We start from the raw sequence: 144,179 nt of genomic DNA, 5'->3' as shown, positions 1-144,179 counted from the left end.
CTGGATTCTCAGTCAATATTTCCTGTGGTGACTCTCCCATCACCCATTTCCCCTTTTCTTTGGCACTACTAGGCTTCACCCCTTTTTCCTTCTCTTGCTTCATTGTGCTTCCTGAGTGGAAGGTGGATGGGCCTGCCTGCGACTCTTCACGTTTTTGCCCTGAAGTTGTCACTTCTGTTGCAAACCTCACTATTTTGGACTTGCGGGAAGGAAACTGAGGTGTGACTCCTTCATCTTCAGAACTAGATTGAAGATCTTTGGTGACACTCCTGATCACCTCCTGATACCTTGAAGGCATAGATTGCTCACTTGGAGCTGAGGTAGTTTTAGAGCTATTGATAGGTCTTGATGGCTGTGGGGCCCCTCGGGTCCTTTCTAATCTAGTTACAGGAGAGGACAAGGGCGATGTAGTCTTGTGCCCACTGTCCACCTTGGAGGAAGGAGGTGGGGATGCTCTTCTAGTGACTGAGCTGGTGTTAGTTGGTGGTGAGGCCTCCGATATTGATGTTGAATCATCCTTACTACTGTCACCCTTCATTTGTGACCTAGTCACAGCTCCCAACACTGCACCAATCAAATGGGGTTTGTCACCCTCCCACGCCACTACTACATCAACCATGTTGACTTGCGATGTTGATTCCCTTCTGCCATTGGGACAATCTCTGGTGTAGTGGTCATTTGTGTTGCACTGTGTACAAGAGGGTCCCCCAAATGGTTGTGTACAATCATCTTGGTAGTGGCCATACTCGCCACATCTATAGCACATGATGGGCCTACGAAAGTTGGTACCTCTGCCTCCACGTCCACCTCGGAACCCACCCTGTTGACCGCGAACATAAGGGGGTCCATATCCACCCCCTGACATAGGTGGTTGATACTGTGCATAGTAGGGCGGAGGGTAGAAGTATGGAGCCCCAAATTCACTAGGAGTAGGAGCTTGGAGCAAAGGAGGATTAGGAGGATTAGGAAGTAGTGGAGGTGGAATGATAGGGTGGGTGGGTGGTTCAGGTGCCTTCACAGGGGCTGAAGCTAGGGGTACTGGCCCTGAAGTGGTCGGTGCAGCTTTGTTGATTGTAGCCACCAGTGGCTCCCCAATTGGATACTCCGGCAGAAGCTTCCTCAACCCCTTAAGATACCTACACTCGGAGGCATCATGTCCATGAATTTCACAAAATGTGCAAAAGGAGGTTGGGGTGGGTACCTTACGCTTCGATGGACATTCCCAGTAGCCATGGCCAGAACCCTTGCAGTCCGTGCACCAGAGACCACTTCTTATCTGAGCTTCAAAGGGTGACGGTCCATCCACTTTTGTTCTGTCTTTCAGACCTTCTTTGATTTCTTCTAATTCCTTCTTGAGTTGCTGCCATGCCTATGAGCCCTCTTCTCTCGGAAGTTGGGCGGTCTGAGCGGGTGTTGAGGCGAAACTTAACTGGGACCGTTCCATCTTCACCGCTTCCCTCAGAAATTCTTGTAGTGAGGCATGCTCAGGAAGTTTGTCAACCAACCTTATAGCAATGGTGGAGGGTAAGGCCTTCAAAAACCACCCCTTCATGACGGCGTCATTGGGTGGCACCGACATCTTTGCCGCCAAGACCCTCATCCTTGTGTACATCTCAGAGATGCTCTCTCCAGGCTTCATGGTGTCAGTGGATAACTCTTGGACAATCATGTGTTCGAATTTTTCCAACTTGAAAGTGCGTAAGAATTCCTCCCTTAGGTCTGTCCACGTCTGGAAGTGGTCCGGAGGAAATTGACTATACCATACATCCGCAGCATCCTCCAATGACGAGGGAAAGATGTGAAGGAACGCATGCTCATTCTCCACACCTTTAGCTCTACATGCTGTGAGGAACTTCCTCACATGAGCTTCCGCATCTTCATGGAGGTGGCCTTTGAACTTTTGAGTCTTCACGTGGACCTTGTTGAGTAGCTCGAGAAGTCTCGCTCTGTCTGGAGGACTGAGAACGGCCGTCCCCACCCGAGAGGTTGGAGAGGGGGCCATCCCCACCCGAGAGGTTGGAGAGGATGCAAGAGTTGGAGGGAGTCCCGATGGGGCTGTAATGAGTGTTGGTGCTCCCGAGGAGGAGACCACCCCGACAACCCCTCCTGTGGAGGACCACAATGGAGAAGTCACTACTGATGTAGTCATAGAGGAAGTGTACCCAGATGGTAGGGCGTAAGTGGGGGGTCTCGGTGTTGCAGAGGGAAAGGGTGAGAACATGGAAGATGTGGGGGTGAAAGAGGATGGGAGAGCATTTGGGAAAGAGAGGGACGGAGTTGAAGTCATGGATGAGTAAGCAGAAGGGAAGGAAGAAGGTGATGGAAAAGGCAACACCGGTGTGGATGGAAAGGGAGATGAAACCATCATGGCAGGTAAAGGCATGGCCGGAACAAAAGTACCCCCCAATGGAATAGATATAGAAGAGGGATTAGCTAGGAGCCCAGAGCTATGCGTAACAGATGAGGTAGCAGCTTGTCCACAAGAGGTTGAGGCGGGAGCAGATGGAGTCACCACTCCGGTAGAAGAGGTGGTTGATGAAGACATCGTTGCAGGAGGAGGAGAGGGGCTGCCTTGACCTTGATGAGTCCCTGAGGAGTCCTCGTCCTTAGTACCCTCTTCTTTCACCTGTTCTCCGCTTTGCACTTCTTCTTCTCCGGATTCCGGATCTGACCACCAGGGTTCTTGTTGGTCCAAGTCAATGAGAGTGTCGATGAAGTTACTTGCTTTGGCTACTGCTCCAATGAGCTCACTTTGTGCTCGAGTTGAGGACTTCGCAAACTTTCGTCGCACGTAATGCTTCTTGTACCTAGTTTGGTCTGCCGGAAGTCTTTTCTCCACTCTCCTCAAGTACCTCCTAGTTCTCTCACTAGCTCCTTCAAATGTTTCAGAACTACTCAGCATAAGACCTCTCTCTAGGACCCTAGATCACCACTTCACTCGTGCTACTCAACACCAGCAGTGTCCCACTGTGATCGCCATAAACTGTCTGAGGGGGGGGGTTTCCTAACACTTCCGGAAGTATTACCGGAGGCCTAGGGCCACTGGTGCGAGAAGCGAGTAAGACGTGCCATAAGTGTCACTGATGGTACGTAGGTGAGTGCTTGTCGATGGTGTCAACTATGTGCAAGCGGTAGATGGTGTCAACTATGTGCAAGCGGTACAAGTGCTGAAGTGATGTGAGCAAGAAGAAGACCAAAGCGGAACAACATCATGAAAGCCATCCCTCGACATGAACAGCAAGGAACTTCAACCACATGACACAGGTCCGTTGTACCAGGTGAAGGGAGAGGAGGGGAGGAGAACACAACGAAAAGAGATTTTAGAGTAGCGAGCAGAGATGGGAAGTAGCATAACTCATTAGAAAGCAAGATGACTGATACACTCCCCGAAGATACACACGAGGCGAGCTCTTGACTCTAGCCTCTCACTCCTTCACTCTCGCCTCTCGTCCCTGCCAGAATGTCCCTCCCCTTTCCCCTTTCCCCCTCTTCACCTTCTCCTCCTCTGCTCCACCCCCCGCTACCAATCTCCACACCTTCTTCCTATTGGTTGCCTTCTTGCACCCTTAGCCATCCTTAGCCATTCCACCGTTTGTGGGCCGCTCTGTCCTTGATGGCTTCCGCAACACTCCAGCCTGTCCTGGGTCAGTGAATCCCGTGCTCCATGTGTTCTCCTGCACTCCTGACACTAGTTGGTTGAGAGGGTTGGTGCACCACCTATGCCTCTTAACTGTTGGACTGCTTCCCATGTGCACCAACAGGTGTATCCCGCGTACCATTGCGCCAATACTTCCCTCTGATTGACTTTGACCATGGTGAGTCGAGGTTGAGGTTTGGCACTCTTCAGTCATGTATTGCTTCCGTCATGTCCATGTCAAGTCCATGTCATGTCCAAGTCATGTCCATGTCAAGTCATGTCATGTCCAAGTCATGTCCATGTCAAGTCCAAGATGTGAACACATGTGAACACGCTGCGACTAGGTATGACCAAGGTCTAACAACTTGGCATGTTGCTGAGGTGACCATGACGTGACCCAAGTGTGACTCTTGGTGGGTCGCCATAAACTTTGAGTACAACAGGCTGGTTGGGACTTGGAAGTTGGAACTTGGGCGGAATCAGCATTGAGCAAGGGACAAGCAACTAGCAACTAGCTTACAGAATCACAAATGAGGCATTGAATGGCAAAGCTTTACAATTAAAACTTGAAAGTACCTGGAGTTTAGACTGTGGACAGTCGATGCTTGGAAGTTGGAGTCCATCGGATTCGCGAATCAAGCTTGCTAGTTGAGGTTGTATTATTGTAGAACTTTGTACTATGTAGTGTGAACTGTATAGAATGGAGTCTGGAGTACGAGTATGAGTTTGCTGCTGAAGTTTTAACAATGCAAACTTCAAGAAACGTCACGACCTATCAGAGTCTTGGAGCAATGAAAACATCAAGAAAGTTCTTGTTAACCCTAAGATAAAGATAGGTAACGGGTTGATCTACGGCTACCACTAAATTAGATCTACGGCTATAAATCAATCTTCTATTTACTGTTATATTACTTTAAATACTATCTATATTATATTATATTATATATATATATATATGATTAATTTTTAAAGCTAACGCGTATTTTAAAGAAACCTTTAATTATAGCCTAGATTTTTAAGGTGAAAAAATACATTTTGCCATAAAATTTTGCCCTTACACATAACCTGCTTGGCACAACTTAAGCCGGTTTTGATCCAGTTTTTACCAGTGCAAAATACACTATAAAGGGAGGTTTTTTTCTAGCAATGCTAGACAACTATCATCAAATTGCACCAACTCCACTCATAGGCTCATTCTTGAAAAACTCGAAATGGTGAAAAACTACACAAGTATCATCAAACTTCATTGAAAGGCTCGTTATTTGAAGATTGGTATTGCAATACCTTGAAGCCTTGTCTTCCATCTCTTCCATCTTCACAAGAGTCCTCTTCCTGCAGCCCTTCATCCTTTCTCTTGGCAATGACTCTCCCATTGCATCGTGCTTCTCATCCGCTCAGGCTTCTGAGCTCCTTTCCTTCTCTTCTTGTCTTGCTTTTTCTCGAATGGGACCGGCAGCCGCAGCAGCTACCAAGAATCAATTGCTCCTACGAAGGAATTTTGTTTGTTGTTATCAATGCTTGGGCAGAAAGTCAAATGCCGTGAGTGTGCCTCTCTCTGATCCTTTTCGTGCCCAATTGCGCTTTGCCCGCATGCTGTTTGTTGTTTTTGTCACCATTCAGCTTTTGCCCTTATGGGTCAACAGAAATGCTCAACTTCGCTGCTCAGACAAACAAATAAGGGAACACGGACTGAGAAATCGTTCACGTTCTTCAAAGTACAGGCATACATGGGGACCCCGAGCCAACCTAAAGCGCAATCTTGTGAGAATTCGAGCATGAACCTTGGAGTTTTCGAGGGGATTTCTGTCAGGTATCGAAGAATTGACATGGAGTTTGTTGTTCGTAATGTAAAGGCTAGTGAAATTTCTCATGCGTTTTTCAAAATATCTAATTTTGCAAAGGTATCTCGCTTGAATTACCTTTATATTGTCGTTGGGTGCATGTTTAGTGAGCTGTGTAAGGAGGGGCGGCTGGACGAGGCCCTTCATGCTGTGGACCTGATGGAGCAACGTGGGACTCCTATAACTATGGACATCGTTTTCTCCCTTCTCCAGGGTTGCACTGGAAAAAAAGACCTGACAGCAAGCAGGCGGGTGCATGCTGTGATGATCAACGCTGGATGTGATTTATCTGCATGTCTGGTTGACCACCTTATCCGCCAGTTTGCAGTTTGTGGAAGCTTGCTGGAAGCGAACCAAACATTTTGTAAGGTTTTAAATCCAAGTGTGTACACATGGGATGCAATTATTTCGGCCCATGCTAGGCTTGGAGAAAGTGACAGGGCCTTGGAATTGTATCACATAATGCAGGAGAAAGGGTCTGAGCCAAACAAGGTTATATTATCAGGAACCTTAACTGTATGCGGGAACCTTGGAGCTTTATGGCAGGGAAGGTTGATACATGACAAGATAATCAGAGATAAGGTAGAATCTGATGTAGTTATCGGGAGCACTCTTATCTGCATGTATGCCAAATGCGGGAGCTTACAAGAGGCGCTTAATGTGTTCAACAAACTGCTAAATCGCAATGTTGTGTCATTCGGTGCAATGATTCAAGCATATGTGCAGCATGGGCATGGTCATTCAGCTCTTGAACTTTTTGACAAACTGCAAAAAGAGGGCATACAACCAAATAGAGTTATATATTTGTGCACTTTGAAAGCATGTGGCAGTATAGGGGCTATAGAACAGGGCAGGCTAATACATAATCAATTCAATAGGACTGTGCTTGAAGCAGATACAGTTATTGGGAGCAGCATTGTGGACATGTATGCAAAATGTGGCAGCCTCAAAGAGGCGCACAGTGTGTTCAACAGATTACAGAATCGGGATGTGGTGGCCTGGGGTACAATGATTGCAGGATATGCTCAACATACTTATGCCTTTGAACTTTTTGAGAAAATGCAGCAGGAAGGCATCAAACCAAACCAGCATATTTTTTCATGTATTTTGAAAGCATGCGGCTGCTTAGGGGAAATGTGTCGAGGAAGGATAATACATTATCAGATAATTAAAAGTGGAATTGAATCATCTATGGTCATTTCAAATAGCCTTCTTGACATGTATGCCAACTGTGGGAGCCTTGAGGAGGCATGCAAAATATTTGAAGGCTTGACTTGTAGAGATGTGGTGTCTTGGGGTGCAATGATGGCAGGATATGCCGAGCATGGGCATGGTCTTTCTGCTTTTAAACTTTTCAAAACAATGCAAGACAAGGGGGTAAAGCCTGACAAAGGCATTTTTTTGTCCATGTTGAAGGCATGTGGTACACTGAAAGCCATAGGGCAGGGCAGGCTAATACATGACCAAATATTACGAAGTGGACTCCAAACTATTTCGGATGTCGCTAATTCTCTTGTTGACATGTATGCCAAATGTGGAAGTGTAGATGAAGGGCACAAAGTATTTGATGAATTACTAGACCGAGATGTTGTCTCTTGGGGAGCAATGATTGCAGGATATGCACAGCATGGATATAATCATTCTGTTCTAAGACTTCTCCAGAAAATGCGACAAGAGGGGACAACACCAAGCAAGCTCATCTTTTTGTGCTCTTTGAAAGCGTGTGGCAACATAGGAGAGTTATACCAGGGCAGGCTAATTCATGAGCAGCTAACTAAGAAAGGACTTGAACTAGATTTGATGGTTGCAAACACCCTTGTTGACATGTATGCCAAGTGTGAGAACCTAGATGAGGCATGCATTGTTTTTGACACAATTCCTAATAGAGACGTGGTGTCATGGGGCGCGATGATTGGAGGACAGTCTCAACATGGGAATGATCTTCATGCTCTTCAATTGTTTGAGAAAATGCAACAGGAGGGCATAGTACCTAATGAAGTCATATTTTTGTGTATGTTGAAAGCTTGTGGCAATATAGGAGGCATACAGCAGGGCAGGTTGACACATGAGTTGATCATGAAAAGTGGACTTGAATCAGGTGCCATTATTGGAAGCACCCTTGCCAACATATATGCAAAGTATGGGAGCTTAGAGGAGGCGCTCAAGGTGTTTGACGAGTTGCCACATAGAAATGCCGTGTCGTGGCGTGCTATAATTGCAGGTAATGCTTGGCATGGGCATGTTCTTTCTGCAATTGAACTATTTTTAAAAATGCAGGAGGAGGGCGTAGAGCCCGACAAAGTCATTTTTTTGTCCATCCTGAAGGCTTGTGGTTGTATAGGATCTGTTGGCCAGGGCAGGCTGATACATGACAAAATCATTAGAAATGGACTTAAATTAGAGCCGGTTATTGGGAACACCCTGGTTGACATGTATGCAAAATGTGGGAGCTTGGAGGAGGCACATAAAGTGTTTTTGCAATTGCAGAGTCCAAACATTGTATCATGGGGTGCAATGATTGCAGGGTATGTCTTGGTTGGCAGCTGCGAGCTAGCTGATCAATTTCTCAAGGGCATGCAACTGCAAGGATTGAAGCCCAATGAGGTGATTTTCACAAGTATTCTTGCTGCTTGCAGTCATGCAGGCTTGGTGGAGGAAGGCTGTCAATATTTGAAATTGATGTGGGAAGAACATGGCATCATTCCTACTGTCAAACACTGTAACTGTATGGTTGATATTCTTGCCCGTACAGGATGCTTGAATGAGGCTGATGACTTGCTTCAAACAATGCCATTTTTCACAGATATAATTGGATGGAGGTGTTTGCTCACTTGTTGCAGAACTTATGGCAGTGTGGGCCTTGGAAGACAATGCCTCAGTCGAATCATGGGCTTGAATGCTGATGATGCTTCTGGCTACGTGCTTATGTCAAACATCTATGCAGATGCTTGCATGTGGGGGGATGCTGATAAAGTACAAGAGCTGAGAAAATGTGCAGGCATACAAAAGAAGCTTGGGAGAGCCTGGATTGAGGCTAATGATAAGGTCCATGAATTTATTGTGGCCGGCAAAGGTCACCCACAAAGTATTCAAGTGTATGCTAAGCTAGATACCTTAAGCAGGGTGATAAAAGAAGAAGGGCACATGCCTAAATTGGAGCTAGTCTGGGGGCTACTTTTGGATGAGAACAAGGATGATGTCTTAAGCATACATTCTGAAGAAGTCATCATAGCTTATAGGGATGTTAATGCACTTCAGGATATCCAAGTATTAGCAAATGTTGAATTCTTTAATAGTTTGCATTCTGCCAATGAGGCTGTATTTAACTTTGAATTACAAAAGGTTACAAGTACAGATTTTTGTGACTTACAATGACAGATGCATTCCTGTTTTGATAAAAGCGAGATGAAGTAGAAAGCTACGCGCCCATCTTTTAGGGCTCGTATAGTAATTAGATTTTTGTTGTGAACCTCGATGAGATAAAGTAGAAAGCTAGGCATGCATCTTTTAGGACTGATATGTTAGTTGTGAACCTTGCAAGACATGGCAGGTGTCGCCCATTTTTCTCTTTCCTCTAATCTTTACACATGATTTTATCTATTTAATCTCTGTCTGTGCAACGGATTGCTCAATTTGATGGCATTCCACAAGCAATATAGAGACAATGCTGCGAAGCACGTGGTACGAGACAGATTGTTTCCTTGCATCTCGCTCACATCTTTGATCGCAGAGTTGGAACCTTCCCCTGGAACTCGACGCTGCATGCCTCTTCCTGTTAGGAGAACGTACCTGCGACGCATTTTGCAGCTCGTATTCGAAGGGGAGCAAGAAAGTTATGTTCGTTGATACCTTGGCTTTGGTAGGATATGGCATATTTTTGGGTCTTGGATTGATGCCAGAGCAAGCGGAGGCCGTGACTGCTTCCATAATCAAGGTTCTCTGTCAATGACAGCATGGATAACGTTTCGCACACGTTTGTGTCCAAGCCTGATATCCAAAAGGTAGCTATCTGCACAGTTCATAGTGTTTGCCGAATTGGGCGTTTGATTCCGGTAGATTTGATGAAGGTTGCATTCAGTTTGAAGCGCTTACAGGGGTCAAAAATTCTACTGTATACCAAAACTTATTTGATAGTATCACCGTCCATGTGTTCAGGATAACAGCTGTTCTGTCCATAGTAGTGGAGGGACTATGGGGAAAAAGTTTTTGCTTAAGTTAATATATTTAAGGGCTTCATTTCATTGCCTTTGCTCTTACAAGTCAACCCTTTAGCATGGACGTTTTCATCTACTCAGTGATCACAACATTTTATAGCGTTCAATCATCTACAGGCGTCGAGCATGTTGGCAGGGACATGTTCAAGAGCATACCAGCTGCAGACGCCATTTTTATCATGGTAAGCTATATTCTCATTCTCTAGTCATTTCGATTATCAAGGGGGGCCACTATGTATAAATCCTATATATTGCATGTGTTCAATGTTTATTTATAAAACCCCTTATCTGTGAATTTTTCATTAATAAAATGCTACCCTTTTCCTATTAAATCTGTAAATTTTTAATACCTTTTTTGGCACCCTTCCTCGTGAGAAAATGTGAGAACAAATGAAATTAAATATTCCCTTATGTTGAACTCACATGATATTCACATAGTTGGATCCACAATAGACATTTGAAAGTGAGGAAATTCTGCAAAATGACAGAGGACATAACTGGGACGATGAAGCCTACATCGTGGCACTTAAACAATTGCAACAAGGCTCTAGATCCTTAGAAGGGAGAGAGAATAATCGTGGATGCGGTTTTGGACACGCTGGATCTGAAGCAGGGCCTTTGAACAATCAATTGTCCATCTCTCTCTCTATAACTTGCAGGCAAGCTATGCCAGAGGGGGCTATTTTCCCCCCCTCCTGGCATAGCTCATCTAAAGCTACCTACTAGAAAAACCAAAAAAAAGCTATTTACTGCAATATCTGCTGGAAAAGCTATATTGGAAATGCAAATCTGGGAAAGCAAGTTCTATATCCACTGGAAAAACAAAGCTCTATATCAACAAGAAAAGCTCTATATCTATTGGAAAAGCAAATTCTACATCTACTAGAAAAGCAAATTCTACATCTATTGGAAAAGCAAACTCTCATCTGAAATATCCAGCTGGAAAAGCTCTATCTATTGGTAAGCGAATTCTCATCTGAAATATCATGTTGATTACAATGCTAATTACAAGAGACTGATTATGAAAGCCTGATTATGGTGCTTATTATGATAAGCAGATTATGCTGCTAATTTTGAGAAGTTGATCGTGATGCTGATTATGAGAAGTTGATTATGGTGCTAATTATGATGCTAATTATGGTGTTGATTATGAAGCGAATTATGGGAACCTGATTACAAGAAATTAATGATGATGCTGATTATAAGAAACTGGTTATGATGTTAATTCTGATAAAGGACTGTAAAGATTTGATTATAATTGCTAAATTTCACTAAAAGTCCTTGATTAGTTAAAAATTTGTAGATGTGGTTAATCTCTATTTTTGCAACAGTGGTCTCAGAGCAGGTTGGCTCCTTGCCAAATTTTACCATGGAAGTGTACAATAACCTCATACCTCATGAACTAGAGCCAGTGCTTTTGTGCACGTGTGCTCCCTTGTTGTATTATGGAATGTCAAAGCTGGGGTGTACTTTTTCAAAAACATGCTTTAATTTAGTGAACTCTATGCACAAAACGATAGGCAACAAGAAGTGCAAAAATCGGATGGGCCGAAGGAGAACTAACTTCAACTAAGCTTGGGAACCATGCAAACTTCCCCTAATTAAGAAGTCAATTGGATTTACATGTTTTTACACAGTGAAGTAAGAAATACGTCACTTGATAAACATAAGGCTAGGGTAGTTGCAACAAAAGACTAGTGATCTCATTCATGTAATAAAATCCCTAGTATAAGAAATACGTCAATTGATTTATAAGAAATATAGAGTGAAGTATAAGAAATACATCACTTGATAAACATAAGGCTAGCCTAGTAGTTGCACAACGGAAGACTAGGGATTTCATTTATGTAATGAAATCCCTAATATAAGGAATACGCCAATTGATGTATAAGAAATACAGAGTGAAGTATAAGAGATACGTCACTTCATAAACATAAGGCTAGGGTAATTGCAACGTTTCATTCATGTAATGAAATCTGAAGATTAATGTCACATTACAAAATGCTTTTACACTTCACTTTGCCAATTATGCAAAGGTAATCGTGAAACAAAACTTAGCAAATCGTGGGTTAATCAATTCTTTATCGTCTTGTAAGTAGCCTTGTAAGATTTTCTTGGTATAGTAAGACCTCACATTGGAAGGGAAAAAAGAATATTTTGTTGGAGATAACATTATGAATCTATCCATGAGAATCTATATTATAGAAGATGAACTCAAGAATCTCAAAGAAGCAAGTTAAAATTGTATTCTATACTATAAAAGCTATTTACAAATCATTGTACCAAAAATGTAAGTAGAGGCCATATGGCTAAAAAGACTTGCATTGAGAACAAGCCCACAACGTTATATTATGATTGTTGATCTACTAACACGCTTACATAGAGACTTCTGCAAGAAAGAAGCAAATAAGCTTTAGAGAAGGCACAAGTTTGGGACATTGCATAATACTGAAAATGTATTAGAGATTTATCCAAGCCTCTTGGCAAGCAATTGTTTGAGAACCCAAAGCTGTAAGAATACCTTCAGCAGATATGTTTCTAAGGCTAACCCCTATATCATTATGATGTACAAGTATCAACAGTTTGGGTATGGCACTAATCGAGAATGAATGGTTAGTCTAGCATTGCCACATGGGATTAGGGAAATTATATGCCACTACACATGAAATATAATTGTTACACCCCAAGAGCAAGAGAAGAAGAAAGGATAGAATAGGAATGGATTCTTGCCTTGGCATGGCCAAGTGGTTGTAACACAAGAAATAGAAAGAGTGGTGAGGAGTAGGGTTGGTCCTCCCTTGAAATGGTGCTAGTATGTATAAAAGCTAGAAAGTTGACTTTTGGTCTTCAGTTGTAAATGTACAAGTTTGAGGAATAGAAGGCTTCCTTCTTCTCAAGTGGTGTTGTCTATGTGTCTCATGCTCTTACCTCTCACCCCCTTCCCCCTTCTCTCTCCAAGCATTCCCTTTCCCTCTCCCTCTCCCCTTCCCTTTCTTTGTCTCTCACTCTCTCTCCCTTCCCTCTTGAGGATTCACATTGTTGCAACTCCGAAAGCCATTGACGTGACACTATGGACTGCATGGTCTTGCATTGCTCCCACAAGGGTAGTAGGAGGTGGAGAGTTCCCTCGGCATTCCTCCAAAGATCCCCACGACATGTGAGTCACCGCTGGAGACTACACATTTTTGGCACCGGCTATCGAGGAGATAGAGGTATGCTTTTGCTTGCACATGCTTATTCTGTTATTTCCCATTGCCATGAAGCTTGTTTGTGGAGTTTAGTATAGGAGTAGAGCTAAAAAAGTGAAGGAAAATGAGTGATAAGGAAGAGAGAAAAAACTCAAACTATTTTTTGGAAGTTTTTGAGTGGGTTGTTGTAATTTGTGCATTGGAGGTCTCAAAATCTAGGAGAGAGTTGTTGGAATCATTACTAAACTTTGGAGCATGTCCCATCTCATTGGAAAAATCTGAAAAGTGATGATTGAGTTGAAGTTTCACGGTCTTGGGAATGACAAATAGTCCATCTTGGGAAGGAAACCTTCCATTTTGGTCCAAACTTGCTTGTTTTTTATTTTTTTTAATTCCTTTTGGTCACTTCTTGTTGTTTAGTAGGTAGTTTAGCTAAGAAACTAGTCCTCACACACTCCAAACACTGCACAAAGGCCTAGGAAACCTAGAGAAACCAATAAAATCAATTTGCCAGAGTGTTCCCAGGAAGAAGCATCGAGTTATCCTAATGTAGTGCACATGCCGTGTTAATAACCCGGCATACATCGAGTTAAAATCCATCGAGATAGCATTGACCGTGCCACGATATTGTTGACTCTGTCATGTTAACTTTGACTTTACCAAAATAGCGTTGACTTCGTCGGGTTAGGACTGCTGACATCTGACACATTCTGATTTGGTCTGATAGCTGACACCTAACATAATCTTTGATAGCTGACATAATGAATGACCAACTCTTGTCCAATATAGGGGTCAAAATATAACTCCACGCATGTCGAGATAGTGGATGTTGAGTTAACAACTCTAGCATGTCGAGATAATAACTCCACGCATGCTGAGATAGTGCATGCCGAGATAATTACTCTACGCATGAGGGGTTAGTATCCCATCGAATGCTGGGATACTAAGCCGGCCCACATGTCTGGTTAATAGTCTGACTAAGAGGGAGAGATTGAAAAATTCATAGGCTGAACCTGCTGGCCACCCTAACCTACCTACATGCTATTGAGGTCTTGAAGAAATCGTTAAAGCTGAGCCGGAATCGGCGATAGTGCATCCAACTACTTGAGATAGCGCCAAGGGACCACCTTAGTATCAGCCTCATCAAGAATCTCATTCCATAGCTCTTACTCAGTGCATGGTGGTCTACCACTGGGTGACACTTCAAGTTCAGAAGGCTCAATGAGTTTCAACCTCAAATCCGGGGAGCTATAGTGACCCAAATCTGGGGGCCACTATAGCTCCCAAATCTAGCTCGGTTAGGCCCCAATCCCCCACCCCCTCCACTATAACCGCACGGCTAAGGGAGACGTTCTCCAATATTATGGGAAGGTTTGGCTTTGTTGACCCTGACCTAGTCAATCCCTTCGCCAGGCAGACTCGAATGGCCAAAGAACAACATCACTTTTGACCAATGTATGCATCGAGAAATGCTCAAAGCAGCCCCTTGCTAGCCTCAGTTGAAGAGCCTTGCCCTTCAGGGCCACAAGTTCAGTTCTACAAGGGTTAAATCTCCTTCACGAGAACTTATGAGCTTTGGGTACCCAGGTTCTAGCCACCAAGTCCCTTCGGGCAGGGTATTGATCAAATGAACTTTGGGGAGAGCACCTTGCCTCATTTAATGGTCCCTTGTTGTAATTTGAATGCGACTTGGGGAGGGGCTCCAAATGGTACTCCCTTCCCCATGGCTACACCATATAAGCCAGTACCTAACACAAACATGCCGATGCCAAGGCCCATACCAGTGAGGCTAGTTAACCTGAGCCCACCACGCGTGTTGCTCCAAGTCCTACGAGGCCACGACTAGCAAACGTAGTTCCTATTGGGCCGACAAACTACTATAACCCACTCTAAGGACCACCCAACTATGGAACCGTGCCATCCCCAGCACCTCTACCTATGCCACACACATTACCCACCGATGAGGCAATGAGGATACTAGTGCAAGAACGAGGAGGGGGGCCTCTCCGCAAGTAGTCATGGGGAGAGACACTAATGCTTCCCGAAGCTGTATGATTACCATCTCCAAGCTTATGACTAAGTTTCTAGGAAAAGGAGATCCTGTCTCCCACATGATAAATAACATATCCTTCAAGATGACTAGTAAGTTCCAGTGTACCAATCGGCTCCTGCCAAAGGATAAGCATCCATCGCATGATGCATTTGGACATGAATGGTTTATTGACCAAGTAAAGGAGTGTGTGGTGACCTACAAAGAAGACAATCTTGTTTGCCAACAAGTAATGTCTGAACTTGTTGACCACATACACCATGGCGAGTCCTTCTCGCTCCATTGTGGTATAATTACTTCGGCCTCATTTAGTTGGCAGCTTGCAAAATATATCGAGTAATCCAAGTTGTACTTGCCTGGTTGCACCAAAACACACCCTATTGTAAATTTCAAAGCATCGATATGGACATGAAAGATCAAGTCCTAATTAGGTGCTCACAAGATCAGGGTTGAGGCCAGGACAAGCTTGAGGGTTTAATAGGAGGAATGGCACTCTTTTGTCCAACAGAAGATGACGGATAGTTTGTAAAATGGGTAGGCAATCTCGACATAATTGTATATGAATCTATGATAGTAGCTTGTGTGCCCAGTAAACCTTTGTACACACTTTGCATTGGTGGCTGGGGGTAACTCCAAGATAAGTTTAATTTTATTACAATCTATGGAGATCCTGTTCTTGGACACTACATGTCCTAAGATGACCCCATGTTTAACCCAAAACTAGCACTTCAAGGGATTGAGTAGAGACGGCATCTTTCAAACACTAGTCATAAGTACGTGAGATGGTCATCCCATTTGGAATGAACGCACAAGTTGTCTAGCAAAACCTCTAGGAAGTCCCTCAGGTATTCCTTGAATGTCATAATCATAAGCCTTTGTAATGTAGCAGGGGCGTTAGTGAGCCCAAAAAGCATCACCTTTAAAGCATAAAACCCCCACTCCATGGCAAAGACAGTTTTGTGTTGGTCTGCGGTGCAATGGACATTTGGTTATATCCTAAGAACCCATTTAGGAAGCTATAAGCATCCTTGTTGGCGACCCTCTCCAAGACATGCCACGTAAAGGGCAGTGGATAGTGGTCCTTGTGAGTCATGGCATTCACATTTTTTAGACCTACGCATGCTCTAATTTAACCATTCTTTTTAAGCACTATAACTATTAGGGACACTCAGTTTATATGCTCAATCTCATATATGAATCCTACATCGATCAACTTTTGTATTTCTTCCCAAGTGATCATTGCATACTTTGGATTTATAGGGAATGGTCTCTACTGCACACCGGCCTTATGTCCTCCATCATGGAGATGGTGTGTTGTACAAACTTCGAGCGGCACACCCTTCATGTTGGTATATTTCCAAGTGAAGCAATCCTGGAAATCTTGTAAAAGGGTAACTAGAGCTTCCTCTTGCTCAGGGGAGTGGTCCTCATCTATAAAGACTGGCTTAGGGTCTCTGATGTCTGATGCAAGGTCCACTTCCTTGACCTTAGCCAGACTATCACCCCTTGATGCTTACCTTCTTCGGCAGTCCACTTGGCCTGCTCAAGGAGTATCTTGAGGTCTTGGATAGTATATGACTTAAAGTGATTGGGAACTTGACATAGATCAACCTCCTCTTCCTCGTCTTCCAAGACCCTTGGTGAGGGTTGCTTCTCTGTGGAAGGAGTCTTGCAAATTTTGGCCTTTGGAGCCTTATCCTTCCATGGTAGACCAAGATTTGGTGTGGGCTCTACTATATCTAGAGGTGTTTCCTCTAGTTCTAAGGATCCTAAGGGAGCCTTGAATCTATATAGCCTAGCTCCCCAATTAGTCGAGAACTTGTGGTGTGTGATGACATCATCCACAAGCCTCAACTAATGGAGGTTTGCTCATCTCGATGCTTGCCTAGGTCCTTCTCATCACATGCTCGAAATACATTCAAGGAGGCAATTCTCTGGGTTGTATTCGACTTAGAGGGCAAATAATTTGTCGGTTAGGGGATGGGCCTGCAAACCAGGTGGAAGTGGATACAATGGCGGTATCCTAATCTAACCCATTCTAGATGATAACCTTATCCGATCCTTGTCCGATCTTGATAGCTCATGAACAGCTCTTTCCCTTAGATCAGTTCAAAGCTGCCTTATCTCTGAGGGCCTATTTTTCGAGCTCCCTACACATGGTTGATCACATCCAAGGGTACGGATGAAACCTGGCCCCTTTCAATGCTTAGCAGATTAATATTGGTCTTAGGGTCTGGCGCCTTTGGGGCTCACCTCATGGGGCAATCGTTGAAGAGGTGATCCATCCCATAGCTTGTGCATAACTGGGAGTTTGTGCTAGATGTAGCTAGTGGGGGAAAGAGTTGATTGCCTTTATCGAGGCAATCTCTGAGGAAGTGAGGTCCCTGGCACTGAAATAGGCAATTGACTAGTTGGCTTGATTCTTGTAGGGACACTCACTTAGAGTTTGATTTCACCATCGCTATGGGGAAGGCACACATGCACTTTATGGCAGATCACATGTCCCATATCCCCATAGGAGAGACAGCCATGGGAGTGGCTACTATTCCTTAATGATCTAGTACTAGAATGGGCACAGGGGATCAGAAACTTCCTGGCCAATGGATTTCCTTAGGATAAGATACTCAATAAGGATCGGGGGCCAAGAAACTCATCAAGGACGTAGCTTCTTATCAATTGGTAGCCGGCTAGCTCTATCACATGGGCAAGGATAGCATAATGTGCCGCTGTGTCCGAGAGGATGAATTTGTGGAGATATTGGATGAATCCCATTTGGGCATCATAGGTGGTCACTTCATTGGGAAACTTACATCCCGTAAGGTGCTACAAGCAATATTATGATGGACAACCCTCTAAAGGGGCATAGAGGATGCACAAGCTAGAGCAAGAGAGCGAGCGAGCACACAAGTGCTTCATCACCCTTATCTTTCCTTATCCTCTATTATATATGAATGGTACATAACATGTGTAATAACATGTGTATAATTGTACATGAGATACATGCCAGGCCACTGGCTTTTACCTCAACAACATTGAAGGGACACATAGGATGCACGAGCTAGAGCAAGAGAGAGAATGAGCACACAATGTTTGAGGTTGCTTCATCATCCTTATCTTTCCTTATCCTCTATTATATATGAATGGTACATAACATGTGTATAATTGTACACGGGGTACATGCTAGGACATTGGCCTTTACCCCAACAACCTCCCACTTAGAGTCCAATGCACCTTTAAGGGAGAACGACCAATGTACATGCTACTCGATACCCATCAATAGTCTGCAATGTGCAAACCACTTGGAGGATAAGCTCTTTGTAAGAAGATTTGCAGGTTAGTCATCTATGTGAACCTTAACAAGTTGAATGCGCTTGTCCTCAAGCACTTCCTTGATGAAGTGATACTTCACCTCAATGTGCTTCGTCTTTGCATGAAAAACAGGATTCCATGCCAACTGGATGGCACTCTGACTATCACTATGCAAAACTGGAACCTCTCTTGCAATGCCTAGATCTCCCACTAAGCTATATAGCTTCCTTGCATGCCTCAGTGGTGGCTGCAACATACTCTGCCTTAGTGGTAGACAACATTGTGCATGCCTTAGTGGCTACAACATACTCTACCTCAGTGGCTACAACATACTCTACCTCAGTGGGTAGACAACAATGTGCATTCCTAGACAGGAGAAATCCATGAAACTGCACCTCAAGTGAATGTGAAAACATATTCCGTCGTAGACTTCTTGGAGTTTACATTCCCTGCAAAATCTGCATTTGCATAACTAAGAACAAAAGTATATTTCCTCCTAAATCAAATGCACATATCCCTTGTACCATTCAAGTATCCCAAGATACACTTCACTGCCTCCCAATGCTTCTTGCCAGGGTTTGCCATAAACCTTCTAACCACTCCCAGTGCAAAAGAAATGTCTGGACGTTTAGCTACCATAGTATATATATAAGGTGTCTTTTCCATTTCATCCCTTTGCTCATCTATCTTGGGGTTGTCCTCTTGGCTGAGTTTCACATATGGAGGCAACGAGGTACTTATGGGATTTCCCCTCTCAAGTACCTTAACAATGTACTCCTTTTGAGATAGATAGAGAATTTCTTTGCGTCTTTCCCTAACAATCCTCATGCCAAGAATATAAAAACTTAATAACTTCAGCCCAAAATCCATGTGGAAGACTTGCATTAGAAAGTATGCATCGATTCCTTTCTTGTATGGGTTGATTCATGTTCTTAGCAACGCTATTTTGGGTAGGATTTTCTACATGTAGACCTGCAAAATGTCCACAATCCAAAGCCACAAAGCAAGGCCAACCAATGTTGCAAATCAAAGACAATGATTGATCCTCGAGCATAAACACTAGCCATAGCCATATGCATCAAACAAGTAAAATGCCTCAAAGTGAGACACGATGGTGTGTCCCTTTGCCTTCAATTTTGCATCCACAAGATTTCTAAAATACATCCATTGTTGCATTCAAAACAGTGCCAAGAACACCTCAAAGCATATTGGGCATGCCCTGCAAATGTTGTGCTTTGCATACTGTAAGAAAACAATACAACGTTTGTGTTCAACAGATAATAGGATCTCGTATGCAAGAGAGAAAAACAGATAGTATGGAGAATCAAAATTTTGATTACTATAAAATTGATACAATAGATGGTGCTGCCTCCCAGCCATGTGCTCCAGTGAAAGAAGCTTCGATGGTGAGCTGGAAACAGTAGAAGACGGAGGCTAGATGCTAAAGAATCAAGGTTGTTGTAGCCAGTGATGAAATGGGCTTCACAGGCTTGCTCTTATATAGCCACCACAAGTAGTTGGTTAGAGCCAATTGGGTGACCGACTCAGTCCGCCCAGAATGGTCGACTGGGGGTCACTCCCAAAATAGGCCACCGACCACACGATAGAACCGATGCACAAAATAGAGCAACTAACCGATGGCATTATTCAGCCCAAAGCCATCCGAGATCATCTGAGGCTCCAAACGGGCCTTGCAACCCAAGAGTGGGCTACCTCGGGAAATGCTCCGTCTACCCTCAGTGCGGTTTGTCATGGGATGCCTTCTCGCACTTGCATGTAGCCTAGTTGGCGGTGTGCCAACTCTATCTAAAGCCATCCAGCCATCAGGCCACACATGGCCCCCATCTGGTGTCCAAATCAGGACCTACCGGATAACCAAGTTACTCAAATGCCTTCTCCTCATATGGGGGGCTTACAAGTAGAGTTAGCTGGTTCCTGTGTAGTTACACGAGAGTGGAGCATTGATATCTAGCACCCCCCCTCAATGTCCACCCGCAAGTGAACTTACTTTTTTGGTCCAATGCCAAGTCGATGAAGATGCCTCTCTAGCAAGTCTCTTCCAAGAGCCTTCGTGAAGATGTCCGCAACATTCTCTGTAGTTGGACAGTACACCAAGTCGACCTCTCCATCCATGATGAGCCGCGTACAAAGTGATATTTAATCTCAATGTGTTTTGTGCGAGCACGGAAGACAGGGTTCTTTGCGATCGCCATGCAACTCTGATTGTCACATGATAACTGCATAGGCTTGTTCTGCATTGCACCCATGTCCCTAAAGTCCTCCTCAACCACACTGCCTTGCAAGAAGCAAAGCATGCTGATTTGTGCTCGGCCTCAGTAGAAGAAAGAGCAACTATGGGTTGCTTCTTGCTGACCCATGACACAGCTCCAGATCCAAGTGAGAAACAGTAACCTGTCACTGATCTCCTGCTATCCACGTCTCTTGCCCAATCTGAGTCACAGAATCCGGTCAAGATGTCGCCCTTGGTATAGGTGAGGCCATAATCAAGTGTGCCTTACTGATGTCCGACTGCGTGTTGCACAAGTAAATCAAGCTACCCACAAGACTTCTATACTTCGCTTCGTCCACCAGTGGTGATGAATCCTCATTTGAGAGCTTCACGTCAACCTCCATGGGGGTACCAACTGTCTTGCACTCAGCCATGCCAAATGCCTTCAGTATCTCTCCAGCATACTTCAGCTGTGAAATGAAGATCTGTTTCGACTCTTGTCAAACTTCAATCCCCAAACAGAAATGCATCATCGAGGTCTATCATTTCAAACTCTCTTCCTAGCAAATGCTTTGTCTGTGAGATCTTCTCTTCATGGTTCCCTGTTATGACAAGGTCATCCACATAAAGGACCATGATCATACACCTACCTCCTTCTCTGAAGATATATAAATTTGCATCAGATGGGCTCCTCCTGAACCCGTTTTGCAGAAAGTAGGCATCAATTCATTGGTACCACGCTTGTGGGGCCTGTTTTAGCCCGTAAAGTGCCTTCTTCAGTTTACAGACTTTACCTTCTGAATCGGGGATCTCAAAACCTGGTGGTTGTTCCATGTATACCTCCTCCTCGAGATCTCCATTCAGAAAGGTGGATTTTACATCCATCTGAAACATGGGCCAACTTCCCTGGGCAGCTAAAGCCAAAACACTGCAAATTGTGGTTAGTCGAGCTGTGGGAACAAAAGTATCCTGATAATCAAAATCATGTACCTATGCAAATCCTTTTGCCATGAGCAGAGCCTTGTACTTATCCAACGTGCCGTCGGACTTGTACTTGGTCTTGTACACCCACTTGGTGCCGATTACCTTGCATTTTGGTGGTCGATCCACAAGGTCCCAAGTGTTGTTCTTCATTATGGAGCCATACTCTGACTGCATAGCCTCCATCCACCTATCATCACCCTGTGCCTCTTCAAGACACTTGGGTTCTTCAACACGGATCACCTCTATCATCAAAGCATAGTTGACCAAGTGTTCCTGTGCCCTTCTTTGCTCCTCTAATCTCTTGGACCGACAGTGTTCGAATGGTTCCTCCTCAATGGTTGGACTCAGTTCTCTGCCATCCAAAAGCTACTTTACCCACTTCGGGAATGGCCGTTGCCGTTGTGGTTTTGCAGGCTCTTCTTCCTCTTCTTTATCTTGAATCCTCCCAAGCACCATTGGGGGAGTTTAGTCTGCTGTTGGTGGTTGTACTGGATGGATATCCTGGTCCTGGTTGTTTGTGAAGGAAGCATCCTTCTCCAGTTGATGCGGCTGTTTTGAGAAGACCACATCACAACTTACAATTACCTTCTTGGTAATAGGGTTATAGAGACGGTAACCCTTCGCCTCTTCACTATAGCCCAAGAAAATACACTTCTGGCTCTTCGGTTCCCATTTGGTTCTGTTAGCATCAGGGACATGCACAAAACAGTCACATCCAAAAACTCTAAAATGTGTAGCTGAAGGTTTCTTACCAGAAAAGGCTTGCTGTGGAGTCATCCCGTTCACAGCCTTTGTGTCGCTACGATTTAGAATGTAAACTGCAATGTTACATGCTTCAGCCCAGAAAGTCTTTGGCAAATCTTTCCCTTTCATCATACTCCTGGCCATTTCACAGATGACATGCATCTTGCATTCTGCTACTCCATTTTGCTGTGATGTATGTGGCGGGGGTTTCTGCCTCTTGACCCCGTGACTTTTGCAGTAACTTTCGAATTCATTTGATGTGAACTCTCCATCTCTGTCTGATCTCAACTTCTTCACCTTCCTCCCCGATTCTTTCTCGACCATTACATGCCATTCCTTGAACTTACTAAAAGCCTCATCTTTAGTCTTCAGGAAGTATATCCATATCCTTCTAATGTAGTTGTCGAGCAGTATCATGAAGTAGTAGGAACCACCCAAAGCTTCTATCTCCATCTTTCCGCAGAGGTCCGTGTGAGGAGCCTTTGCCCTGCTAGCCTCTTTAGGAAAGGGTTGCCGATGCTGCTTGCCCATCATGCAAGCTTCACATACATCGGGCAGATCTGCAATTTCTAGTAGATCTGCAATCATTCCACTTTTATGCATCTCCTTTAAAGAACTAAGGTTTAGATGACCAAACCTCTCATGCCACAGCTTAGTGTTCTTCACATCCGCTCGAGCACTGAAAGCTGAGAGTTCATAGATGTTGCACTGTGTACCTTTACCAATGACCTTCCCTTGAAGATCCAAAATCTGTGTGCCATTCTTATCGAAGTGAACTTTGAGGTCCTGATCCATGATCGTAGAAATGGACAACAAGTTCCTCTTGATATCTGGCACATAAAGAACATTGGACAATTGCTTTACAACTCCATTTGACTTGAGAGCAATCGTACCTTTTCCTTTTGCTGGACATTTTGCATCATTGCTGACAGGATGTCATTCCCTATAGGCTATAGAGAGGTATACCAATCCTTCCGACTGGTCATGTGGCGTGATGCACCACTATCAATAATCCACGGTTCATTCACAAGTACATGAACTGCCTCCATGAAAATCTCCTCAATTGCTATAAACATCTCTACTGGTACTGCCTGCGCGCTGTTGCTGGACTCTTTCTTTACTCCGTTCTTCTCATCTGCAATCTTCTTTCAGCACTCATTCTACTTGTGCCGTGCCCTACCTTGTTACAATAGAAGCACTTGATCTTCTTCTTTCTCTTTTTATCATCAGAAGAAGATGGGTTACCAGAGTCCTTACCCTTACCTTTCTTTGATCTAGCGTAGAAAGCCGAATCTTCTCTAGTCCTTGTCTTTTGACACATCTCCTCCTCCAGAAGCATTGCGCTGAAATCCTCAAAGTTGAGGGGCAGATTTTTGTTCTGCGTATTCAGCACCGTAACAAGACCATTGTACTTTGGTGGGAGAATCCATATGCACCTTCGTGCTAGATTCTCGCTGGTGATGGTGATGCCAATCGCAGTCATCTGATCGTGCAGATTCTTCACCCTGGTGATGAACTTCTCTGTCATTTCAGACTCAGACAGTTTCTCATTCTCGAGTTGAGTCTATTCGTGGTCTCGTACTAATTTTTCAAGTCCGTCCATGCCTCTTCCGTTGTGGTGACATGTTGAATTAATGCCATGAGGGAATCACTTGCACTGCAGACAATAGAACACAGTGCATCTGCATTTCTTCTTATCCACGCGAGAATCTCATTCGCAGTTGGTACCATCTGTTGTGCTGCATTGGTCGGTCTCGGACCAGCTTCATGTCTAGCCCAGTAGCAGTGTCCCAAAGCTCGTATGCGCTTAGGATGGTCTTCATCTTGAACTTCCAAAGTGGATAGTTAGAGCCGTCCAACTTTTCACTTTTGCCGAACGGTGGGATTCGCAGTCTTGCGGGCTGGGCCATCTCTCACAATCTGCTCACAAACAGAAACACACTACCAAATCTTCTTACTAGAGTCCAGGCTCTGATACCATGTAAGAAAACAATACAACGTCTGTGCTCAATAGATAATAGGATCTCATACGCAAGAGAGAAAAATAGATAGTATGGAGAATCAAAATTTTGATTACTGTAAAACTGATATAATAGATGGCGTTGCCTCCCAGCCATGCACTCCTGTGAAAGAAGCTTTGATGGTGAGCTGGAAACAATAGAAGACGGAGGCTGGATGCTAAGGAATCAAGGTTGCTGTAGCCAATGATGAAATGGGCTTCACGGGCTTGCTCTTATATAGTCACCACAAGTAGTCGATTAGAGCCAATTGGGTGACCGACCCTATCTGCCCAGAACGGCCGACTGGGGGTTGGTCCCAAAATAGGCCACCGACAACATGACAGAACCGGTGTGCAAAATAGAGCAACTAACCTATGGTCTCCATTCGGCCCAATCCGGGCATTTGAGGTTCCGAATGGGCCCCGCAACCCAAGAGTGGGCTGCCTCGAGAAATGCTCCATCTACCCTCAGCGCGGTCAGTCATGGGATGCCTTCCCGTACTTGCATGTAGCCTAGTTGGCAGTGTGCCAACTCTATCTGAAGCCGTTCGGCCATCAGGCCACACATGGCCCCCATCTAGTGTCTAAACCAGGACCTACCGGATAACCGAGCTACTCAAATGCCTTCTCCTCATATGGGGGGCTTACAAGTAGAGTTAGCTGGTTCCCGCGTAGTTACACGAGAGTGGAGCATTGATATCTAACACATACACCTTCCAAAAGCTTATAGTCTAATATGTAAGTGAAATTAGCACTCCATCAGCTGATTGCTTATTGAATGAGATTCAAAGGAAGCCACCGCTAAGCACTTCAAATGGATTAGGACTACACTTCGAATGGATTAGAAATGCATGTGAAATGAGCAGATTTTGACTTGCTGTCCCAAAACAGATCAACGCTGTAGTGCATGAAATAGAGATCTTTAAACATTATAGAATGCCAACTATAACTACTTGGATGCATAGAGCTTGATGTACTATTCAATTTGAGCACTAGAACACCCAAATCCAATGTCGTAAGTAAAAGTTATGCCCAAAACAATGAAGGGTTGTCAAGCTGTCATTTCTTGCATGACTTCCACAAGACCCTCATAGAATGAATAGAATGGGCTCTACAATGAATTCTATATCTTTCTCGCTGTGAATGTGACTTCAAAATTTTTTGAGATTGTTACTTCAACGATGTGAATGGTCGAGGAATCTATCTAGGCTTCCTCCTTTGCTGTACCTTCACTTCTTAAGCAGGCTGCTCTAAACAGCCTCCTATGGCCTTTGCTACAAGTCACCTTGAATTAAGTCCTACTCAATTTGCCTCAACTTCTGAATCACACAGTTAGCTCCATGCTCTCTTGGTCCCTAACTGACCACGAGTTCTAATACCAGTTGAAGGGGTACATAGGATGCACGAGCTAGAGCGAGAGAGAGAACAAGCACACAATGTGAGTGCTTCATCACCCTTATCTTTCCTTATCCTCTATTAGTGGTACATAACATGTGTATAACTTTACACTGGGTACATGCTAGGCCATTGGCGTTTACCACAACATGCTCTTTGTTGATGCGGCCAAGTTTGTCAAACGTTATGACCCTTGCTAGTGGGCCTCCATTCCCCAATATGAGGACTATATGCCTTTAATAGGAGTCCTTACAGATCATTCCTTCAAAAAGTGGGGCATTGATTTCATGGGACCTATTAGTCCGATAACTAAGGGGGCTTAGGCCCATTACATAATCGTGGATACAGACTACTTCACAAAGTGGGTAGAGGCGAAGGCCACCAAGAAGGTAGATGCATGGACAACCACATAGTTTCTGTATAAGAATGTGATATTGCACTTTGGCCTTCCACTGGAAATAGTAAGCGATCAAGGAACACATTTTATCAATGATACAATTTGCATTTAAATGAGTGAGTTTCTCATCGACCAAGAGAAAATGGCCAAGCCAAGAGCTCGAACAAAATCTTGAGTCAGACCATGACATGCACGATCAAGCCCAATCGTAACAACTGGGAACATAATCTTACCATGGCACTATGGGCTTATCAAACGGCGTATAAGGTCGCCACTAACTACACATCCTTTAGTCTAATGTTTGGGGTAGAGGCAGTCATATAGTGGAATTTATTGTTCCAAGCCTCAGAGTTGCAATTAGAGATTGATTATCAAAGGAGACGATTCCCAAAAGGCTGATTGAGCTAGAAAAGTTGGATGAAACCAAGTTAAGATCGGCCTATGGCATAAAAGTTGAGAAATCATGCCGTAAAAGGTGGGTTTGACCACAATATACGAAGCAAGAATTTAAAGGAGGGTAATATTCTGCTACTATATAGCATGAGAAACATGAAGCACAAATTGAAATATCTAGGAATGGGTCCTTATCGGGTCAAGGAAATAACACCACAAGGGTCATGTAGAATCTCGTGACCTTGCAAAGTCGTGAGATGGATGGATATATCAATGGTAGCAAGCTTGCAAGCTTAATGCTATTCAGGTCTCTAGATGCTGCAGACCATCCATCATGAAAAGGAGCTTAAGAAGGAGGTCGCTCATATGAAGTGACGAGTGATCGAGGAAGCTATGCTCGGTAGGCTAAAGCAAAGAACTCAAAGTTAATAACAATTTCTAAGGCATATGTACTAGAGGATCTCACCATTGCCCCTACCAAGGTACAAGTGGAATTTTTAGTTGTGCAGAGAGACATTAGAGGCCTTCATTGACCATGGGGTGAGCCACAATGGTTCCCTTATATCTTACAAAATGTGCACTCAACTCCTAAAGTTTGAGATAACCTTAGAGCCCATGCCTGTCATGGTATGCATTGTGAATGGAAAGATCCATCCCACAATAGGTCACGTATAATTACCCATATCAATAAATAGCCATGTTGTGGCAAGTAGATGTTATGTTATGCTTGCAAGTGCCATGGACGAATAGGTCATCCTTGGTAGAACTTGGTGCTAGGAGGTTAATTGCTGAATTGGTTGGTGTGAACGCACAACAATACTTACCAAAATGAGGGTTGCACCTTAGTTATCTCTATCGGCTCTCATATCTTAGGTCCATTGTCAACTGGCAATTTTATCCCCATGCTAGCTTTGGGAAGCAAGGTAGCAACCCCCTTGAATACAACCAAGGCTTCCTCGTCCACTTCTGTGGCTATCAAGTCCAAATCTATGTCTACCAGTGTGAGTATCATACTCTTGACCATACCTTCTGTATCAATAGCCCTTCCTCCGTTTTTCCCCCCAAAGAAAGTAAAAGCCCATTTTATCCAAAGTGAAGCCCTTCCTATCGACACTTGGCACCCCACAGAAAATTCCTCTCTAAGTGTGACTTCATGTCCCCCCTTGCTTCCCACCCCCTCTCTCCTGCCATCTGCAAGACCAAGGATATCTCGAATAACATGATGTATGTCAATGGGTAGGAAATAAGAGAATCAACCTCGATGGATCTCTAAATGGCTGCTCCAAGTCCAATGTTACTAAGAGGGTAATTGGTGTATCTGGGTACCTAAGCCCCCCCACTGCACCTCCACATCCACCATTGGGTTACCCATTAGGACTCCACCCTTGCAAGGCCACCCAATGGCAAGAACTCAGTGGTACCACAACAACGTACCTCTAAAAATGAGGTAGCATCACAAGAACCCACTGCTGGAACTTCAAGGAAAGATACAACCAAGGTATGACCATGGGATACCCCCTTGCATCCTTGCTTGATCCTACTACAAGAATCAGCTTTATGAGCAGCTGCAGTAGTTACACAAGAACCTACCTGTTGAAAAAGGGAAGGGTGCACTGGGTTCTAAAGTACCACCTGCCAAGCCTAGCATGTACCTCAGACTTGGACTCATCAAAGAGCTGGTCCATCCACAAGAACTTATTCCCGAAGAGGATATAGACCCACAAGAACCTACCATCGCTTTTGCGCTTCGGTCTTGGAACAAGGTGCCGATTCTATCGCCAGGACTACAAAGGCTCAATGGATTCCTCATGATTATAATGAGCTTCAACACAGTCCTACGATATGCTGAAACATATAAGGACATGTTAATCCTCCTTTAGTTGTTGCAAGGTGGGGTATTCTTCCAACATCCGTTGCATTAGGGTGGATCCCTCTATTGAAGGGAATGACACACATTCTTCATCTACCCTTTCACGTATTTGCAAGGATTTTTAGGCTCGAGTGGTTATATCATATCTTGGATGAATTGTATCAATACTCTTGCTTTCCTTAGGCCTCTACTCACATTCCTCTTGGCACTTGCGTACCAATTTATGCACCTCGGTGAGATATTGTTTCCCCACCCATGGGTTGGGATATTCACTGTGACTCTTAGGTGTTGTGGCTTGGCCATGGGCTAAAGCCCTTATTGTTCCTCCATTTGCCTCATGTAGGTGCTTGTTGCTGGTACTATTTGAGAAAGTATCATCAAAGGAAGATGATGTTGCTAGGGAGGCTATGTCTTCATCTGACCCATCTTGGATGATGACCTTATTGTGTCCCTTCCCAATCTTTGTTGCACCCTTGGTCCTTACTCGTTGGTGCGTACTCGTGCTAATTCAGTTGCCTCTCTAGGATGTGACATGCTAGCTTTATCCCTTTTGGCTTGTTTGTGAAGCTCTTTATTAAGGGCTTTAGCTTGCAACCTCATGATTACATTCTAGGATACTGATGATAGTTGGCCTCTCTTAATGCTTAACAAGTTAAGGCTTGTGGACTTGGTGTTCTCATTAAGCAATCCTTAAAAAGATGGTCCACACCACACCCATTGCACAATGGTGGTGGTGTATTAGATGCTGGTGCAGATGTGATGGGATGACTAAATTGCCTCTTATATGGACACTCATTGTTTGGGTGTGGCCCTTGACACGTATGGCATTGAATAGGTGGTGTCTTGTCCAGGCTGTTCATATATCCTATTCTTTGAGGAATTGGTGCCATCTAGTAGACTGGAATGTATTGGTCATCTTGTATAATGTAGTGAGTTATAATGCTAGACCTATTTGCATTGTCACCATTTTGGGGATAGTTGTTTCCACTAAAGGTAGGTTTGGGGTCTCCCTAATCAAGCAGCTCTTCCACCAATACTTGATTCGTGGGATTAATTCATGGTGGTGGTGGTTGAGGTCCGAGTACTGGCATGGTTAATGGAATATTTTGAGGCCTAAATTTCCCTTGATTGGCTGATGTGGCTTCTTGTATTGCCAATTGTGCGTGATTGGATGGATTGGGGTCGATGGCCTCTTGCCTCGATGACTCTAGCTTCCCTTTTTGCCTCCTTTGCTTCCCTTTCTAAATCCATAGCCTCCCTTTTCCACCCCACAAATTCCCTTTCAAACTCGCGTAGTTCCCTCCTCCTCCCCTACTCACATAGCTCCTACCTTGCTCGTGACCTCACTCATAGCTACACCACCTCATTTGAATCTCAAGCCCTTCTTCTCTCCTATGTCACACCTCTACTTGCAGTATCTTAAGAAGAATGGTGGCACTGCAACCACCTCTCTCCTTGCATCTTATGGTGACTTGGTGGCATTGTGGTGGTTGTCAACTATAGAAACATGATGGGCGGCAGTGAAAAGACCAAAATAAAAATAGACATTTGAGAAAAAGTTAAATGAAAAAGTTTATTTGGGTTTAATTTTACTCCCTTTGGCTACACATGGAATTCAAACCCTAAACCTCATTGTTTTAAAGCACTTGTCTTGGACCACCAACCCCTTAGTAATTTCTTATGATACATGAAGGGGAAAATGTTAAATAAACTCAAATTTATAGTGATTGTCCATTGAATATATCTCCTTGTGCATAAGGACGTTGATGGTAGTGTAAAAAGAGAAATTTTGGATTTTTCCTTCCTTTATCCAATGAATTGTTAGAATTGAAAAAATATCAGGGTTCATAAGGCGATAAGTCGGAAGATGGTTTCCGCTTATTTGACATTTTTTCTTTGAAATTTTATGTCTTTACATGCATATGTCTAATCAATACACTTATAAAACAAAAAACATACAAGGTTTCTATCCTTTCTCTTTGTTCAATCAGAATATGGGAACATGATGTTTTAGAAACTGTGGAAAACTCTTTGAAGATTAATATATCCAACATATATTAGAAGTGATTTTGTAGAAAGGGAGAGAGTGTAAAATTTTTCCCCATACAATGAAATCTAATCAGATTAGGTAAAACACATATTCATATGGCCTAACAAAGTGCAAAAGGATATATGCAACACAAATGCATATTGACATTCTATAGACTATGGCATATGTCTTCATATGGGATACTTGACAAAGTGCCAAAGGATACATGCTACCCTACTCCTATTCTCCTCCAGTACATTTTCTTGAATATTAATATCATCTAGTGGTTGTTCCCTAGTGTGCTAGTTTAATGATTGGTTCACACCCTCATTCAAGCTCCAAACTCTTACATGATTCCTGAAGTTTTGGTTTGATTCTGTTGAGATTTGACATCAATTCTTCCTTGCTGAATTGATATTGAAAGCATTTTAGATAGGATTCCTTCAATTCAGCCCATGTGGTCAAATAATGATGTGGATACTTGTCAAACTACTAATGGCCTTATCTATGAACATAGTAGGAAAGTAGTACAAGTGCTCTTCCTTTGTATTGCACTTGCAATTTTATTGTCGTTTGCAAAAAATCTACTCTACTCCTATGGTAGTTTTGGATCTCCTCTAGCTAAAGATTACTACCATATGGTGGTTATTCCCTAGTTTGTTAGGTTAATGATTAGTTAGCACCCTCATTCAAGCTCCAAACTCATACACTGATTCACCAAGTTCACAAATGAATGCAATAGTAGCAAGAGGCCCAAAGATAAGGATCATATTCCAAAAGTAAATGAAAATCCTCGGTTCCCATTTGCAAAGTTTATTGCAAACGAGTTAACCGATTGGTTTACAATATGCCATTACTGGTTAGTGATGTGATTTGATGGACAGTGGCAAGTTCGTAGAGCCAAGATTGTGTCTTGGAGCTAGATGGGCCCAAGAGGATGGTAAAAGAATGAGAAGACAAAGTGGTATAAAGAGAAAAAAGTTGACCCTCCCTTCAAAAGGTGACATTGGTTGACTTTGGTCTTCATTGTTGGATGCAAAAGTTTGAAATACAAGCTCCCTCTTCTCTTCTAACAGTGTTTTTTGGTGCTCTTGTTTCCTTTGTAGTGCCTTTGTATTTGCCACTCCATCCCCATTCATTCTGGTCTCCTCCTTCCCTTCTTTGTCTCTTCTCCCATCTCCCCTTTCCCTCTCTTTCTCTTGTGGAAACACATTGCAATCAAGAGCTACTTAAGTGACACTTGCGGATGGCTCGTGCTTTGCAATAGCCTCACAAGGAGTAGCTTGGAGTGGAGGCACTCCATTATTATTCCTTCAAGATCCCCATGACACATGCGTCATCGTCAAGTCTACACATCTTTGGCACCACTACCAAGGAGTTCAAGGTATGCCTTTGCATTGCACTTTCCTTCTATCATCATCTACCCATTTCTCATTATTTCAAGCTTATCTTAGAGCTTTGATAGTGGAGTTATAGGAGAGGAATGAGTGAGGAAGTGTGTGTTTGGACAGAAAAAGATGAAAACTGACATTTTCTTACTGGAAAGCATTTTTGATCATGTGAAGCTTGTTTTTTAGTGTTTTGAATCGATAGGAAGGTAGTTTAGAAGATTGGTAAGGTGTGTGTGATAAAAGAATTCAACAAAGACACCCAAAAATGAAGATTGAAGCTCAAATTCGAAGTGGTTTTTGAGTGTTGATAGTCCCACATGTAGAAATTTCTCATTTGTGCACCAAATGTTGTTGTTTTTTGTTTTTTTTTCTTAGTATAGGTAGTTTAGGTAGTGTATAGCACCCACAAACACTCAAAGCTGGAACAAAAACTCAAAAATCACCAGACTATCCCCATAGGTCATCGCCTTAGCTCCTATCCCCATGACTCGTCGCCTTAGCTCTATCCCACCGGTCAGACATGTCTTGACCCATTGGCTTAACCCTATCCCCATGACCTGACACATGTCAGTACCTAACCCGCCAGCCTAATAAATTACTATCAATCAAGTATCCCATCGATAAAACAAGCATTGATCCGACGCCTTAGCTTTAGCCCACGGATCATTGCCATAGCTCTATCCCCTTGGGTTGTTGACTTAGCTCTATCCCCATGGGTCGTTGCCATAGCTCTATCCCCATGGGTTGTTGCCATAGCTCTATCCCCATGGATTGTTGCCATTGCTCTATCCCCACGAATCATTGCCATAGCTCTATCCCTATGGGTGGCTACCTTAGCGCTATCGCACCGAGTCCTTGCTTTAGGTCTATCCCCACGGGTCCTTGCTTTAGCTCTACCCCACAAGTTGTTCCTTTAGCTCTATCCCCATGGGTTGGTGCCATAGCTCTAGGAACATAGAAATTAGAAAAAAGTAGGGATATAAGTGTAATATAGCACCTGAAAGTAGGGACCTCAAGCATTGAAAAATGATGAAATTCGCTTGCAAATTGCATTGAAATAAACCCCATTTTTTAATCAAAAAAAGTTGGGGCATTGCCCCCACACCCTCGCACCCTGCCACAAGGGGCTGCCTCCCCTTGACCCTATGTTGAGGCAGACAATCTAGAATTGGGGCATCAACTATGCAGACTAACACATGCACTTAAGATCAGGAAGAATCCTAGTGGTTGACCCAGAGCACAAAGATAGTGCCTCAAAAAACGTTTTATCTAGCTACGTGCCAAGTTTCACAACTATGCAGCCAAGATCCTCAATACTTAGTGCCCATTCAGTGCATGGACCATCCCAAGTTGAGATGTCCAGCTTGAAGATTCAATGAGCTTTGATGGAGAGATGAGTGAAAATCCCAACCTTAGAGCATCTGTAGCTCCCCAACTCTAGTTTAGTATGCCCTCAATCACCCCCCTTCCACACCATCTCAAATAAGGGACTCATTTGTAAACATGCTAGGAAGGTTTGGGCTCAGTGACCCAATCACAAAAATCATCAACCCAATTGTTGGGCAGACTAGGGCAATAATAGAGCCTCAAAGGACCTCCCAACTACCGATATCACAAGCAATACTCAGGGAATCAAGTCCCATGGTACTAACTAGCAATCAACCCCCACTATACCAATTCTTTGATGACAGACAATCCTATGGGGATGGATTTGGACCCACATTCTCACAAGGGTCCCAAATGCTAAAGCAAAGGGGGCAGAGGAGTAATCTTGAAGGCCACAATGAAGACCCTCCACCTCAAAAGACTCTATGATGCCTCCTTGGAAACAAAACGTGGGATATAGGCCTATGCCTACAGGGAACATACCACTCCCTAGAGGACCTCTAGTCCAACCTGTTAGGCCCAACCCGACCGAAGTAATAATGCAAATGACTAGTGGGCCTAGATCCTACCATCCCAAACTCATGCCATCAAATCCATCGAGCCCTTCATCAGGACCACGAATGTACGGGACACAGCCCACCATTCCACAACCTCCTTCTGTATCATAAATGGTCCTTACGGATGAAGCTATGAGAATCCTAGTGCAAGCGCTAGGAAGGGGGGCCATCGCTCCACCACCAATGTTTCTAGGAAGGGATACCAACCCCTCAAGGAGCAAGCCTATCATAATCTCCAAGATAATCACCAAGTTTGTAGGAGGAGACCCAGTCTCCCATGTTGAGAGATTTGAAAAAATCTGTGAGACCTTTGGTGATATCAGGGATCTAGACAAGGTCAGTGCTTTTAGCTCAAGTCTTGATGGCAAGGTTGGACAATGGTTTAGATCCTTAAGCCCTGAGGAGAAAATAAATTAGGACACATTGCATAAATCTTTCATTGTGGGGTTTGCCCTCGATGGTCCCAAATGGAGCCCAATTAACCAACTTTATGAGGTGAATTAGAAGGACATTGAGTCCTTAAGAGACTATATCGCTAGGATTAAACATCTGAACTCACAATGTGAAACCCACAAGAGGATGAGCGATGTGCATCTTTTGCCACACTTTCTCATAGGGCTATGAGATGCTAAGCTACATGATCATCTATTTGCTATGAATCCCACATCGTTTGAGCTATACAGCAAGACAGCGATACGCTTAGGGGATAACATGAGGAAGAATCCCCAAAAGGATAAATCCTTAGGTTCCTCTAATATGTCCCAAATGATAATGGCTTCAACCTTAGAAGTAGCTAGGGATGAAAGCATGATGCCCAAGGTGCTCAACATGGAAGAGTTGGCCACAGATCTTTTAAACAAGTTGAGCCAACAATGGAAAAGAAGCACCAAAAGATGCTCCTAGAAACCCCCATCGATTTCCACAAAGAGATCACATATGGTGTGGGGTATGCAATGGAAATCATCCCACTAAGGAATGCCCTCATTTTAAAGCCAAGCCAACACTCTACTATGCACATTGTGTTCGTTGGGGAAATCGTGACACATCCTAATGTCATTATCCTAGGGTTATTCCTCAACCCACGTATCAACAAAGGTTCATCTACCATTTCCTACATCACTATGACAAGCAACAAATGAAAGAGGAGGGGGGAGAGTGAGATAAGGGAAAGGGATAATATGGAGACCCAAGGGAGATGGAGAGAGAGTGGAGAGGACATGCAACTATTTGGGAGGGATGAAGAGAGGAATTGAGGGAGGAAGAAATGAGTGGAGAGGGGAAAAGACTATATAAAGGGGATGAAGAGAGAACTTAGGAATGAAAAAATGAGTGGAGAGGAGTGTAAAGGAAAGGAAGAGAGCAGTGGAAGGAGGAAGGAAGGAGTGCAGAGGAGAGGGACCTTGGGAGAAAAAAAGGAGTGGAGAGGACGGGAAGCGAGGAGTGGAGAGGGGATAAGGGGGGTTGAAGAGAGAAACTAAGGGAGAAAGTGAGGTAAGAGTGGGGATGGGACTGTATGAGGGGTATGACAAGAGAAATTGAGAGAGGAAGAGAGGATTGGAGGGGAATGAAGAGAGAAGTTGATCAAGGAGGAAGAGAGGAATGGAGAGGGGATGTGACAATACGAGGGGGATGAAGAGAGACATTGAGTCAAGATGTTACATCCCTTGCTAACCTTGGCTAGATAACAAATCACGTATGTGTTGGGGGACACCTTGATTGGTGAATTCAAGAGGTCAAAATGAGTAATCATAACTAGGTTGATATGTCTAGATGGAAAACTAGAAGGGAATAGGGCTATAGGCTAATTATAACCATGGACTATGGTTGTAAATTGACATAGGGCGCTCATTTTTTTGGAGACTAATTAGTACATGGATAATGATTCCTACTAGGGGCATGGTTATATGTGACAAGCTAGATCGATTCATCCATGATATAAGATATAGAGGTTGACTATGATCTAGGGTCTACTAATATAGAGGACTATTCATATAAGATATAGAAGCCTTGTGTCTTCCCTATGCCTTGTACTCGAGGTGAGAAAATTTCTCAATGGTAAGTGGGTGGTGAGTGAAGAAATTTGTGGTTCAATTCCTAGTACATGATTTGATGAAGACAATATTGGTAGCAAATTCAGCACAGGAACTACCTTAGTGGAAAAATCCTAACTAGAGTCACATATCTAGATAGAGATCTGGGGCATGCATGCTAATTATAGCCATGGACTGTTGCTATATTTGACAGAGTGCTAATTATTTTATGAAAATTGATATACATATTAGGTATCAGTCACTGCAAATTGTTGAAGGGGATATTTATAAAATTATGTATACAATAAGGTATGGGCATCACGAATTCTAATCTTACCTTTTGTTTTCACAAATACTGTAGCCACCTTCGAACAAATGCTCTAGCCACCTTTGAACAAATGATGAATGACATTCACGCCTTATTTGGGCAAGCTTATGGTGGTATTCTTGGATGCTATCCTAGTTTATAGGAAAACATTGAGTGAGCATAAAATATATCTTAGAATTGTTTTTGATATACTAAGAAAGGAGAAGTTGTATGCCAACTAGTCTAAATGTGACTCTTTGGCATGAAATGTTGTATCATGTCCATCTTATATGTGCTAATGGAGTTTGTATAGATGATGCCAAAGTTAGGAAGGTGTTTGAATGTCCTATTCTAGAGACCATTAGTAATAAACTCGGGCTTGTTTTGGGATTTATGATATTCTTCCAAAATCATATTTGTTATTATGCTTAGATAGCTCTCCCTTGATGAAACTTCTTAAAGGGGTAACAAAGAAGAGCAACATGATTTGAGGCCTTGAAACAATAGATTACCACTGCACCTATGGTAGCCATTGTTGATCCTATAAATCATTAATGATTGAAATGGATGCTAGTGATTTTAGAATAGGTGCTACTTTTTTCCAAGAGGGGAGATTCGTTGCCTATGAAAGTAAGAAGTTGATGGTGCTCACACACACAAAAAAGAATTGTATGTGGTAATACGTTCCTTGAATTTATAGAGAGATTATCTATATGGCTCGACTTTGCTATAGGTGATCATGAACTCTTAAAGTATTCTTTTAATAAGCCTAACTTTACAAGTAGAATAGCTAGTTGGGTGAAGCTGATGCAAGAGTTTGTTTTTTAGAGAAGATATTATAAATCAAGTAGTGGATGCTTTAGTCGGGATTGGAGCGAAAAATGTGCTAAGCTTTGTTAAGATAAAAACTAGTTTCTATCATTCTCCAAAAGGTCAATGCAAGATTGATATATATATTGGTCAAATCTAGCAATAAATCTAAGATGAATGTTACCTTTGAGAATGAGGTTAGAAGTATATATGATTGTTACTCTACAAGGGAAAGCAAAAGATGTCATATGAATGTCATGGTAAAATGATCTTGATATACAAACGACCTACAATTTGGACAAGTGAAACTTGTATCATATGAAAATGAAAGTGTACGTCTAGGGCTATGTAGTTAATTGTCAAAAATGTCAATTTAAAAAGGCAAACGCTTTGAGATTGGAGACATGTTGCATGTTTGCATTTCCCTAATTCTAAACGGGGAAAATATATCTATGGAATTTAGCACAGGGCTTCCCTAGACAAACAGATGAAATGATACATTTTGGGTCAAATTTGTGCGATTCATACTAGCTATGACAACATAAGGGAAAAAATTTAGCATAACAATTTATGGAGCAATCTTTAGACTTTATGATTTGCATACTTACATAGTGATTAAGACTCCAAATTTATTTGAAACCTCTGGCAAGTGATTTTTGAGAAATCAAAAACTACTCTTAGCCTGAGCTCGACTGCTCATCCTCAACTTGATGGGAAAATAGAGAGAGTGAATTAGGGTATGGAGGATATTTTTAGAGCATATGTCTCCAAAAAACCATCAATTTGGGAGGGGTACATTTTGATGATGGGATTTACCTATAATAATGCATGAATGTGTTATACTGTTTAGTATGTTTATGCTTATATTTGGAGATATGGATAATAGCTTAGATTGTTGATTGTTGATTGTCTTAGGCATTAAGGTACAAATAGCTAAAGATTTCTTGATAAACATATAAGAAATGTTAGCAAATACTAAAGATTCCATAAAAAGTGCTCAAGATAGAGAAAAAATTTATGTGAACTGGAAATGTACCCCTAGGATTCTCAAAGAAGGCATATGGGTGAATCTTAGAGTTTACAAAAGATTGAGGATTGGGAAGTATCCAAAGATTCTGATAGGTATTGTGCTCCATTTCATATCATTAAAAAAATAAATAAATACAACTTAGAAGTAAGAATTCTCTTTAAGGTCAAGGTTCATTCTGTTTCCATGTAAACACGCTTAAGGAAAAGGTTCTAGATAAAAGATAGAAATAACTCAAAAACAAAATTATTACTAAGTATAATATTAAATGGAACATAGGCCAGAAGTTTCCATGTAAATACAACTTAGAAGTTAGAATTCCCTTCTAACATCAAGGTTCATCCAGTTTCCATGTGAACACACTTAAGGAGAAGGTTCTAACATCAAGGTTCATCCAATTTCCATGTAAATATGCTTAAGGAAAAGGTTCTAGATCAAAGATAGAAACAACTTAGGCATATAGTTATTACTAAGTATTATATTAAATGGAACATAGGCCATATGAACATTCAACTTGGGAGAGGATTGCTAACTTGAATAATGACTTCCCTAACTTTATTTTTTAGGACATAAATATGTGAAGGGGGAAGGATGTACATCCCTAGCTAACCCTACTTGGCTAGGGGGCTTTCTATGTTTTGAGCAAAACCATCGGAGCATCCGAGCAAATTGAATTAGGAACATATATTTTAGCCTCAAAGTTCATGAAATATAGCGATGCATAGGGACCCTAAATTTTTTGACAAACCATGAATGTGAAGGAATATGGGAGTCTTTTGTTTACATTGCCCATATTGAAGAAAGGGGTTTTCCAGCTGCTTTTTTTAACATGAAAGCAGCCCAAAAATCCCTTACATTGAAGAAATGGATCTATGGACTATGTAAAAAAAAAAGCTCGAGAGACCCCTTTCTTTGATAAAAGGGGTTTTCAGGTTGCTCTTTTTCACATGAAAGCAACCCAAAAATTCAATTTCTTCGACGAAAGCGGTCTTTCATCCTCTCTTTTTTTCCATTCCCATAGACCCATTTCTCCAATGAAAGGGATTTTTGGGTTGTTTCATGTCAAAAAGAGCAGCCAACAAACCACTTTCATTGAAGAAAGGGGTCTTTGGGCCTCTTTTTTTTACATGGCCCACGTAAGAAAAAGATGCACCTTTCATTGAAGAAAGGGGTCTTTTGGCCTCATTTTTTCACATGGGCAATCTAAAAAGAAAAGAGGTCTAAAGACCCCTTTCTTCGACAAAAGGTGTTTTTAAGCAACCCTTTTTCACATGAAAGCAATCCAAAAAGTCCTCCTTCAACAAAAAGGGTTTTTGGACTACTCTTTTTCACATGAAATTAGTTTAAACCCCCTTTCTTCAAAGAAAGAAGGTTTTGGGTTGCTCTTTTTAGGAGAAAATAGCCCAAAACTCCTTTGTCAAAGAAAGGGGTCTTTGGGCCTCTTCATTTCCATGGCCCATGGACTGAAAAAAGGCCCAAAGACCCCTTTCTTCGACAAAAGGGGTTTTTGGGTTGCTTGGATTTTTAAAAAGTAGCCCAAAAACCCCTTTTATCAAACAAAGGGGTCTTTGGGCATTAACATGGCCCATGTGAAAAAAAGAGGCCCAAATACCCCTTTCTTGACAAAAGGGGTTTTTGGGCCTCTTTTTTTCACATGGGCCTTGTTGAAGAAATAGGCCCAAAGACCCCTTTCTTTGATGAAAGGGCATTTGGGCTTATTTTCAAATGGCACTTCTAGTAACTATGCATAGTGCATGTTTTAGTTGAGAGGATGCTAAAATTTAGTAAAGAAAATTTAGTAAAGAAGTAGGTTAGTATTGTGAATAAACGGGTCTCATGAACAATATTTATATTTGGAATGTCAGCAAAACATTACATATTTGCAATCTAAATTGGTAAGATGTTCAATGGGCATAAATGGGCACTGAAATATTGCATCTTTGTGGGGTGGTTTTGTGACTAAAGGTGTCTACAATGCTGCAACAAAATTGTCTAGTTAAAAACAATGTACAACATACGCCACGATCAGAAAATTTTGCTTGAACCAAATGCTCAGAGAAAAGACACCACCCATTGGCTATTGACACACATGTACCTCCTCGCTTGCCTCTCAAGCTCTTTTTTTCTCTTACCTCACCCCTCTACTTGCAGTGTTTTAAGATGAATGGTGGTACTACAACCCCCTCCCTTCTTACATCTTTCACACAAATGGTAATGGTGGTCAGCAGTTATGGACACACGATAAGATGTGAAAAAAATTAATTAAAAAAAATGGGGGTTAAGTTCACTCCCTTTGGTTACACATGGAATTTGAACTCTAAAGCTCATGGTTTTAAATCACTTGCCTCTTCAACCACCAACTCCTCATGGTTTTAAATCACTTGCCTTCAACTAGTAACCCCTCAATAATACCCTAAGATACATAAAGGGGAAATGGAATTTGATGGTAATGTAAGTAGATAAATTATTGGATTTTCCTTCCTCTATCCATGGCAATACTAGAATTGAGAAAATATGAAGGTTTCTTAAGGTGATAAACAAAAGTGTCGGAATTGGGTTTCATTCTATTTGGCACTTTTTCTTTGAAATTCTATGTCTTTGCATGCATGTCTAATCGAGACGCTTCCAAAAGGAAAAACCATTAGAATTTCTATTCTTTCCCTTTGTTCAATTAGAATGTGGGAATCATGGCATTTTATGAAGTATGGAAAACTCCTTGAAACTTAATTTCTCCTCCAACATATATTGGAAGTGGATTTCATAGAAAGGGGATGTGTATGAAAGTTTGCTCCTTACAATGAAATCTAATCAAATAGATAGAACACGTACACATATCGACATTCTATAGATTATGGTAATTGTCTTCATATGGGAATGCACTTGATGTTTTTAAATCTTATAGGAATGGAGAAGCTTGGTCAACTTATGGTTAAAAGAAAAATCATGTGTTGGGAGTGTTCGAGTTTTCTATAAGGATGAAATAAAGTAAAGAATCAAGCCTACTAATAAATTGATTAGTGCATTGGTTTAGGATTGTCTCTAGGCATGTTGGGAGTATGTAATAGAGTAGGGATACCCAGGAGAGTGTAAAGGGATATATGCCACCCTACTCCTATAGTAGTTTTGTATCTCCTCTACTTCATTAGCTTGAGGATTTATTACCCTACTTTTTGAATTCGATCCTTATCTGTGGTCCTCTTGTTCCTATTGCATTCATTCATGGACTTCGTGGTGGGCTTTTGAACAAATCGATCCTTGCACATTGCTTGCTGAACTTGGACTTCTACCTTCCCTTTGTGAGTTTGATGGGACTTGCTTCCTTGTTCTTACCAAACTTCGAGTCTCAACTATTTTGGTCTTTGTCCACTGCCTCTCTTTGATCTTGGGTGTCATATTTGGTCTCAAACAACTCAGTTTGCCCAGTTGGTTTGCACTATTTGTTACCAACTTGCTCCATTGACTTCTTCAGTGTAAACATTACATTCCATGATGGTGGTTGACATGTCGATTCATTCATCTAGTGATGTATTTCTTCATTTTGGCTCTACGAGGTAAAGCGCCATTTCCAAACTATCGAATGAAGTGGTCGCTCGATGGAACGTGCATGCTAATTGACGGTTACAAAAAATGGAAAAATGCAAGTAAAGTGGAAAAGAAATATGATTGCTTAAGATGAATGGAATGAGAGAGAATGCTCCTTGTATCAAAAGCAGTATAACTAGATCATTGGTCAAAAACAACATGGCCACCACTAATCACAATACTAAATAGCTCTCTAAGGACCCTTTTTATTGAACTCCCTCTGAGAAGGCAAGGCAGGGTACCACCTGCTAACATTTATGTTCAATGGCACCTATCAGGTAGTCACCTTTGAGGCTAGCACCACAAGTCCTTGAGACGTAACAAGGTAGCTTGCACATATGGATTTAAAACATGCTATTCATCTCAAGGATTGTAAAATGGAGCTAGAGGATAAAGATGCAGCTTGACATTTCTTATATACAAAATTTCAAGGGCTAGAAAAACTGTCTAGATTTCTATGTAGTTTATGGATCAAAATGTTGTTCTCATGCCAAATTTAGTTCAAGTGTCGTATGCGAAATTCATGTGAATATTGATCAAGGACTATAAAAAAATAAAGTGTGTCCCAATATTTTTCATAAAAAGATTGGGATATATTAGATACAAAACCAATAAACAAAGATATAGGATGAGCTCAAATGGTGAAAAGTTTGTTAAACAAAAATGAGAAATTATCAAAAAACTATCTCATGGGACAAAGTTATGGGTTCTCTTATATTACAATTGTTCTTGTAAACTATTGCAAACTAAGGTATGCATTGGCTATTGCAAGTTAACTTATTAGACCATAGAGGGTCCTTTCCATTTCCCCTTTATGGATGATATGCTGCATCATGTTGCAAGCCATGAAATGAGTTCATTCACGGATGAGGTACAATGGATACAACCAAATCTCCATGGGTCAAGAGGGCCATATGAAGACAATATCATTGCACAATAGAAAGCTTATGCAAGCAATTTATGACTTGTGAATTGAATAATCCTCTTGATGATGCATTTGAACTTCCACTTAGATTAATCTCAACATGACAACAAGGGACATTGAAGTTTTTAAAACTTTATCATTGTCAAATGTTCACTCCAAATGAAAAGAACTAAAAATATTGCTAGGAGAGAGGACTTTAGAATGATCTATAGTTGTTGCATTATCCCCTCATTAATTTCTTCATTTTCTATGTTTGATCAACAAGCATTATTTCGTGTCATCCTATATTTTCATTCCAACAAGTTTGTATCAATGTTGTATGTGTTAGATATCAATGCTCCACTCTCGTGTAATTTTGGGAACTAACTAACTCTACTTGTAAGCCCCCCATATGAGGAGAAGGCATTTGAGTAGCTCGGTTATCCGGTAGGTCCTAGTTTGGACACCAGATGGGGGCCATGTGTGGCCTGATGGCTGGACGGAGTTGGCACACTGCCAACTAGGCTACATGCAAGTATGGGAAGGCATCCCATGACTGACCGCACTGAGGGTAGACAGAGCATTTCCCGGGGCAGCCCACTCTTGGGTTGTGGGGACCGTTTGGAGCCCCAGATGGTGGTCCCGGATGGCTCTATTTTGCACACCGATTCTATCGTGTGGTCGGTGGCCTATTTTGGGACCGACCCCTAGTCGGTCGTTTCAGGCGGACTGGGTCGGTCACCCAATTGGGTCTAACCGACTACGACTGGTGGCTATATAAGAGCAAGCCCGTGAAGCCCATTTTATCATTGGCTACAACAACCCTGATTCCTTAGCATCCAACCTCCGTCCTCTATTGTTTCCAGCATGCCATCGAAGCTTCTCTCACAGGAGCGCACGGCTGGGAGGCAGCGCCATCTATTGTATCAGTTCTATAGTAATCAAATTTTTGATTCTCCATACTATCTGTTTTCTCTCTTGCGTACGAGATCCGGTTATCTGTTGAGCATAGACGTTGTATTGTTTTCTTACAGTTTGTAGGCTAAGAGATACACGTCATGGCGCTATCTATTTGACACAAATGGAGTCTTTCCACCTACTTTCACAACTAACTTTTAGAAAAAAGCCAATGAGTTAGAGACAAAAATTAGCATTAAATACATGGAAGTTCTATGTATTGGTAACTATACAATTGCTTTGGCAAAGTACAAATGATGTTCTCTATGTAATGAACCATGATGCATCACATCCTTAATGCAATCTCACAAAGGTATTTTTGGCCCCTTTTTTTGCAAGAAATAGGATTATGGTGGTACAAATTGCTTCATGATGCAATAAAACATCGCAAAAAATGCGATGCTTGTCAAAGAGTTAAAAACTATTGGCCAATGACCAAAATGATAAAGGCCATCCTTGCCTTGGGAAGCATTTTAGAAACTAGGCATGGACTTCATGGGTTCATTCAATTATCGAACGAGCTCATATATTGATCCACAAACTCCCAACTTTAAGCCAGATTTGAAGATCATAATGAGTCTGAATTTGGAGCCCAAGAGCTACGTACTTGGCCCATTCTCAATCCTTCTTAACTCATGCACTTAATATGCTCAAGCTCGTAGGTCACAAGTTATCTCATTAGCAAGCTCTCTTCAGTAATAACTGCACCACCATATCTTTCTCACGCTCTTTAATTCCCACAATTCTTAGTTGTTTATTGCTCACTTTCTATTGTGGTACCATTTCCACGTGTCAAATCCCAACCATTATCTTGTCTTAGCATTGTTTGTCACTCCATTGCATCACACAAGTTTGTGTGTACGCGTGCGTGCGTGTGGGTGTGTGTGGGTGGGGGTGTTTGTGCGTGCACGTGCATGTGCGTGTGCGTGCGTGCATGCGTTCGTGTGCATAAAAAAATAAAGGGATGCCCTCTTGTTTCTCATATGCTTTCTAATTGGAAGCATACTCTATCCCATCTTAAATGAAATAGCAGGGGTACTCTTGCAAGTAACTCCTTGTTTGCTAAGAGCATTCATTGATCGAAGGTGTTCATGCCTCCAAGGGCTTTGCGGAAACCTTGCCACTCTTGTTAAAGAAATTTGTTATGTGGATGGTGTGCTTGATGCGGCTAGTATGGTTCTCCTTTCCTACCACTATTAGACCGTATGCTTTGGGACAATATTATATGGTCTCTATTGTCACAAATGTTGCATGATTAACTGCTCATATCCATCTTGAGATTCTAGACCGCCTTAAAGACTAGGTTCTTCAATCGAATGATCATGTTTGCCATCCACTTTCATTGGCCGATATCACAGTGACATCTGTATATAAAGTCTTATTGCCTCCCCCTTGGTTTTCTCTTCATGCCAATTGCATTTGGTATGTGACACGCTCCTCTTGGTGGTGGCACCAAGATTATGGTATGTTTGGGCTTCCAAAATTCCTCTTTGGCAAAAGTTCTACTTGTGGTGCATTTTACTTGGTGTTCTTCCATTTGGATTGCTTTTGTCTCGTCGTCATTTTGCAATAATGTTTATTCTCGCGGGAGTCTACAAGACTATTCCCATCTCTTTTGGCATTGTTCTAACAAAGGCTTCAAGCTCAGTTCTTGCTTTCACAAGCGATTTTGACGGTTTTCATCTAGCAAGGCATAGATATGATATGCAATTATTTTATGATTGTTTACATGCACGGGATCTAGTTTAGCTTGCCTTCTTATCATATAATGATATCTTCTTATGCTTGTAACTGGCTGTCCCTTTCCATGGGACTATTCTTTGTAATATACTAACAAATGGATTTCACCAAAAAAAAAAAGAGGAAAAAAAGTGAATGAATATACATATATATGCATGCATGTATATACGTATATGTATATGTGTGTGCACGCGCATGCGCATGTGTGCGTGCATGTATACATATATATATGTATATGTATGTGCCAAGACTTCAAAGCACTACGACAAGTAGCTCAGAGAAGACAATCATCAACACACATGCTAAGAGATACAAGAATGCAACAAATGCTTTGTTCCAAACAATGTTGAACTTATAATATTGTAGCATAAGGAAATGCTTAGGGCCCATAACCCAATACATTTGAAAACTTGTAATGGGGCAAACCATGAATAAGCCCATGAAATTTGGGCAACTAGGAAAGGAATGCATGTGCATGTGCATAGGCATGAGAATGGTTGGAACATACATCCAAGCCAATACATACAGCACTGCTAGTTTGACAAGTTGACATGTTGAAAGTGACCCTAAAAGCATTCTCTCTAATCTAGCTACTGATAAAAGCCCTTTGGCTAAACAGGTTTCGTGCTGAGTTTGGGTCTCATGAAAACGCATTCCAATAAACACAAAATGTGACTCTCTTTTAATATATACCAACATGTACAAGATTTTTTTGTGTGTGGAATGTACGAATACAAGGAAGGTTCTTTGAATTATCAAGGAGGCGGTCACCCCATACACAATAGGGTTTTACTGATGTATAAGCATGCATGTGACACTAGTCCCTATGGTACAAGTGAATCCCCTAGGGGGAGGATATGCTAAGGGTCATCACAATTATGTAATCAAGGGATTATGGGATTTTCCACAAAGTTTTGAATGCAACTGGGTGCTTGTTTGTGCACAAAGAGAGAGAGAGAGAGAGAGAGAGAGAGAGAGAGAGAGAGAGAGCACATCTAAAGATCCCCCAAGTGTATCGACTAGGAGGCTATGCAATAGGGCCATAACCTTTATGCAATTGAGACATTATGGGTTTGTTCACAAGTTTGGCTGCAGCTGCAGCTGCGTGCTTGTTCATGCACAGAGGGGGGGGGGGGGGGGGGGGGGGCAGGGCGCGAGAGAGAGAGAGAGAGAGAGAGAGCATACATGTAAAGATCTTTGAATGAAGTGCTAATAAAATTTTCCAAGATTTATATTACCAGTACAATCTTTCATGGAACAAGACTTGATCTCCCAGTATTTTAATGTCTTGTTCCTTGGAAAGCCCTTAACAATACCAAGACTCTGCTGCAAGGGATCCCAACGTGACCATAACTCCTACCTCTTATCCCATAAGGCAATAAATACTTCATTCAATTCTCGCCTTTGACTCACAAACCAAGCCCTGAATTTTGTGAAGTAACCACCAGCGATCGCATCTCTTATTGCTCCAAAAAAGTTCAAGAAATGGTGAGTGTTATGTCTGCAAGAAAGCACTTAAGGGTTACGGAATCTATCTTACCTACATATCATACTTCATGCAAATCCCCCACACAAAAGAACTGTAGATATTGAGTAGCTTCTCACATTACAGTTATTGATACTCTCTCTCTAAATTGTGCATCTTTTACATTCTTAACTAGGAAACTCCAGCATAATCTACCAAAAACTGTCAGATGTTCACCACCTATAACTATTCATGTCCATAATAATATCTTACAGAAGGTGAGAAATACGTATCAGAAAGTAATCCATTCAGGCCTTGGATGGAATGCGAGCCGATTTTCATGTTAAGGATTAAACTAGCTCTACTTAACCATCAGGCCTTTTAACCTCATCACTACCTACTTGATCGTTTCACAGATCTGCATATACAGCCTTACTGCCAATGCCCCCTATATATAGTATAAATTGGCTAGTATTGGACAACTCCAAGCTTCAAAGGGTGAGCTGCTCTAAAGTACACTAAACTGGGCAGTGTGATGGACTAAGTGCAATATTATGGGCCTGGTTGACCTGCTACCTTAAACGAGCTCCAAGGCATAAATTGTCTTCTTCTCAATATACAGGCATGTTAAAAAAGGTTTAGGATGCTGTGCACATTATACCAATCCCGGAGTGTCACATTGAATCAGAAAATAGCCCTCAAAACTCCTGCCTCACTGGCTTCAAGCCAGCTCAAAGCACAGAATGTTGCTCAACATAAGCATGCTCCGATCCTATTACCTATAAAAGCATTGGCACAATTTCTCAACACTAACATTCTACGATTGGGAGAATAGTTGCAATGAAATAAGCCAAAATGCGCATACCAACAGCCAACATATGTCGAAAAGCAGAAATAGTATCTATCACTACCAGCCAACATACACAAAAGAAGAAGGTAACACCTGTCCTTGACAGAATATATTACATGTCAAGAAAGTAGAGTACAAAGGGTCAGACAGCTAGCATAAACAATTCCCAATCTCATATCAAATGCATCATGTGAGGTGGTCAAGGAGAAAATTAATCCAAATGTGAGGAAAAAGAAAGGAAAATTACGGGTGGGAAGAGCCAACACAAGGCTGTCACTGCTGTTGGAAACTGCGCAACAGAAAGTCCACTAAGCTGACTCGGCCTCATAGAGTAAGGGCTGCCCAAAGGAAAGTTCCCATGAAGCACCACCCCATGTAACTGGAGGAAAAAGACAAAATTCACAAAGATATATCAGGTGGGAGAGGTAACACAACGATGTCACTACTGTTGAAAACTGGGCTACAGAAAGTCCACAGAGTTGACTCGGCTTCGTAGAGTAGGGACTGCCCAAAGGCAAGTTCCCATGAAGCACAACCCCATGTAACTTACATCGCTAACAGTATTACGCTGAGCACAAGCCCTGACACTGGCTTTTACTCTCTGCCTTCAAGATACCCATCCTATGTAGCCAGTTATATTAGCAATGCTGTTGTGCTAAGAAACCATCTATCATGATGCAAGTGGGGTTTACACTGCTGCTCAGAGAGGTGTTGATCTATCCAATAAGGCTGATTTCTGGGTTAATTGTGAAGGGCACTCTGAAGAATCATGTATCCAATCCTGGGGATGCCCTGAAAAAACTGAACGAGCTTCACAGGGGAGCTGACCTACTACAGAGATCACTACTGAATGCTACGAACAACACTGAAATAGATAGCATACATTGAAGAGTAGTGCCGCATCCATACTGGGAGAAGCGTCAAGCTCAATGACAGATGACTGGAGACTCATATTCACCTCCCACCCATGGTAGTTCTCCTTGAATGTGCACTCTACTAGCAATGTTTAGAGGCACCCTCTGCCACCGCCATGCCCAGTGGTCAATTACTACTTGAGTCCTAGTATGCTTAGGACTTCTAATATACTTAGGGCACCTAGTTAGTACTAACTGTCCAAACTAAACACTACTATCCCCTAGGGTCACTCCATCCCCACTACCAAATGACCACAGTCTAGTCACCTAGTTTCCCTAACCCAAGGTAGCATTTCCTCCGCCTTGAGAATTGTTGACGTCCCCAGAAGCAATATTAGGAAACCGCCTTCTAAGTTTGTTTACACTTGTCAAAGTAGTATTCTCTTCCGCACCATATTTCCAATTTAATAAGTATTCTTGGAAGGTTGTGTGGCATGTGAATTTATTAGCTTTTTGGCTCATTTGGAAGAATTGGAGGTCTAATCAACTCTACAAGAATCTCCTCTTCTACCAAACTATCACCTTCAAATAGTTGCTTCTTTGAATGACTAACATAAAACATTGGATGCACTCTACATCCTTCTGTTGAGGCTGATTTGTAAAGCAAGCTAGCAGCTCTAGAGTATCGTGAATAGTCCATAATACCTCAGACACAACTTAGGGCAATCAGCAGTATTTAAGCTTTCAAAGAAACTCAGGTCCTCTCAAATAAACTCTTTCACCCTCTTCAAATTTAACTTTTCTCAGATTTAACTCAGGTCAAGAGAATTTCAAACTTAGCAAGTATAAATACTGCCCCCTGTTTTCAAGGCATGGATAATAGCATAGATCTCTCTCATATGCTGAATAATTTTTCTCAGCTGGTTCTAGTTTCTTACTTTTATAAGCCACCAGTCGTCTACTTTGCATCAACACCGCTTCCGTAGCATTATTACTTGCATTAAGTTACAAATACAAAAGATTCGTTAGAAACTTTTCAGCTTCCTTAAGCGCAAGAGACAAAGGAGTATTACATCTATTCTAGAGAAGTCAGACTAGAATAGCTTTAACTTCTTTCTTCAAGAATAGTATGACCCAGGTACTTGACTTGCTTACAAAAGAAGTCACACTTAACACTTTTTGGCATACAACAGATGCTGCATGAGCAATTCAAAGACAACCTTTAAACGCTTCAAATGCTCTTGATTAGTCTTATTGAAGATAAGAATATCATCCAAGAAGACTACCTCGAACTTGCCTGGATATTTTATAAGCATTGTCTAAGCGCACTATTCATAAGGGTTATTAACGTACAACAGCATTTCTTAACCAAACGAATTACTCTAAACTAGTATGACTCATTCGGTGTTGGAAATATTAAGACACTGGTCAAGTAATAAGGTTCAGGACACTTTTTTCCTCATTGAGATTTTTCCCCTAAACCATAGGCAGTCGTTGAGTTGGTTGGTTGAGTCAGTGTTAGTATGGGTCCTAACCAGTTTGGGTTTCACCCTAAGATTTTAGGGTTTTACACCATTGTACTTCCTTTAAGCCACAGATTCTTGATACCACAGGCAGTTCAACGAGTTGTCCCTCCATCATATTGCACCTCGCTTCCATTTCTCACAAATTGGTTTTAGAGCAGCTCCCCCGTGCTTCCTTGCCCTCAGGAAGCACTTCTTTCACAAAAACCCTTAGTTCCATCACGAGAGACCTTGCTCGAGAACTCGTTTTCAGTCAGCCACCTTCAACTGTCCGAAAAGCCAGCCTAGGTGGGCAGCTCTTGTTAAGCTAAGTCTACAAGTATTCAGCCTAGTTGGGCCCAACTACTGCTATTGTTGATGCTCCTTCTTGCTCCTCAGCAGCTCCTCCAAGTAATGCATATGGAGGCCCAAATGGCCACCTTATATAGGGCACAAGCCCTGGCCAAAACCACTTGTAGGCTATGGCAAGCAATGGAAGCTCAAAAATGGAGGTGAGAAGACAAAAAACGAGATGTTGTAATGAATCACTACAAAACTGAGAGTGGAGGCTCAAGAGAGAGCCAACATAACAAAACCCTAGGGCTAAATATCCTAACTGGACTAGTGTCCTAACTGTCCTATGTGGTACATGTACTAACTGTACCAACTGACCTAACTGAATGTAACTAGGCCTATAAGGCACATACCAAGGAATGAGTGGCGCCTATGGATAGCCCATAGAATGGACTACAAAAAATTTTGGACAACTAATACATGCCCCATCATGTATGCCCACATGGGGTAATTTGTGCCATCAAGCTTGTTCTCAGCCCCAAGCATCCCAAACAAATCATCCTTGCTGCTAGTCAGAGGGCTGGAAATGAGAATTCCAGCAAGAGAAAGTGCTCCCATGAGGAGGAGAGCACTTGGAAATGAGAGTAGGGTGATCCAATGGAGGGAAACTCGCAGCCCGAGGCAAAGGGAAGCCAAATGAGAAGGAATGGGCTCAAGGAGAAGCCTCTGGATCGCTTCAACAATCTCCAAATGTCTTCAACAACTAGTACGCAGCTTGAGGCAGCTTCGAAAGGCCGAAAAAGCTTCGAATCGATTGGCACGAACCCTGAAACGGACCATGCAGCAATAAATGCACCCCCGTGCACTGGCTGTACACCTTCCGTACAGGTCAAAAACATGGAGCAGCAGGTCCGTATAGTGCCGTACAGGCTCGAGGCAACATTAAATGCAGACAAAAGTTGTCTGTACGGTGGCAGGACAGCATTAAATGCAGGCAACAGCCCCCGTCCACATGTGCAAATATGTACAATGCTGCAGCAAGCTTTAAATGTACCGATTCCTACACGCACTCCAAAACACTGATTTCCCACAAAAAATGTGAAGTTCTCGCGAAAGAAATGCTTGTGGAGGCCACAGGTGATACCGTGCGTGTAGAAAACCTCAAAAACTAAGCAGACCAGCATGAATGAGAGCTTAGAAGGCTGCCAAACAGCTTGGAAAAGCTGTCAATGGCTGAGGGAATGGATTCCCGACCTGCTTTGACACCATTGTAGGCTATGGCAAGCAATGGAAGCTCAAAAATGGAGGTGAGAAGACATAAAACGAGATGTTGTAATGAATTGCAGCAAAACTTGGAGTGGAGGCTCAAGAGAGAGCCAACATAACAAAACCCTAGGCCTAAATACCCTAATTGGACTAAGTGTCCTAACTGTCCTAAGTGGTACATGTACAAACTATACCAATTGACCTAGCTGAATGTAACTAGGCCTACAAGGCACATACCAAGGAATGAGAGGCACCTATGGATAGCCCATAGCATGGTGTACACCACAAACCCCCCCCAAGTCCTTTTGGCCGACCGAGGCAAGCCTACTAGCCGACCTGGTTGGGGGGGTTTACCAGCCTGCTTGTTGGCCCCTCCACCCCTGACTTGCCACGTGACGGCAAGTCAGTGATCATCCAGGTCCTCTAGAGGCCCCGGCTCTGCTCCGTACTCATACATACAGCTTGATAACGTCAACATGGGGTCATCACACCTCTTTCTTGCTACAATCCCTGCGCAATGAAGTACCCATAGGCATTGCCATGCCATATCTGCCCTCCATGGTGGCCTCCGATAGCCAGGTACATGCTTTCTCTCTATGCTGCCCACATGGCAGCCCCATGTCCCATCCTATCATTCTATGGTCCACCCCCCAATGCACTCCTCATTTGGGGACTCACAGGTGGGGAGGTGACCAACCCTATTCCAATATTTGGATCTGTCTTTTATGGTTTCAAACAGTCTGACTCCTGCTTTGAACCAAACCCTAATATAGAAGTCACATATGTTGCTGTCATAGACAATTTCGACCTGTTTTGGAGCTGTTTTAAGGATGGCTAGTACTATTTTTCGGATTTTACAGGCTGCAACTTTCTTGCTCAGCTTTTCCTCATTTTGGAGTATCTTTTGTCCCCAGAAATTTGGTCTTTTTTGTCTCCAATGCTTGCATTTGTTGGCCCTCGTGCCAAGGGGATTTTTACATGCAAGTACATGTCAGGTTCAGCCAGATTGTGTAGACTTTGGCCAAGTATTGGCTTGTAGAGCATTTGAATTTCGTTGGTGCAGTTTATTTCCCACAAGTGACCTTTTCAAAGATCGTATATTTGTGCACTTATCTGAGATGCCTCAAAATCCCAATGATGTGTTGGGAGTCCTTGTTCAAGAGGATAAGTTGGATGGCAGCAACTATTTTCTTTGGAGCTTCACGATTAAGAATCTTTTGGTTTCAAGAGATTTCATGATAGTTTATAAAGCCTGTCTTGGAGCGAGCTATAGCTCCTGGCACTCCCCGCAATAAGGAGCTGGTTGAGGTGATGGCTATGGTGGGCAGTAAGCCCAAGGCTAGGCAACCGCTCAACCAACACCATATCATAGATGATGTGTCACGTGCACCAATGCCATATGCACAGTGGCAGTGACACCAGGCTGCACAGTCAGCAAGTTGCGACATATTTTGGAACATTTAAGGCATGATTTTGGGCATGGATTCAGGGCCATCAAAGGCACAAAAATGTGCATCATTGTCAAGAGCGTTGCAGGGCAGCCTGTCAGGCCGACTGGTTGGCTGACCCAAAGTTGGTTAGTCAACCTACTACCCCCGTCGGCCAGATTTGGGCCCTATTTAAGTCCTTAGCCCTCCATTGTGGGGCACTCGTTCCAACAGTCAATGCGGGAGCCTGGCCTCCATTTCCAGCAAGCAGTCCTAGCCTTTACTCCAGCATTACGCAGCAGTTCAGCATACTTCAGTCAGTAGCACTCCAGCATGCAGCGATTAGGAGCAGCATTGGGAAGGCGCCACTTCAGCATTAGCAAGCCTTCCACAATCCGGCTACTGCATCATCATTTACTACAGCCTCTACATCAGCATCTAGTGAGGCTCAGCATTGCCTCAGGAGCTATTCAAAGCCCCGACCCATTAGGGCTCATAATTGTAATCAGCCATCGCATCCATTTTAGTAATTGCACATTGCATCATATTGTAATCGTTCATCGCATTCATTTTAGTAATTGCAAATTCCATTGCATCATATTTGCATGTCTTGTGTCAAATCTCGGATCTCTTTCTCTCTACAGTCAGTCTAAGGTTGTTTACTACGGTAGAAGTCCTCTACATGTTACACAATGGGATCCCGAGGTGCACAACCTTGTCTTTGATTGCTCTTTCATTCTACCCCATATGAGGACTTGTGGGACTTCTAAAAATGCATGGCATACATTGAAAGCAATGTATTAAGCCCGTAATGAGGCAAGGGTCTCATTTCTAAAACAAGAACTTGATTCACTAAGGATGCATGAAAGAGACTCGATGTCAAACCTGACCAAAATTTAGGATCTCAAGGAGCAACTCCTAAATATTGATGAAGTTATTCCAAAAGCTCACCTTATCTCCACTACTTTGTATAGGCCATTCTATGGACTATCCATAGGTGCCACTCGTTCCTTGGTATGTGCCTTGTAGGCCTAGTTACAGTCAATTAGGTCAGTTGGTACAGTTAAAATATGTACCACTTAGGATAGTTAGGACACTTAGTGCTAGGGTTTTGTTATATTGGCTCTCTCTTGAGCATCTCGTTTTTTGTCTTCTCTTCTCCATTTCAAGCTTCCATTGCTTGCCATAGCCTACAGTGGTATTAGAGCAGGTCGAGGATTCATTCCTACAGCCATTGGTAGCTTGTTCAAAGCTGTTTGGCAGCCCATGGGCCTCTCTTTTCTGATGATTTGCTCGCTTTCTTCACACCCGTGAGCATTTGAGGCCTCTCCAAGCACTTCTGTCTCGAAAACTCTAATTTTGATGCAAGAAGACCACATTTTGGAGCAGCTACTTGCGAAGGGAGACGCATTTTGGATCATATCTGTCCGTTTTTTGGTTGCATCAGGTTCACACATGTGAAATTGTCCTACTGTACGGATTCCGTACATCTGTATAGAAGTGTACGGAACACCAATTTGACGCCCCGCCAGCTCCCATCCTCTGAGCTAGAGAGTTTTTCTCTATGTATTGGCACCATTATGATCATGATTACGGACTCTTCTTTCTATATTCATCATGGGTGTTGATGCCCACTTAGTGGCTGCATCATTGTATCAAGTTTCTTTTAGTCTCATACACCCTTTGGTCTTCCAAAGACTTTTAATAACCTCTCTCTCTCTCTCTCTCTCTCTCTCTCTCTCTCTCTCTTTCACACACACACACACGCGCACGCATGTGCACACAAAAAGAAAGTCATACATACTTACATATCCAAGAGTGTTTGGGCCAGCATTTCATGCGTATTAAGTAAATGATTCAAATAAGCTTTTGTGTGGTTCATACATGTGTAGCATTGACACTTCTGAAGTATGGGTGTTGAGTCAGATCTGCCAAAAATGAAAATTGCCAAGTCAGTAAGTGGAGTTTGCATGCAAAGGTCACCATCCTAATCACTCAGCTCTCCGGTGAAGTGTTAATTCCGAGCATGGCACTATCAATTTACCCAGCTATCTCATGCTACTAATCCTATGTAGCTTCACAATTTCTGTCACTGCATTCTCATTAAGGAACAGCAATTCATAGGAGGGATAATTTAAAATGTATAAGGGGGAACCAACTACAACCACTAGTAGGATTTAAAACCCAATCAAGACAAGCATTCTAGGAAGGAAAAACCTCAGCTATCTCCCTCCTGCTTTCCAAATAGCTAGAACTCAATATATTTGCTGAATTGATTAAAATTAAATAGATAGTACCTGTCAGATTTGCACGAAACAAATGAAAAAGATGGCATTCAACAAAAGAAACTGCACCTGTAGATTACGGCACGCAAATTTATCTTGGTAAAGTCTGATCCAATATCAGTATCATCAGTTAAAATGGCATTACTTCCTATGTCTTCTTCCATGCTGAAGGGGAATACCATGGCAAGACCCCCCATGGTAAGAACATGAGGATATCTGCTATTGAGTAAAGGAGAAATGTGGATTTATATTTACAAAACACAAAATTAGAAGCATCACTTGCATATCAAACACACAGAAGGATACGTACTATCAAAAAGGTCGATTCCTGCTGATACTGCCTGCAGGACCTCCTCTGCCATGAAGGTCAAAGAAACCACCATTTAGGCAGCCCCCAAAGAGAAAAGGGAACACACACACACACACATATATGTATGTGCGTCTGTATGTATGTATGTATTTACACAACATGCATGCATACACATTAATACACATGCGCCACAGACAATATATGCCTTCAGATACCAAAATTTAAGCTAGAATATACTGTCTAAAAGCTCTGATGAATTTTCACTAGCATAAATATGTGCATAGCCCTATAACCTGGCATGCCAAGTCCACTCACATGACGCAGCTTCTCATCTGGTAAACTGACCTAGAACAAACATGATTAGTCATCAACTTGTACTTCAGAAAGGGGTCGCCATCACATTGCAAGTTGTGCATTTATTAGCAGTTCTGTGGTTTTCAACAACAAAATGCAAAGTAGAAATAGGGGGAAAATCAGAACAAATACTATGACAGCTTCAAGCAGTGCCCCACGTTCTTCGGCACTTTCACCTAGTCCGAAACCGCATAGAGAGAAACCTGCAATTTCAACAATATGGAAACACTGTACTTACTATCTTTTGCATCCAAAGCCCAGACAGATAAAGGGCATAGCTTTCAGGTGTAAAGTGCAGCAACCTTTTGAGTTTTTTTGCATCCAAATTCCAGATTAGAAATAAAGAGCAGTAACTACGAATAAGTACAGTCTCTACTCTGACTGACTCAACCCCTTTCGGACTGAAATCTTAATCTGCACGAGGGGGTTTCAGAGAGTTCTTCCAAATAAATTGTACATTTTTACATTTCTTTCTTCTAGAGGCAGTCTCCTTCCCATATTGAAAGAGTTACATACTTTGTAGCTACTTCCATGGTGTGTGTGTGTGCGCGCGCGCGCGCACGGCTGTCCTTTTTTGTGGGACTGTTCTTTGTAATATAAGAACAAATGGATTTCACCTCCAAAATTAAAAAAGTGTGTGCACGGGCACACTGACGCATATACACACACTGATGCTACGCTCTATTACAGAATAGGGTGAACCACATTAAGAAGTTTCAGGCTCTTCTAGATAGTTTTGGAGATGCTAGTAGAGATTTGTTTAATTTCAGTCTAATTAAAACAAAGATGAAGATTTGTTCGGAAAGGCGCTGGTCCGAATGAAATTTGGGCGAATATTTTATTAGTACCCTCCATCATGCATGTGCGTGTTTGTGTGGGCACGTGTGTGCTATCTTGTAGACTTGAAGAAAGCATTAGAAATGGTACCAAAGGAACTTTGTGGAAAAGATAGGGGGAGTTGAGGATACTTCTGGAATGTGGAGCAGTTAGCACGGATATATGAGAAGATGAATTAAGCAGGTTTCCAAAGCAATGAAAATGGCACAAGCAAAGGAAAGAATGCATTTCTAATGTACGATTTCAAAAACTTCTAAAGAGATTATTCTTTACAAAACAAAAGTCCATATGCGAGATCTGATAGATGAAAGAAGCAACTGGTGGTATTGTACAAAGGAAAGTATCGTGGAATTGGCATCCCTCCACAGACATGGCCCACAGGGAAGCTGCACCAACACAGGAATTGGAACAAGGAGGAAATAATATGATATATTTGAAAATAAATGCACAGGAAATGAGATAACAAGCTGGGATTCCAAAGTATGTGTATTCAGCATATTCTTGTCACGAGTCTATTTTGAGTATAGGAAAGCATGAATAGCATATCAACTAATACATGAATGAATTGGAGCAAGTGCAAAACAGGTCTATCATAGTACATCATGAAAGACAAAGAGGAAACGCCTCTGATCCAAGCATTTGTAAAGCGAGTCACCAAGCTCCTGCGAATGCTCCCAGCCCCCCCCGCTCCGTCTACCTCCCTCGCGCCACGCGGCCCCCTCCCCCCTTACCTTCCTCCCCCTCCTCCGCCTCTCTGCTGCTGCCGCGCCACCCTCCCTCCACCCCTCCTTCCTTCTCCGCCTCCTCCTCGCGCTGCGCTGCCACACCCCCACCCCCCTTCCTCTTCCTCCCCCTTCCCCACCTCTGCGCCGCGCTGCCAACCCCCCCCCCCCTCCCCTCCTTCCTCTCCTCCTTCCTTCCCCGCCTCCGCCTCACGCCGCGCTGCCACACCCCCGCCTCTCCTCCTTCCCCTTCCCCGCCTTCGCGCCGCGCTGCCACCCCCTCCCTCCTCCTTTCCTTCCCCTCCCTCGCCATTATCTTTCCCCGCTGCTGTCTCTCCTTCCCCCGCTTCCTCTTGCGTCTCCATCCCTCCTTCTTTCCTTCCCCCTACCGCATAACACTGACAGAGCATCAGGTCTCCTTGGTGAAGCAGGCTGCCAATGACTTTTCCCAGACTTCCGTTTATGGAAGAGTCATTGGCTACGCCCCTTCACGAGCAGACATCAGGGACTGGCTGCACTCCACCCTATACCTTGAGGACAGCCACATTGAGGAGGTCGCACTCATGGGACATGGTATCTTCTGGCTCAAGCTCTCCTCGGCGCAGGCTGCGAGCGATATGGTCAGACGGTCCCCTACCTCTATGGGTGGGAAGATCATCCTTATGGTCCCACGGTATAGGGGTTTCAGTGTAGCGGACTTCGATGCCCGCTTCCGTATCCCCCGCCATCCAGTTACCCTCATCTTCCCAGGCCTCGCAACAGAGCTTCGCCCAATCATCAAGGACTTGGGGGCGCACTTTGGTTGGCTCATGCAGGACACCTTCGTTGATGCGGCGGCAACCCAAGAGGTGCCACGCGTCAAAGTGGCAGTCCTAGATCCGTAGAGTATCCCCTCGGAATTCGAGATTGAGACGGACACAGGTGTGGTGACGCAGTGCATTATGGTCACTGGTCGCCCAAATCAGTGTCTGAGATGCCACGGCTTCGGGCACCAAGCGCGCTCTTGCCCTCGCTTCACGAGGACAGAACCTCCGATGGCCCCCAGCCAGGCAATTCGGGATCCCCCCCGCCAGGCATCGACAACCCCTCCAGAAGGGGAAGGCTAGACTGAGGTCAAAAGGAAATGGAAAGGAAACAAAACAATAACCAAAAAGCCCCCTCTCCAGCAGGAGACCCCTGAGGTCACCAGTCAGCAGCAGCCCAATAAGGGGAAGGAGAAAGGGAAGGAGAAGGTCAGCCAGCCTCCTCCTCATCCTTCACCCCACCCCCCCCCTCCTCCTCCCCCCTTCTCCTCGGTTCCCCTACCTCCCCCCCCTCCGGGACCCCCCCGGCACCTTTGCTCCGGGGACCCCCCCTCCTTCTGCGGCCTCGAAGCTAGCACAGACCTCCGCCGCGCCTACCCCCCTGGCCCGGTGGAGGGGCGAGGCCTTTCCCTGCAGACGGCCAGCACCACCCCAGTTCTTCCGACGACCAGCACCCCGCTTTCTGGTTCTGACTCCTCATCTTCATCCCCCCACCCAAGGGCAGCTCCTAGAGCTCTACCTTTGGAGTTCTACCGAGCAGGACCTTGGGATCACTTGGATGCAGCTGGTATTGGCTCCTTCCCTGCATGCCTAGACATCAGCATCTTCTTCCTCCGAAAGGGGGCGGAGGGTAAGGTGTCCGTCCTCGCCCCCCATGATGGTCCTAGCTATTCCTTCACTATCACTAGTGACGGGAATGAGCAATGGACGAATGAAAATGTTTGGGAGACGATTGGTGATCAGTCCCAGGAGCAGATACAGGATTGGATTGGTAGCAGAGTAGCTGAGCTTCTTCAGTAGCAGTGGAAGGAGGGTGACATTCGTCTGAGATGGCGCCACAGCGCCAAACGGTTCCGCCTTTTGATCATCATTTGACCGCCTCTGGAGTGGATCTACGCGGAAGGGCTCCACCCTTGGAGGACCTCAGAGGTAGCGGGCTTCTACAGTATTTCCCTGACGGAGGCTTCGAGTTGGTTAGAGAGAGCTTACCACCATGGGACGAAGGGCCTTTCCCCTCTGCTGAAGGTTTTAGAGGATGGGTCCGATGATCCAGCCTCACCTTCGAAACCTTCACAGAAGCGCCTTCGTCTGCACACCGGACATCCTCCGACCACCTCGGCATCGACCGCAAGCAAACAGCTGTTTGTGGCCCACCTCTCCTCTTCATGAGTATACGCATTATCTCTTGGAACGTCAACAAGTTCCACTCATCAGGAACCTGCGGTCCCAAGAAGATGGTGCTCAAACAGGAGCTCCAGCTAGCTTTGGTGGGAAGGGTAGATGTGCTCCTATTACAGGAACACAAGCTTTCGGCTTCTCAGGCCAGTAAGTGTGGGAAGGTCCTCACAGGGCGCTCCCACACCTACTAGGAACCTTCGATTGGCGAGCAGGGGAGCAGAGGTGTCTGTACCTCGATCGACGCTTCTCTAGTTCAGCATGTGTGTGGTTTTGGCACCTTGATTCCAGGACAAGCGCTTTGGGTGGGCTTGAATATTGAGGGATCCCGCATCGGCATCCTCAATATCTATGCCCCGACCGACCTTAGACAGAGAGCCACTTTCTGGAGCTTTCTGACAGACTTATTGCCAGAGATGGATTCTTGGATTGTAGGAGGGGATTTCAATAACCTTGAGGCTCTAGAGGATCAGCAGGGACGGGACCCAGAGTTCCTCGGTATAGCTCAGGTGGAGCAGGCGGAATGGGACTCTTTCTTGTTCGTTGTGGGAGGTCGGGACAGTTCGAGAGAGCCTTCCTTTTGCAGATGGACAGGGAGCTTGGACTTCTCTTGGGGTTACAGGAGGCAGGGAGGCAGACTTTTGGAGCGGTTGGACCGTTTCTATGTCAGCGATTGGGCAATAGGCAGAGGTGGAGAGTCAGGGGTGGTTCCAAGGACGACCCTCTCTGACCATGCCCCAGTCATCCTAGTCCTGGACTCAACCTCTCATTCCTTACCTCCCTGCTCATGCCGGATCCCAGACTCCATCTACTCTAGAGCAGCGGTTTGCAGTAGGATAGTGGACCTGTGGGAGCAGGATTCGGACCCCTTGGGGGATATGGCAGCTCACGTAGCTCAGGTTCTCGTCGAGTCTAGCCTCATATGTCAGCAGGAGGCGACTCTGGTCAGGCAGCAGTGGTGGGCGAAGGAGAGGGGCCTCAGAGACCTTGCCTCGATACAGCGGATGCATCAGTCTTCCCCAGGCTTCGAGGAGCTCAGACGACAGGAGATTAGAGCCCGAGCCATGTTAGAGGAGATCACCTAGAGACGCTTAGAGTTCTCGTTCCACGCTTCCAAGTCCTTTTGGGCTAGGAAAGGCGACAAGATGTGCAGAGAGTTCTTCAGGACTCATGGCCAGAGGTCAGCAGGGGAACAGCTCCGATCTCTTAGGGTGCAGGGGATGGTAGTGTCAGGACAGATCCAGACGAGGTCAGGGACTTGGCGACAGATTTCTATAGATCCCTATTCCAGCAGGAGCCCCCAGACCCTCGTGCCCGCCGTTGCAGGAAGGAGGTGTGGAGGTATACGCCGACGCTCGTGCAGCCTAGCATGAGTGGGGCCCTTCTCGCCCCGTTCACCGTGTCAGAGATGCAGGATGCTGTGAGCGATATTGATGGGCAGAAATGCCCAGGTGAGGATGGGCTCTCCAGAGCTTTCTTCACCACCTTTTGGGAGCAGATCCACCAGCCCCTGCTCGCAGCCTTCTAGCATATCTTTTCCAGTGGATAGATGCCAGAGAGCCTTGCGATAGACTTGATTTGCCTCATCCCCAAAGGGGGGGACCGTCAAGAGATCAGACAATGGCGCCCTATCACCCTCCTTCCGACTACCTATAAAATCCTCGCCAAGATGATCAGTAGCCGCATCCGACCCCTGCTACATGACTTGATCCACGACACCCAGACTGGTTTTGTCCAGGATCGCAGCATTTTGGACAACATCTTCACGTTCTCAGAGGCGACGGAGTGGGCCCAGCATAGTGGCCAGCACCTAGCCATACTCCTTCTTGACTTTGAGAAGGCGTATGACAGGGTAGACTGGTCCTTCTTGGAGGGCACACTTTCTCGGTTTGGTTTCTCGGACGAGTGGATTAAAGGTATTGCTAGCCTCTACAGATCGGCCTCCAGCCGGGTTATCATCAGTGGCAGGATGGGGGAGAGATTCACCCTCGAGCGCTCGGTACGTCAGGGCTGCCCGCTTGCGCCCTACCTCTTCCTCTTTTTTGCGGAGGCCATGACTCACTTTCTACGAGCCCGTACCACTGGTCTTCGAGGGATGTGCCTCCCTATCAGGGACGATGCAGAACTTCTGGACTCCAGTATGCAGCAGACGACACGACCCTGTATGTGCAGGATGATATTCAGTCACTGGAGCGAGTGAGATTGTCTCTAGAGGTTTTCTGCCTAGCCGCTGGGGCGAAAATCAACTAGCATAAGTCAGTTGGTTTTCTTACGGATCCGAGAGCCAGCTCACAGTGGGGTATTTTCCTGGGGTTTCGCTGGATCCCTAGAGGACAGATGACACGTTACCTTGGATTCCAGGTAGGGCTGGATACCACACCGGCTCAACAGTTCCTACCGGTCCTAGCTTCCATACGACGGAAGCTAGCCTTCTAGAGCACGGCTCGGCTATCTCTGGCAAGCAGGGCCCTTGTGGTCAATCAGGTCCTTCTAGCCACCGCTTGGTATGTGGCATCTTGTTGGTGCTTTTCGAGATCATGCATAGCCCAACTGAGGAGACTGGTGCGGAACTTTCTGTGGTCTGGCTCAGACGGTTCCAGCACCACCAGAGCCTGAGTTGCCTGGCAGACGGTCATTCTCCCCCAGACAGAGGGCGGTCTTGGCATCATAGATCCAAAACTTCAGAGTCAGGCATTACTTGGCAAGTTAGTCATCCACGGCTTGACCCCAGGAGGGCGGACGTGGAAGCTCTTGCTTCAGCATGGTCTCAGCGCGTGTATCCCCCAGAGAGGGGGTGATTGGCAGCCTTCTATCCGGTGGATTTTCACTTCAACCCTGCTGACTCAGCCCCGCTCCCCCTTCCTCCACAGCCTCTTCTCGGTCTGGAGGAAGCTGCAGCACAGCCTCTCCCAGGTTCCCCCAGGCTGCGAAGAGGAGATAGACAGACATCCCCTGATTTGGAGCAACCAAGTGACAGATGATACAGGTCGCCAGCTTGGAGAGAGATCCCATATCCCCTGGGCGCTCTGGGCGCGTGGGCCTGCGCGCTCGCTCCAGGTTTGGAGGGACGTCTATAGCTAGTTGGGCCCAGATGAGCTGGCAACAGTAGTAGGTACGGCACGTGGGATCCAAGCTCGGCGAGCAGAGATTGATGCTGCCATTCCTGCAGGTTGGAGGATTCCCAGGATCACCAGACAGCTCCTCCCAGGAGATGAGTGGTGGCTAGGGCAGTTCACACCCCGTAGCATTCCTTTGGTGGTTGCAGGCCTTTTCTCGGACTCCTCCATTCGTTTCTTCTCTGTCGTCGATGGTAGCCGTCTCCAGAGCAGAGAGGCTGTGATCGACCCCCAGCTTCCCTGGCAGCGCCTTCGCATCATAGGGCTGCAAGGGAAAGCGTGGCATATGGACCCCCTGGTTGTGCAGGACCAGGACTGGAGACTCTGGATTTGGGAGGGCCGCTCCTTGACAGAGTTGGAGTGGGACCTAGGGGAGTGGCGCTGGCCACCACTAGAGACCTCAGAGAACCCTACCCCCTTCTTCTCATATAGCGCGTGCACCGGTAGGCGTGCTCTTGGGGCTCTCTAGCGCAGGCTACCTACCCAGGCACATAGCTGGTATGCCCAAGGGATATCTCTGGTCTTCCTTCGTACATTCTAGAAGACTCTTTAGGCAAGCTGGCAGCCGAGGAAGATCTCTTACTTTCTTTGGATGGTGGTCCATAAGGGGCTACCAATGGGGAGATGGCTGAGGCAGATGGGGCAGGAGGGGCACTGCCAGATGTGTTTTCAGGAGAAGGAATCCCTGAAGCACTGCCTTTGGAGCTGTTTGCATGCTCAGACAGTGTGGAAGGGAGTCACGGGGATCTTAGCGAGGGCTGCACCCGAGCTAGGACCGGTCACTTGGGGAGCCGTTTGCTGGTGCAACACCGAGGTGGGACACCACTTGGCTTACGAGTTCTCTCGGCAGGATCCAATTTTCTTCATCACACAGGCCACCTGGGTATACATGGAAAGCTTCCCCTGGCATCTGACAGAGACAGATGCAGGAGTGATGACTCGGCACCCAGTTTGGGAGATCATAGGGAGTATTGTAGGCTGGCATATCTGGACTTCCAGATGCGCGCAGACCCTAGGAGATCAGGCTTCTTCTGCTACCCAGACCCTAGCAGACATCTGGAGCACGATCATTCACACGCTCAAGGGTCAGTGGGATCAGATTCAGGGGGACTCCCGGGCAGGGAAGGAGAAGAGACGGCGCTTCCTTCACGACTGGGACCATCAAGAGCTTTTCTTCTAGCACTCTGCTCAGAGTCTTCAGTGGCATTACTCGCCCCCACCGTGGCTGTTTGTCCACACTCAGATGATTATGAGCTGAGAGGCTTGTAATTTTTTATATTTTGTTACCACGGGCTGTATCCGTTTTGTGATTACAGCCCGCTAGCCTTTAGGTCTTCTTGTACTCTCGTTTTCAAGCAATATATCTAGCACTACTTTTTGCGGGGGGAAAAAAAAAGTATATCATGAAGAGGAAAGAAACAACACCTAACTCCGGTCTTCCTCTGGAACACTGTGGAACAGAGACCATACGGCTAGAATTTCATGGGTTTCACAAACTTTTGATAATTCTCTACATAATGCACAACATGGTAGGGCCTGACAAAACCATTATAGAGAGCTAGCTCAAGTTTCTTAAGAAGACTAGTGTTAGATGTTGGATTCTTTTTGCAAAGAAAGAAACCTTCTATTAATGCTTGAAAGACTTCATACAAAACAGCAGCCCCGAAGGTGCTGAGTATGGAAAAATTTGGAAAAAGGCTGAAACAAGAAGAAACCGGCCTGTTCCAAAGAAACCCAGCTCAATGCCTAGGGGATCTCTGGTACAAGGGCTAACAACCAGGTGGGGCGACTATACAACCCGTGAATCCCTCGCAGAGTGAATATGTAAAAACCTCCTGCAGGCCAAGCCTTGTAGAAACGAGCGTGCCCTGCGACAGTCGCCCTAGAGCCTGGCGTCCCACGCTCCCAAGTGGAGCAGAGGGTGTATATGATATCCTGCCAGATGGCGACCAAGGTAGCTGATGGAGGAACCGGATGCTCACCCATCACCAAACTGCAGCGAGCAACCCAACTGTTCCACGCCGTGATATTGGCTACTACCTCCCATACGCTGTCATCCGGAGGAGAATGAGGAACGACGCTATCAGGAGGGACCGCTTCATGGAGCTCTATCCTCTAAATGCTCTAACCTTGTATCTGGTGGTAAGAAAAAAAAAAAGAAAAGACAACCAGGATTTATGTACTTCACCACGTCAGATAGCTGAGACTTCATAGGGATCAGCTGCAATGTGGGCTCGTAGATTATGAGCTTATGAACCAAATTCCTGAGTATGTGTCTTTGTAATAGGCACCGAGACAAACCCCCACCAAAAAAAAAACTGACTGAACATGGATCACACAGACCCAAAGAGAGACAAAAGACTACACAGCCCGAAACAGACTGAACTTAGAACTGATCTTCCCCCCAAAACTCAGAAAACAGTCAGCCTCAAAATACTATGAACCCACAGCCCACACTCCTAAGCTTCCATCAAAAACAACAGCTCATAATTCCTGCAAAGCTGCCACAGCGCCTCCTCCTCTCCCTCTCTATCAGTATTCAGAAATCTCCCGCGATCAAATCAACATAAGATCACAACCATGTCAAACAGGCTTTCGATTCCTTTAGGATAACTTCTCTTCCCTCACAAAGCAGAAGATCAGTGATTGACGAACATCTGCAGCAAGCATCAATTGCCTAACTCCTTCAGGACAACCATCATCAATGCAGGTCACGATCCATTGCGCCTTACCCTGCATTTCCTTGGTCCCTCTATCTCTTTGCATACGGAGTTCATGGAGTCTCTGTCGCCCAAAATCCTTCAGCTAGCAGACAACGATACACAGCTATGCCTTAAGCTGTGTTAATCCATAGATCATCACCAACTATGCACAAACCCAACGGAAGACACTTCCAGCAATAGCCCTGCTGCCTTCATTTCTCATGGAGAGACTAGCTCACATTTATAGCGTCACCTGCACAGCCACGTAGCTTCCTCAATCAGAAAAAAACAGAGCCCTTCCATATGATCTCAGCCAGACCACGATTCTCTGCATCAGCTCACGTGCAAACAACGACTCTCCTACCTACGTAGTAGCTATGCTCAGCCAACGAACAACAGCTCGTAATCTCTGGAGATCCCCAGCGCCAAGGTCTTCTCAGCGCACACACCCAGCCGCCATCTCCACGTAGCTCCAGCTCACAGCCTAGAAGATCCCCTTCATCCATCACGTAGCCACCTTTGCATGAGCAGAATGCCTTCCCAATCAGTCCAGCCACCTCAGCCTAATTTGCCACCTCATCAATAACATTTTACCACTCTCAAGACATTTCCCCCAAATCACATTAAATGCACATTTTGGACCTTAGGTCACACAATTCCCACACACATTAGCATGCACATTAAAGCTTGCATGCAACCCCGTACACATACATGAAAAGCCCTTTGACATGGACACCATAACATATCAAATTCCTGTAACATGCAAGTGCACATTGACTCAAGAAAATATTAAAAAACCCTTTATGACTTGACTTTACATGACCCCAAAAACATTTCGCTTGATCACACACGCTTGATCACACACTGGACACCCTTGCTCTAAAAGTCTGGTACAACCACATTGCATTTCATCATTTCCCATGAAGTCCCTGCAAAACATACTTTATTGCCTCAAAAAACTATACATCAGTCCATCATGCTTGTGAAAGAAAAATCCACAAATGCCAAAAGCCCACACCTACCCTAGATGTGTATAGCTATGTGCCTACCCACAGCTATATACAGTGCTCAAAAACTTGATACAGGTTTTGTCCTATCATTTTTCCCATCCCCAAGTCTGCAGACATTCATGTCTTGCAGATAGAGGTATATAAGATTTGCATTTCTTCAGAGATATCCTCATCCATAAGGTCTTCCGGCTTGTCTGGTTTCATCACAGTAGGTCCACAGCTGCCTATACTCATGATCCTATGAAAGTATTTCTTTAGTGTGAAGCCATTGACTCTATTCTTATGCTGCTCACCATCCAAATCCTCAAGTTGATATGATCCATTTTTGAATTTCTTCGTCACACGAAAAGGTCCATCCCATTTGGTCACAAATTTCTTCTTGAAGGTAGAATCCAGAGTACTGTTTGTATCTCAAAACTAGATCACCCTCCTTGATTTTCTTATCCCTGAATTTCCTGTTTTCTCTCTTTTGATTCTCTTCTTGAATTAAAGCATAATGTTCCACTCCCTTTTGTCTGTCTAGTTGTGCTTCCTGCAAATCCAATAACCGGTTCTGGAAAGTAGAATTTGAATCCTTGTTTATCTTCATTAACATTTGTAATGCAGGAATTTCTACTTCCAAGGGTAATAGAGCTTCTTTCCCGTAAACAAGATGAAATGGTGAAAACTGGGTGCCTTCTTTTATTGCAACTCTGTAAGCCCATAAAGCCCAGTGCAAAGCAAGATCCCACTCCTTCTCATAGGTTCTCATGATCTTTCCCATGATATTAGTACACACACCATTAAATTTTTCATTCATCCCATTACATTGAGGGTAATAGGGACTTGCATATCTGTGTTTAATCTTCAGCTTTCCACATAATAAATCCATCAGTTCACTCCTAAAACCTGGACCTCTATCAGAAAGCAACTCCAGTGGCACACCAAATCTACAGCAAATATCCTCATACACAAATTTACATACAGATTTCGCATCGACAGCTCGTATTGCTCGTGCTTCAGCCCATCTCGTCAAATAATCCACAGCTGTCAGCATATAACAATTTCCCCTGGCTGTCATGGGTAGAGGACCGATGGCATCTATTCCCCATTTCTCAAAAATATTATAAGCAAGCATGATAATTCTGAGTTCTGGATGTAAGATCCTCTTACTCATTTGCTGACACTGTAGGCATGACCTGCACCAATGTCTTATGTCTCTCTGGAGGGATGGCCACACATATCCTTCTGTAAGTATTTTCCTCAGCATGATTTTGAAAGCAAAATGTCCTCCACATACTCCCTCATGATTAGCTTGTAGAATATGAAAAACTTCCTCATGCCTTGGAATTCTTCTGAGCACCAGATCAGCCCCTTTCATGTAAAGAACATCATCTATCAGACAATAATAAGTACAGCTTTTAATAAATCTGTATTTTCTTTGTTTCGGAACTTCTTCAGGCACTTTACCAGTTAATAGGAAGCTTTCCTCACAAGCTAATGTCTCCCTTCCTTTGTAAAAGGGCTCCTGCACTCCTATTGCATCAACATAAGCTGCTGTAATTTCCTGCGCAGCATCATGTGCATTTACATTCTTACCTCTTTCAATATGCTGGAGTGTCCAGGCATCCAATCGATTTAACAGTTTCTTCACCGCACTTATCCATCTCTTCAAATGAACATGCTTAACCTTCCAGACACCTAAAATTTGCTTCACAACCAACAGAGCATCTCCCTTAATCATGAGTCTCTTAATGCCCAGACTAATGCATACTTTCAAACCTTCGAAGAGGGCTGCATATTCAGCTTCATTATTACTGCTGGCTTCAAGCTGAATTCCCATTTTCCGAATCTCATTTCCTCCAGGATCATAAATGACAATTCCTCCTGTACTTTTATTTAAACTTTTTTTGTAAGATCCATCAAAGTGTAAAACAAATGCATCCTCTAGTACTTTTTCTTCATTCATGTCAGTGTTCTTCTCAACATCTTCAACTAAAATAGGTCCTTCCTTATAGGTAAGGAGATCAGCCAAGGAAGCTCTGGTAGAGTTCTCAACCAAGAAGGTAAAAGAGTACTCCTGTAACTCTACTATCCATTTAATCATGCTCCTGGAGATGTTTGTACCATTCAACATAAGAGGCAGTAGTGAACATGAGGTGAGAACCACAAAAGGCCTAGACAATAGATAAGACCGAAATCTCCTACAGGCATACAAGAGGCTAGCCAGGACCAATTCAGCCGCTGAATACTTCCTTTCTACTTCACTCTTCACCCTACTGGCATAATAGACTGGCCTCATATATCTGGAACCCTCTCCTTGCTGCAAAAGAATAGCACCAATAGCATCTGGTCCTACAGACGGATTCACATAAGAAGTCTTGGAATAATCTCGTGGCTTTACACTTGAAATATGAGTCAAGGATTCCTTAACTGCCTCAAACACCTCTTCACTCTCTGTCGTCCATTTCAGAGGCTCAGATTTTACCACCTGCTGAAGAGGATACAAACTCTGAGATAACATATGAATAAATCTCGACAAATACTTCACCTTCTCGAGAAAGGTATGCAACTGCTTGGTATTCTCACGAGAGGACAGCATAACTAAAGCTTTTACTTTACCTGGATCTGGCTCAATCCCATTCTCAGATACAATATGCCCCAATATTTTAATGCTGGTCTGAGCTAACTGAGTCTTCTTAGGATTTAATTGACCACCATTATTATCAATCTCATAGAATATCTGATCCAGCTTTCCACAGTGCTCCCTTCTTCCACTGTACACACAGATGCCATCAATAAACCTTTTTAATTTATCCAGGAAAGGTGATAAAATCAGATCTGAATTCTCCTGATAGTGCGAGGGGCCGTTGGTAACTCCAAAAGGCATTTTCCTATAACAAAAACAGCCCCAGGGGGTAATGAAAGTAGTCTTGATTTGATCTTCCTGGGCTATGGCTATCTGGAAGTACCCTGAATATCTGTCACACAAGCTGTACATTTCATGACCCACCACTTTATCAAGAATATCATCCAGAAAAGGCAGAGGATAGTGGTTTCTCTTTGTCACTGCATTCAGAGGTTTGTAATCAACACAGATTCTCCATTTGTCTACACCTTTTGGCACTATGACCATAGGACTTATCCAATCAGAGTGAACTATAGGATAAATTATTCCTGCCTTGAGAAGCTTATCTACCTCTTCCTTCAGCACATCTCTCTGTTCCGGGCTTAATCTCCTTATTTTCTGAAAAACAGATTTGGCACCTTCCTTCAGCTCAATCCTCAGAGGCTTCCCTTTAAATCCCTTGATCTCCTCATAAGAGGTGATAACAAATTGGGGTATTTCTGCAACATCTTCAAATATTCTTCTTTCTCCTCAACATTGAGATCAGGATTCAATGATTGCTCAATCAACACCTGGGTTGATTCTTGAGAACATTTGGGCTGCATTAAATCCTCGATAACCTCAAACCTATCCACCTCTTCCTCACCGAACCCTGCTGCCCCCACAAAATCTACCCGTGAATCCTCATCTACCAAATCCACCAATGCTATTGTTCCTTCATCACTTTCTGAAGTCACCGAACTCTCATCCTCACTGATGGTTTCACTTCTCTCTTCCTCTTCACTTGCTGAATCTGAAACTTCAGCCCTGCTTACCATATCAAAATTCAATTTCTTCCCATTCGTATGTACAGAAAAGATTCCTCTCTGCCAATTCTGAATTGCACCTACCTTCCTCAACCATGGCCTTCCAAGAATCAAAGGATAGGCTCCCAACCCTGCAGGCATCACATGACAATCCACTCGACATGAAACACTGAATGCCTCAACCTCTCGACCGGGTACTATCCCTAAAGTCTTCACCTTGGAGTGGTTTGCCATTCTGATGCGATAACTAGAGGAGCGGGATATCTTCAGTCCTAATCTCTCCACACAAGCCTGAGTAATCACACAAATCTGTGCACCCCCATCTATATAGGCCTCTCCAAAACCTTTTCCTTTATGCCAGGCTTCTACAGCAGCTAAAAGATCCGGCAACTCTGAGACAAACATCAGCTTAATTGTACCTTTATGAGAGTTCTTCTTTGCTGGATTTACAGCCCACCTCCACTCTTTTTTAAGCTTTGGGCATAGACCAATCATTTGAGCAAACGTAATGTCCGGTTTCCTCACTGAAAGATCTTCCACCAAATCATAATCTCCCTGCTCCTTCCCCATAAGATAATCTGCAGTTCTGTACTTCCTTCTGGGCTTCCTGCTCTTCTTCTTTTGGTAGGTCATCATCTCCTCAGACTGCTTCCCCTTCTTTGCACTCGGACCAACCTTCTCTTCTCTATCTCTCTTCCATAATGGCATGACACCTTTAACTTCCTCCAACTCCAACAAGCCAAATGTAACTGCCTTACCTTTCCCTTTCTTTTTCTGCAGTGGCTTTACAGAGTCCAGAGGTACTAGGCTAACCTGCATCTTTTACCTCTACACTATGATCATTCACCCTATGTAATGTCCCCACTCTCCACAATTAAAGCACTGGACACAAGGTGCAAATGACCCTTGACCTCATCCTGCTTGCCACGGGCCTGAATTATTTGAAGAAGGCATGGTGCCTCTGCCATAACCACCCGATGATCTACCTCTTTCCCTACCGTTCATCAAATTCAAACTCAAACTCTTCATAAGCTCCGACATTTCATGAATTTCTTCTTTTATATTCTCCTCCTCCTTGACTTCAGGCTTCTGTATTTCTCGCTTCACATGAGAGAGAATTTCAGGCACATGTTGAACCATTGGCATCTCTTGCACCATTTGTGACAATCTTATCTGCTTCCTCTCCTTCTCTTTTGCTACCCTAAGAGCATCCTCATAAGTGACCAGCTCTTTACATTCAATCTTTATCCTAATCTCCGGCTTCAGACCAGCAACAAACCTATCCTTTTTTATGACTCTCGAAGGAACTTCACGTAATAAGGCCACCTGCCATTTATTCCACAACACAGTGAACTTACCGACATACTCATCCACTAACTGAGTCGGTTGTTGCTGCAATAAACATAGCTCTCTCCAAATGCCATCAGGATCTCTAACACACATAAATCTGTCCAGGAAAGCTATCCTCACCTCTGGATAAGTCGGGTTTCTGTGAGCACCTTGATCATCACGCATCCTTGCAGAGAAAGTCTGCAGCCAAGTTCTCGCTTCTCCCAACAGACAAAAGGATAGAATCTGAAGAAGGACTTCTGAAGCATTCCTGTCTTTAATAAGAGCTGTGAACTCCAAACACTCTAAAAACCTCTCTGGGTCTTCATTGGGCAACCCGTGAAATCGAGGAAATTCATGAGCCATCTCTCCTCTTGACTAACTTATCTCAAACACACTTCCAACCAGAAATACCACACAACCTCTTCTGGGAAGAAAACAAAAATAATCACTCTACTGAAGAAAACTTACCCTGCATCTAACTGACATTCTTCTTCCTAAGACCAATCACTTTCAAAGCCTTTTGAACCTTAGCACGGAGACGTATCACCCAAAGTTCAACATCAAGGGATCTATCTCTCCTGTATCCATACTCCCCACATAACTCACAATGAATCACTCTCATGCGAGGCTTTGTCTTCATTGTTTCAATCCCTAACCACACAGAAATTTAAGCAACATTCCCTAGCCAATCTTCTGGGCCGTTTTGTCTTGCGTACCCAATCTCAATTCAAAACTCCTCCTATCCCCAGTAGGATCGCCAAAAAAAGATGGTAAGGAAAAAAAAAAGAAAGACAACCAAGAATTATGTACTTCACCACATCAGATAGCTGAGACTTCATAGGGATCAGCTGCAATGTGGGCTTGTAGATGATGAGCTTATGAACCAAATTCCAGAGTATGTGTCTTCGTAATAGGCACCGAGACAAACCCCCACAAAAAAAAAAACTGACTGAACATGGATCACACAGACTCAAAGAGACAAAAGACTACACAGCCCGAAACAGACTGAACTTAGAACTGATCTTCCCCCCAAAACTCAGAAAACAGTCCGCCTCAAAACACTATGAACCCACAGCCCACACTCCTAAGCTTCCATAAAAAACAACAGCTCATAATTCCTGCAAAGCTGCAACAGCGCCTCCTCCTCTCCCTCTCTATCAGTATTCAAGAATCTCCCACGATCAAATCAACATAAGATCACAACCATGTCAAAGAGGCTTTCGATTCCTTTAGGATAACTTCTCTTCCCTCACAAAGCAGAAGATCAGTGATTGACAAACATCTGCAGCAAGCATCAATTGCCTAACTCCTTCAGGACAACCATCATCGATGCAGGTCACGATCCATTGTGCCTTACCTTGCATTTCCTCGATCCCTCTATCTCTTTGCATACGGAGTTCATGGAGTCTCTGTCGCCCAAAATCCTTCAGCTAGCAGACAACGATACACAGCTATGCCTTAAGTTGTGTTAATCCATAGATCATCACCAACTATGCACAAACCCAACGGAAGACACTTCCAGCAATAGCCCTGCTGCCTTCATTTCTCACGGAGAGACTAGCTCACATTTATAGCATCACCCGCACAGCCACGTAGCTTCCTCAATCAGAGAAAAACAGAGCCCTTCCATATGATCTCAGCCAGACCACGATTCTCTGCATCAGCTCACGTGCAAACAACGACTCTCCTACCTACGTAGTAGCTATGCTCAGCCAACGAACAACAGCTCGTAATCTCTGGAGATCCCCAGCGCCAAGGTCTTCTCAGCGCACACACCCTCTTTTATCTACGAGAGCCCCCCTCTTCGTCCAGCCTTCTCTTCTCGGAGCCCCCCTTAGCATCGTAGATCCTTCCAGCGTAAAACTGAATCAGCTCCCAGCCGCCATCTCCACGTAGCTCCAGCTCACAGCCTAGAAGCTCCCCTTCATCCATCATGTAGCCACCTTTGCATGAGCAGGATGCCTTCCCAATCAGTCCAGCCACCTCAGCCTAATTTGCCACCTCATCAGTGACATTTTACCACTCTCAAGACATTTCCCCCAAATCACATTAAATGCACATTTTGGACCTTTAGTCACACAATTCCCACACACATTAGCATGCACATTAAAGCTTGCATGCAACCCCGTACACACACATGAAAAGCCCTTTGACATGGACACCATAACATATCAAATTCCTGTAACACGCAAGTGCACATTGACTCAGGAAAATATAAAAAAACCCTTCATGACTTGACTTTACATGACCCCAAAAACATTTCTCTTGATCACACACTGGACAACCTTGCTCTGGAAGTCTGGTACCACCACATTGCATTTCATCATTTCCCATGAAGTCCCTACAAAACATACTTTATTGTCTCAAAAAACTATACATCAGTCCATCATGCTTGTGAAAGAAAAATCCACAAATGCCAAAAGCCCACACCTACCCTAGATGTGTACAGCTATGTGCCTACCCACAGCTATATACAGTGCTGAAAAACTTGATACAGGTTTTGTCCTATCACCGGTAAGCTAGGGAGAACTCATCAATCTAGAACACGTGTCCTCCCTCAATCAACCAGGCCACCATCCGGCATGTGTAGTCCCTCTGAAGGCTCTGCATACAGGTCATAATCCTAAGGGCTCCAATCCAAATCCTCGCTGCGCTACGACAGCTCTAGAGGCAGTGAGGGATCGTCTCTAGAAAACTAGCAAAGCAACAATGGCACTGCCCCTCCACCCACATCTGCTCCAACCATAGGCTGATGGGCAAGCCTCCGTGGGCGGCCAGCCAAAAGAAGCAAGAGATCTTCCTCGGATGCAAACTGGACCATAATCGCGTCCAAAACCTGGAATGGACCTCCTGGGGCACTCTCTGGGCCACTCAATGCCTCTCCCTCGAAGGGGTCCAAATTGAAGAGTCCATTTGAAGCCTCCTTCCAATCCGTGTGGTGTAGGAAAAGAAGGGCACCTCATCCACTTGCTCGGCAAGGCCACTCTTGGAGGGGCCAAAACCACTCTCCCAGATCCCACTGAACCTCCCTCAAGGGCTTGCCAAAGTGCCATCTGGGGGCATCCTGCTCTGGGATACTAGGAGGATCAATGTGCCACTCCTTCCTACCACTACCCTCTGCAGCTCCTGCCGAAGGATCAGGTACTGCAGTTCACTATGAGCACGATTATGGAACCCATGCACGTTCCAACTCACTATGGTCCAGCTCATGAGGACAGGGATGCAAAAAACAAGGCTCTCCTGTGAGTGGGTGCATGTTCCAGAAAAACTGCCTTATGTGACTATGCCAGGGTTTGGAGCGCGAGCAGTCCGTGTCTGTAGGTCGGCATACTAGGGTGGACACTGGCTCAATGCCAATCTTCCGTGCCCACTTCATCCTGAAGGAGACTTCCACCCCAAAAAAATCCCACACTTTTGAAGTGGCCAGTAGTATGCCTGATCAATCTTTGCCTCAAGCGGCAATCTAATAACTCCTACCCCCAAACTAGACATCGGCTTCTCCTGCATGAAGCACAGCTGAAATTCACCTTAGCACCATGGGCGTGCCAAAGGTCCAGTCCCTTTGGCCCCCTCCACTCGTCCAATCTGATCTCCCAGCATAGCATCAAACACACTCGGGACCACTTCTCCAACCCTGTGAAGGCGAACTGGAATCTCCAAACTGGGTGCGTCTGGGAGCCCACTACACTGATTCAAAACCCCTTTCCGGGGCTGCAAGATCACAAGCGTTACCTCCAGGGATAGAGAGTAAGAGTCCGAAATCTCTAGATAAAGCCACGGCCCCAAACTCCAAAAGTCCCACGGTAAGGGACGCCTAGGCTGAAAATTGGGAGCTGTTGATCGGGAGGACGAGCCCCTTCCCTCTGGCTCCCCCGCGAATGGAGAGAGGGAATGGGATGCTACGATGAGGAAGCAGAAGCAGGCGCTGCGTTACCCTTTCCCGCTGGCAAGGGAGTCAATGCAGGTCCTAGGGAGGGAGGGGAGGAGGGGGAGGCTGAACAACTTGCTAAGGAGGGGGAGGGAGGGGAGGGAGGGGAGGCTGAACAACTTGCAAAGGAGGGGGAGGAGGACGGGGAGGGTGGAGGGGGGAGGCGGAGGAAGGAGGACGGGTGGTGAGGATGACCATAGCAGGAGGGGCGAGGGGGAGGGGGGGGACTCAAGAGGAAGGAGGGGGAGTGGAGAGGAAGAGTACCTTATGGTCAAAACCAGGTCAAAACCAGGGAACTTCTCAGAATCCCATACAGGTCACGACATAGTCTTTTATAAAGACACATCAGAGTCTAGAGCGCCCACTTCCAGTAGTGAGCATGTACACATGGGAGTTTGCCTACAGAGATGAGACGAGGGATACAGGGGGGGTTCGAGGGTCAGGTGGAGTTGCAGTCCTTTGCAAATCCACACTTTTGGGGACCATTTCAATAGAGCAGAGAGATGCACATTCCAGGTTTCTTTGGATCTGGATTCAGCACACGGGCAGCCGGGATCTATTTGTTGCAGTTTGCTACTTCCCCCTGAGACCTACCACTTTGCCAGAGATATCCGAGGTGAGGATGAGACATCTCCATTTGCTGCTCTTTATCAGTCCATTATTGACTTCTCTAGCCGCGGAGAAGTCCTCCTAGTCGGGGACTTCAACGCGAGGACAGGTGCCCATCAAGTACCACTCCTCGACTTTAGAAATGATTCCACTCTACTGCCACACATTGACCTTGAGGAGGCAGGTATGCTATGGGTTTCGGCTGACAGATGAGGTCCATTCACATCTTATGGGCAGGCCATATTAGACCTCAGCAGGATGCATGATCTCATTATCTATAATGGTCTTGACAAATGGCCCACCTCAGGTGGTTTTACGTGCTTTCCACATGGGGGAGACTCTAGCGTTGTTGATTACATCATGGGATCCCTTGCCTTCACATCTCACATCATTGACTTCACTGTAGCACCTCTCCCTCCAAGGGCTCACACACACTTATCTTTCTTTAGCATCTTCACTCGACGTTGCATAGCACCTTCCGAGTTCTCACTCCACCTACCATGATATACTCTTTGACCCCGATCACTCACCTACTTACTCTGGCCGTCTGTACATACTTCTCGCTTATATTGACTTCATACCCCTTTTAGATGATCGTGCTGCCCTGATCAACCGCTCACTACACGAGGCTGCCCTTCACGCTTTCCCCCACACCACCCGCTCCACCCGTCCACCACCCCTTGGGACCGTACCCTGTAATAGATGGTATGATGATGAGTGTAAGGCTTTACGCCATCAGCTCAGATTCGAAACCAAAAATCATCTTCTGAGCGAACCAGATACGCTACGCGAGTACCGTTTACGGGTCCGCTGATCCAGATATTGCTTTATATGACGTGGCTCTCTTATCTTCCTCGCTCCAGAGACACCTTGACGCACTACAGTCCTTTTGTGAGTCTCGTGATTTGAAGGTCAACCTAGGTAAAACCAAGGTCATGATCTTCAATACATCTCGAGCCATCATGCATCAAGAGCAGTTCACATTTGATGGGTAACCCGTTGAGATAATTTCATCATACACCTATCTTGGGGTTGTCTTTTCCGGACCTATCTTCACTATGAGACCCACGATGCAGGCACGCTTGAACAAAGGACATGCTTCATTGGCCACACTAGAGAGGTAGTGCTTCCACTCGCACTTTTAGGATCCGCGGACCAAGGGGTTGCTTTTTGACTCCTTGGTCCGCCCAGCGGGGATGTACGTGTTATGCTCTAGCCGAGATAGCATGACCTCGGAAAGATCGGTGGGCATTTTCTCTTAGATGACCAAGTTTTGTAATAGTTAATGTGCGTAATTGAAATGGTCAAGAGAAGTAACTGCCAAGGTCCTAGGTGAGGGTGATATGGCATTGACTAGCTAGTTCTGAGTGCTAAGGCCTAGGTGCACCTAAATGTGCAATAATGCCAAGGGGCAAGTGGTCTTAAATGTGCCCAAGAGAGGGCTAAAAAGGTGCACCAAGTGGAGAGGCTAAAATGATGACATTTGGCAAGGAGAACTATCTAGGGAAATAAGGGTCTCGTGGATAAGCATGAGAAAAATAAAGGAACGAATGAATTCGAATATCGGGATCCACGAGAGTTAGGCTGGGTGGAACAATTGAATGCCATCGCCCGTGATCTGTGTCAACGTAGGAATAGAGATTCGTGAACAAGAGATAGAGTCTTTGATAGTACGGCAACCCATGTTGGGGGCGAGAGTTGTCGGATACAGAGTGGGCCCGTGTGGAGCGGCTACAGGTTCTCATGTTATCACAGATGATCCGTGGTCAGCCATATGTTCCTCACCATATCATTACCGAGTCAGGGAGTATGGGGATTACACCTCTGGGCATAGCAGGTTACCATGGCTAGCTCTATCCTCTTCTATGGCACTTGCAATAGGTGGGGACCGGAGGTGCTGGTATGCACGCACAGAGAATGGTTTGAGCAACTAGGGCTCCACATGGATAGACTACCTCCCTTCTAGTACAGCATGGATGCTCCGTTTTCTCCCCTCCTATCACACACGGTCAACCAAGTTATCCGTGAGGATCTATTACAGCTACACATGTTTCGGACCTGGTTGGGACCGAGTGAACTCCCAGTGAAGCTTAGCTTCTACAGAGATCACTTCTTACATATCACAGCGGAGGGTTTCATTGACCCACCAGGATACACACAGATCTACTTACCCCACTCACCGAGGATCTCTCTTGGGCAGTTCCGGGTCTCTTCACACAGACTTCGTATCGAGAGAGCGGCAGAGCAAAGCTGTTTACTATGAGATCCGAGGGTGTTTCTACGTCTTCAGAGATAGCTATGGGATTTTGGCCCGATTCCTCTCCTACCTAGACCAACGGTGTTTCGCAGGATTCATTTATGAGGTACTCAGACACCACGAGAGGATACTTCGAGCACAAAGACAGGAGCAGACTTTTTCCTTGGCTAATCCCTCTCAGAGCTCTATCACGGAGTTCTTTCAGCCAAATCACATGGACCTCCACGAGATGAGGCCTCAACGTGACCATGACCCGGAGCCTGTGACCCGACAGCTTAGACAGAGGATCGACACACAGATCACACTTGGGGACATCCCCTCCCTGTTTAGAGTCGGAGCCCGACCGACGGGGGTCACAGTAGCCCTAGTTAGACGTAGAGCTACAACCAGGAGACGTGCCACGACTGCACCTTTGAGTGGATGACAGCACTCTATTGCCGATTTCATGCCCCCATTGCCTCATCCACCCTGATGTCCTGTTGCTGATGATGATGATGAGGATGTTGATGATGATGCTGAGGTTGATTTATAGTCGACCATTGACATGACTATGTTGTACTTAGGACTCAGTACTACCATTCTGCATTTTTGCATTTTGCATTTTGCATTGGTGTGGATGCTCGTTTAGTAGCTCCACTACCACAGCTCATTTGTACTTGGATTTTCACAGTCTCATAGACCCATCGGTCTTCTGAAGACTTTAATAAACTTTCTTTCTTTCTTTCTTTCTTTCATGCAGGAGCTCAAGAGCTCCTCCACCAGTATAGGAGTTACTTGAACGAAGCCACTCAAAAAGTAACTTCATGGTCATAGAGACTACAAATGGAGCAAAGGAGTATAGGCGTTACTTGAACAGGGTCACTCAAAGAGTAACTTCATGATTGTAGAGACTACACTAAAGGGCTGGAATATTTTATGCCTTTAGGAGCTTTTCCAAGAGAAATTGCTATGCAGTTATGCAAGACCGTGGAAGCAATCGAGCTCCAAAATAGTTCACACACATGGAGAAGAAGCAAGTGAAGAAGTAGATCTGAATAGATGTTGCCTAAATAAGCTGAAGTAGAAGCTAACGAGTAGCCACACCCTCCTACTACTCGAGTCAATTGCTCCTATTATGCACCTTCCTAAGATGGGAAGAGTGAAGTGATGCCCAAGTGCTTACTAAGCTTGAGATCTCAGGCAACTGGTGTGTGTGGAGTGCGGCCGTGTACTCGACTGCTGCCATTCTGTCCAAGTAATAGAAGAGAGGCTTGATTCCAATCATTGCACATCTTTCCTCTCTCTCTTTCAGTTCCTCCTTTCATTCTACATTGTGCATTTCCTCCTTGCCCCCACACTATGCTTTCACTTCACAAGGATTCACATTCGCTCAACGAGGGTCACACCCCTCTGGTTATCTAGAAAAGGCAATTGCCCCACACACCCGGACCAACAAAGGGCCACAGGACAAATTGAGGAACCAGCATGCGCCACCACCATTCAGCGTTTACAATAGACCAATCAGGTCTAGGACTAGGCCTCCCTGCCATGTGGCCTAACTGACATGCTCAGCCTGTCACATCGGCCGGCTTGACATGTGGCCAATTAACAGCGTGCCACATCAGTACACTGCGATGTGGACTGCTGATCATCTGTCAATTGTGTACAAATGCCAGAATCAGTTATGGCTGTGCCACATCATCTATGCAGCTGTGACATCAGCAGCTTCAGCCCACATCAGCATGGCTGCCATATCAGCAGCAGATCGCAAAACAGCTACATGGGCATCCCTCCTTGCTGCCACATCATCTGCCTACCTGTTCATGTGAGATGTGGCTGTATGTAGGATGCAGATGGATCCAATTTTCACGTAACACATTCCTCCTAGCTTCTCCTCATATGGGGGCCTATCGATCCAGGTGGAAGTCCAAAAGGTGAAGCATCAATTTTCCAATAGCTTTCTCCATCTAAAGATAATGGTTGTGGGAGCTTGGAGATCAGGTTGTACCATGTAAAATATTATGGCTGTAACCACCCATCAGTGACAAGATAAGCTGAAAATTGAATGACAAATTTGGTCGCATGAAGAATTTTCATTTACACAGTGCAAGTTTCAGTCAAGAAGAATAAATTCTCTACTACTAGCTGGACAAACAACTAAGACCTGCTTGCACATAACCTGAACATGAGACGAAGCCGAATTGGAACTCTTCAACTTCTAAACTGTTTCCTAGCTCCATAGTACTTTTGACACAGTACATTATCTTTTTTTTTTTGCTGGTTTACCTGGCCTGGAATGGAGAAATGATGCTTCCCTATATGTGTGCTGGATTGCCACAAGGGAATTTACATAGTGGTATTGCTTCTGCAAATGTCATCAAAGCTTGAAAGGGTATACTGATTTTATGGCATATTAGCACTGGAAAAACATTTTCTTGGAAATACATAGAACCACCCTCAGACTTTGACTTGTCAGAGGTACTAGGGGGCAACAAAATAGATTCATTCCCATGCTCCAAAATACAAATACATTGGATCAAACTAGGTACGCAACTGTCCTAGAAGAGCTCCACATGGGCAACCTAGAGCTGACCTAACTACAGCCAAACTAACATACCAAACAGAGGGACAAAAAGAGCGGTGGACTGCTCCTATTCCTGCTGTCCCCTTGCCGTGTGCCTCTTGAGGGCTTCAGTGGCTCACTGGTAGAGGAGAATGAGACCTCTATATAGAGTGAGGGCTGGCTGCGCCAACTTGAACCCTAGCAGGCAGACAAAGTCCCTAAGAGGGCCAACCTGGCTGTCCTGCCCAACCCCACAAGGTGCCCTGATCCACTGCCATGCCACTCACCTGATCCAGGCCCCATGGCCAACCATATGATTGTCTACCAGGCCTTGTTTCAGCCCGCCGACCCCAGGTGAAATTGGTTGAGTCTTCTTCCACATTTGGCTCTGCCTTTCAGCCCCCAACGGCCGAGCTCCATTGCTGCCCATGTGGCAGCCAGATCTAATCTGATTTGCTGCTCACATGCAGCCTAAGGCGCTGCTCATTAGGCAGTCTTGTTCCTGCCCACATGGCAGCTACTGTATTGCCCAAAGGTGAACACCACGCTGCCCATGTGGCAGCCAACATATGGCACATTTGTGTAAAAGCAGAAGCTCCTCTCTTAGATATGGAGAACAATTCTATACATTAACCCTCAAATATACTCCCTACCATTTTTGGGCTGGCAACCGGGTTGGCTTCTGTTAAGTGTAAACTCAGTCTGGCTAGTGTTTAAGGGCTATAGTACAGGGCTTTTCTGATATATATTGCATTCCTGATTCATTATGTGACTATTTCGAAATAATTACTTCCCAATCATAACAAAGATGCAACAAGAAGAAGAAAATGTGAACACAAGCTGACAGCACTAGTTCTTCATAGGAACGGGCATGGCGTTCTTCTGACATGCTTCTCAGTAATAAGCTTGTAGGAACACAAAATTTGCCACACAAATATTAGATCTACCTGCAACATCACGCTTAGAGGTCTCTTGAGCAGAGCGTCTTCTTTCTTCAACAAGGGCACCACCAACAATAGATCCTAGTCCATTCTTAGTTTCAATCTGCCAAGATATAAAAAACACTTCTTCTACAATTCATTTTTGCACTGCCACCTTGCTTCTTCTAAAAGCAAAAAGACCAAATCACATGTATAACAAGTCTAAAACGGAACCTCTGAAACAGATCGGATCTACCATTTTCCCCTTTTAAATTTATGTTTTCATGATTGTGCCATTTCTCAAATAATAATAAGCTTGTGATGGGGCCAATCTCAGTCAGAATTCTGAAACAACAACAAAATTTGTATTCCATCGTTCACATGTGACCACATTCAACAACAGTTAATTTTTTCCTTAAATACACAAACAAATCTTTGAAACATAATACAACTCACTTGGCAGACTGAAGTATTTCTAGCACCAACCATGATAATGATTCATGACAGATTTCTTTCCTAACCTTTGACTTACAAATGGTTTGATGGATGGACACTCGTGACAAGCTATGCCATTTTGCAATAAGGCACAACCCTTCATAAGAACTGATGCTTTATGCAAGGGAGACTGTTTCATAGAGAGGACACTTTTACTTATACACCCTATCAAAAGGGGTCACGCCCTTACAAGGGGCACACACTGCCCTTTCAAGTGTAGCTCTTCACTCTCTATAAGAGAGAAGCCTATTGTATGGATCGAGCATTCAGACATTCTGATTCAAAACAGATTCTTGTTCTTTGCATGTATTAGAATCTCTTTCTACACCTTACCTCACTAATAATATTTCATTATTAGGGTTTCTTAAATCTATTCTATTGACATTTGATGCAAAACTTGGGACTGAAGCTATTAGCTGCAATAGTCTTCATTCTTTGTTCCTTTGGTATCCTTTTAACTTATCCTATATTGAACATCCGTTTCCATTAAAATGTAGCATTTAATTATTTTGTCATTTGTCCTACTAGAAGAGGTAGGCAATGCTAGCCCCTGAGGACTAAGAGATGGATTCTGTTTGTTACAAAGGTTGTAATGCAGGGTAGACCTTCACCAGACAATAAACAAGGAGGCTAGCTATCCCTGGATGCGTCAATTTTACGAGCAAAAACCTATGAGCAGGTTTATCCGAGCGTGTTTTTCAAGAGATTTTTAAAAATGTTTTTCTTTAGGAAACATGGTTTTTATACTTTTATTTTCACTAGAACTAGATCCCTTTATCATAAAAATATACAGACTAGTCACTCATTCATTTTTACACAACATAATTTTCTTATTTAGAGACATCCCTTTTTACCCCTGTTATTACCTTTAAAAAGTGTTGATTCCTTTAAGAAACATTCCTCATAATCACTCTCAATGTAATAATACTATGCATATATAATTACTTATTAACACATTTATATCATATGGCAATATCTTTTTAGTGTTTTTATAGCATATTTATGGACATGTTTCTAAAGAAGTTTAAATTACTATAAATAAGTATTAACTTGGGCTTATATATCACTCTCATAAAATACATGTAATATTTAATACTATATATGAGAGATTTTCTAAAATATAACTCCATAGATGTGCTCAAATGGGGTGTTCCGATCAATTTGAGTGGTTGAATGACTATATTTGGACATTGGATATGAAAGTTATGTCACTTTTAAAAGTGCTGTCCAAGGTAGTTTCGCTAGCGAAACTACCTTGGGAGACTTGCTTCAAAGGGGTTTCGCTGGCGAAACTACCTGGATGGCTTGCTTCAATGAGTTTTCTTTGAAGAAACTCTTTCATGAAGATAGGTTGAGAGAGGGTTTTCAATGTCACCCCCTATTAAGTAAAAGTTGTAAGAAGGATCATAAGGGAATTTTCATAGAGAAGTCTGCTCTACATGTGGGTTTCTTCAAAAGCCATCCCATTATGCTCTCACCATTTCTACAGATTCACCTAAAGATTTTTTTATAAAATAGGCATTGCTATAATACTTTGCATATTTCTAAGTGAAACTATGTTTTCTTCTGATCGATTTTAGCCATATTTATGCATAGTTGGAAGCTTTTTTTTTCCTTCGCTCGGACGCTCGGAAGATTTCGCTCAGAAAATGCTCGTCCCCGCTATCCCTAGTTACGGCAACTAATATAGCTAACGCTAGCTTGCAACTCCTAGGTGTGTTATGTGTTCTCAGTGGACTTAACACACAAATATAAGGTGGCCACTAGGCTTGGGGATGGCAACAATTGTGCATCTAGAAGTCTTGTGTAGCAAGGCAGTGTAGCAAGGCATTGGTATCAGAGCCAATCAAAACTTGAGTGATTGGGCCTACATACACTAACACTAATTGAGGTGCATAATCGATAGAACTAAGCAAAAGTATTGGTGGGTACCACTAGGGGTGTTTACACATGTGCATCATGAGCAATTTAACAAACATGACGATGTAACAATTCCCTCAAGATGACTACTTGCAAGTCCAATGTGCAACTCATTTGCCATTCAATTGGGGCTGCCAATGGCTATTTGGTTGAGTTTGTGATCTACTGTCTATTTGGGCTTGCAGTTGAATATTGATAGGCAGAGTCTTGCTTGAGTAGATTCTAAGTGCACGTTAGTTTGTAGTTATAGGAGTCACTTAAATAACTATATTACTTCCCAGAAGGATAGACTGTTGATTCAACTTCAAGGTGAGCATGACATGTCTAATTGCCCTTGCATCACTTGTATGGAGTTACAGCTCTTGATCCAGCACAATGATGTATAATATTTCTTTGTATCATTATGAATGTTTTTCGCATTAAGTTCAATCAATGTATAAAATGGTTCAATTTTTGCTTACATGATTTTGTAGTTGTTTTTCTTGAGGATCTCACTGATGGTTTACCTCATGAGAGGGTGGTAGGTCGTAGGATAGGGTTAGTCCCAAGAGATACTTCTATTCCAAAGTTAATTACCCGTTTAAGTGAAACAAAAGAGAAGAAAGTGACTGATTATCTTAAGGAACGATAGATGCAGTTCAGTAGATCGCCCTAGCTGTCCTAGTTCTCCAAGTCAAAAGGAAAGATCAGTCTATGTGCGTAAAGCTTTAAACAAAATTATAGTAAATAAAAGTAACCAATTTTCTAGATTGATGAGCTCTTTGATTGATTACAAGGAGCTGAGTATTTTAGAGAAATAGACCTATGTTTTGGATATCATTAAGTCAGTATACATCATGTACCTAAGAATGGGTTTAGGACTCAAAAGTGTTATTATCAGTTTGAGAAATGTCCTTTGGGTTGACAAATGCTCCTACTACATTTGTGATAGGATGGGTAGTGCAATTGGACCTTATCTATGTAAATTTATATCAGTTCCTCTAGATACTAAGATCTTGTTACAGTCCTTAAGCAAGAGGATCATCTTGAAGGAAGAGTTCGCATTTAGTGGAAACACTTGCAACTCAAGATGCTACATGCAATATCTGGTCTTGATTGGACCAGGCCAGTGAGCACAAAGACTCTCCACAATCTAAGCCAGAAAATGGATCAGGATGAGTGAAAAGTATTTTGTCTCCTAGTGCATGCAAACCTCATACAAATAAAACCTGATGCAATTCTTCTATATGAATGCTTGAGGGGAAGTCCTCCTCCTTGGGTAGTAGCCAGACTCTAACCCTATTGCAATAAGCACCATCAACCTCCTTGGGATGTAATTCCACATCAAATCCAACATTGAAGCTGACAATGCCTTCAAAAACTGACAAAGGTCTGCCTGCCTGAAGAATATGTGGTCTACCTGTTGGAAAGGTCACCTCCCCATCTGTAAGCCCCCATATGAGGAGAGCATGGGGGGGGTGAACCTAGGGTTTGAGTGTCTGTCACATGGGCATCTGATTGGATGCCATGTGGGCAAGAATCAAAGAGATGGAGGGTACCTGGAGCTAGGATGGATCTGCAGCAGCAAAAGGCAAAGCAGTATCCGGCACAAGGAACCCGGAATAAAAAGCAATCACATGACGCTGACATCTACAGGGTGTACGGCTCTGTACGGAACTGGGAGAGGGCCTGGCAGAGGCGCAGGATGTGCAGGCGCAGATGTGGTGCAGCAAATATGGCTATCAGTGGGCAGAAGGCATGCCTTATATAGGCTGGACCCCTGCCTTGAATGGAGGGCCAAAGGCCCTGGAAGTTTGGGCCATAAAAGCCCCGGGTTGTGAGCCCTTATAGGGCTGGACCAGCCACAGACTGGTCGGCCAGTCTGCTGCAGGCTGGTCGGTATTTTTATCAGCCCTTGGGGCCCTATAAAAGGAGGTCCTTGAGGCCTCACTTCGCATCACTTGCAGCAGCAGGAACCAGCAGATTGGAGCAGCCAAGGATACCTCTCTTGGGCCTATATATCAGGAGGTGAAGAAGGTGACAAGGAGCTGCAGACTGAGAGCTGGAAGAGCTGCCCACCTAGGCTGGTGCAAAGACAGCAAGGTGGAAGGCATCTGGACGGAAAGTCTACAGAAGCTCGAGGTGGAGCATGCGGACTCGAGTCTAGAGATAGCCAGCCAATAGGAGAAGGACCTTGTGGTAAGATCAGAGGACCACATCATTGGTGGGACTCTGGATCTGTCTCTTTTGTATTGTGTCCATAGTTTTAGACGGAAATATATATATTTTGGTGTTTCTCTATCTGGTCGGTTCATTGTCTATTGATGAGTCTGCACATCTATTGAATGCACATAAGTAAAGAAGTTTGTGATTCCACACCCACACAGCACACTGTGTGAGCTCTTGGGCATTACTATAAGTCTTCCGCTGTGTGTACCCTCTGTTGGGTTGATTTCTAACACTACCTTCAATCGAATCTCCCCTGTCTCACCACTTTCTTTTTTTATCTTATCACATCCCTCCCTAACTCCAGTAACATCCTCCATTTCTTTCCTGAATCCATGCTAACTCATATTCCTTGCCATGCCTCTTTGCCCATGCTTCTCAACCTTCCTACTAATCCAAGAGTCTCAATCCTACCATCCGGTAACACCTAACTTTTTCCAAGCACTTGAAAACAATCCATTTGTGCTGCTCTTCCTCCCCTTCCCACCAACTTCCCTCCTTTCCCCTTCTCTAATTCTAATATTTTAATTGCTCAAGCAACACAAGATATCATCTCTATGGCTTTAAATAGGCATGAATACTTAGAAGAAAAAAGTCAGATTTTATTTTTTTAAGGAAAAATTTTGTTAGAAAAGCAACAAAGGATTGAAGTATTTGGAGTCATAACACATCCTGAAGAATTTTCAACAAAAGAAGCAAACTTATTATCAAAGTAAGTCTTGCTTTCTATACTCTATAAGATTTCTACCAATGTCTAAATAAGCCTTTTGTCCTCATGTTTTCACATACTTCCAAGCAACCTCAGAATGCTTCCAAATTCTTGTAATCCAATAATTAACTTGAAAATATGTTGTCAAGATCAGGATAAGTAAAGATAGTGATCATAAGCTCTTTTCTTAGACTGAGAGAACTTTTAAAAGCCAAGAACTTGAGATCTAAAAACTTCCCTAGCAAAAGTTCAATTGAATGCAATGTTAAGTTCTCGCTTAAAGATCTTACCAATAAAAATTCTCTAAAGTTTGAAAAGATGCTTATTATTAATCTTTTTTTATCAACGTTAAATCTTTCCAGGACCTTAATTGAAAATTGACCCAAAAGCGTAAAAATAGAAAATCTTCTCTTATAGGCTACAGGCTAAAACTCTCCAATTTGAGGAGTATTGAAGGAACATGATGCATCAGTCTAGGATAAGAAGCAAAGTTCATATTATGATTGTAAGTGAAATGGAAGTCTAACAGGGATCGCTTTCAGCTTCCATACTTCATTTTGATTACAACAATAAAGAGGAACATTCTTAGGTTTTACACAAATTCTCCAAACCCTAGGGTGTTACATTCCAGTCTAAATGTGACATGACGTTGAATGAATTAGTTGACAAAATATTGTGAAATGTTTGAAGTACGTAAATGTACACAGCATAAGCAAATCAAATCTCGGTTTAATGTTATGGGTTTGCAATTCAATGAAAAGGACAAAAAGGAACACGAGGGGACTAGATCTTCCCAAGACTCCCTATGCATATAATGTGCCAATAATACTTGTGTAATCATTGCCTGGGAACAAGTGTTGCCGGAGTATGAAATGAAGGATCACATAGAGGGCCTAATCGGCATTTGAAATGAGTACATAAGGAGGTGAAATAAGGCAAGACATGTAACATGCCAGTTAATATACCTTCATAAGACTAGAAGGAAGTCTTGCAAAAGTCTAGTCCTCACAAATGTCTAGTCCCCTCATCAAGAACCTTGAAAACAAAGTCTTTGACCATGTCATTCATCTGTAAAACCATCACATTAAAACCACACTCCAGGTCACACATGTTCTATACGCCTATGTAAACTATAAAACATTCCATGGTCTCTCTCAAGACTTACTGTCACCTGATTCATCTGAGATCATGTCATATCCTCACTAGAATGTCCCCCAAATGAGGAGAGCATGGGGAAGTAACACTTGCAGAGAAATAGGGGGGAAGGGTAAGGGATGAAAAAACTGCCACATGGACATGTGGGCAGCATATACATGTCCTTCTTGCGTTATTTATAACCCACCCCTCAGGGCAGATCTGCCACAGTAGAGACATCCATGGTGTCAGCCATTCATTGAGCCATACATGCGCCCTGACTTAGGGCATGTCTGCAGCAGATTGTAGGCCCCGTTGGAAGGGCAAAAGGGCCTGCTTTCAGCCCTGGACTTGACACAATAGGTGCATCCATTGGGGGGCTTATAGACCCCAGAAGACCCGGTCTGGTCGGCCAGCAGAGTTGATTTGGTCTGATGTATAGCAGGCTGCCAGGTCAGCCATACAGGCCCCCAGTCAGTCGGATTGCAGGGGCATATCCAGCCCCCTTTGAAGGCAGTCATGCTATCCAGTCCACGTTGCCAAACAGGTCTTCAGGAATGCTTGCCAGGGTATTGGGGCAACTGTGAAGGGCAGCAGCAAGGGTGGAAGGGCAGAGAATCTGCCATCAATTCCAGGCTTCAGAAGGGCACCAAGGCACTACAGAAGATGCAAACAAAGGTTCCAGCCGAGATAGAGGTACCAGCAGTAGCAGTAGACCTTGGCATGTGTACGGAACACACAGGGGCTGAAAGGGAACTGTCGAACAGAGTTTTGAGCTCCTCCCATCTACACAAAAGTCCTCATCCGAGGCGTGCACACAGCAGAAGGAGAGAGCAGCAGATTAGGGCAACAATGTGTGGCCTCAGATCTAGCACTAGTGAGCAGCACCCTGCTGTCCGCATAGTGTGGTTTGTGAGTGCACTACTTTGTAATACATCTTGGGTCCTCTCTTGGATGTTTTCATACAGTTGTTGGTTGCCATATTGCTGTCTGTTCCAGAAGCTGAACTAAGAATGATCTCCCTTGATTGTCATTTTGCCCAGCATCTTTTGGCTGGATGTAGTGATCTCATTCCTGAGCAGTTTTCCCACACTTCTGGATAAACAGACTCTGAGTTCTTCTTCTCCTTTCTATGCTGTATTTCTGTGTGAGGTTTCAGTGAGTGATTGCATCTATCTTGTGCAAGATCAGTGAGGATTTGAGATCGTTCCGCTGTGTTAGTATCTGTGTCCGAGATTTGAAGAAGCACCCAGACTTCCCCTTCTGTCTTCGAAGAAGGACAATTCCTTCCAATCTCGCATTACCTGAGACAAATGAAGAGCCGAGTCTCTCCACAGCATGCTACAAAGGCTCAAATTAAGAGCATCAAGTACATACCAGATCGTCGTACTGCATGTGTGCTTGCTCTGAAAGCAGACCATGCACCTCATCGAGGCACATACCAATAGCCTGTGTAATCCTGTACTGTCCCCTTCTGAAAGTACAGCATCCAGCTGAACATGAAGCCCCAAGGCACTCCATGGAATCCACCGTCGTGTCAGTATCAACAGCCATGAGCCTGGAAGATACCAAGTACTTCATGCTATCCTTCACCTTCACAAAGGCATCTGACTCCTCGTCGACCCACATCTCAATGTCAGACATCATCACTGTGGTTTCTAGGTCGGCATATCTGACCTCAATAACACACGGAGATGTCACCAAGAACAACTCTTTGATTACCACATTAGCTTTGGCTTTTGTGTCACCCTCTGAATCTGAGTCCGACTCTTTCCTCTTGTTTTTATGATCCGCCTTCTTCTTTCTGCAGTCCTTCGCAAAATGACTTGGCGTGTCACAATAGAAGCACTTCTTCTTCTGCTTCCTCTTTATAACATGCAACGGTATAATTCACAACAAGACCTTCTTTACACCTTTAGCGAGGAATCAGCGTTTGTACACCATAGAGAGAGAAAGGAGATGAGGGTAAAGAGAGAGAACCGATTAAGTCCCTGTACCCACTGAGGGCCCCCTCCCCTAATCACGGGAGAATTTGCTTTATAATTGGAGAACTGAGAAATACAAAGAACACTCTTTGAGAGATCACGGAATGTGCTTCTGAAGAGCTCACTGTGCACACGTAGAGCGGATCCAAAGACCTGAGAGGCAGCCGACCAATACCGAGACCTTGATGCTATCCACACTGACGATGTAGGACGCTTCTGCAAGGCAAGGGAGAGGCTTGTGCTGTCCACCGGAATGCAGGTTTACTGCGTGAGTGAGAGAGTGAAAGCTAGGATTGATAGATCCTATAAGAGAGCTGAGAGATGACTGAAATAAAGAGCTGAGAATGAGCTGTGGATCTGTTCTGGCTGCAAAACTTCGGCTTCATCAAGAACTTCAGGTTGTTGCTCGTCGAAAATCTCTGAAAGAGGAGGTCCAAAATGTGGCTTCAACAAGCTACATGAAACACATTGTGCATAGTCCAATTGTCTGGAAGGCGTAACTTCATTGAGACATCGTTGATCTTTTGGATAATAGGGAATGGTCCGAAGCTCCTGAAGGACAGCTTAGGGCATCGCTTGCCCACCTGCTTCAATCTTTGCTTGATAATGCGTAAATACACCCATTGCCCCTCTTTGTACTGGACAACTCGTCTGGATTTGTTAGCCTGACGCGTATACGATGCTTGAGCTTTGGCGATGCAGCTTTTCATGGACTCCGTAATCTCTGCCATTGATTCAGTGGTTTTGTTGGCTTCAAGAGATGGAGACACCATCCGGTTGAGGAGTGATGTAAACCACCGTCCAAACGCTGCTTCATAAGGTATGCGACCAATACTCGAAGAATAGGTATCGTTCAGAATGGCCTGCACAAGTGGAAGAAACTGCTCCCGCTTTCCCTTAGCATCATGACAATATGCTTTCAAAATATCAAACGCCATACCATTATACTTTTCCGTCTCGCCGTTCGATTGCGGATGGAAAGCGGACATCTGCAGCTTAGTACCAAAATTATCAAACAAGGCTCGCCAAAAGTTAGACGTAAACTTGGAGTCCATGTCGGACGTAATGGTCTTTGGCAACCCTCCAATGGGATACCTGAAACAGGCCTTCAATAAAGTCCAAGGGCAATAAAACTAACAAGTAACCAGTTAACACTATTACATTAACAATTCAGCAAAAGTATGACCAGCACGTTGGGAGCTAGAGTGCCCCTGCATCAAGACAAAAACATAGATTGGCCCCAAACCTTGGCGCCCCTTTCAGTATTTCTTTAATTAATTGAGAGGCCCTGAAATCCAGGCTACATAAAGGATACATTCCTTCTTACAACTGTGGCATTCCACATACCCTGCATAGCCTTTACTGTTCACTGCTCTCACCACTCCTGGAAGGTCTCCATCCCTAGTCCAGGAAGCTTGCACACAACCCAGAATTGTTACTAGCAGCCCACTCAGCCACTCAGTTCCCCACAGTTGTCACTAGTGCCCAATTAGTCATCCATCTGCTCAAAGCAGGGAAAGAAAGCATACAAAAGCTTTCTCCACTGTCCAGGACTGCCATGATCAATAGTGTCTCACCCTATGGGTTGCACATATCCTAATACAATAACTTGTTTCCCAAAAGAGATCTAGCATCACAACACAGCAAACACTATATCAGTCACACCTGTACCATCCCTCTCGGGGTTCCAGGGATACTTCCCATTCCAAGCATGGATTTCCCAACCCTTGCCTACTCAACAACAAGGCTGTACCAAAGATGTGCCGTCTGCCTAGCAACCACTGCCAGCAAGTGATCCATCACCTAGAGAAACCAAAAACATATTCCCACACGGAACATGTTACTTGCCAAAGCCAGCAAAAAGGATACACAATGAGTACCAACTCACACGCATTCAATGCTCTTCCCTCACTCAGAGGCATCAGTTAACACATTAGCCCTGTGGGGCTTTGCTATCACACCCATGTGACCATAGGCATCCATTCTCAGTGCAAACACCTGCATTTAACCCAACAGCGTTTACTAGCAACCCACACAAGGCCACACGCTCCCCTGACAATCACAAGTGTCCACGGACTCACTAGAATACCCAAACAATGGGTGATAGCATCACTGAACCACCCACAGTGATCAGAAGCACGAACAACCTCTGCAAGCATTCATTGTAATCATCCTGCCAAGCAACTCTCTTGAGAGCACTTGTACTCAACTTAGGACCATTCCAGCAACCAATACTCGGAGAAAGAAATGAACTCGCGCTCCTGCGAGCTTCCCCTCCCCCCCCTCGCCGTTAGCTCTACCTCCCCCTAGCTCCCCCCTCGCCGCGACCACCCCCACCCCTCCCCCTCCGCCCTCGACCCCCGTCCCCCCTCCCCCTCTCCCGCCGGCCACCTCGCCTCCGCTCCAACCCGCCCCCTCGCCTCCGCTCCAACCCGCACCCTCGCCTCCGCCCAACCCGCCCCCTCGCCCCCGCTCCAACCCGCCCCTCGCCTCCGCTCCAACCCGCCCCCTCGCCCCCGCTCCAACCCGCCCCCTCCGCTCCAACCCGCCCTCGCCCTCGCCTCGCCTCCGCTCCAACCCGCCCCCTCGCTGCTCCCTCGCCATCCGCCCCGCTCCAACCCGCCCCCTCGCTGCTCTTTCGCCCCCCTCGCTTCACCCGCCCCCCCGCCTTCATTCCGCTCTCCCCGCCCCCCGTTTCACCCCTCCACCCCCGCCATTCCAACCCCGCCCCCCCGCCCTCCCGCGCCCTTCCGTATTCCCCGCACCCCGCAGCCTTCACCCCGCCCTCCGTTCCGACCCCCCCGCCCCCTCACTTCGCCTCGCCCGCCTCACCCCCAGGCTCCACCTCCCGCTTCGTCCCCCTTCTTGGGTGGCAGCCTGTTTTTCCTCATCGGAAGCTTGCAGTTAGTCTTGGCGGTATGGCGGCCCCCTGCCCGGGATCCGGAGGCCCAATCGGACCCTCCCTCTCCAGATGCCTACCGCGTTATCCTGACAGAGCAACAATCATCTCGTGTTCAGGAGGTAGCCATTGACTTTGCTCGTACCTCTGTTTACGGTAGAGTCATTGGACACTCCCCCTCCAGGTCTACCATCAGGGACTGGCTCCAGTCCACTCTCCTGCTAGAGGATGGCCATATTGAGGAGGTGGCCCTTATGGGAAGGGGCATCTTCTGGCTCAAACTCTCCAATGAGAAAGCTGCGAGCAACCTGATTGCCGGTTCCCCCACATCGGTGGATGGGAAGATCATCATGATAGTCCCATGGTACCGTGGTTTCAGCGCAGCGGATTTCGATGTTCGGTTCCGTATACCTCGCCACCTAGTGACACTAGTTTTTCCAGGGCTTGCTACTGAGCTGCGGCCGATTGTCAGGGACTTGGGCTCCCATTTTGGCTGGGTTATGCACGACACCTTTGCCGACGCGGTGACCACGGCAGGAGCTCCCCGAGTCCGTGTGGCTGTGGCGGATCCTGCGACTCTCCCTGCAGTGATCGAGATTGTGACAGGTGCCGGCAGCATCACCCAGAGCATGATAGTCACCGGACAGCCAGGTCAGTGCCTGCGGTGCCACGGCTTTGGGCACTTGGCGGCTGCTTGTCCACGCTTCGCCAGCTCGTCTCGACCCTCCCCAGGAGGAGCCGAGGCAGTCGGAGTCTGGTCCAGAGGTAGTGGGCGGTTGGACCGAGGTTCAAAGGAAAAGAGGAAAGAACAAGAAGATTTCGGATAAAGGCAAGGAGGCAGAGGTTACCCTTCCTGCAGCAGCACTCCAGAGACCTGACAGGCAGATGCCCCAGGGACCTGGGAGAGCTTCTTCTTCGACGGCAGCCCGCCCTCCACAGCCTCAGATCCTCCTCTCTCTCGCCCCCCCGCCTTCTCCCCAGTTTCCCCCCCCTTCGCCCGACCCGCAGTTTCAGCCCCCGCCTCCTCTTCCTCAGTCTCCTCCTCCTCCCCCTCAGTCCCAGTTCCAGATGCATCCCCATCCCCCCCCCCCTGTCCCCCTCGCCTCTCCTACAGAGTTAGCTGCACCGTCGGCTTTCCAGCCGAGTGCAGCCCCCGCTCCACCTCCTCCACCTTCTCTGCCAGTCGCCTCCGTGTGCATCAGTTTATTGTCTTGTTCGATATGGGGAGTTCAAAAGATGCCATCTGCCCTCAGCTTGCCAAGACAGTGGGGTGTACCTTGGTGCCTCACGAGCTTGCAGTGGACGGGTTCACACGCGGCTTGCGCACACATATCATGCATAAGGCCATTTATTTCACTTTTTCAGTTCAAAAGGCAATGTTTACGTGGGATTTTTTTTTTACTCCTTTGATGGGGTGCGACATGATTCTTGGGATTCAGCGGTTCCGTGAGCATGTACCGATGCCTGATTGGCGGCAAGACACCTTCACTATTGTGGAAGGTTTACCTGAGCCCACCGTGATACATGGCGATCGGAGCATACTAGGGATTCGACACACGCAGCCCCTCTTACAGATTTACTCCAGGGGGTAAAGACACGCAGACAAAAAGTTCAAGTCACAGGCAAAGCTTTGCAAGCCTTTCATGACTTGCAACAACTGGCCACAACAGTACCAGTTATGAAGATCGCCTCTTGGGATGATCCATTTCTGGTAATCACAGACGTTAGCAATGTCGCCATCGGGGCAATTTTACAGCAAGAAGATAGGCCCGGGACATATTACAGCAGAAAGCTTAACGATGCCGAAAAGAACTATTTAATTTATGATAGAGAGCTCCTCGGTGTCATCTAGGCATTAAAACATTGGAAGTCTTTCCCATATGGACGGACTTTCACGGTTAAGACAGATCACCAAGCCCTTAAGGGGCTTCAGATAATGCCTAGTGTGCAATGGACCAATGGGCAACAACGGTGGAGTCAGATATTCTAGCAGTTTGGAGGAATGATCGAGTACGTTCCCTGCAAAAACAACCCCGTTGTCGATGCTCTTAGTCGGAAAGGTTCCATCCAGACACTGTGCTCAAAATCAAAGAAAATGATCTTGATAGCATGAAGGCACAGTACGCGGAGTCGGTAGAGTTTGACACGCAGAGTCAGCAGAGCTTGGCACGCAGTTCTAGTTAGCCACAATGCTTGCTCTAGGCCATTACTCATTAGAGGACGGTTGGCTTTTTATAAGAAAAGATTATGTGTACTCAAAGATAAACGGCAGTTGCTTCTTCATGATGCCCATGACGCCCTTACCGGTGGTCACAGAGGTATCAACAGGACTTTGGAGAAGTTAGAGCGCTATTTCTATTGGCCAAAGATGCGGAAGGACGTATACGGATATGTCAGAATTGTCAGATATGCCAAAAGGTCAAGGCTTCCCACAAGAAAGCGGCATGCTTACTTATGCCATTGCCAATCCCCGACAGTCCTTTTCAAGACATAGGTATGGATTTCGTGGGACCACTTCCAGCATCCGCAGAAACGTATACTCAATGTCTTACTATTGTTTATCGCTTTAGTAAATATTGTATGCTTATTCCCTACAAACAAAACGGCCAGCGCTGAAGATGTAGCTCGTTTATTTATCAAGTATTGGTATTGTCACGAGGGCGTGATTTTTGGTGCATGCATGTTGGCGTGCGTGTGGGTAGGAACCTGGGAAAACAAGGGGCGAGGTCAAGGGTTACTCGATGTGCTAGAACCCCTAGCATTTGTGCCTTGGGGGCAAATGAAAGGTCTAGGGTCAAGAGGGGCCCAAAGAACCTTAGGCTTTCAAGTTGGTCATTGGTGGGCTTTTAAAAAGGTCCCACTAGAGGGGGCCTAGGGGCAATTGAAGGCCCTTGGGGGCAATCCAAGGCATGGGCTGCCATGTGGCAAGCCCATGCAGCCCCCTTTTGGAAAGGAAGGCCAAGGAAGGCCTTGGGCAGAAAATTGGATGGGAAAAAAGGAACGCGGGGCAGAATCACGGGGAAAAAAAAAGGGAGGTTGACGCCAAAAATGAATGCGGGGGCTGGAATCCGGAGAAGGGACGGAAGCCTTCAAGGAGCTTGGTGCAGCAGTGAGAATGGAAGAGCCTTGAAGGGGGCTGGCAGTATTGTACGGAGCGGTAATGGCAGTTGCTGATGTACGTACGGGGTTATTGAAGACGGCTGTACGGAGTGGGTAAACAGTACGGACTGTGGGCTGCCCACATTAATGACTGCACGGACTACCGTACATGGTTGTACGGTGAGTGTAGCTGCTGGTGTACTTACATTGTACTTGCTGGTTGTACGGTGAGTGTACTTGCTGGTTATACGGATGGATTCCGAACAGTTTGTCTGCCAGGCTGGGTATCAAGTGGCTGATGTACGGGCTGCACATACATCGATAGAGATGCTTGTACGGCCATTGTACTGTAGCCAACCGTGGCTGGCTGTACGGAGAGCAGCTAACTGAGTTTCTAGAGGCCCAAGTTTTGTGGAAGTTCTTCAACTGATGATCCTTTCCCTTTTGCTAAGTTCTTGATGATGTTGGCTGTGTATAAATGCCTTTTCTTTCTGTGTGGAGAAATTAGTCATCAAGCAGGTAATTGAGGTAGCTGTGGGGGATTATGTGACCGAGTATTGGTTGCTTTTTTTTTTGCCGAAAAACAGTGCTAATTATATTACTTCGAGAACAAGATACAAGAGGTCAGCTTATAGCTGACGGGCTGCGTTCACAAATCGGACGCAGCCCTAAAAGGTAGCAAAATAAACCATCCTCTCACGGAGGGATAAGACGAGTATGAATGAACAGCCATCGGGGTGGTGAGTAATGCCACCGAAGGCCCTGCGTAGTCTGCGCGAAGAAGAGGCCCTGTGTGTCCCAAGCCCGGAGGAAGCGTCTCCGCTTCTCCTGACCGGCCCGGGAGTCTCCCTGAATCTGGTCCCACTGGCCTCTGAGAGTATGAATAATCTCACTCCAAATCTCCGTCATGATCTGGGCAGTCGATAAGGAGGTGCCACCTAGGATCTGCGCGCAGCGCGAGGTCCAGATGTGCCACCCTGTGATGCTGCTAATAATCTCCCAGACTGGCTGCCTCTCCCGGACTCCTGTATCAGCCTCTGCTAGGTGCTGTGGGATGCCCTCGAGCGGTCCCCACGTCCCCTGTGTAATAAGGAAAGTGGGGTCTTGCTGGCATGCCTCGAATAAGTGATGAAGACCAGGTGCGGTGCTGCACCAACAGAACGCGCCCCAAGTGATCAATCCTAGCTCTGGTGCTGCGCGAGTAAGAATCCCAAAAGTCCACCTCCACACTTCCTGGGCGCGAGTGCAGCTCCACAAGCAGTGTTTTGGTGTCTCCTCATCCGCATGGCAAATCTGGCAGCAACCGTCCTGGCCTATCTGCCTCAACCAGCTCCCCACTGGAAGACCTTTGTGGGCAAGAAGCCACAGGAAGTATGAGATCTTCCGCGGCCGCCAGCTCTCCCACAAGGCCTTCCAGAATGCCTGCAAAAAGAACCTGGAAATACCCTGTGCGTACCAGCTGGGTCGCTGGGTGGGGGGGCGGCTCTGCATCCTCCCGAGAACTCGCCTGCCCAGAGTCGTACTGTAGGCGAAGAAGGAGGTCGGTCCTGTCACAATCTCTGGCCACCACCACTCTCCTGGGTCCCACTCAAGCTCTGACAAGGCCCGCCCCTCCCAGAGCCAAAGACGCCAAAGCTGCACCTGGTCCTGCTCGATGCTAGGGTCGGTACGCCAGACCTTCCCCAAGAGGCCTACGACCCGAACCCTCTGCCACGGGAGTAGGGGGTCGATGAGCGCACCCTCTCTCCTGAGTCGTCCATCCCCAGAAACCACGAAGAAGGAGATAGAAGAGTCATCCAAACGTCCTGCGATCACCAGTGGAATGCCACGGGAGGTGAACTGTCCCAGCCAGCGGGTGTCACCAGGCATGAGGATCTGATGCTCAGGTGGAACCAACCAAGCAGCTGGGATCGCACCGTCGATCTCCGTGCGTCTCGCCTGGGCTCCACGTGCACCTCCAGCTGCGTCTGCAAGATCAGTCATCTCCAGATGTCTGTACGTATCCCTCCAAACACGAAGGGATCGGGTTGGCCCCCTCATCCAGCCGTCCCACCTGATATGTGATCTCTCCCCCAACTGAAGGCCCTCGGCATCTCTGACCTGACCGTTCCAGATAAGCGGCTGGCGATCGATCTCCTCCTGACAGCTGGGAGGGGACTGAATGAGACTGAGGCGGAGCCGCCTCCAAACCATGAGGAGGCTACGAACGAGTGGGGAGCGGGGCTGAGGGAGCGGGGCGGAGGTGAAGATCCACCTGAGGGACGGTAGCCACTCTCCACCTCGGCGCGGGACACAAGAGCCGACTCCCTGCTGAAGTAACATCTTCCACGTCTGTCCCCCTGGGGTCAAACCGCGAATGATAAGCTTGCCTAACAAGGCCTGACTCTGAAGCTCTGGATCAATGACCCCCAGACCACCCTCAGCCTGCGGAAGAATGACTGTCTGCCAAGCAACCCTGGCTCTGGTATCTCTATGCCCATCCTCCCCAGACCAAAGGAAGTTCCGAACCAACCTCCTGAGCTGTGCCACGCTGGATCTCGAGAAGCACCAGCAGGAAGCCACATACCAAGCCGTGGCTAGGAGGACCTGGTTAACTACCAAGGCACGACCTGCAAGGGAGAGCTTAGCAGTGCTCCAGAAAGCCAACTTCCGTCGGATGGAGTCTAGCACCGGGAGAAACTGCTGAGCTGGCGTGATGTCTAGGCCAACCTGGAAGCCAAGGTATCTAGCTGTCTGTCCACGTGGAATCCATCTGAAACCCAGAAATCGCCCCCACTGAGAACACGCCCCCGGGTCTGTGAGAAAACCAACTGATTTGTTCCAGTTGATTTTCGCACCAGCGGCCGAGCAGAAAACCTCCAGGGCCATCCGCACCCTCTCTAGCATCCTCTCATCGTCCTGGACATAAAGGGCTGTATCATCTGCGTACTCCGAGTCCAGAAGCTCCGTGTCCTCCCGGAGTGGAAGGCGAACACCCCTGAGCCCTGTGGACCTCGCCCGAAGGTAGTAAGTCATGGCCTCGGCGAAGAAGAGAAACAGGTAAGGAGCCAGGGGGCAGCCCTGACGTACTGATCTCTCCAAGCTAAAGCGCTCACCCATCCTGCCTCCAATGATGACTCTGCTAGACGCTGTCCTGTACAAAGCTGAGATACCCTGAATCCAACCTGCCGGGAAACCTAGCCGCTCCAGATTCCCCTCCAAAAAGGACCAGTCCACGCGATCGTAGGCCTTCTCGAAGTCGAGAAGTAAAATGGCAAGGTGTGATCCGCTGTACTGAGCCCACTCCGCCGCCTCTGAAAAGGTGAAGACATTATCCAGGATACTGCGATCCTGGACAAAGCCTGTCTGAGTGTCATGGACGAGGTCTGGGAGTAGAGGCCGAACTCTGGCACTGATCATCTTGGCGAGGATTTTGTAGGCAGTGGTAAGGAGAGTGATCGGACGCCACTGGCGGATCTCCTGTCTATCTCCTCCCTTCGGGATGAGGCAAATCAGTCCTGAGGAAGGCTCTCTGGCATCTGACTGCTGCTGAAAATCCCTTGCAGAGCTGCAAGGAGGGGCTGATGGATCTGGTCCCAGAAGGAGGTGAAAAATGCTCGGGATAGCCCATCCTCACCTGGGCATTTCTGTCCGTCGATAGCCATCAAGGCCTCCAACATCTCATCTGAGGTGAACGGCGCCAACAACGTCGCCTGCATGCTAGGCTGGACCAGGGATGGAATGTGCCTCCACACCTCCTCACGGGCACGACTAGCACGAGGGGCAAGCGGCTCCTACTGGAAGAGGGTCCTGTAGAAGTCAGTGGCCAACCCCAGGACCTCCCCCGGATCCGTAACGATGTGACCATCCGCTGTCCTGAGACTTCGAAGCTGATCACCTGCAGCTCTCTGGCCGTGCGTCCTGAAGAACTCCCTGCACATCCGGTCACCCTTCCGGGCCCAGAAGGAGAGAGAGGCGCGATAGGAAAACTCGGAGCGATGCTGGAGGGTCTCCTCCAGGAGGGCTCTGGCTCGAAGGGCCTGGATCCGAAGCTCCTCCGAGCCCGGGGAAGCCTGCTGGAGTCGCTGAATGGAGGCGAGGTCCCTCCGAAGAGCTCTCTCTCTGCCCCACCAATCCTGTCGAACCTGCAGGGCTGCGAGCTGGCAAATCTGGCTGGACTCCTGCAGAGCCTGCGCGACCGAGTCTACCAGATCCACGCCCTCCCCCCAGTCTCTGTCCCAAAGACTGCAAATGCTGCTGCGCACGTCCACCCTCGAGAAGATGGAGTCGGGAATCCTGCATGATCGGGGGGGGAGAGTCTGGGCTGCCGAATCTAATGATAGGAGCACAGGCGCATGGTCGGAGAGTGTCGTCCCTGGAACTATACCCGCCTGGCCGCCTCTACTGATGGCCCAATCACTGACATAAAATCTATCGAGCCTCTCCAGGAGTCTGCCTCCTTCCCTGCGGAAGCCCCAAGAGAAGTCCAGGCTCCCGTGCCAACGCCGGAAGGACGGGTCTCTCCAACTGTCCCTCCCTCCTGTCGCGAAGATGAAAGAGTCCCAAGCTGACTGCTCTGCCTGAGCCATACCTGTGAACTCCGGATCTCTGCCCTGCTGGTCCTCCAAGGTCTCCAGGTTGTTGAAGTCTCCTCCAACAATCCAGGAATCCATGTCTGGAAGAATCCCTGTAAGTGTCCTCCAGAAGGTGGCTCTGCATCGGAGGTCTGTGGGAGCATAAATGTTGAGGATTCCTATTTTGGATCCCTCCAAATTCAGGCCTACCCAAAGGGCTCGGCCTGGGATCAACGTGCCGTGACCGAAGACTTCCTGGGCTAACTGCTCGCACACGGAGGTACAGACACCCCCACTCCTCCCCTGTGCGCCGATCGAAGGCTCCCAATAAGTGTAGGAACGTCCAGGGAGAACCTTCCCGCAGCTACGGGAATGAGCCGCAGAAAGCTTGTGCTCCTGGAGCAAAAGTACATCCAATCGACCAATCACTGCAGGCTGAAGTTCCTGTCGCAAAATGAGCTTCCTGGGACCACGGGTGCCCGAAGAGTGAAACCCGTTCACATTCCAGGATACGAGGTGTAGGCTCATGGAGAGGGACGGGGGGCTGCGAACAACTGTCTGCTCGCGGTCGAAGTCGAAGAAGAATCAGACATATCGGAATGGAGGCGCTGCCGCTTATGAGAAGGTTTGGAGGGGGAGACGGGGTCGTCCTGCCCGTTCTTCAACACCTTCAGCAATGGCGAGAGGCCTCTGGTGCCATGAGCAAATGCTTTCTCGAGCCAGCTCGAGATCTTTGAAGTGGTCATCCTGTAGAAGGTTCGGAGTTTCTGTTGGGACCAAGCTCTGACATCCTGGGGGAGAGGCCATGACAGGGGGGGTCTGAGGATCACAATCAGTCGGAAGCGTTTGGCGGCGCAACGCCACCGCAGGCGCACATCGCCCTCGGACCACTGAGTCTCGAGAAGCTGCCCACCGGACGGGCCTATCCAGGAGCAAATATGGGCGTGTGTCTGCTCTCTGAGAGCCTCCCAAACCGAGTCGTCTGTCCAGGTCTCGGTGCCATCGCTGAGGAACGTGAAAGCGAAGCTAGGGCCATCCCTGGGAGCCAAGGCAGCAATCTTCCCATCCGCCCCTTTGCGGAGTAGGAAGATACTAATGTCGAGACAAGCCGGGAAGGTCCCAAGGTCGGCCACATCCAGGTAGTCCCAGGGGCCAGATCTGTAAAAGTCTCGAGGAAGCTCTCTCTCCTGGAGCTGAGACCCAGCTGAGTCTGCCACTGAGGGACTAGCGGGAAGGGAAGCCTGCTCCACTGGTGGTATAGACTCCGGGTGTCCTGCCAGTGGGGGTGGAGGGGGAGGAGGCTGCGGGATAGGCGACTCGGACTCCGTTAGCTGTGCCGTACTCTCGAATGAGCGCCTTCTTTTGATCTGAGGAATCGCCCTCCTTACTACCTTGAAAGACCACCGTGAGAAAGACGTTCAAAGCAGGGAAGACGGCATTCCTAGCTCAGGATGGAGGCGGGGCTGGAAGCACCAATACATTGGCGACGGACGAAGTAAGGCACTTTCGCAGCCTTCTTAGCAAGCCACTTTGGACAATCCTTCTTGCCATGCCCAACGATGTGGTGGCAATGAAAGCAACGATGTTCTTGGTGGTACCACTTCTGCTCGTCGGGCTATAGATAGCCTCCTGTAATACCCACTTTAGCCTTCTCATCCAAAGTCATCTTGGGCTTAGACTCCTTCTTTGACAAGAAGCCTGGCCGTCTTTCTTTTGGAACTAGTTGTCCTTCTTCTGATCCTTACCCACTGTGTTATTTAACTACTGCGAGGCTTTGGAATCATTCTGGACCTGCTTGGGCTTTCTCCCATTCAGCATCATCTCCTGATTCTGTGCGAGAGTCAGTGCTCGCTTGTAATCCGGTGAGTCGAAGTTTCGAATGGTATAACGGATGTTTGTGTCCAATCCTCGAATTAATTGCTTCATCTTGGCGCTCTCCATCACGCCCAATTGCTGCGCCAGCATGATGACCTTGTTACTATATGTCAACACGGGCAAACCATTCAGGGAGAGATGAGAAAACTCATCCTCCAAGTTAAGCATATATTAGGGTGGGAGAAAACGGGCTTTGAGATTGGCCATAAATGTTGCCCAAACAAAATTCGTCTTAAACGTTGTTAGGTCAATATGCTTACTAGCCCAATGTTGCCACCAGGTCACCGCCTCACCCGTAAGATAAGGGACTGCGAGGTGGACTTTGTCTTGCTCATCTTAAATCCACACTAATGGAAAATGAGCTACAAACTCATGAATTGCTGAATGGTCACACTTACCATCACAAAATTTGTAGTGGACCGAGTGAGTGGTGTTAACTTTGTCGATGACGAAGCTGTGGCAATGACGGCTGCTACACTCAAACTTGCTTGCATAGCGGCTAACATATGTTTGTGAAGCATCACCTCTTGGTCTAGCTTTTGTTGCCTCTCTGCCTGGGCGAGCTCTACGCGTCATAGTGCCGCCTCATTTTTGCGTTCCTCACGCATCAACAAGAGCAATTTTTCAAAATCTGTGGTTCCTCTTTCTTCCAGCAGCTTTTCTGCTTCTTTTTCTCCAAACGTTGTTTTGTCTGGTCCAACCGTCTTCTGGTTTCTTCTAGCTTGGATGAATGTTCTTCGACTGGCTGTAAGAGGACCCGATTCTGCTCTAGAAGGTTCGCCATCACTTCTTGAGCACTTGGTGGAAGTGGATCTTCTTGGTAGTCTCTCCTCTTAAAAGTCTTCAAGGGTGAAACCTTTTCCAGACCCTTCCATGGCGCTTGATTGTGTGTCCTTTCCGGATCTCAACACAACCATACACTCAAAGTAGTCAAGCTGGAAACAGACCGAAGCTCTGATACCGATGTAACATGCAATGGTAATCTAATCGTGTAATTCAGAGCAAGACCTTCTTTACACCTTTAGCGAGGAATTAGCGTTTGTACACCATAGAGAGAGAAACGAGATGAGGGTAAAGAGAGAGTAGAGTCAACAACCGATTGGGTCCCTGTACCCACTGAGGGCCCCCTCCCCCAATCACGGGAGGATTTGCTTTATACTTGGAGAACTGAGAAATACAAAGAACACTCTTCGAGAAAGCACGGAACGCGCTTTTGAAGAGCTCACTGTGCACACATACAGCAAACCCAAAGACCTGAGAGGCAACGCCAACCAATACCGAGACCTTGATTCTGTCCACACTGACGATGTAGGACGCTTCTCCAAGGCAAGGGAGAGGCTTGTGCTGTCCACCAGAATGCAGAGCTACTGCATGAGTGAGAGAGTGAAAGCTAGGATTGATAGATCCTATAAGAGAGCTGAGAGATGACTGAAATGAAGAGCTGAGAATGAGCTGTGTAAAACTGTAAGAGATAACGGAAAAGAGCTGCTGAAACAGACCCAAACCTTGCTCCGTTCGCTGTCCCGACTCCCCGTCTAATTGTTAGAAATGACCTAACAAAGGGTACGCATAGCGGAAGACTAATAGTACTACCCAGAAGCTCACACAATGTGGTGTGGGGTGTGGAATCACAAACTTCTTAACTTAATGTGCATAGATGTGCAAGCCAATAAAGAGCCAACGCTTAGAGACAAATATAGAAGCAACACTTTATATTTCCGTCCGTCCACAAAGTAGGACAGGATACAATACCAAAAGGTTCTCCTACTAGATGTCAAGCACTTCTAGATCTCTGAGCTTGCGTGCTCCACCTCGAGCGTATGTAGACTCTTTGTCCAGAGTGTTCTTCTCAACCTTGCAGCCCTGAGTGTCAGCCTAGGTAGGCAGCCCTCCAAGCTCAGTCTGCAGCTCTTCCTTCTCTCCTGGTCCTCCGGAAATAGGCTCCAAGAGTAAGTCTCCTGCTGCTCCTGACTGCTTGGCTTTTGCTGCTCCAGAAGATGTTAAATGAGGCCAAGGGGGCTCTCCTTTTATATGGCACCAGGCCCTTGAACCAACGAGCCTGGTAGGGCCAACTTTTAGGGTCTGTTTGGGCCGACCAGACTGCCCCCCACTCAGCCTGTAAACCGACCTGGTTGGGGGCAGTTCTTTAGACCCACCTAGCCACATGGCAGCCCGCCATGGGCCCTGCCATGCAGACGCCTTTGCCCACTGCAGATCCCGCCTTCAGTCACACCAGCAGCCCTGTCCTCTATCCGATAAGCATCCCATACAGTGGGGGCGTACTCTGCTGATGTCATCACGCATAGGGCCCTCTTGCAGGCCGTACGCCTGCTCTGAAGTTCCGTCTTGCTAGGCCAGATCCAGGGCTAAATGCCCCCGCCATCTCTCCTGCACAAGGTCTCCTTCTAATGCGTTTCTTGTGCTGTCCACATGACAGCTCATGTGCTACCCATGTGGCAGCCCCATTCTCTGCCCATGTGGCAGTCTATACATCCCTAGGTCCACCACCCCCATGCTCTCCTCATATGGGGGCTTACAGATGGGGAGGTGACCGTTCCAACACCCCCTCTCACCGACACATCTAGGCCCAATGCCAACACGTCAATGATGATGCTCCAGTAACTCCCTGGTCGTAGTCCTCTGGAACTTATCGATGTTGAAATATTTTCCTGGCTTTTCATCCAGTGGCTCCTGCTCCACCAGGTTTGGTTCTGCTTCCGCACACCATCCTGGTACACAGGTCCATCTCACCTTCTTCAGCCACGTTCCCGCCTTCGAACTCGGGCAATTCAGCCGTCACGATCTTCCAATTGTCCCCCTCATAATATTATGAGTGAACAACCTGGAGTCTTCCAGGCACCATGCTCTGAGGGTCTGAATGAATATTTCCAGATAACCTGGACCATGAACTCTCGCTGAGTTCTGAAGCAGGTACTCTTCTGACTTCAGTGCGCTTTGCCCATCACCTTCCAGCAATCTGCGTCCGAGATTCGAAGAAGCACCCACACTTCCCGTTCTGCCTTCGAAGAAGGCCAATTCCTTCCAATCTCGCATTACCTGAGATAAATGAAGAGTAGAGTCTCTCCACAGCATGCTATAAAGGCTTAAATGCAGAACATCAAGTAAATACCAGACCGTCGTACTGCCTGTGTGCTTGCTCGGAAAGCAAACCATGCACCTCATCAAGGCACCCACCAAAAGCATGTGTAATCCTGTACTGTCCCCTTCTGACGTACAGCATCCATCTGACCATGAGACCCCAGAGCACTCCATGGAATCCACCATCGTGTCAGTGTCAATAGCCACGCACCTGGAAGATGCCAAGACCTCCATGCTGTCCATCACCTTCACAAAGGCATTTGACATCTCGTCGATCCACATCTCAATGTCAGAGATCCTCACTGTGGCTTCTAGGTCATATATCTGGCCTCAATAACACACAGAGATGTTACCAGGAACAACTCTTCGACATTTGCTTTGGCCTTTGTATCGCCCTCTAAATCATAGTCGGACTCTTCCTTTTGTTTTTCTGATCCGCCTTCTTCTTTCTGCAGTCCTTCGCTGGCGTATCACAGTAGAAGCACTTCTTCTTCTGTTTCCTCTTGGAAGTATCCTCGTCATCAAAGTCATCTTCTTGAACTTGCCACCGTTAGGCTTGCCCTTTCCTTGGCCAGCATAATCCTTTGCCAACAACACCTCATCGTCCTTGTCATTGTTGTAGAGCCTTCTCCCTAGCTCCTCTTGTAGTAGTAATGGACCCAACTCCTCAAAAGTCAGAGATTTGGTCCTCTTTTCTACTGTCATAGTCGTAACAAAGCTTTTGAAACTCCGAGGTAGCCACCTCAGTACCATCAAGGCCAAAAGGCACGAGTCCGCCTTCTGACCAACTAATGCCAGTTGATCCCTCACCACCTTGACCTTCATCAAGTGGCTATGTACCGAATCTCCCTCTTCCATATCAAGATTGTAGAGCTGATGCTGAAGAAGCAAAATCCGGGAGGTGTTGTCTGTCTCATACAGATCCTTCAGAGTAACCCACGCCTCTACTGACGTCTCGGCCATCTGGATGAGAGGAAGCACAGAGTCCTCCATAGTCCCTATGATCAATGCCACGGCATGGGCATCTCTGTCTTTCCAAGCTTCGAGCTCTTCTCTGTCTACTGCCATGAGTATCTTCCCCTGTCTGTCCACCATGTCCTCCGGCTTCGCCTCCACTCCCCTTGTCAGTTTCCATAGCTTCCGAGCCACTAAATGACTCCGGATCTTCACCTTCTAGACCAGGTAGTTAGTCCCGTCCCGTTTCCCAGACTCTCCAAAGTTAGAGATAGTGAATGAAAGAAAACTAGGGGAGAAGGAAGGGAGAGTAGGGGCTGAAGAGGATGAAGAGATCGACATCTCTGCTGCTAAACCACACAGCAAAGTCGAACCTTCAGTAGACCAGAACTCTGAACGCACCTGACTGAACCTTAGTCACCCTCCTCGCAAGGGCACTGTCCTCCAGTCGTGGAAGTCGATTCCGAAGAGCTTCTGAATCAAGGTCGTCCTTCAGCAAGGTCTCTGCCTTCAAGCTCCCACACCTATGAGCTTCCTACTTGGGCTCTGATACCATGTTAGAAATGACCCAACAGAGGGTACGCACAACGGAAGACTGATAGTATTGCCTAGGAGCTCACACAGTGTGGTGTGGGGTGTGGAATCACAAATTTCTTAACTTAATGTGCATAGATGTGCAAGCCAGTAAATAGACAATGCTTAGAGACAAATATAGAAGCAACACTTTATATTTCCGTCCGTCCACAAAGTAGGACAGGATACAATACCAAAAGGTTCTCCTACTAGATGTCAATCACTTCTGGATCTCTGAGCCCCCGTTCTCCACCTCGAGCATATGTAGACTCTCTGTCCAGTGTGTTCTTCTCAACCTTGCTGCCCTGAGTGTCAGCCTAGGTAGGCAGCCCTCCAAGCTCAATCTGCAGCTCTTCCTTCTCTCCTGGTCCTCCGGGAATAGGCTCCAAGAGTAAGTCTCCTGCTGCTCCTGACTGCTTGGCTTTTGCTGCTCCAGAAGATGTTAAATGAGGCCAAGGGGCCTCTCCTTTTATAGGGCACCAGGCCCTTGAACCAACCGACCTGGTAGGGCCGACTTTTAGGGTCTGTTTGGGCCGACCAGACTGCCCCCTACCCCGAGTCTATAAACCGACGTGGTTGGGGGCTGTTCCTTAGACCCACCTGGCCACATGGCAGCCCACTATGGGCCCAGGCGCTCTGCCCACCTGCTGGCTGCTGGCCCTGCTCCAGGTCTGTTGCAGGCTCCATACAAGGCCCAAAGGCCCTGCTATGCAGGCGCCTTTGCCCACTGCAGATCCCGCCTTCAGCCAAGACACCAGCAGCCCTGTCCTCTATCCGGTAAGCCTCCGTGCAGCCCCGTACAGTGGGGCCGTACTCTGCTGATGTCATCACACCCTTCACAGGGCACTGTTGCAGGCTGTACGCCTGCTCTGAAGTGTTAGGAACTCACTGTGCCCACCTGTGAGCCCCCGATTTGAGAGGACAAGGGGCAGTGAGAGGTAGGAGGGCTGGGGAGAGAGAGAGACTCAGGCCGGCATCATAGGCAACCAGCACACGGGCTGGTTGCAGTCTCCAACAGCAGGAATAAAGGGGCTCTAGGCCTCACACAGAGGCACCAGGAGCAGCATTAACTGGCCGCCCAGGGCGCCCTTAAATAAGGGCCTGTGGCTGGCAAAGTCAGCCCAACCAGGGCCACCGACCAGGGCCAACCCTGGTCAGTTTTCTAGGGCCCATGTGGTCGGCCACCAGACAAGGTACCGACCCTGCTGGTCGGTCAACTCAAGGGGCCTGGGCAGTGCCTATAAAAGACCTACTCCTCCATTCATTCCAGCATCCAGTGCAAGACTGAAAGCCCCTCTCCAAGGCTGTGTTCAGCACTCAGATCTGGAGCAGTTGGTGAGAGAGAGAGTCCATCAATATTCTCCAGCACTTTGCTGTGTTTTGTACTGCTCCCTTGGAGCTATTTTTCTGCCCACCATCTGGTGGATGAATATACTCTCTTTCTCTCTCCGTCCATATTTATTTCTGAGAGAGTGTTTGTTGCATCTGTGATCATCTATCTGAGTTGAGTGTGTGTAAGAGTTGGAGAGATCTTGGGTGGAGGTTTAAGTGATTCATTCCCTCTTGTTTTCTAACATGGTATTAGAACCATAGGCTCTCAACTCTTCTTCATCAAAGCACTCTCTGAAGGAAGGAGTCCCTTGGCAGAAAGGCGATTCTGTTTTCAGCTCACGCTAGCACGGGAGGTCAGTACATCTTTTTTGCTTCAGTTTTTCAGTTTGCTATTCACCGAGATGGATTAGCGTTTAGAAGCCTCTACACCCACTACTCGTCCTTCCTCCTTCTCCAGTCATCTTCCTTCTTCATTTATTCCCAATTTTGGTGATGCTGGAAAGCTCGATGGGACGAACTATCCAATCTAGAATTCAAGATCCGAAGCCATCTGTTGGCACGGAAGCTGTGGAAGATAGTGATTGGGACCAAGGAGAAGCCGGAGGACATTGTGGACAAAAGAGGTGAAGTTTTATTTGAAGCAGATGCGGATGAACTCAGTGCATGGGAGGAGAGGGATGCTCAAGCCTTAGCAATGCTAATTGGCACGACAGCAGATGCTGTGATTCCTCATATCCAGTTGGCAGAGACGTCTTCAGAGGTAGGCCATCTTCTGGTGGTTCTAGTGATGCCCTACAAGCCATGGTATGTGCCTTGTAGGCATAAGTGTAGGCACTTATAGTGTTAGTGCCTTTTAGGCCACATAGGACACTTAGTCCTATGTGACACCTAGGACACTTAGTCCTAGGTCTACAAGTACTTTGTACTTGTGTATTTTCCATCTATCTAAAGTTTTGACATGACTATTGATCTATCGACTCGTTATGTACCTACACTCTCTCTTTCTTCGTTGTGATCCTACAGTGGCATCAGAGCCCAGCTTCGCTTCCTGTGCCTCTTGTCTGTACTGCCCGTACAACAGTACGGACGTCCGTACAACCAAGTACGGATATTGTACCGTACCTTCAGTGTACCTACGCGTCGTCGTACATTGCATCGCCGTACTGAATCATGCATCGTCGTACATCTGCATTGTGGGTCGCCGTACATCCACGTCGCCGTACTGCATCCACGTCACTTGTACCTGCGCCATATAACCGTACGGCTCTGCTCCGTACTCAAGTTGTACCAGCATTCAGCTTGTGCCACCATCCGTACAATCAACGCCTACATGTCGTACAAGTTTACACGCACTCCGTACTTGCCTCGTAACTGCATCCGTACAGCCGTACGTTGGATACAGTCACATGCATCCGTACAGGTGCTAATAATGCTTCATATGCTGTAAAAGGAGTTGGAGATGTGCAGCTCACATCCATTTCCAGCCATCCTGTCACTCTGACAAATGTTCTTTTTGTGATTGGCATTGAAGTCAACTTGATTTCAATTTCAGCAATTGCTACTTCAGGTTTCAGAGTAATTTTTGATGGCTACAGATGCCTAGTATATGATCTTCGTGATGACAATGCCATAGTTCTCACTGGCACTTTGCAAAAAGGGCTTTATCACCTTGATCATCATCCAGCTGCACTTTCTATTGAAGCATTGGCTATTTCAGATTCACAACTTGCTGAAACTCATCTTTGGCATGAGAATGGGTCATCTCAATTATAGAGCTCTTGCAAAGCTACATTCACAGCAGATGGCAAATGATGTACCTCAGACTCACACAGTTTCCAAACATGTGTGTGAGGGTTGTCTTTTGGGTAAAATGCATCGATTTCCTTTTCAAAAGAATTGTCCAAAACTTTAAGAAAGGAAATTGCAGCTAGTACACAGTGATGTCTGTGGCCCAATGAGGACAAATGCCATTGGAGGATACAAGCATTTCATGACTCTCATTGATGATTTCACAAGGTATTGCTGGGTATATCCTTTAAAGGACAAATCTGAAGTTTTCTTATGCTTTCAGAGATGGCTGAATATGGTTGAGAATGAATCACGAAACAACCTTGTCACCCTCAACACAGATAGGAGGGGTGAGTATATGTCAAAGGAGTTTGATGCATTTCTATCCTCACAGGGCATTATTCACTCATGCACTACTCCTTACACTCCTCAATAGAATCCTGTTTCTGAAAGGAAAAACAGGTCCACAATGGAGATGGCCAGATGCATGCTTAAGGCCAAGTCTTTGCCCAATAAATTTTGGCTTGATGCAGTAATGTGTGCCAACTATGTGCTGAATAGATCACCTACACGGGCATTAAAGACTATTACACCTTATAATGTAGAAGAGGGCTAAATCCTGAGTGCCTCTGAGATATCTGAAGACTCTCTTCACTGCATGCCAATGCTGTGAACTGGGCATGTGCATGAATCTGCTGAGCTGAGATACTACTGCATATTGCAAGTCAGGTCTGGTGTGACATAAATAAATAAGGCATCCAACAGCCTGCTGATAAAGAGTGATATCACATGGTGGGCTCCCATCATGACCTGAGAATTTGAAGCCAGGGTCCACTGGAGTAGAGATTGGCTTGCAATCCTCAAACTGAAAACGATCAAGGAGCTGTCCAATATACTTGGACTGAGACATCATGATACCCCCCTCAACATGAGCAAACTGAATGCCCAAATAATAATGGAGCCGTCCCATGTCTGACATGTCAAAAATCTGCTGCAAATGAGCCTTGAAAGCTGCAATTTGCTGAGTATTCGGGCTCGTGATAAGCATATTATCCACATATAAAATCAGCACTAAAAAATCAGATCCACTCCCACGGACATAAAGAGTGGGTTCTGTGGGACTATTCTGAAAACCAAGGGATAGTAAGTGTGCATGAATTTTGGCATACCATGCCCTGGGTGCCTGTTTCAAACCATAAAGGGCTTTTCTAAGCTGGCATACCTTATTTTCAGAATTAACAACCTCAAAGCCAGGAGGTTGTGTGACATAGACTTCTTCCTGCAGATCCCCATGAAGAAAAGCGGTCTTGATGTCAAGTTGGTGCACTTGCCAATGATGATGGGCTGCAATGGCAATGACACATCGAATGGTAGTAATCCATCAGGGTTAACTTACCATGCATGCTTACACGGATAGTGACTGGGCAGGATGTTGTGTCACATACTAGCAATTGTTTTTTGCTTGGCAATTCATGTATTTCTTGGCTCAGCAAGAAGCAACCGACAGTTGCCACGTCTAGCTGTGAGGCTGAGTACAGGGCAGCTTTCACCGCTACAGTAGAGTGTGTTTGGCTTCGACAGTTACTTATAGCTCTTGGTATTTGCCAGACATCCTCCACTATTGTCTACACTGACAGCCAGAGTGCTTTGGCCATTGCGCGTAACCCAGTGTTTCATACGTGTACCAAGCATATTGAAGTTCACTATCATTATGTTCGAGAGCGGTTGTCAGCAAGAGACATAGAGTTGTCCTATCTTCCCAAAGAGGACAACATCGCAGATATGTTTACAAAGGCACTTCCTCGTCCCAAGTTCGAAGTCTTCCGACAGGCTTTACACTTGATTCCCTTTGTTACATGATCTGACATTCCTTGTACATTCATAGGTAGCTATATCCTTTTGGATGAACATGTGCCACCATGACCAGAAACTACCAGGTATTCTGAGACCTTTCCAGAGTACTTCAGCCCATCCCATGGAGGGGGGTTTGTAGGCCATCTTCTGGTGGTTCTAGTGATGCCCTATAGGCCATGGTATGTGCCTTGTAGGCATAAGTGTAGGCACTTATAGTGTTAGTGCCTTTTAGGCCACATAGGACACTTAGTCCTATGTGACACCTAGGACACTTAGTCCTAGGTCTAGGTACAAGTACTTTGTACTTGTGTATTTTCCATCTATCTAAAGTTTTGACGTGACTACTGATCTATCGACTCGTTACGTACCTGCACTCTCTCTTTCTTCGTTGCGATCCTACAACCGGAATAAGATCAGCTCTATCCAAACACTCATTGATACACACCTCACTCAGAAACACAAGCAGTAGAGAGAATAGGGAGAGAAAGAAAGAAAGAAAGATACGTTAACGTCCGTAGGAGGCCTCACAGGCCTATGGAACAAAAGTGCGGAAACAAATTAAACTCATACAAGCCACTGTGGGCTGGGGCGAAGGGCTCGCTAAGGCCCTCGCTGAGTACTAGAAAACACAAACTGAAATACTAATGTAGTAATACATCATATCAAGTCAGGCCAGAAAAGCCAAATAATGTGTAACATGAGTGAGGCATGTCAGGCGCTTAGGGCTAATGCTCCAAGAACATGATCTAGCTCCATGTATCCAGGCTTCGTGATAGCTCTCTGGTGTGACACAAAAAGCTCATGTATCTGCATCTATCGAGTTGCCTGGCGTTGTGGTAGGGGGCGTGGTCTCCTCGATCTCTGGATCCGATGGGCTATGTCAAGTGTAATGCCACGTCTCTATCGGTTGCCTCTGAGGAGAGCTGAGATAGGTCGAACCTCAATCGTGTGTGCTCTACTCTCCTGTCGCATGTGAGATCCCCGTGTCCCTCGTCCAGTAATGGTGTCGTGTCGACTCCCTCTATTGACCCATCTATCTCTCATGTCAGCTAGCTCCTCCTCTACTCCCGAGTGCCCTAAAGCTGACTCAAATGCATAGAAGTCGGTGACCTGCCTCTATGCTCGATCCACCTCAATGTCCTGTGACGTGGTGGTCGCATCCTGCTGCTCTCTGATTCGTTGCAGTAGTGTCTCTCTATGTCTCCGCATCACCATCAGGTAGAGCCCAATACAGACCTGATCCTGCAAGTGGATTAGTCGTGAGAGTGGGCAAAACCCATGTCCCTCCTGAAAAAGGCAATGGTAGCGCCCTCGGATCTCGTAGTAGGCGGAACACATACAAAGAAAGTGCTCCTCGGTCTCGACCTGACCCGTCGTGCATAGCATACAAGTCCGCTGCTCTCTGGGTATGCCTGTAGCTCTCCCTACCTCAATCCTCAGGTGATGGGAGGAGACTTGCATCTGTCCAATGGCAATCCTCAGTGCATGTGAGACTCCTCTATCCTCAAGATACCGGGGTCTGATGATGAGGCCATCCTCCGATACTCAAGAAATGGTCATAGTAGAGCTGGGTCTTGGTGGGGAACTCCTAGTCTCCCCCCCAAGTCCGAAGTATGTTAAGTAGGAGGAGGTCTAACCGTATGATGTGGTTAATCTCGTCTCGCGGAATCAGCTGGAGGGGTGCATCCATGCTGTACGGAAAAGGGGGGAGCCTATCCATTAAAATGCCATGACTGGCAAACCAAGCAGAGACGCGTGCATACCATGCTGTATCAAACCCACTCTCTGCTAGTCGGATAGAGGATTCCAATGCATAGTTGCCAGGGAACGCCGTTCCATAGCTATGGAACGTTGGAACCGCGTTCTCTTCACTAAGCTTGAAGAGAACGTCTGTGGAACGTCTGGTCTATAGAACGGCTATGGAACGTTCCACATCCCTTGTGGAACGTCTAGGGAACGTTCCCTAATCCGTTCCCTGCATGCAGATCATCCAGACGATGGGGATGACGAAGAGGATGAAGAGTGCAACAACCACAATGCTGCAGATTTAGATTGATCATTGATGTTGACAGTGTTGAGTGGATCATGCATGTAGCAGCTAGTTTTTTAAGTTCTAGGTAGTAGGAGGTCTCACTCTCCTTTTCTTGTATCCAGATTCAAGATTCCAAGACTCAACATAATCTCATATGCTTGTGCCTTGTCTTTGATGGACTTTGCTTTTGTATGCCATTGGTAAGCTACAATGATATATCTAAATTCTATCATCAATGATTATGCATGAATCATGAGTCTTGAGTCCTTACTCCAAAAGCAATTGCAACGTTTTTGAGTATTGGATTCTAAGTTTAAGCTTTCTGATGTATAGAATAGTATGTTTGTTTATGGGTATGGTGACGTGGCATTCCCTTCCCGTTCATGTTCCCTTAGATTTGGGCGTTCCCGTTCCCCAAGGGGTCGACGTTCCGTTGCCGTTCACATTCCCTAGTAACTATGTTCCAATGCCAGTCTCGGTAGCCTCTCATGAGGTAGGTCCCAAACTCTATGGAGGAAGGTCACTGTCTGAAAGGTGGCATCGATTTGAAGAGGGGTCATAGCAAACTCTGCCTGTACTATCTGACGGGGGACTGAGGACTTACTACGAATCATCCTGGATCCCATGATTATCTGTAGCCGCTCAAATCTCTTCCACTTTGCTGCTGAAATATCACACCCCCAGAACGGTGCTGCATACATGGCAGTTGGTCTCACTAGGGTGTCGAAAAGCCAGCACTACGTCGGTGGGTCTTGGAAGTGCACCTGGAAACACTGTCGCTCTAGCCGGGCCAAAGCACCATATCCTCATGTGAGGCGTGCTCGAGCTGCATGGATCATCGTGAAAACTCGCTCTGTGAAAATTGCACCCAAGTATGTGTAGGACTGCACAATCTCTACTGGCTAACCTCGGTAAGTGAAGCTATGTCGATGGAGCACTGGGTATGAGGTGTTGAAGATCATAACCTTGGTCTTTCCAAGGTTAACTGTCATGTGCAGAACTCCTGGAGGGCCTCCAGATGTCTCTTTAATCCCTCTGCTGAGGACGACATGAGGACTATGTCATCCACACATAGTAGTATCGGTACCAACAAATCAGCCAACAGTGACCCCTCGCCTCCCAAGCAGTCTATGAAGGATGTGATCTCATCAATGTAGAGGCCGAAGAGAGTCGGTGAGAGGCGTCATCCCTGTTTCACCCCAATCGTGCTCTCCACCCAGCCTGATAGGCCTCCTGGGGCAGGAAGACGTCCCCTGATGGACTCATATAGGCTCATCACCCCCCAAATCAGAACTTCTGGGATCTGCATCTCCTGGAGTCTCCTGATCATGCGAGATCGTGGGACAATATCGAAAGCCTTCCGAAAGTCTACAAAGCAGGCATCGACTTTTTGACGCCTCGACCTCGCCTCCTCAATGATAGCCCTCAGTGTGAAGATGTGGTCTAGGGTGGAATGCTGTCTCTGAAATCCTGCCTGTCCTATAGCACGCTGCCCATGTGCCTCTGTGTGACTGCTGATCTCTCTAGTACAGATCCATAGATCTTGGCCAGAGTGTGGCCAATCATGAGAGTGCGGTAGTTCCCAGAGTCCATGGGGTCACCTGCCTTGTGTATTGGGATGATGGTGGTAGTGCTCCAAGAGGGTGGAAAGCCGTGGCATATGGCGTGGTTGAACATCTGTGCTAGGATCGGGGCCAAAAGCTCGTGACCGTGTGCGAAATGCTCCATCCGTAGCCCCTCATGATCCTGTGCTCTCCGATTATGTAGCCGACGGAGTGCCGCCCGCACATTCTATGCAGTGAACAAGTGACAAGTGGCGGGTTTGGGCATAGCGGACATATCAGGTGGTGCCTGCATCAGAACATCATAGAGAGAGCATGCGTATGTGTGCCGAACACCCGAGTCTGTGATGGGGATAGGCGGCTTCCTCTCCAATAGGAGCCCCCATCCAATAGTAGAATCCCCTCCTCTAAATGAACTAATCACCTCGTCCATCCTATGGGTGAGGAAAGCCCGCCGCTTGCGGCAGTTCAACTGTCGTGAGATCCTCTATACCTCAGGTGGTGTCAAGTGGCCAAGGGCTTGCTCACGTATGAGGTGAGCTCTCATCTCTTTGCACTCATCATCATACCAAGGGTTTTGAGGCATCTTTCCCATTGAAACGCACCCAGGCCGAGTCGTAGGGAAAGATTTGATAGCTGCATTCGTGACCACTGTGGCAAGGGTGTCTGATGCATGGGTGAGGTCTACCTCGTCCCCAAGTAGTAAACTTGGGAGCTCCTGTGCCAAATGGCTCACGTAAACGAGGTCAAGGGTCCGGTCAAAGTGGACCCGTACACAAGTGGGAGTGGGGGGGGCTCTCCATGTGACTGGCGTAGTGGTGGAGATACTGAAGGATAGGTATGAGTGGTCAGCACCTAGTGGGGGAGGAGGCACAACGAAGTCGTGTACCCGTGAGGTGAAGGATAGGGGACCGAGTAGGTAATCCACTGTACTAGTACCTCCGCCATGCGGGAAACAAGTGAACCCACCAAATAATGGCCATCTTTGTAGGCCATTATATATGATTAGGTCATGGATAGCCCCCAAGTCAAGTAGATGCCGGCCGTATCCCGTCACGTGTGGTGCATCTGCTGAGTGTCTCATTGTCCCAAGCTCTGCAGTGTCTAGTTCTGGTACTATGAGAGAGTCTGATGTAAAGTCAAGTAGGCCCACTTGCCTGTCACCTGTGCATGCATTGAAGTCACCAAGAAGGAGGCTGTCTCCTAGTCTGGAGAACTCAATGAGATCATCATGTATCGTCTCATATGGGCTGTGTCCCTTCGTAGTGACTGTGTGTGCATAAGGTGATGTATCTGGGGGAAAGTAGCACACTGCCATGTAGATTGGTCGGGCATCGGGTATCTGGACACGGACCCACATGTGTCGCACGTGTTCCTCTCTCTGAACCACTGAAATGAGGGGTCTCAAATGTGATCTGAAGAGGATGGCCACCCCTTCCGAGCTACGCACTCCACTGTCTCCCCTCATTTCCTTCCGGTGGGCTGTATATCCTACCACAGTGGGCAGTCCTCTCTCTGGACGAGAGAGAGAGAGAGAGAGAGAGAGAGAACTCAGACTTTATTCTTCCACAAGATATGGGGAAAACAAGCTCAAAGGTGAACAATCTTCCACTGGGAACAAAACTATGCTAAGAACTCTCCTGTGCATATAGCTCCCAATCAGATGCACTGCCTATCTGTTGAGGCTTCAGTAGATCGATGTGTAAGTGTGGAGTATAGAGGGAGGCCGACTTGCAGTCTATGGACAGATATCCCCCAACTAGGTTGGTCGGCTGGAAAGTCTGTCCTGGCCGACCCCCTCACCAGGGCTATAAATAGGCCATGCCAGGGTCTTCTTCTGCTGCTGCTCCCTGTGCACCTGGTGCCAAGTAGGCAGCCCAATAGCCCACATCAATCACTGCAGCAATCATCAGGTCCAGGTACCCTACCCCCTCTCAGTCCAAATTCTCATATGGGGGCTCACATGAGGGCACATTGACTTCTCCCTCTCAATAATGCAACTATGGGCCAATCCCCGTAAGTTGAACGAGGTGCTCCAGTTGTTCTCTTGGGAGTGTCTTCCTGAAAACATCTGATAAGTTGCCATGTACAGGTACTCAACTTGTGTCACCTTACCGGATATATTGCATATGGACGATGTTCTAGCTCTTTGGAGATGAAATGAAAGTTGCATAACTATAAACTTTAAAATGCCTTCTTCTTCCTTGCTTGTGACTCTTAGTATCGGTCTATGTAGACTATCCTTGCCACTCTCCTTACTTTGACTTGTATCCACGATTCTAATCTTGAAACAAATAAAACATTGATGTAGAGCCAACATCATATGACAAGGAACACTCACAAAGAACACTTGGATCTGAGATTGAAGACAGCAATAACAGCCAAAATATGCTAAAGTTTATTGCTCCAAACATAGCCCGAAACCTGACAAGATCAAGCTTACTCAGGGATCCTACTACCTGCGGCAAAGTGCTGTCCTGGATGAGCTCTAGATCTGCTCCTATGTCTATGTCACAATGCTCAGCTACATTCTCCCTATGTGGAGTGTCAGTGGCTGCTTGCAAAGAGATTGGAGAAAAGGTCTTACAGGTCGTAGAGAGAGGCACTGATCAAGCCAACGAAGAGTCCTGTCGACAGACAAGGTGTTCCGCTTACTTGTGACCCAAGATGGGACCTCATCAGGCAGACTAGCCCAAAAGTCAGGTTGCATTGCATTCACGACGCTCGTGAAATCCGTAGGACCCACCTGTTCAACTAAAAGGGCTCGTATCAAATTCAGTTTGACACAAAGATAATGGAAAGGAAATAGCCATTCACCAACGACCACGACAAAGAATTATCCATACCAATCGACGACCAAAAGGGGTCTGGAATGAAGCACCTAGCTTGTTGCTTCCCTCGGCATCCGCATGACAGACGATTGAATCCCTCGCAATCGCCGCGATTGCGAACTCGGGCAGGCTAACCAGATTATGAATTCCCCCAGCAGCCACCAAAACGCTTGCGGATGGACTCTCCAAGCTACAAGAAGAGTCGAGACTCATTTGCAAGTGAATTCAAACAAAGATTTCAAAACAAATTCCACTGCGAAAAACTCACAAATGGAGTGGGCTAGCTTGAAGGGCCTGAGAGTCGGCATGGAGGGATGGAAGGAGGTCGGGAGGGATGAAGTCTGGCAAGCCTTTACGAGTGGAGAGGAGGAGGCAGGGGGTCTCAAGCGGGGAGCAGCGAGCACTGAGATGAAGGATACCAGTGCGAGCTCTGGAATCCCGACAGCAAGAGTGCACCATGAACTTCATGCTCGTTGTGTGGCTCGCTGCCTCTGCTTTCCTCTTTGATTTCTGTCGCTCAAGCTCTTCTTCTCTCCTCTTTGATTTCTGTCTCACAAGCTCTTCTTCTGTGTAATCTTCTTTCTCTTCACGCCCTCTTTGATTTCTGCCTCTCAAGCTCTTCTTCCCCGCTCTCAGGTTGACGAACCACAATGGGTTTTTCGAAGGTGTTTCTCCATGTGTACGTGTGTGCATGTGTGTTAGTCCACAGCATGGATCTTGCACACTAGAGTCACTCATGTGCGGGTTATGGTGCGGGTGCGTGTGCGTGTGAGTGTGCATGTGAGTGCCTGTGTGGGTCACAATGCTTGTGAACATGAGTGTGAGTGTGAGCATGAGGGTGAATATGCATGCGCAGTCAAGCTGCATATGCACATGTGCTTGTGTGTGTGTGTGTGTGTGAGAGAGAGAGAGAGAGTGTGTGTGTGTGTGTGTGTATGAGCGTGAGTGTGAATGTGTGCGGGTTGCAACCATCAAGTCGTAAATGTGTGCAGGTTGCAACCATCGAGCCTCTGGTGATCCCTCCTTAGCTAAGTATCGGTCCTTCTACACATCTCTACAGCCATCTTTCTACGATTGCTTGCATGCCTGAGACCTTGATTATCCTATCTTCTTGTCTCACACTAAGCTCTTATGATGTATGTAGCTGGTTGTCCGTGTTTGGGAATTATTTTTTGTAATAAAAGTTCTAAGTATTTCACCCCCAAAAAAACTAATGTGTGCACCTTCCTTTTTCATTCCCAAACTTGGCAAGTTCTTATAAACAAGTATTTGTCCACTCTAGTTGCTTGATTACACTGAAAGAGAGTTTTACCCAAAAAGGAGCAACTATCATCTAGGCTTATCATGTGAGAAATCAAGGAATCAATACTCTAGATAAAGAGGTCACTTTCTAATAGTCTAAAGGTCATGGTGTAGCACCTTAGGAGCAATCTTAGCTTTATCAAACAAGAATAGGTCCCCCCAACTTGGGAAAATACTAAAATGTATTAATTATTTGAAGGCCAAGGATGGTGGAGTGTATGCCTCTAAGGTTGATGAGAGCCTTATGATTATATGTGCTTTTAGCATTTTCATCTATGTCTACTAATGTTAATAGAGCCAAAGCTTGTCTTACTAGCCTTTTCTATAGGTAGTATACCTTGTCCACCATAGTAGATCACTTTGTCACTCTCTCGAATCTCCTCTATGGAGACAAAGTGAGGTATTCTTATAGTTCCTTGAATTCCTCAACTAGCCCGCCTTTAACATGTTTCCCTTGGAGATTTTTTGACTCATTGACTCATTTGTTAGAGTTAGCTCAAATGTCCACCTCTCATGTAACCCACCAATATTCTGTGTACCCAATGTTGTAAGGCCCCCATATGAGGAGAAGCCATGATGGGTATCAGATATTGGGAGGGATCCCCAGTTTAGACACTGGAAGGGGTCTTAGAGTAGACCAGATGGTTATGAGACGGCTTAGGAGCCAAGAGTAGATACCCGTCTGCACAAAGGGGGTTCGGGGGGGCGATAGCCCCCCCGATAGCAGGGGGTCCGGGGGGGCGCAGGCCCCCGGTGGGGGTCTGGGGGCAAAGCCCCCAGCGGCAGGGTCCGGGGGCTGCCGGTAGCCCCAGGCCCGACGGTATGACCTATGCGCGATCCTTCATCTGCCCGACGGCATGTTTTCTGAAGGGTCGGTTGGTCTTCCAGGCCGACTGTCTATTAGGCCGACTGCCTATTACAGGGCCGACCGTCAACCACTTACACTATATAAGTGGCCACCCCCTATCATCAGATCACCAGTTCTTCACGCTCATAGTCCTCCGTCCAGCATCTGTCTAGATCACCATCGAAGCTCTGTCTGTAGAGCGCACGGGTGGACAGCCAACCATCAGTTGTATCAGCAGTTTGGTATATCAGAATTTTTTGTATTCTCTTCAGCTTTCCATCGTGTACTTGCGTTTTGTTGTTATCTTCCGCTGCGTACTATTTTCTTACATGGTATCAGAGCTCAGGCTATCTGAGTAACGACTTTATTGCAAGTTCAACGAGCTTTGTTAGCAAAGGCTACTAGGAGTGATGGCTGCACCAACCCCGTTGCGAATTCGTCCACCTGCCTTCAATGAAGGCAAGCTCGATGGGACGAATTATACTTTGTGGAAATTCAAGATCAGCGCGATCTTGGATTCATATGAGCTTCTGGATACTATTCTGGGATTGGATCCAGAACCGGTTGGATCACCGAATCCAGACAACCCCAACGTCATAACGCCACCGAATGCAGATCTTCTTCGGGCATGGAAACGAAGGAACGCAGATGCACTCTGTGCTCTTGTTACCAGTTCAAGTGATTCTGTTTTGACTCTGATTCAGCATACAGACAAGGCAAGTGAGGCTTGGAACATACTGAAAGGTCAGTATGAAACGCGGAATCAGACCAGAATTCAAAATCTGGAGAATATGCTTGCTGCAGAGAGGTGCTCTGATGGAGAATCAGCTGAGACATTCATCACACGGATCAAGAATCTACGTGATCAGATGGCGGCGGTTGGGATTACAAAGACCAGCGAAGAGTTGGCCAGAAGGTGCATTCGGATCCTTCCACAAAAGTACGATGCGTTGGTCACGACACTCAACACGCAGGTAAGAAATCCACCCCTCACTTTTGAAGAGTTCAGCGCGATGCTTCTAGAGGAGGAGATGCGAATGAAGACCCGCGATGGCGGAAGTGATGCAGCATTCTCAACCACATCCAAAGGGAAGGGTGGAGAGAAGAAGAATGGTAAGAAGAAGAAGTTTTCAGGTAAGTGCCACTACTGCAACAAAAGCGGTCACATGATCAAGGATTGCAGAAAGAAGCAGCAGGACGAAAAGAATGGCACTACACAGTCTTCTTCGAAAGGCAAGGAATCTGCCAACACAGTTGAAACTGAGTTGGAGCTATGGGTTGCAATTGAAGAAATATGCTCCTCAACAGAAGTTTCAACAACGAATGATTCGTGGCTCCTTGATAGTGGAGCGTCCCGTCACATGACCAGAAAGAAGGACTGGTATAGCTCTTTCAAGCCTCTACAAGAGCCCATGAACGTGACGGTTGGTAATAATGCAAAATGCCCTGTGGAAGGTACAGGTACTATCTCTCTTTCCATTCAAGAGGGTGAAACTAAAGAGCTTTCTGATGTATTACTAGTTCCTCAGCTAAAGAAGAACTTGCTTTCGGTTGCTGCGATAACTGATTGCAACTTGGAGGTGCGTTTCAAGAGGACCGGAGCAGAAATCCTTAATGCAGCGGGCAAGGTGGTCGGCAAGGCAGTAAGGAAGAACAATCTCTACGAGCTGACGGCACTAACAGTCTCTTCAGGAGTGGGCATCAGTAAGGTATGGCATGAAAGATTTGGTCATCTTAGTTATCCTATTCTTTTGGAAATGCAGAAAACAGGGATGGTTGCACACTTGCCTGCACTCTCAAAGGTGCAGGAACCTTGTGAAGCTTGTATGATGGGCAAGCAACAAAGGAAGGCTTTTCCACACGAGAGCGGCTATCGGGCAAAGGCTCCTCTACAATTGGTTCATGCTGATCTCAGTGGGAAAGCTCCAACTCAAGCTTTGGGGGGATGTAACTACTATATGCTTATCGTCGACGACTACAGTAGATACATGTGGGTGTATTTTTTACGAGATAAGGCTGAAGCTCTTGGAAAATTCAAACAGTGGCAAAAGATGGTGGAAAACGAAAGCGGGCTGAAGGTAAAGAAGCTTCGCACGGATCGAGGAGGAGAGTTCCTGTCAAAAGAGTTCGACACATACTTGCACGAGAATGGCATTAAGCGCCAACTCACGACTGCACATACTCCGCAACAAAATGGTGTTGTAGAGCGTCGCAATCGTACTACCATGGAGATGGCACGATGCATGGCACTAGGTAAAGGATTGCCTAAGTCTTTTTGGGCTGAGGCAGTCAATACAGCAGTCTACATCCTCAATCGAAGCTTCACAAAGGCCTTGACGGGCAAAACACCTTTGGAGGCTTACTCAGGTAAGAAGCCTTCCGCTTCTCATTTCAGAACATTTGGATGTGAGTGTTTTGTTCATGTTCCAGATAGCACCAGAAAGAAATTAGATCCAAAGAGCAGAAAGTGTATCTTCATGGGCTATAGCCAGGAGTCAAAGGCGTACCGGCTATATGATCCAGAGGCAAAGAAGATCGTGGTCAGTCGTGATGTGGTGTTTTGGGAACAGCCACATACAGTGGAGGAGGAGGTATGCCCTTCCACTTTATCATCAGCCGTAAAAGTAACTCACCTTGTGCCCGTATCTAAAGCAGAGTTGCAGAATGAGGAGGAGTACTTCGAGGAACAAACTCCACCAACACCACAACATGCCTTGGCTCCACAAGGTAAGCCACTTCCAAAGTGGGCAAGGCAGCTCTTTGATGAGAAGAATCCGGTTCCAGACTTGGCGGAGTCATCTGCAGATGGACTTCGACGATCAAAGAGGATAGAGGAGCAGAAAAGGGCTTCTGAACACATAGTCAATATGGCCTTGATGGCTGAGATTATGAAAGTTCAAGAGCCTACGAATTTGGATGAGGCAATGGCGGATCCAAATTGGAAAGCTGCCATGCAAGAGGAGTATGACAGCATCATGAAGAATCAGACTTGGGACTTGGTTGATCGTCCAGAAAAAAGGAAGATCATTGGTACCAAATGGGTATGGAAGGCCAAGTACAAATCTGATGGATCTTTGGAAAAGTACAAGGCTAGGCTTGTTGCACAAGGATACTCTCAAGTTGAAGGCTTTGATTTTGAGGATTCCTTTGCTCCTACAGCAAGGATGACAACTATTCTGGTGGTACTTGCCTTGGCTGCTCATAAGCAGTGGCCGGTGTTTCAAATGGACGTGAAATCTGCGTTCTTGAATGGACATCTCAAGGAGGAGGTATATGTGTTCCAGCCACCAGGATTTGAGGTGCCCAATTCAGAGAACAAGGTTTGCAAACTAAAGAAGGCATTGTACGGGCTGAAACAGGCCCCAAGGGCATGGTACCAACGGATTGATAGCTTTCTCATATCTATTGGTTTCTCAAAAAGTGCTTCTGATGCTAACCTGTATGTTTGTAAGCAGGATGGCAAGTATGTGGTAATAGTCCTTTACGTGGATGACTTGATCATCACAGGAGATCATGAGAAGATGCTGCAACAGTTGAGGGAGTCGTTGAGTTCTGAGTTTGAGATGACAGATTTGGGGCTCATGCACTTTTGCCTCGGCATTGAGGTTTGGCAAAAACCTGGCAGGATTTTCATCTCTCAGCAAAGCTCGCGAGATCTTGAAGGCATTCGGTATGACCGAGTGTAAGGACGTGGTCTCTCCCATGGAGGTGAATGGTAAGCTCTCAGTGGAGGATGCATCACCACTTGTCGACATCAAGGAGTATAGGAAACTTGTGGGGAGTCTCATTTTTCTGTGCAACACTAGACCTGATATCAGCTTTGCAGTTGGTGTACTTAGTAGGTTCTCAAATCAACCTCGAGAGAACCATTGGAAAGCAGGGATGCGTGTGCTAAAGTACGTGAAAGGTACACTGGAGTATGGCATTACCTACAGAGCAGGGAAGACCTTGGCGGGTTACTGTGACTCAGATTGGGCGGGAGATTGTGATTCTAGAAAGTCAGTTTCTGGATATTGTTTTTCACTTGGTTCAGGAGTGTTCTCTTGGATTAGCAAGAAGCAACCAACAGTGGCACTATCTTCGACGGAAGCTGAGTACAAGGCAGCATGCATTGCTGCTTGTGAAGCAGTTTGGCTAAGGAGGATCTTGCAAGACATAGGAGTTCCAATCGAAGATGCGACGGCTCTAAAATGCGACAATCAGAGTTGCATGGCCATTGCAAAGAATCCTGTGTTCCATGCTCGTACAAAGCACATAGAGATCCAGTATCACTACGTACGAGAGCTCATCGAGGATGGAGTCATAGAGCTGGAGTATTGTCCCACAGAGGACAATTGCGCAGACATCTTCACGAAGGCTCTTGGGAGTGATTTATTGTTGCGGCATCTACATCGACTCGGCATTGGTCCGAACACGTAGTTCATCTTCGGGTGAACATTGAGGGGGGGTGTTAGAGTTAGCTCAAATGTCCACCTCTCATGTAACCCACCAATATTCTGTGTACCCAATGTTGTAAGGCCCCCATATGAGGAGAAGCCATGATGGGTATCAGATATTGGGAGGGATCCCCAGTTTAGACACTGGAAGGGGTCTTAGAGTAGACCAGATGGTTATGAGACGGCTTAGGAGCCAAGAGTAGATACCCGTCTGCACAAAGGGGGTTCGGGGGGGCGATAGCCCCCCCGATAGCAGGGGGTCCGGGGGGGCGCAGGCCCCCGGTGGGGGTCTGGGGGCAAAGCCCCCAGCGGCAGGGTCCGGGGGCTGCCGGTAGCCCCAGGCCCGACGGTATGACCTATGCGCGATCCTTCATCTGCCCGACGGCATGTTTTCTGAAGGGTCGGTTGGTCTTCCAGGCCGACTGTCTATTAGGCCGACTGCCTATTACAAGGCCGACCGTCAACCACTTACACTATATAAGTGGCCACCCCCTATCATCAGATCACCAGTTCTTCACGCTCATAGTCCTCCGTCCAGCATCTGTCTAGATCACCATCGAAGCTCTGTCTGTAGAGCGCACGGGTGGACAGCCAACCATCAGTTGTATCAGCAGTTTGGTATATCAGAATTTTTTGTATTCTCTCCAGCTTTCCATCGTGTACTTGCGTTTTGTTGTTATCTTCCGCTGCGTACTATTTTCTTACATCATTGTGGATGGAATTCCATGATATGGGGGTCGAGTTGCGTGTGCCGTTAAAAAATATATGCACCTTGTTGCCAATTCATTGAAGGAACTAGGATCAAGGTACTCTTCGTACTCTCTCTCCTTCCATAACAACAACATATAAGGAATTTGAGGCTGTTCCAATCCGTTCCATGTCTTGGAATTTAAAAAACTAAGACTCTTGCAACAATCTCCAAAAATGTCAAATCAAATGGACCAACATGTGCCTAGTTTTTGAAGAGTCAAAAGTTGAAATAGCATTAGCAAGAGCAAAAATGGCATAATGACAAGGGAGCTAGTGGAGGGGGTAGTGAGGACTTTTTTTACAAATGAAGGGGGGAAGGGGGAAGAGAGCACAAGAGTAAGGAAGAAACTAAGAAAACCTACAAGCAAATCTTGCAGGATAAAGACGTGTAATCAACATGAGCTAACACTTTGATGATTGTATTCCATTGTGTAAATGTAGAAAAGACAAAGGTATACACACTGTTGACTTGGACTCTCGTTAACACAATGATTTTAGAAAAAATGCTTCATTCAATATCTAATATTTGCTTCATTGAACAATCTTCTTTGGAATTTTATCTCTCTATTTGATGAGTGATGCTTGATTCAAAGTTAAACATAGTGAATTATGATTTTTTAAACATCTAGGAGCCATTGCCAATGAAAATTCAAAAAACACATTAGTTAGGGGACTATTAGTCATGGAGAAAAGGAAGATGGGTGAAAAGGAAGATGGCAAGTGCATGATTAAACCAAGGGGGAGATGTATAAAGGGGGGAGGAGGTGAGCCAGAGGGACTAATAGAGGGGACACTATGAAGAGCTCACAAGTGTGTGTGGGTACTGCCTCCCAAAATATTTTTAGGACTCATGACAAAGCAAAAAGCTAACTAAGATGGATGTGTTGTATTCTATATGAAAGGCAGTAAGAAAGCAATCAAAGCTAACTATATCGCAAAATATTTTTAGCACTTATGACAAGGCAAAAAGCTAACTAAGATGGATGCGTTGTATTTCCTATCAAAGGCAAGCGACGCTAGCTATATTTTTTATAAGATGGATGTATTGTTTTCTCCATAAAAGGCACATGCTTTTAGCAAAAAGACAAGGTTGAACTTTGTTCAAATGGCCTGCCTTGGAGGTCTTTATGGTGTGTTGAAATGTTTGTTTCATTTTCTGTCTTGTCTTCTTCATTGTCTTCATTTTTGTTGTCCATCATCAGATGTTTTTTCTTGTCTATTGTTGAGGCTAAAGATAGTGTATATGCATGAGTGGTCGAACCAATACATGAACTTGGTTCTATGCCTTGTATCCAGGCTTTTTGCCTTTGTCCATATGTGGTCTTAGGGTACTTTTGTGGATAGTTGTGGGTACTGTGAGGAGTTGCGTCATCCCTTTTGTTCGCATGAAATCTATGATACTTGTTTTTCTTGTAGAGTTTTTTTGGAAGTCGATATTAAAGTCACCCACGATGTATGTTCTGATCCCGGAATTGTTTTGTTGTACAACTTGTTTATCGTTGAGATGTCCTCATCTATTTGTTCTCCCACTCGTATTTTGTTTAGTAGGTCAAGGAAAGGTCAAGTTTGTTGTCTCATAGGTTTGTTCAGCTCACAGTAATGCATGTGTGTTCTCCAATAGGAACCGAGTATTGTTGTTTGTTTCGGTTGTTGAGAGAATACCCAAGAATCTTTTATTGGGCTTGCTTGGAAAAGGTCGACCGAACATTGACTCCCCCAAATGGTTTGCCATGGTTGTGTTTTATTTCATGCATGACCATGTCCACTGCGACAAAAGTGTTTATCCCAACCATTGAAATCTTGTCAATGACAAGCAGCTCTACATTTTTGTATTGTGTGGAGACGTTTTGGAGCTTCCCTACAGAGAGTGATGTGTACGTGCTTAGCAGCGGTAGGTGTAACGCAGCACGTATTGTGCTTCCCCCTATCCCCCTTGTTGCTTTCCCAATGTATGCCAATTAGAGTGCACGTGGCAACTAACTGTCACTAATCTCCCTGTGTGAGTACACGTATTTTAGTGCTTGCACAACAAGCAGGGTAGCAAATGTTTTGCTAAAACCTGCATTGCCAGACAGGAGCAAGTGTATTCTTTCCTCCTGACACAATCGTTTCTTCAAGCGGATGTCATGCACGATTGCCCGCTGCTCATGGTTTGCCTAGTGGTACATCTTGTAGTACAGTGAGTTTGGTAGTACCTTGTCAAGTTGCTGGTAGTTTAGTTGCGATGGGTTTGTGTTCTTGGCTGTGTGCATCTCTATATGTAAATCAAACTTTCATGTCCTTGCAGTTGCGACTGACATTGTGGAGGTTGAGCTGGGAGGTTGAGCTGGGAGTTTTGCTGTCATTGCTTTCGAGCATGTTTTTGAGAATCTTCAATTTGTTGTATTTTTCCTCTGTCATGGCAAGTTGATTCATCTCCGTCGAGGGAGTGCTCGTGTGCTTGAAATGGCAAGTATAGAAGGCATAGCTCCCTATAGTGGTCCTCTGGCTTTGTGTGCTTGTTGTAGTTGTTAAATTGTATTATTTTTTATCTCTTCCTTTCCTTTGTTGTGCCGTTCCTATAGTTGTATTCACTCACGAAAGCAGCTAGGCATGTGCTTTGCAAGGCATTGCCACGCTTGATGTATTTCGAATCGAAGAATATGTCTATGCTTTTTGGCTCTAGCTTTTAGAGTTCACTCTGTCTTTTCTTCTTTTGTCGAGCGGGCTTGTGTTTATGTAAATTTTCTTGTTGCATTGGTCAGAGGCAGTGACAAGCAAAGGTAGATTGCCAGTTGAGCGCTTATGTGTTGCGTGTTCAAAATTGTGTTTTCCAACGTTTCAGATGTGCTCATTTGCTGGAACGTTGTTCTCAATGCTTTGTGCGATTGCTGATTTCACTGCCTCATTTGTTTCTTTATCTATTTTTGTAATGTAGGATGTGCAGTACGATGTTGCCCCATGAGGATTGTTGACAAACTGAATGTCTGTATTTGCCTCCTACAGTTTTGAAATTGTTGTGTTGAAGTTGTTTGTGTATATGTCTTTTGGCTCCCTTTGCAAGAACAATGTTGGTTCATCAATACTACTCTGAAGGGCGAGAATGTACTCTTCCTCCATCATGCTTAGTTGCAAGAGTAATGTTTTGAGATCAATCGTCCTTGTTTCTTTGACCAATGAAATTGCATGGGTTGCTTTGTATTTTCTTTTGTAAATGTGTTGGAATGGCTCCTTTTGGAATGGTTGCAAGATGCATGTTTTTCCAATGGGTGGTCGGGAAACCCAAACCAGCATTTTTTGCCTCTTTTGGTGCATGTCTTCTTGTGGTTGTGGGTTTTAATGTTTTGGAGATGTGTTGGCAACTTCGAAATGTTTGTTGCAATGTGGTTGTCGACATAATTTGCAATTACACTATCATTGCAATGCCAAGGCTTTGGTGTGTTAGCAGCCCATGGTCGTGTTGGCTTTCCTTGTTTTGGAACTCTATGATGGAGAAGTAGTCCTTTATTGGGCCTACTATGGTTTCGTCCTTGTGGATCAGTGTCTTCAATGCTTGGAACTTGTGTGCATAATATTGTGCTGTCGTGATTAGGTCTAACCTGATCATGTGTTGCATGTCATTCAAAGCATTTGTGGTTGATTTTTGGGCTATCTCATCACGTAGCTCATGCAAGCAAGACAGTAGAGGTTCCCACCTCTTTTTTGCTGCTGCCGAGAAAGTGACGAAAAAAGTCAGGGGACCTAGCTGCCTTAGCATGGTGAATAGATTTTTTTTGAGTTTTTGCGTGTAATTCGCTGATGTGTGCAAACAAACGAAGTCCCTATAGCCTATTCTTGACTTTAGAAGTTGTTTTATGTTTGTGTCGACAAGTGCGGTTTCTACTTGGAGGTGTATTCCTTGCATTTGCACTTTTGCCATTCGAATTCAGCTCAAGGAAAGAATCTGCCGCACAAGCACTTTCATGGTCTTGAAGAACAAATTCTCAATGGAGAATGCGAACTGGTGGTCCTTGTTTTTTATTTCCCATTTCACAATGTCTTGACAACTTATCCTTGGGCGTGTGCTATACTTCCTCTTGCTTCCAAAGAAAAGTGTTGGAAATCCCAACTCCTTGCAATTCTTGTCATAGAACACGCTAAGAGGTTTGGACCCCTCTGAAGGGGCAACTACAATTGTTTTGTCCTCGAAATCGACTACCTACTGGGATGTGTATATCCCATGAACCAATGGGTCTGTGCTGTTGCATTCGTCAACACGCTCATCTTGACGTGTGTCTCTAGGGTTGCTTTGCTCGCACTCAGTATTTTGCATGTTGTTTATATGTGTTAACAACAATTAGTTAATTTGAACATTGTTTTCTTGTAAAGTGGGCTTTCCAACAACTCATGCAGCACATGCATGGTAATGTTTGGATGCACCAGGCCACTAGTGTAGTTGTGATTGTATCACATGCGCCGCTTGATTGCAACTATAATCGTCTCACTATCATCGATGAACTGAGGCAGGAATGTTTGGGCATGCTCCACATCTACAAACACATTTACGATGCTTCCATGTAGGCAAAGCTACCTTGCATACGTTAGTTGATGGATTTGCTCGAATGGTATTCGTATGGAGATGAGTCTCTCCTCAACTTTGTTCAGCATGGAAGTGTACTTGGTCTCTTCCACAAAGCATGTCCTCCTAGAGCAAAATTTAGGCAAGTTTTAGTTTTTAATGCAATTATGGCAGAGAGAGCAAAAGTGTTGCCCATCCTTCAATGTGGTTTCGTCCCATAGCCCCTCTTGGTGCATGAATAATTCTTCCATGTTTGTGTGCTTCACCTAGGTCGTGAGGTTCAACTTAAGCAGGCATCAAATTGGATGCTATAGCAGTGCGTAGATAGGCTTGGAGTCGAGGCCTCCTTCTTGATGCAGTGGGCCATTAAGGTAGGCATCAAGCCAGCTACACCACTAGTTCGGCGCCGAGTGGATTTGGACTACTCCCCCTTCGAACCACTGGCAAAGTCACAAAAGTTAGAGGTTGTAGTGCAAGCTCCTTCGCACAAGAGAGCCTTGCTTTCCACCTCCCCATGAGCTAGATCATGGTGAGTTGGAAAGTGCATAGACTTCACGATCGGGCATGTTAGCAACCCCAGCATGTTACTTCATCAGGAGTTACAGAGACCATATGTTTTTTGCCTCGAACATCAGACGTAGACACCATGTCCTTCTTGGGAGAGGCCCAGAGATCTGGTCTCCTACATTGGGAAGGAGTGGAGGGGTTTGCATTTTAGTCTCGTAGGCAGTTGCATCAAAGGTGTATGACCAATGGGAGCACATTACAGGCAAAGGAGTCTAGATGGGATTACGGACAAGAGATTCTAGGATTGGGATCCTGAACGTGTATGCCCCAACTTGTAGATAGCAACGTCTAGCCTTTTGGAGGCACTTGACCGATTGTCTCCCTGATGTAGACTAGTGGATTGTTGGAGGGGACTTCAAAAATCTTGAGTTCGGAGAAGACAAACAAGGGGGTGCTTCTTTCTTCGAGATGCCCGTGGTAGAGAAGAGTACTTGGGAGCAGTTTATCTTTTTGGTCTATGGCAGGGACCCCTGGAGGGAGGCTAAGTTCTCCACGACCCATGGCAGTATTAGTTTCTCCTTTGACTAGTGTCGGCATGATGGATTGCTTGAGAGGCTATCCTATGTTCATGATTGGGCCATGCATAGAGGTGGTTCCATTGGCATTCTTGTAGGGATTACCCTCTCAGACCACTCACCGATTGTGCTTCATTTGGAGCAACCCTGTTGAGGGTTCCCACAGAGGGGGTTCGCATCCCAAATGCACTGATGTAGGAGGAGAAGGTGCAGCAGCTAGAGGACACTCCGGAGGGTGGCTGGGCATCTTGGATAGCTCAGGCAATTCAGAGGAGCAGTGATGAGCTATGCACCCAGGCTTCCACCGTCGTTTTTACCTTCAAGAGAGAGAGAAAGCTTTGAGGCATGACTTAGCCTTCATTGAGCATCTCAAGGAGCAAGACACAGAGTCCCAATGGCTTGCTCTAATAAATATGAGTGTGCACGTCTATAGCTTCAAGACACGGAGTTGAGGAGAGCTGAGTATTCTTATCATTTAGCTCATGCTCGTTGGGTATAGCAGGGGGATAGGATGAGCTGCTAGCTCTTTCAGGCCATGAGGCCTAGGTCCGCAGGTGCCCAGTTGCAGAGATTAAGAGATGCTAGCGGCAGGGTGGTTTCGGACCCTCATGAAATTATGGAGTTGCCTTCGAATTTCTATCGACACCTTTTTCAGGCAGAGGAGGAGTCCCCCCATGTGCGAGAGCCCGTGAGGAGGTATGGGAGCATGTCCTAGCTGTGGTCTCTCAGGGCATGAGTAGCCAATTGGATTCTCCCTTTACAGATGACGAGCTTCGGGAAGCTCTTAGGGCACTTCTGACTCATAAGTGCCCAGGGGAGGACGGACTATCCCTGGTTTTCTTCAAGAGCTTTTGGCCCATTGTGCACACCCCCATTTGGTTGGCCTTTCAAGAGATCTTTGACTCAAGAGCACTCCCACCATCCCTGAGTAGAGGCTGGATTTGTTTGATCACGAAGGGAGGGAACCGCTCGGACATTTGATAGTGGAGATCGATCACTCTGCTAGACACTGCATACAAGATATTAGCCAAGGTCTTGAGTTTGCGGCTATGACCCCATCTAGTCGACATCATCCACAACATGTAGACAAGTTTTGTTTAGGAGCATAGCATCCTCGAAAACATCTTCACCTTTTGGGAGGTGCTGGATTGGTGGGCTAGGGAGGAGGCATAGCCCCTTGCGATCTTACTGCTGGATTTTGAGAAGGCCTATGATCGGGTAGAGTGGTCCTTCTTGGAGGGCACGATGCAAAGATTAGGCTTCTCAGAAAGGTGGATCAGAGGGGTCTCTGCCTTGTATGCAGGGAGTTCCAGTCAGATGTTGATTGGTGGGTTCACCGGGGACGCCTTCCCGCTCACCTGCTCCATGAGACAGGGCTGCCCACTAGCTCCCTTCCTCTTTCTCTTTGTCGCAGAGGCGTTGGGATATTTCCTGAGGTTGCAGATGGTTGGCCTCAGAGGGATGAGGCTACCAATCAGACAAGAGGAGGAGCTTCTAGACTCGGAGTTTGTAGATGATCCAGCCTTGTATGTGGAGGGTTCGAAGGAGAGCTTGGATGCGGTCAGGGGGGCTCTTGAGGTTTATTACACCACCTCAGGGGCAAGGATGGACTGGGGCAAATTAGTCAGTTTTCTTTCCATCCACCTCTGGTTTAAATTCTTCTCTTGGCTTATTACATGCAGGGCCACAATAATGGTCCTCTAGGTCTTCCAAACCCATAGTCTCATCATCTTCTACTTCCACTCCATCATTAACCAAGCTATCTTTCCATTGGCTCTTCGGCCAAAAGTCATGACTAAGTTTCTCATGTTGTATAGTGGGCTTTGTGATGCAAGAAATCAATGTCTCCCAATATTGAATGATAGGTGATATCCACTTTGAGTATGAATCCCCTCCTATGTTGTTACCAAGATGAGATCTCCAATATTCCACATGCTTCTTAATTCCCAAAATTATAACATCTTTATCATTCAAGTATGTTCGTATAGGAACATCATTGGGAATTCCTGATGGTAGCATTGCTCTATCTTCTGCATCATGTTTCCATAATTGAATACCTTCTAGTGGCTTCAATTGACCTGATTTTGGATGCATCATATATTGAAACACTAGATCACCATCACGCATGAAAAACCGAAACTGTAATGGTTTTGAATGTCCCACTAAAGCCTCTTTTCCTTCACACAAGTACCCCTTTACAAATGTTTTGAAATCAGGAATCTCTTGAATTACAAATGGAGATGGATGAGAATTTTGGCATTCACTGAAGGATCGCATCAGATGAGGAAATGTGAAAGTACAACTCGTTCTTAGTTTCTCTAGATGGGCTAAAAGAAAACCCATCTGTTGCTAGAGATCCCAGCTCACTACCTAGGCTAACAAGGAATGCATCATGGCAGCCCAAGGTTGATCATCTTGGAGAAACTAAAGCACTCACACGTTTATCTTTTCAAACACAAGGATTCATAGTTTAAAAAAAGGTAGGAAATTTGAAATTCTAGCAAAATGATTTCATTTTGGTTAGGGCAAGTGACGATATATGCCCCATTTGGCTAGGCATTGCATTGTCAAATGTGGACACAAAAAAGGCATCTACAAATTATATGAAGATATTTGTGCAATATTGGAGTCTTATCCATAGAGGAAGATGTAGTGATGTAGTACGATATGCTAATTACTGGAACAAAGAGTGGCGGTATATGGGGGATGAGGACCAGGCCAAGCCTTGTAGAAACGTGCCCACCTATCATCACGATAGCTCGAGAACCTGGAACGCCACACTCCCAAATGGATCGTAGTGTATAAATGATATCCTGCCAAATGGCAACCAGTGTAGTGGTCAGAGGAACATGGTGCTGGCCCATGACCCAACTGCAACGGGCCACCCAGATGTTCCAGGTTGTGATGCTGGCCATCGTTTCCTAGACACTATCCTCTCTTGACTGAGGGGGATGCTGAGAAGGGGGTTAGTACCCAAGTGAAGCTCAATGCTGTGAATGCTCTGACCTTGTATCCGATAAGCTAGCGAGGCCGTGTCTATGGAGAAGGCATGGCCCCCCTCTGTAAGCCAAGCTCCCATACCCCACGTGAAATCTCTCGGTGTGCTTTGAAGCCATGCCACAATTTAAAGCGCTCTGAGCCAGATCCTCTGAGCTACTAGGCAGCTTCATAAGCAGTAAGGAATAGTCTCCATAACTCTGACTGTACATCTGTGGCAGCTACCATCCACCCACATCTGCTCAAGCCACGGGCCCACTAGGAGACCTCCATGTGACCATACAGAAGAAATAGGATATCCTCCATGGACGCAGGCTAGACCATAGGCAGGCCCAAAATCTGGATCTAAACTCCTCGGGCACTACTGTGCAATCCAGTGTCCCTCCCATGAAGAGGTCTAGGCCATTGCATCCATCTAGAGGCGACGTCCTATCTGTGTGGTGCACGAGAAGAAAGGCACCTCCTCCACTCTCTTTGAGAGACCTACTCTGATCAGCCATAACCACAATCTGGGGTCCCACTATATTTCACTGAGAGGGTGACCCTCCCATAACCATAGTCTCCAGTGAGGGGCATCTAGTTCTATGATGCAAGAAGGGTCGATTGACGGTCGATTGACCACTCCTTGCCCAAATGTCCCACTACTCTAACCCTTTGCCAACCCACCTAGCCTAACACCCTGTCCATCTCATGATCCCCTGTGATCTAGGGCTGCAATAGCCCGCCCGGTCCCACATCATAGAACCACATGCTCAAGGGGGTTGGCAACTACATGCACAGCTGCATCCTTAGAGGTACACCCATCCTAGACAGTTGTCCTAGCTAGTGTGTTGGAGTGAAAACCTGGAGTCCCTCCCTCCAAGAGTCTAGAATAGCTATCTCTATCTCCACCATCCTCTGGCTGGCCCCTCTTAGATGAGAAAGGACCTCCAATCATGCCTCTGCCTCTACTGGGAGTCTAGACCATGTCCGCAGGGTGTGGGGGCCGCTGTCCCACTATGCCCAGCCAATGTGTAGGTACTGCCTTGGCATCAAACCATCATGGTCTCTAACCTTCGGGTGCCAGATAAGCGGCTAGCGTGCAAACTCCTTTACATACTGGGGGCTGACTCAGATGAGACCTCCTGAGATCCATTGCCAGACCCTCAAGAGACTCCTCATTAGGGGTGAGCCCTTCCTCGTGAGAGGGGCCTCCGGAAAGATCCACCTGTGGGATGACTGCCACTGACCACTTGTGTGGGGGGTGTTCCTCAAGAGACCGTGCTGCAAGAGAAGTTTCTAGGGCTCCATGCCTGAAGTGAGACCCCTGACTATCAAATTGCCCAATAGGGCTCTGCTCTACATCTCTGGATCTATAATACCCAAGCCTTCTGTGCCTGTGGTAGTATCACTGTCTGCCACGCAACTCTAGCACTAGCATTGCGAATGTCATTTGATCCTGCCCAAAGGAAGTTACGAACCAAGCGTCTCAACTGTCCCATGCAACACCAGCAAGAGGCTATGTACCAAGCTAAGGCCAATAGGACCTGGTTAGCCACCAAGGCCCTACCTGCTACCAGAGAGAGTTTGGTTGAGCTTGAGGAAAGAAGCTTGTGCCTCATGCTCTCGAGGACCGAGGCTATCTGTTGCTCTACGGAGATGTCAATGCCCACACGGCATCCCAAGTACCTCGTCGACTGGCCACTCGGGATCCACCTGAAGCCTACCAATGCACCCCACCGAAGAATCTCCTGGGACTTTTCTCTGTTAAAAAAATTGCACTCATGTTTGTCATGATGAAAAGGATTGGGCACATTGTTAGTGATGCAAGGTTGTTAGAGAGGCCTTTCTTAAATTCCTCACTTTAGAGGCATAAGGTTTCACTATCCATTTTAAAATTTGAAAAAATCTAAATTAGAGATTTATGAATTACCTCCAAATATACATACATATGTATGTATGTATTGTTATGGATAAATTTGACCAAAGTAAAAGGGATAAATATGTGTGTGTGCTTGTATGTGTGGCAATATTATAATAAAATATGGTGTGCATAAGGCCCAGGGTTGAGGTGGTAGGGCATGACCATGTGCCACCCTTCCACATAAGAGGACCCATAAGGTGTGATGTACATAATCCATGGTAGTACTATGGAGCTCACTAGCTAGAACCCATGGTGGCTCGGACACTTGGCATTCTAGGAGGTCCACATGGCATGCATTGGGCTAGGAGAGCATTCTAGAGGGAGATCGAGAAAGCTAGTATGTAGAGAGAGAAATATCATAGATGAGAAAGCACGATGGAGCTCACTAGCTAGAACCCATAGTGGCTTGATGGTAAATCGTTAACAAATCCCTCCATGTTGGTGAGGTATCACACTGCCCCTTCCCTCTTTAATGCCCCCCTTTATTAGCATTGTCTCCTAGGAGGTAGTGCTATAGTGGAGAATTGGATTCTTCGTTGTGAATACCCACATATAATGCTTTTTTAATTGTATTTTTTGGCTTGCCGTGTGCGCAAGTCATAGTGAAGGCTACTATTAGATGAGAAATTCATTTTTGTTTGTTTAATTTGTTCACAAAAATTATCATGCATTTGTCACGGCCTGGTGCCCTACATGCATCCCCACGTGTTGTTCCTACATTGGCTAGATCATTCCCTCTACTCGCTTGTTGTCTCGCATGCTTCTCCATGCATCAAATCCCTATTCGATTTCTCCTCGTCTGCTCTCTCCATTTTCATTGCATGGATTTCTTGCATGGGAGGTTACCTTGTTTAATGTTTATCCTTGTTTGCCCTCTCCTTTTTCATTGCATGGGAGGTTACTCGCATTGATGCGGGCCATTGATATCAACATGGCAAAGAGATAACAACACAGCATCTCCGTGGAAGAAAACTCCTCATCATTCTTGATGACGTGGATGCCTATTCTCAGGTGGATGCTCTTCTAGTACAAGATTCCCTCGAAAATGGTAGTTGGGTGATTCTTATCAAATCTCCAATGACATCAATGTTGTTGCGCTATTTTGAGCATGTTTTGGTGGGTAACTGAGTCATGTTGGTGTGGCTCACTGTATTTTAGCATTTTTGTGGTGGATATGGAAGAGAGTTTGAGTAGAGGCATGCACCATGGTTTGGTTATGGATGCCTTTCTAAATATTCACCTTCAATATGCATATAAAAGAGGAGGGGGAGCTTGTTGTTTGTTGCAGCAAATGCATTGTGTAGTTGAATTTTTCGATTGACCAAAAATGGCTGAGGGTGGTAGTGACGGTTGTGCGTTAAGGGAGTCTATGGAGACGAGTACAGATAGCTTTGAGCATGGTGATGTCAATTTTTAGACACATCTATTCTGTGAATTTTGAGAGGCTGATTGCTATTTCGTACTTCATTTTTCTTAATTCGTATTCTTGTTATCTTTGCAGGTCTGATGAGTATGGCTGAGAAAATAGCAAAGGGGATAGATGAGGCTACTTCAAAATTCCATGGTGAGGATCAGAGTTTGCTCACAAACCTTGATGTTCAATGCTCATTTGAAAGGTTCCTATTCCACTAGCATTGTAGTCAATCCCGAATGTTTGAGTGGCCATGCTTGTTCTTATTGCCATGGACTACAAGTATCCCGCTTTGATAAGAGGGTTGGGAAACATTCTAGCATGCGGATGACCAACAACTTGACTGCAAAGATAAGCAGATGCTTGCATGGGCTCTAGAGGATTATAGAAGAAGCTATGAGATGCTTCAGTACAAGCTTAAGGGTCTCATTGAGAAGTCACTATAGCTCTTTTCATGGGATGCCTTTCTCAGAGAAGGTCCACCCCCAAGCTACATGCACCTACCACAGGAGGCGTTAAGTTCCTAGTGTGGCACGCTTCTCGCTCATCCATAGGGACCGCTTTTCCCTCATCCAACTCCGAGGGAGTACCCAAACCCGGATTTCTAGAGTTGGTATTATCCTACAAGGTGTTTTCTTGATGTTTTGGTATGTGGATCGCTTCCAAGTAGAATGGGTATTTCTTTCTCGACATTCTATTTCATTCATGGGCAGCTTGTTGCTTGGGATATTCTATCTTTGTTTTTTGCTATAAAAAATGTGAGTAGACGTGAGAACTTCCATTATCTTTTTATGTTCACACCTCTCAAGAAACGACTGTTCTGTACCATGGTGAGTGCAGATGAGGAACAAGAAACATCAAGTGATTCCATGGATACTAGTAGTAGCCAATTCTAGCGAGGTACTCAAGAGCTTTGAAATTCTAATGCTGGTTTCATTTTTTGTTTTCTTTATTGGAACTCTCGTTTAATCTTCCATTTTTGATTTCGTCTTTGTATTGGTTGGTGGACATGATGGGCATTACCAAACCATGTCCAGGGTGTGCTGAAGAGGCTACATCCTACTATCACAATAACTTATGAAATATATGCTTATAAATGTGTGGCACAATCTCTTTTTGGTCTGCGTTGTTTATATATTCCATTGCAGAAGTCGAGGAAGAGTCTACCATTGATGAAACTAAATAAGCTAAAGCAGAAGGGAAGAAAAAGATCATCCATGGCTCAGATGTACTTGCACAAATCATAAACAAAGGTGCTCTCAGTCATCCATTGGTTCAGTCATTATATCCTCCTCTCCTTATGACGTATTGTTCCACCTCCACTTGGAAAGTTCATACATTTCTTTCCACCCAGCTTCTTCTCCCTTGTAGTCTGTGTGCTAGATTCATTGCGATGCAGTTTCATTGTGGTTTCAATAAACGGATTCAAGGGATTCTTGGATAGAGTTGTTTGATTTTTGCCCTGCTCTTACAGGGTAGCCTTAGAAATGGTTCTACTTTGGCAAAGCTAAAATAGGGGAGTTTAGGATTGGGAAGGGTAATGGCAAATGCCAGAACTGCCCCTCTACCAATGAAGATATTTTCCATCTCTTTGTGGCTTGTCCTGTGGCCAGAAAGGTTTGGAAAATAGTTCAACTAGAGACAACAAGTGAGCTAGTAAATTGGAAGGCCATCTTACTAGGAGACTCTACAAGGACAAAGCAGGACACTTGGTCACCCTTGAGAGCACATGCACTTTGGTTCATATGGGTACCAGGAATAATCTTCAGTTTAATCAAGTTGTTTTGCAAGCTGACCTACTATTTGTTAACTAGCTGAACAGGACCAGAAGAAAATCATAGAAATGATTTACAATTTCAAAGAAGAGGCTGCCCTTTTCAATGCTAACCTCCAAGAACATACTCAAAGATGTTTTGGGATTGATAATTCCACACCTTTTGAAGTCCCTGCTAAGATCACTGATTTTCTTAAACAGGTACCCTCCACAACAGTTAAAAAGGAACCAGATTCACCCTGTGAGGCTCAGGCTGATGGCATTGATAGCTTTGGGGACTCAAAGAGCTTCAATTACTCTGACTATTTCAATGATGACAATATAGATGACACAGATGACTCCTATGTCCCTCTCTTTTGATTCTACTGCTACTGTTTCTACTCTAGGAATTTTTCTCAAAAATGTTTTCATGATGAAACTCTCCCCTTGGGGGCTGGTTGTTCTTTACCAAAAAACATATAAATATTTATACTGATGATGATGAAATTCTAATGTAACACAAACTTTCTACCCAAGAAAATAAATAAATAGGGGAATTTTTAAATTTCATAAATTCTAGATTTTCCTCATTGGCCTTTGTTAAAGCTGTTAGCCCAATAAATGGGGCAATTATGCACAACTAACGATTTTGGGTTTCTCTCTCTCTCTCTCTCTCTCTCTCTCTCTCTCTCTCTCTCTCTCTCTCTCTCTCTCACTCCACCACTCGTCCCTAGCCCACCCACCCTTCGCCTCCCCATTGTCACTCTTAGCTTCTCTCAATCCACCACTAGTCTCTGTCTTTCTCTCTCTCTTAGCTTCCCTCACTCCACCACTCGTCCCTAGCCCCCCCCCTTTGCCTCCCCATTTATTTTGGGTAGGCCTATTGAATGACATGTGTCATTCATCTTTTTTCACTTGTTCCAATTCAACAGATGGTTTGAGAAGCCGCTTCTTAAATGCATAGAAGTTTTTTATTCGGCTTGCATGTTTGCAATTTCATAGATATTTTGAGAAGCTTTTTGATCTATCCAATAATACTCTGATGTCACCAAACTTTGAGATTGAAGGAGAGGTTTCTAGGAACGAGTTGTTTCTTGCATGCTGTTTGATTAATGCCATGAGGGTTTATTCGAATGGGAGTTCTTTTAAATTGTGCATTATAGTTTGCGTTGCAAATTTCAATTCAGTTAGAATGATAGCTTATGATCGATAAATCATATTCTTGGAATAAAGGATGTTTTCTACATTCATCTTGAAATTGGACATTTCTTTTGGAATCCTCCACCATTCCTATATCTTAGGTTCCTTTTTTACTACAGTAGTTTAAATTTGACTGTTAAATTTATTACTGTGTGACAAAGTATGCCCATGCTAGCTTTTTAATATACAGCAGCAGTGAGTGATACTATGCGAGCTCTTGTAAACTAGGGTTTTGTTTCCATCTGTGGAGGTTGTTTGATCAAAACAATTTCACCTGCCCCTATGCCCATGATTGATATACTACTCGTGCTAACATCCACCAAAGCAACAAATAAAGATGGAAGCTTGCTACCTCATTTAAGCATCAAGAAGGCCACAAAGAGAACTCTGAAGACAGCTTTTCACATAGCGGCCGAGTAAGAATATGCCAAAGGTGTTTTTTTGCTTTGCTAAAAAGTTTTCTTCAAACATGTTTAATTATGTCTTCTAAGCAAATATAGTCTTTACTGCCAGTCCGAAAAGAGCTCCGAAAGATAGGATGCCTTTCAAGGATGCGTTGCAGGATAGAGATGGAGCTTGGGCCACCACTAATAGAGGAAGACAATGAGTCTGAAATCACCAATGAGTAATTGATAGGGCAATGCCAAATAGTAAAATCCATTATTACTTCAAAAGTCATACGTTAAGCTTGCAACAATGTTTGATAGCAAGCTTTTTGCTTTGGTCATTTCATAGTTGTAACAATTGGGACAAAACAATGTTCAATATAATTACTTTGCATAAATAAATACGTTGTGCTTGTTTTTTATAAGCTTTCAATCATGTCTCCAAGAAATTGCTATGCTGAATTTTGTTGTAGTAGTAATTTTTGCCTGGGTCATTTTGAAGAAACAACTTCTCACTATTGGAAATTATACAAGCTGTAGCTTATCGCCTAAGCTATTTGAAAGCAATCTTGTTGCAGGCTACAAACACACTGACCCAACAAGCAACCCTACCGATGACCCACACAAAGGAAAAGCAATAGTCCTAACAAAGACAATAGTAGCCCAACCTAATGACCTTCCAATCCTGGCCATAGAATCACTGTATGAGTTTATGCCATACCGTTTCGCCTTCGAGGGAAGGTTTTGGCAAAGTATGGCACATTCAAAGCCCGTGATGTTTCATACCCTATCTTCATGCGTGTTGATTTAACAGATGCTGAATGTTGCGAGACCATCACTTTCAATGTCCCGCATGCCTATGTGCTCCAGCTGAAGGATGTATTGCAAGTTGATAATTTTTTTAGGATTGAGGGTCCGATCATTACCAAAAGAACCACAGGAGAAGGTGGAACTTCATTTGTTTCATTACGTGTTGATGCAATGACCAATAATTAAGGGTGAGCCATTTGATGGTACAAATTTTTTTGTTCTCGAGAAGCCAATCAAATATATGCACCCTGGACAGCAAACCAAGTGGAGACAACAAAATCTTCTTTTGTGACATTGATGGGAACCATAGCTTTCGTCATTACCAAAATAGACCTGGACGGGCCACCATCCGACCATTGTTGCGGATGGGCCAAACGTTGAGGACCGCGCTACAGTGATGAGTACCTAGAAAAAAGTCGAGTAGCATATCTTCTCAAATGCATTACCTGACCTGATTTCAATGTTTTTCTTTTGTAGCTTACATTTGTTGCAGAGAGGACGCACACCCATGCAAAGTTGGTGCAAGAGTTCATAGATGAAGGCATCGTCATGTATGTTGCCAAGAACATCTCTTACATGCGTGCCTGGCACACCCCTGGGGTCTTCGATTTCACCATCCTTGTTGCGGTTCCAGAGGGCACACTTCGAGCCTCACTTCATGATACTTTCATCAACCAGGTTTCTCAACAACTACACTAGGGAAAAGGTATAATTTCACTCAGTTGAGCTTCCTTTTCTACGTAGAGAAGAGCATCCCTACCAATTATCCCATCTTTGTCCAAATGATGGGTGTAATACACTTTGTTCGCCTTAGCAACCCACTTGTGGAATTCTAGTGCGGTGGGTGTGGCAGTTCACGCATCAGTAGGGACCCTCTGTGACCATTCTGCTACACCTATGATATTGCGCAAAGCATATTATGCATCCTATCTTTGAAAGGCTATGTGTTAGATCACGATGGTTCCTAGGTAGCCATCCAAATTCGTGGAAACCATGTTGATGATGTTTTGAAATTGCATCAACCTTTTGTGGAATTCCATTGTCGAAGCATCGTTGCAACTTGCAACATGTTGTTCGACAAAAAACCATCTGGAGAGTTAGCTATTAACAGCGCCAAATTTATTACATCCTTCTTTGCAACCACATGAAAGGCATTGCATAGCCTAGCCCCTCTATGTGCAAACTTTAAAGCTGCTTTTGCTTGTACAAAACCTCCCACAATGCAGCATGTACAAAGCCTACTTTCAATTTGCATATACATGCTTGTTTTGATGTTTTCCACCATTTCCAATACTTTGAGTCTTTGTAGCATAGGAATTGATAAACACTTTCAACTTGTATGAGCTTTTTGCAAAAAACTATTCCCAAATTCAATAGTTTCACCACTTGGCCATAGTTTTATTTGCAACCACACATGCTAGCATTCGTGCAAGTTTTTTTCCTTGATTTCGCAAACATTCATGCACCTCCAAGTTCATTTCACTCTCCCAGTTCTTGCAACAATGAGTTCCAAGAGAAAAAGCAAGCTGTCTACTTTTACATCACCTCAAGAAAAGAGGCATGCGAAAATGTGAGACAAAATGGAAACAATGCCTGACATTTCCCCATACAATTTAGTATATGACACTGAGTTCATCAGTCTACGAAGTGTTACTTGAAATGGCTCGAGAACATGTACACCACAACAATATTGGGTCTTCTCTAGACACACCTAGAATAGAATAACTCCTTGGTATCCCGCACTGCCGGTCTTTGGTGCATGAGTGTTTGTTAGTTTTCACTGCAAATTTGGACATTGCTTCAAGGTCTTGATATTTAATAGTGTGTTGTCCTTTGAGGAAATAAACGTTAGTGGTACGGGGGGGCCTACAACACACAATCTCCTACTGAATGAATCAACAATGCCAATGACAATCATGTCTTTGCTTGCCCAAAAAAAAAGGCATTCATACAACCAATGGGAGACAAAGGATGAGGAAGGCTTGGCCCATGTGATTAGAGCCCACCCTAGTGACCTGCAGGTCAATCGCAACCACTTTCTTGCAAGACCAGTCCAAATCAAAATTCAGTGAAAAGAGCGTCTGCAACAAAATACATAGACTATGGCACCACATATTTAGTAGTGGTGGACCACAAAAAAGGTGCATAAGCTTGCCTACAACCACAATTGATGAAGCCATTGCATAGTCCAACATGTGTGGACAAAAAAGAAAGCACACAACAAGAGAGGTAACAATAAACAAAGCACAAGAAAAATACTTTATCAAGATCAAAGACACACCTAAATACTTTATCAAGATCAAAGACACACCTAGCCATGCATGCTCTTGCAGTGGCTCTCTGGTGTTTAAATTGAAGACCAGGCCTGCAACAATCTAGGGCACGAAACATTGAGTGTTACCACTATGGCAAGAAGGGCCATATGAAAAAGGATTGCTACAAGCTGAAAAGAGAGCAAAAGAATAAGAAAAAGAATGCAAAT

The 144,179-nt window shown here is 45.5% G+C and overlaps 2 protein-coding genes across 3 annotated transcripts; one reads left to right on the top strand and one right to left on the bottom strand.

Annotated features, from left to right (window-relative positions):
- Positions 1-4,820: 4,820 nt before the first annotated feature.
- On the top strand, positions 4,821-8,853 carry LOC147905513 (pentatricopeptide repeat-containing protein At2g33680-like). The gene is made up of 3 exons (XM_087384697.1): positions 4,821-5,176; positions 5,281-5,447; positions 5,586-8,853. Exons 1-3 carry the CDS (start codon positions 5,081-5,083, stop codon positions 8,851-8,853), a joined length of 3,531 nt encoding a protein of 1,176 aa, XP_087240823.1. The 5' UTR covers positions 4,821-5,080.
- A 37,367-nt stretch (positions 8,854-46,220) lies between these two features.
- LOC147905512 (uncharacterized) lies at positions 46,221-119,119 on the bottom strand. Of its 2 annotated transcripts, XM_087373065.1 has the most exons (10): positions 118,552-119,119; positions 118,299-118,473; positions 118,040-118,198; positions 81,412-81,508; positions 55,711-55,781; positions 55,518-55,569; positions 55,221-55,269; positions 54,984-55,130; positions 54,438-54,557; positions 46,222-46,472 (listed from the first exon to the last, which is right to left on the bottom strand). In XM_087373065.1, the coding sequence occupies exons 1-10, from the start codon at positions 119,115-119,117 to the stop codon at positions 46,328-46,330; spliced, it is 1,581 nt and encodes a 526-aa protein (XP_087229191.1). In that variant the 5' UTR covers positions 119,118-119,119; the 3' UTR covers positions 46,222-46,327. The 2 variants fall into 2 exon arrangements, with proteins under 2 accessions (XP_087229200.1, XP_087229191.1); XM_087373074.1 differs by lacking the exons at positions 118,040-118,198; positions 118,299-118,473; positions 118,552-119,119 and adding an exon at positions 87,679-87,728 and having other exon boundaries at positions 46,221-46,472.
- Between the last annotated feature and the right edge of the window lie 25,060 nt (positions 119,120-144,179).

The sequence above is a fragment of the Dipteris shenzhenensis genome, chromosome 1, assembly GCF_047967505.1.
Source record: "Dipteris shenzhenensis isolate YYH24624 ecotype China chromosome 1, Dip_SZ_1.0, whole genome shotgun sequence".
NCBI classification, from domain to species: Eukaryota; Viridiplantae; Streptophyta; class Polypodiopsida; order Gleicheniales; family Dipteridaceae; genus Dipteris; species Dipteris shenzhenensis.
This window is presented reverse-complemented; position numbering and strand designations above follow the sequence as displayed.

What these genes read in the sequence shown, in the direction of transcription:
- LOC147905513 (XM_087384697.1), top strand. Translation starts at nt 5,081, where the DNA reads ATGGGACCGGCAGCCGCAGCAGCTACCAAGAATCAATTGCTCCTACGA. An exon ending in TGGGCAGAAAGTCAAATGCC is followed by an intron (nt 5,177 to 5,280) that starts GTGAGTGTGCCT and finishes ATGGGTCAACAG; the next exon opens with AAATGCTCAACTTCGCTGCT. An exon ending in TTCGAGGGGATTTCTGTCAG is followed by an intron (nt 5,448 to 5,585) that starts GTATCGAAGAAT and finishes GTGCATGTTTAG; the next exon opens with TGAGCTGTGTAAGGAGGGGC.
- LOC147905512 (XM_087373065.1), bottom strand. Translation starts at nt 119,117, where the DNA reads ATGCTCACACTCACACTCATGTTCACAAGCATTGTGACCCACACAGGC. An exon ending in ATCGACCTTTTTGATAGTAC is followed by an intron (nt 55,131 to 55,220) that starts GTATCCTTCTGT and finishes ACTCAATAGCAG; the next exon opens with ATATCCTCATGTTCTTACCA. An exon ending in GCCCAAACACTCTTGGATAT is followed by an intron (nt 46,473 to 54,437) that starts GTAAGTATGTAT and finishes GCTTTCTTGCAG; the next exon opens with ACATAACACTCACCATTTCT.